A 144,179-nucleotide genomic window follows, 5' to 3' on the forward strand; every position below is an offset into this window, starting at 1 on the left:
CCTGACGATTTGCTTTGACATTTTGCTAAACGAATGAAGCAATCCTATCAATGTTTTGCCTCTGTGTCTACTGATTAAAATCATTTGAATTGCAGATGACGTCTTTGTCTAAAGAGTTCAGTAAACAGAGGCGTCACGTTGATAGGCATGCCAATTTTTAATTGAAATAAGATCGCCACCCGCTTTGAGCCATAATGATGTTTTTTTTTTATTTTGCATTTATCAAATGTGACTGTAATGACTGTGATAATCCGGATTATTTCAGAAATCTATTATAATCTGTGTCATTCAAAATTATTCAGAGAAAACTATCAGCTGAGGAGCAGAGCTATGAAAATCAGAGCGCTTGCCTTGTTGTCCTTTCATTCTTTTTTCTGCTTAGGCGAAAGACTGTGGCTAATTTATTCATAGCTCAGCATTTAGTACCTCTAATCTATGGCTGATACTGTTACTGGTGCTCGTAATTGTATGATATTGTTAAAGCTGGTTTTCAGGCAGGGTGCTTATCGGGGTCTGTTTAGTGTGCAGCTTGCAGGAAGGCAAGCCCAAATTGAGGAGAAATCAACTGGCGCCTTGGTAAGCAGGGTCGGAATTACCGTGATGGACTGGGGCTGGATTTCGCTCCCATGCATATTTTTGCCCATTGTCACGATCTTCGTCCTTAATAGGAGCTGACAGAATGTAAATGGGATTTTAAGGGAACTGGCAAAGTCTGTAATTTTTCTCATTTAGTCCATGGATGAGTGAGCCAAGCCGGTAAGATTTGTATGGGAATTTGAGATGGTTCAGTGCGACATGTCAAACCCTGATTATGAACTCAAGGGAGCCTTTTTTTTACCTCAGCCGATCGTCTTTGTGCCTCGCCGCCGTCTTCCGTGCAGGTTGTCTTAGAAGGGCTAATTGTTCCCAATGACATTTTCAATGGATAAAATAGATATCAGCAAAATGACAGAAAAGATGACTATATAACACTCTTAGCGCTGCTGAATATAAAATACCACTTTTTTTTTACAAACAGCACTTATCAAATTAATCCACATCCTCTGTTAAACGTTCAAAGGTCAAACGTTCTTATGCCCCTTTCAGACTATGCATTTTTTATGACAGTCACTGTTTCAGTATATGCAATTGCTTCTAGATAAAATCTTGATGTATTGTGGGTACCAAGTGTACAAAACTCACGTTGCTTTGTGGTCAATCCTCTTGAGATGTCTATGATACACATTCTGTCATCAAGAAGCCACATACATTACAAATGTCTCTGTAACTGTCTATCGAGTGTTTCCCACAGCTGTTCTTGTGTATGGCCCATATGTGTGTGTGTGTGTGTGTGTTTTCTGAACAAAAACAATAAATAAATATATTAATTCTGTACAAATAAGAAGCACTTTCTGAGCTGCAGAAGCATAGAGCTAAATTCATTCCTTCATTTTCTTTTCAGCTTAGTCCCTTTATTAATCTGGGGTCGCCACAGCGGAATGAAGCGCCAACTTATCCAGCATGTTTTTACGCAGCAGATGCCTTTCCAGCCGCAACCCATCACTGGAAAATGGAGCTAAATTAGTCTTAATAATAATTAATGACAAAAACACAATGTACACATGCATAGCCCAAATTCACATACATTAAACCAAATCCATGTGCAATATACTTTGAGGAGTGGGGTCAGTAAAATGAGGTGCCAGATCAGGCGTGTTTCGGCACAAATTAAGCCCTGTATATGTATAAGCCCTGTATTAAGCCCTGTATATGGGATGGTCTGAGTGTTTTAGAAACTGCTGATCTACTGGGATTTTCACGCACAACCGTCTCTAGGGTTTACAGAGAATGGTTCGAAAAAGACAAAATATGCAGTGAGCGGCAGTTCTGTGAGTTTTAACCGAGGCTTGTTACAAAAGAGCAACTCTGAACGCACAATGCGTCCAACCTTGAGGCAGATGGGCTACAGCAGCAGAAGACCACACCCGGTGCCACTCCTGTCAGCTAAGACCAGGAAACTGAGGCTAAAATTTGCACAGATTTCCCAAAATTGGACAATAGAAGATTGAAAACTGCTGTCTGGTCTGATGTGTATCGATTTCTGCTGCAACATTCAGATGATAGGGTGTGTATGTATGTATGTGTGTGTGCATTGTTATTGAGACTAATTTAGCTCCATACAGAAGTGGTTTCCCAGCAATGGCTGTAAACAAAGCAGTCCTGTGCTCTAAATGCTAACGTTACTTTTATAAAAAATTATACTGAAACATGTCAGTTGACTGACGGTTACTTACAAAGATAGATTCATATTAAAGTTCCTGCATTGAGAATAAGACCATATTTAGCGATTTACTAGTTTATATGCTAATTCATGTACTCACTGGGCTGCTGAAATGCCTAGTCTTGTTTATGTCATGGTAGTCCCTCGATTACACATTATACAGTCAAGCATACTGCTGTCATAACTCCACGAAGCACAGTCCTCTCTCTTGTTTTGCCATTTTAAAATGTGTGTAGAGATTCTGTGCTCCTATTGGTCAGTGTCACCTATGTCAGTGGTCTTCAACTTTTTTTATCACTGTGGACCACTCAACGCTTCACAAATGGTGGGGCGGGTGTTTCCTAGGTTGTAGGTTCCTGGGCGACCTTCAACCAGTTTCTCAGAGGATAACAAGCTGACAAAACATTGCAGTAACACTGATACAAGTTTTATTTATTAAGAAAATTACAAAGCACTGCAGTGTTTTGGTGTTCTGTGTTTGTCTGAGATCTGTCTGAGATTTTCTGATTGTTCTTACCAAAATGTGTATATTGCATACAATCGGAAGCTGATCGGTCATTTCTTGTCATGTGACTCGCTGTGTGCTCACAGGATTCATTCAACTGTGTGCATTTGGAAGGCGCAAGTGCGTCATGCCTCTTGTGCACAGAAGATACACACCTCTATTGGAAATAGCGAACTTGTGTAAACTCAAAAAAATATCAAATGGCCCCTAAAAGGCAGCCGTCATTTGCGATCGCCATTAGTTAATCTTCTTGCACAGCCATGGCGGATTCACCTGATTTGTTGACAAAAGGGTTGGGGATCTATTGCTTGGCATTTCATGGGTCGTTCACTGGGCCTTTTGCCTTAGCAAATAAACTTTCCAAAGACGGCTGTTTCTTAGTCATATTGCTTCTTGTGGGTTAAATTTGGGCGCTCAAATGACCAAGATGTAACCGGTCATCTAAAAATATGGTCATTTTTCAAAATAAAAGACTTTTTAAAATAAAAGATTGTTCAGACTCAGATAATAAATAAAACGGAAAAAAATTTTGATTTCTTGTGCGGCCTGGTACCAATTTATAAACAGACCAGTACTGGTCTGCAGCCCGATGGTTGAGGACCACTGACCTATGCGATGGTATCAGCCGTGGATGACAGAAACACAATAAAACGTTCAAAACGTTTTGCATTGATATCATGATGCATTGCAGAGATGGCATCAGTTTCCATGCACTAGGACACACTACACAAAAAGAAACAATTAAATCTTGCATCAGACAGCCATTTGCCATTTTTGAAAGACCATGGCATTTCATATTTTGATACATACTGTATAGGGTTTAACCTTAAAAAATAAATCAAAAGCCCCTTTTAACCCAATTTTAAATAATTAAATATTTAAGTTTTCTATGAGATAAGTTGTAGAGAGATGTAAAGCATTACTGAATCAAGTTATTAAATTACTTGTTAGGGTTGGGCGATGTTGACCAATTTGGCATCATACGATGTCTAATGTGAAACATCGGGATGGACAAGGGCATCGTCGTTATAGGTGGCGGTGAATTATTTATTCATGAATAATTAATTAATTCATAACGAATTAATTATTTGTAGCCTACCGTTTCAACTACCCGACCCGCATGGTCTTTGTTTTACCCATAACCAAATCATGAATAAATAAAGAGAAGTTACACACATCAATCACTTTTTTTCGCGGGACACTGGCATGCAGAACGATCTGCGTCGTTATAATGGCGTCGACAAACTTGGTTGGTAAAAAAGGTCCACAAAAAACAGAAACCAACCAACAGTATCTGAGGTATTCGCTAAAATTAATAAATACAAGCGTGAAAGCGAAAGACTGAACCAGTGTACTGACCCGCTGACTGCCTGGACATGCTGTTTCGAGCGCATGATGCCCAATTCATACGGGGTGTCAGCTTCAACGCTTCCCATTCACTTTGAATGGTTGACGTCAGGCATTGTCGAACTGCATTGTGGGTCCATCGGCACCGCTTCAGAGGTATTGCTCGCTGCAGAAGTTGGGACTTGCTCAACTTTTCAAGCGCAGACAGAAGCGTCAGCCAATCAGATCGCTGTATGCAAATACACCAACTAGACCTGGCATGGGCAAATTCGATCCTGGAGGGCCGGTGTCCCTGCAGAGTTTTGCTCCAACACTAATCAAACACACCTGAACACCCTAATTAGTGTCTTCAAGATCACTAGAAAGCTACAAGCATGTGTGTTTGATTAGGGTTGGTGCAAAACTATGCAGGGACACCGGCCCTCCAGGATCGAGTTTGCCCATCCCTGAACTAGACAGTGGCCTATTGCTGACTAATTTCATTGGCTGACGCTGCTATGACGATAGCGTCAGCCCCAACTTCAGACGCGCCCTCTGTCAAGCGTTGACGCTGAAGCCCTGTGAAGCCTCACGCAGTGACAGCGTGTGTGTGTATGGTCACATGATGTGCGTTTTCAGCGGTAGGAGGGCTGTTCAGAAATGCTTGGTGAAACACCAAAGTTTATGTGGATCGTTTTCGTTCTAAAATGCCATTTAAAAACTCAGACGTATTAGTGTAAATGTGGCTTCAGTGTGTATTTTCGCAAGCGGATTTGTAACAGGGGCGGAGGATCACGATGCTGGCTCAGCATCATGATGTCTGTCGGCCATCGGAGATGGACGATGGCATCGTCGATCAGCCCAATTACTTGTGTGATTAAATGACTTTTCAGACTAATTAATTAGAAAAATGAATTTTACACAGTTTTAATGATATAATTAGTATTTAAATAGCTTTTAAGTACCTAATATTTTAGTCTTCAGATACACATGATCCTTCAAAAATCTCATCTATTTCTTTCATGCTCTCATCTATGTCAATGTTAAAAACAGCTTTTTAGTGGAAATTGTAATTAATTTTTTTCAAGGATGAAAGTTCAGAAGGACAGCATTCATTTCAAATGTAACATTTTTGCAATTATGAATGATTGTCTTTACTGTGACATTTTAATCAAATGTCATTTTAATCAGATCAATGCATCATTATAGAATAAAAATTAAAACATTCTTTAAAATACTTACCTATGAAGGGATTATTTTGTTACATTATTTTAGTTTAGACCAATTTCTTTGCCAAACAGATAGCTCTGGCCTAAACTCACACCACTGCTTGAGCTTGTTGCTAAGTCAGGCTGGTCAGTACTCTGTAGTACAGTACAACTGAGTTATGATCACCAGTAATCTAGCTTGTGCAGATAGCTGAAGAACTACACTTCTGCACAGGCTAGATCACTGGTGATCGTAACAACAATATGTCAGAAGTGCTAGAACAGATATTTTTACAGAAAATGATCACACATTTTAGGTTTAAACATAAAGTATAGTGCTTTGTTAATAATTTTATGCATTTTAAATTGGGATTTTAAAAATGAAAGTATAATTCACAACTGGTTTCCTTAAAAGGGCTTTTATAGTGGAGATTTTAGTTTGATAAGATCTGTGGTAAGCATTGTTCTACACCATAAATCGCAGAGACCAGCACCCTTAAAAATTATGAATTCGTTACTCATTAGAAACAAACATTATATAAAAAGAAAAATCTACATAAAGTAGACACACAAATAATATTTAAAAAATCTCTAATCTCTCATTTATGTTGTAGAGCAAAATGTTAAAGCATGAGCTGTGTTAGCAATAATTAGCTATTAAAATGATGGACAAAACTGAAATATTGCATAAAACAGTTGCGAATAAACTTTCCATCTAATGAAAAAGAACAAAATAGTCACTTCCTGATAAACTTCCTGTTTTTTTTCTTATATAATAAATTACCTTCACCTCAGAAGACAAAGACAAAATGCAATGAACGCACAATGGCTTTTGGAGGCATGAAGGGAGATTTTAGGAGCGCAGCCATTCAAGATTATGAGGGGAATAACACTTTGATGACAGACATTGGTTGAGGCATTTTAGAATGACCAAAACAACAATTCAGATATTTTATAATGTGGTTGGTCTGTCCATTTAATGCTGTTCCAGTGTATCCATATTTCAAACAAAAATCACATCATACGCATACTGGAATTTATGCAGTAAATGTGTTTAAAATATGTATAATATGGATAAAATGTTTGGGCGCATTTTTTTTTTTTTTTTTTGCATTAGGAATTTTCCAAAATGTGCATAGAAATAGGTGGATGGAAACATAGCTTCTGTTGAGTTATGTTTATCACAGATGTAATTTACTCATATGAATCTCCTAACAAAATCTGTGGCAAATAATTTTTTACAGATTTTGACAATTCCCGCATCACTCTATAAATCCAACACCAACAAATGGCCACGTGTCAGGCAAGGGTGCGTTTCCCAAACAACAACATAAATCATGGCTGAACTATCATAGTATGATGCATCTTTTGGGAAAAAAACAATGTAGTGACGAGTGTTTCCTAAAACCATAGTTGCTTTGTCATAGACCAATCATTTGAACCACGTTAGTTAAAACTTCTTTAGAGATAATTTTTGTGCAAATGAAATAGTTTTACACGCACTCGCATTTAAAAATCCAATCCCTTTTGGTAAAAACAAGCACTGGTTTTACATATTAAGTGACATATATGTAAACGGCACATACAGTATAAGACCTATGTTTCCTTATATATAAATATTATTGAGAAATTTTCATATTCTATTCTAAAACATAAAATCACTTAGCTTACACATATTCTAATCTCTTATATAAATCATATAAATTGTTAATGGCTGTATTTACAGTTGGCTATTAAGGAAAAAACACTTATTATTATTATTATTATTATTATTATTATTATTATTATTATTATCAATGTATTATTATTATAATTAGGCTATTATTATTATTATTATTAAGTAGGATATTGTTTATTTATTTTTATTTATTTTTTTTTAAGTCTACTGTCACAATTTGAAACATTCAAATCACTGCAGAAATGTTCTTATCAACAGGCCCATGTCATATACAGTACAGATACATTTCTTATTAAATAACCTACTATAAATTAAAACCATTAACCTTCGCTATATATTTTTGTTTTTACAAGCTTTGGATAATAGGTCAATAATAGGTCATTATTTTTAATGACAGGTCACCTATAGATTTTATTATGAGCCACGGCTGTGTTCAAAATGGCATAAATGTTTTCAAAGTGCACTACGAAGGGAACACAATTATCAATAAGAAGAACGCTAAAACTGATCTAAAAATACTTCGAAAGCAAATTACACCTGCGAAAGGTGAGCAAACAGTGGGTGTGGCTTGTTTTTTTCTACTGCGAGCTTAATGGATGTAGTGAAGGCATTTCATTCAGAAACATAGGGAAACAGAGACAGTCGCAGCAGCATGATTGAGTATGTTAGCCACGCCCATTATCTTAAAATCACGTAATCTGACAATTTAACTGAAAACAAACAGGAAGTGCATTTTTTAGATTTCTATTAAAGATTAGAAGGGCAAACAATATTTATTTTTTTAATGATGTTCACATCATTCATCATTTTGTTCACCACAAAACTGGCAATGTGAGCTAACAAAACCATATGGTTAGTTTTGATTTCTTGGGGACTTCAATCCAAGTTTAAACTTTGGAATGTTCAAAAGGAATAGGGTATGGGGTGGGGGGTGTAATTGGGAATAGAACACAATCAGGAACTATGCTTCTAACTACAGCTCTAGAGGTGCAGTTGCAAGCGTACAAGTTTGCGATGCAGTTTGCGAATGTTCGTTGGAACGATTTGGGAAACGCCAAATCAACGAACTATGTTTGTAACAATGGAACTTTTGACTTTTGTTGGCTAACAATGGTTTTTGGAAATGCACCTCAGGTTAGGATTCCTAATGTTTTGAAAACACCACAGTCACTGTTTACTCTTTACAAGGAAATCTACCCAAAATGGCTTACTTATTGTTGTCTGTTTTTTTTTTTTTTTAGCATTGTAGCATAAAAAACTTCAAGTTTAAGGATGAATGGCCAAATTTAGCGACATAGAGCTGAAGTAAATGACTAACACAAGTTGTTAAGATCTTATTAAAAGCCCTCATAAAGCCAACAAGATTCTCCTTGAAACCCTCGTAAACAGTCTGAGTAGTTTTGGGCTGCTCTATGAGGGGGGTGATACTGTGGGGCACTGCGGCTGTAGCCGAGAGACGGCGTGTGTAATGCAGGCTGTTAGTGATGTTAAATGAAGCTTGAAGCCTGGCTGACAGCAGCATTCCTCCACATGCTGGCGCTGAGAGAGGCGGCGAGGGGCCAACAAGGGCAGAGTAATGGTCTAAGAGAAACCACGCAGGACACGCTGCTTGTTGCGACAGACGAGCCATTATCTCATAAGGGCCATTATCTTAATGGGGTGACCGTCTCGATATGACAGATATCACAGAAGGACTGACACATAAACAGTTTTTATAAGATGAATTTGCCAGTTGTACAATCGCTGCGATAAAACACATTTGACCCATAGCTCTATACTGATGTTTATAACCTTGTCAAGGTGGGTTACAGTTGCATTTTTATGTGTGTCTATTGTTGAATGCTGTTGTTACAAAACAAAAGTTTACTGACAAATACACAAGTACACTATATTCAACTGTGGAGAAGGCAATCTGTAAATAACTTTCCAGGACATGACGTTTTTCAATTCACCCTTTATGAATAGGATCACATCGTCAGTGTTAAATAAGGTTCGCTACAAAGGTACATCATATAAAACTGTTAAATATATATATATATATATATAACTTTATGACTCTGAAAATACATAGCATGGTCTCTCCCAAAGCGCAAATCTGCGATAGCCTCATCAGGTCAGGTAGATATTGTTCGCTTTGACAAATTGTCTGCCATGATCACTAGGTTTCCAAACCCTGACTGATTTCAGTCCATTACACAATAATGGCGGCAGATTTACAATCGAAGAAAAGTCAACAGTTTCATCACAAACGTCTTCGTTGTCTATTTTGACTGTGCTCAGTTTGAAAAACTCCTTACAAAGCTCAAGTATGTGTGTGTTTTTGCTTGCGTTTCTCAAAGCTGAAGCAGCTGATGTGTGTACTTGTGTTCATTTTGGAAATCCTTCCACACAGAAATTGTCCGTATTTCTTTGGTCTGTAAAAGTTTGTTAGGAGATCCAAGCCAGAAATGATCCTGCGTCCATCATCACACTAGTTTCAGCATCCCCAAAATAAAATGCTGGTTGGTTCCAACTTTGAATGACAGCGCAGGGGGATCCATTCTTCACGGTCTGCGTAAACGCCATGACGAGAGGTTCTCACCTCTTATCTTATGAGACTGAAGGACTAATGGAGAGACTGACAGACAGGGCTAACAGGACTATGATGAATGCTCCCCTCCCCCGTCCCGCTGTAGCTTTGGAGAATGACGAGGTGCTTCCGTACGTCGCTCCTCTCTTGGGAAAACCTTCCCCCACTGGCGTCAGGATACCTGGGATTTAATAACAACATTTAGGCCATATAACACCATCAGTTATTCATTCTGAGAGGCTCTGGTGTCGTCCCAGATCTTTTCTTTTGTTGGACCCTAACCAAGCATAAAAACAAATATAGAATGTGGAAAGGAAAAATGAAAATGTATGGGTAAATATGAAGAAAAAGCCATTTGATTTCAATTTTTTGGCTGTAGTGACTATTTTGGTTGTAGTTAAAACATCAAACTACACCAAATAAAAATTTTTAATAAATACAGCATAAACATACACTGCCCATCCAAAAAATAGTCACACACTTTAATGTTTCATTGGACCATGGTATTGTTTCAAAATGCTTCCCATCCAGAGTTGCATTCAATTTCGCCAAAATGTTGTATTGATAATGGGAGAGTTTGACTGCTGTTCAAAAGGTCCCAAGGTTTCTTATAGCTCCCAATTCCCAAAGATTCTGGACTCTTTGGTGGCCAATCCATGTGTAAAAATGATGTCTCATGCTCCCTGAACCACTTGTTCACAATTTCAGCCCAATGAATTGACTGTTCAAGATTTATTTCCAACCCTATTTCTTCATCAAATATGGTGGTTCACCACTATCCATCCAGTTTTTAATAATGCTTTAGACTGCTCTCAACCCAATTTTAGTAGTTTCAGCAATCTCATGTCATTTTTGCTTGATGCATACTAATAATTTGACTCCTCTGAAACAGAGTAAAATCTTTTCCATGACCACAAAATGTGTCTTGTCATGGTTATTTAAGAAATAAGCTACCCTCTTCATCAGATAAGGTTAAATAACTTGTTACCAGCTTGAAAATGTAAGGTATGTATTTATATAGCACATTTATTGTGTGTGGTCATACAGCCAAAGTGCTTCACAATCATGAGGGGGGTCTCTCCACACCACCACCAGTGTGCAGCATTCACTTGGATGGTGCGACAGCAGCCACAGGACAACGGCGCCAGTGCACTCACCACACACCAGCTATAGGTGGAGTGGAGAAACAGTGATAGAGCCAATTCAGTGGATGGGGATGATTGGGAGGCCATGATGGGTATGGGCCAAGAGGAAGCTTCGCCAGGACACCAGGGTTACACCCCTACTCTTTCTGAGAAGTGCCATGGAATTTTTAATGACCACAGAGAGTCAATACCTCGGTTTAACATCTTATCCATTCTATACAAAAGGAGGCTCTTACTTATTTGCTTAGCTATTTTTTTGCTTTTATTTTTTTTGGACAGGCAATGTTTAAGCAAACTGTTTGCTTGTGTTATATGTTTATTTTGCTACAGAATTGAAATTTCAATATTAATGTATAAGTCATAATGTACTCTTTTCAAACTTACATATGACGTGTTCATCTTCAGACCACAAATGCGGATATTATTTTAATATCCCTCCATGGAAAGTCTATTCTTTTTAACACATTAAAGTATCTTTTGAGTGGGCATGATCATATTGTAAATTATAGAGATTACAATTGTGGGATTTATTTACACAAAAACTTTCATCACTGAACATAAACAGGTCAATCACACCTGCTGGATGCACAAAAACGTTGGTTCCTACACATCAAGCATGCTTGAGCTTCCATGGCCAAATTAAATGCTCTCAACATTCTTCACTGATAAATACTTTGAACTGAGTTTTGAGTAAACAGACTTTCTATGAAGATGTGTAATTATTGTCAGAATAGGACTACATAATATCAGCCTGATTTTGGACTAATCTGTATTACAGAGTGTTGTGGATTCTGTATAACACAGTGTGTGTGGTTATCTGTAAACCACAATAGCCGTCTGGACACAAGAATCAATTGATTCATCTTGTTTATTTATTTTGTACTGATAAAAAATTACATGATCTGGAATAAAAATATCTTCAACTGTGTTCTGAAGATGGGTTTCAAAAGAAAAGAGTCTGAATAAATGTTAAAGTATGTTTTACTATTAATTAAGCTGATGGAAAATCATTGTTGATTGCAAGTGAACCATAAACTGTGTTATTTACTGTTCTCCAATGCTTATACTTTATTATTGGCTCCAGAGAAGTATTTGGCATGACACCAGCTTTTCTGACAGGCAAGTCTAAATACCAAGTTGTTGTTTTGTTTTGCAGTGCTTACCGTGGTTGTTTTCACTCGGCCTCCTGGCTGTGCACACGTCCAGCCTGTTCTGTTTACCAATAGGTCACAGCCTTCGTCATCCAAACAAGGCATCATCTCACACCACTGTCTGGTCCTGACAATTTGCACTGTTCAAAGAAGAAGAAAATGAATATGAAAGGAAGTCAAATACGTTGCACAACATTCAGAACCTATTTTACTTCCGTAAACATTCCTAAACATTCAATTAAATAGGAAATTAAACATAAGGTGGGACTCACATTTGTAAACACACATAAGATCAAAATTAGACAAGCACTGCTTAATCCTATTTGATGCTAATCTAAAGCCTGGGGCACACCAAGCTGACGTCAAAGGACTAGAGGCAATGAAAACCGACTATGTTGTCACTATGCGTCTGGTCCCACCTGGACCCAAAAGCTGCTCGTGAACATGCCGAGTGAAATTAGCACATATGTTCTGTGCCCAAGTGTATCTATCTGCAGACTGCAAGACAGGGGCATAAGATGAAGGGGCGTAAATTGTAGTAAGTTAAAGGCGTAACTTGCAGTTATCGAGATCCCACTGAACCATGCGAGATGTCAAACGAGATGTTGTTGGCAAGATGGCGGAAATACTTACCAGTTTTACCAGAGTTTTCTCCAAATTTATCCACAACCAATTCATTTAATATATTTTTATTAATTCATTTAGTAGATCCTCCATGCAACTCCACTCACTGACTTCTTCATCTGTTTTGTCATGACAGTTAGCCTACATGGCGTCACCCCCTGTGGTTTCAAATAACAATACAATGGCGAGCGTATCAAGTATGAAAGCCTTCACAAATTGTGGTTGTATGTTAATAATTGTGATGGTTGTGTTTAGGGTTGGGGTAGGTGTAGACATTAATAACTATGATAGGATTTAGGTTTGGGGAAGGTGTAGACGTTAATAACGATGATGGTTGGGTTTGGGGTAGGGGTAGGTGTAGACATTAATAACTATGATGGTTGGGTTTAGGTTTGGTGAAGGTGTAGACTTTAATAACAATGATGGTTGAGTTTAGGGTTGTGTTAGGTGTAGATGTTAATAACAATGATGGTTGGGTTCAGGTTTGTGGTAGATAAAGACGCAATAACTGGTTGGGTTAAGGGTAGGGATACGTGTAGACGTTATTAACTATGATGGTTGGGTTTAGGGTTGGGGAAGGTGTAGACGTTAATAGTGATGGTTGGGTTAAGGGTTGGAGAAAGTGTAAACGTTAATAACAATGATGGTTGGGTTTAGGTTTGGTGAAGGTGTAGACATTAATAACAGTGATAGTTGGGTTTAGGGTTGTGTTAGGTATAGACGTTAATAACTGTGATGGTTAGGTTTAGGTGTTGAGTAGGTGTAGACGTTAATAACAATGATGGTTGGGTTCAGGGTTGTGTTAGGTATAGACGTTAATAACTGTGATGGTTGGGTTTAGGGTTGTGTTAGGTATAGACGTTAATAACAATGATGGTTGGGTTCAGGTTTGTGGTAGATAAAGACGCTAATAACTGATGGTTGGGTTATGGGTTGAGGTAGGTGTAGACATTAATAACTATGATGGTTGGGTTTAGGTTTAGGGAAGGTGTAGACGTTAATAACTGTGATGGTTGGGGTAAGGTTTGGGGTAGGAGTAGATATTAATAACTATGATGGTTGGGTTTAGGTTGGGTTTATGTTTGGGGAATGTGCAGACGTTTATGATGGTTGGGTATAGGGTTGGGGTAGGTGTAGACATTAATGACTATGATGGTTGGGTTTAGGTTGGGTTTATGGTTGGGTTTAGGTTTGGGGAATGTGTAGACGTTTATGATGGCTGGGTTTAGGGTTGGGAAAGGTGTGGACGTTCATAACTGTGATGGTTGGGTTAAGGGTTGGGGTAGGAGTAGATATTAATAACTATGATGGTTGGGTTTAGGTTTGGGGAAGGTGTAGACGTTAACTATGATGGTTGGGTTTAGGGTTGGGGAAGGTGTAGATGTTAACTGTGATGGTTGGGTTTAGGCTTGGGGAAGGTGTAGATGTTAACTGTGATGGTTGGGTTTAGGTTTGGGGTAGGTGTAGACATTAATGACTATGATGGCTGGGCTTAGGTTTGGGGAAGGTGTGGACGTTCATAACTGTGATGGTTGGGTTTAGGTGTGAAGTAGGTGTAGATGTTAATAACTGATGTACAGCACCATCTTGCCAACAACATAATTTTGACATGTCTCCATAACTTCCAAGTTATGCCTCTAACATACTACACGTTACACCCCTGTCTTGCAGTCCAAAGACAGACCCTACTCTCTGTGCCTGCATTGTATCTTTCCATACCAACAAGTGGCAGTATCTGTATTGTCATTCAACAAAGGGAAGTCGGAACTAGTGCTGTACACATACAAGCCATAAACAAAGGTGCATTTGCATACCATTTTCACCATATTCATCACATACTGTAGGGGTTTGGTTGTGCAAATATGTCTGATAATACATTTGATAATGCCAGTATAAACTTTTCTTGTTGCTATTAATACCATATGTTGAGTTTTATCATGATATTTGGTATAATCACGATATGGACTTTAATAGGTATAATAACCAAAAATACTTTATTACTTTACTGTATACATGTGTACATAGTTAATGAAGAAAAGTTGGCATTTTTATAAATGAATAAAGATGAAACAATTATGTTTAATGGGCATTTATTTTACCTCTTTTACAAGATGTAAGATAAGCCTTTGGTGAATTCAGAATGTGCCTGTAAAGTTTCAGCTCAAAATATCCATCAGATTATTTATTATAGCCTCCAGAATCTGTGCATTTTGATGTCTGAGTATACTGTAGCTATTTTTGTAGCCTGCAGCTTTAAATGCAAATGAGCTGCCTCTCCCCGCCTACTGTTCCCACGTGCGTGTCTGCTTCTCATCATCAGATAAACAGCACGTACAAGGATGTTTTGATTGCTTTTTATCATGTTGATGAAGTAAAAGATAAATATTTTCTAATAAATCAACTTATTTTATTAGCAATTTTTACACACAAATACATTTTTTTTTGTCTAAAAAGCCCCTGTTTCTTATTTTTTGTAAATATTTGAAATATTATTTATATACAATCTCTACCTGCAGCAATGTTACAGCTTTAAAATCAATAACACTATGTAAATCTTACAGTATTGTCTCTTTTCTATAATACCCAGCTGACTGCATTCAATGTGAGCTTTTATACATCACTGTGACCTTGCTTTAAGATAGATTTAAAGTGATCTATTGTAATTTATATTACCCCTGGCATTAATTTTTTCTTTTTTTGTATTGTTCTGTTGTCTATGTTTTGTTGTTATAGGATTTATACATGTTCTGTATATTTTTGTACCTAAGTTGAACTTTCAATAAAAAAATAAATAAATAAATCAGAAAAACAGCACAGTGAAAGAGACAGACTCGGATAAAGCTGAAATACAGATCATTAGTCAAAAATACCAAGTAAGTTTATTTGATGTATTTGTGGTGGAGTTTATTCAAGCCTTTTCTGAAATGATGAGTCTCACACAAATGCCGTTTGCAGTACACATACACATATTAGCGTTTACTGACACCATGCAGCCATGGTGATTATAACAGTTAAGAATTACATAGCGATTTTACTGTCATTATTTTGCAAACATGCTGTTCTAAAAGCATTTTAAACTTATACAACTTATAAAAATCACATAGAGTTGTAACAAATATTTTAATCCCAGTTTATTTGCAACAACAAAAAAATGTTCTGTGCATATGTGTAAACATGTTATTATAGAAACATGGTGTTTGTCAATCAATTTGGTGGGCAAAACCGCACTCTTACATCATGTTGCTGTGGGCCTCAAAACCACTGGGATTTGGGTCCTATTTTAACGTCAGGACATTTTAAAAAAGAGACTAGTTGGGTTTATATCCCTCCAATATGACATTGGGCACAGTATACATACACACAGTTCTGTCTAAACAGCTTACAAACGTTGATTTTCATCTTAAAAGCCCTTTAAGTAGGGACAATCAATGGAGGTATGATCGTCAAAGTGACCACCAAAATGCTGTCAGTCATGTTTACAAATCACACTGGTGTTTTACTTATGTACTTATGGCCTAATGTTGTTACACAACTACAAGATCTGGGCCTGTATTGTTTAAATCTTAAAACATTTTTGTTTATAAATGTTTTTTTCAAGGAGTATGCAATGAGAATAGAAATTTTAGAGATATGCATAATAAATATATTATGAATTAACCAAACTGAAGAAGTAAATCAAGGGTAGGCCCAATTCCAATTCTATTTTTGTACCACTTCCTCTTCACCTTGGCCCTTGAAACAGAGTGTGAAGGGGAAGGGCTTCAAAATTTACCCCTAATGGGAGAGCACTACAACATCTGCACATATCATCGTATGTCATCGCGATCTCTTGCTTCATATGAGATCAACGATCACGACTGTTGTAGTTATTACAGTTGTGTAATTTTTTGGTATTTATCTTCAGGAAATCACTGAAGGTGTATATCAAAATGAGGGGAAAAGGTAAGGGGAAGGGCTAAGGGGGAGAATTGGGATTGGACCTAAAACTAGACTAAACTTTATGCTGTTTTAGTCATAAGACTGAAACTAAATAGAAATCTACTTTCAAAGTGAACATTGCTTTGCAGGATGGTGAACCATTCTAATGTTACTAAACTCCACTGACAGCAGGTATTCCAAATGATGGCTGAGCCATAGCAAGAAATGGCTCGTTCCATATACTGTATGTGATTTTCTAGTATACTGCCTCTTTGCAATCTCATTCAAGTCACCCAAAAAAGATGGTCATCCACGAACGACAAATGTGAGAGAGGACAGGATAATGCAGAAAATCTCAATAGGCAATCAGTTCAACACTGCTGCTGAATTGCTCATGAATTCAGCTCTGAATAGGGTAAAGCTTTGTCTTGACATTTAAGAGAATCTGGACTGAAAGCCTCTGCAGTGACCAAAAGCAGAAAGCATCAAAATGCGAGACTAACCTTTACTGAGGAGCATGCTGTGTGGACAGACAAAGTTATGACTAAATTAGATCTCCACTAAATAAATTTTCACTTGGATGATGTGCACTGACAAATCTTGCGATAAGATCAAAACTGTTTCATAAAACCATTTAATTTGAGCCCATTAGTGTACCTAAACAACAAAACAATTATAATAGATATCATATAAGAGGCATTTTCTTTTAAATATACCAATTTTAGCATTACATGTGAATCTCATAACGGTTCAGTTTAGTTAAATGTATATTAAATGACATTATGACATGGACTAACTTGGTTTGTCTTACAGGAATTCACATTAGTGCATAGAATTCAGAGGTCAAGACTAAAAAATGGGACATTTCATGGAACAAAGACAAAAGGCAATGAAAGAAAAGAGCTCCGGCACTTGGCCTAATATCCCAAGCCTTTCTCTTTGAAACAGATCGCTAAGGTCCAACAGCGAGAATTTTTTCCTGAGGTAAGATTGTTTTTGCACTTAATCAAACATAAATGTCTATTTATAATAACTAGGGCACCCTTACATGTTCATTTGCATACCATGACACCCCAATTGGCCCTTAGAGAGGGAGAGAGAAAAGGGAGGGAGGAAGGGAGAGGAAATGAAAGGGAAAGAGAGAAAAAAAAGAGTACATTTGTGAGGTAGGGATAATGATAATCAGAGTGAAATATAACCCAGGAAAGCAAAAGTACATAAATATCAGGGTGGCAGCATTTGTATGTGTGGAGGAAGCTAAGAAAGGGGAGAACAAGTTGATACAAATGGAGACGAAATGTCATTCTCACCAAAGGAAAAGGCATGTTCTTAAAGGTAAAAAATAGTTGTCGAGATGGCTTCCAAACTCAGAGTAGTTTGTTATGTAGTGAATGTTTCCCTCACAGCGTCGACTCTAGGGACTAGCTTCCACTACTAATCTGCAGCATTAGTATTCGCTGTTATGCCCTGGGCCATAACGACAAATAAAAGAGCCTTTCATGCAAATTCAGTACGTCTTCATTCTGGAGGCGTGATTCACAAAACCGTAGGTTGAAACCAGTGGTGCTCTTATCTAAGCTTTGCTTTTAGAGTGCTATCTCACACCAGTTTTAGGTGTAGTTATTTATTTATTTATTTTTATTAATTTTTAATTATTATTTTTAGTTGTTTGGTTGGTTTGGATTCATGTTGACTGGAGGGAACAGAGAAGGTTACAAGGATTCCATAAAAGTGAAGTTTGTCAAAACAAATGATAAAGCCTTGACTAAATGTTTAAAATAGTTTAAAGCCTGGAGGCTATGTAGGCCTTATGTACTTTGAGATAATTTAGTAGATAATTAGAAAGACTGCATACTACAAATGGATGCTGACAGACAGACAGGCAGACAAGAGGCAGACAGACAGACAGACAGACAGACAGACAGACAGACAGACAGACAGACAGACAGGCAGGCAGGCAGGTGGAGATGGCAATGCACTGCATTGGAGATCGCTTCACTGATGTGCGCATATCTGCTCAGTCCCTTCTGGGGTGCGGTTTTCATTTCAGTGTATGATCATCTCCACCACTTTTATCAGTTTAATAATATTATGAAATCTACAACAAATATTATGATAAGTATGAAAAGATTGAAAAGTTGGCAACAATGGAAAGCAATGTTAAGATTTAGAGAAAAAAAATCCCAGTTATTTTGCTTTCTCTCTCTCTCTTCTCTATTGATAATTTCACAAGTTTGTGGATGAATTATAAATAATAATTCTTTGTATCTGATGCAAAGCTGTACCCCATATACTGTATATTTATAGTACTATATAAATAACATGTCTTATGTATTGTATCGCCATAGAATAGATGGATGGATGGATGGATGGATGGATGGATAAATCAATGGAAAGAATTCTAGATGGAGGGATGGATGGATGGAGGGAGGGAGGGAGGGAGGGAGGGAGGGATGGCTAAATTGACGGATAAAATAAGGATGATGGAAAGAAGAATAGATGGATGGATGGATAGAGGGAATGATGGATGGATGGCTAAATTGATGTATAAAAAAAGGGTGATGGAAAGAATAATAGATGGATGGATGGATGGAAGGATGGAGGGAGGGAGGGATGGATAAATCGATGGATAAAATAAGGATGATGGAACGAAGAATAGATGGATGGATGAATAGAGGGAGGGATGGATGGATGGCTAAATTGATGGATAAAATAAGGATGATTGAAAGAATAATAGATGAATGGATGGAAGGATGGAGGGATGGATGGCTAAATTGATGGATAAAATAAGGATGATGGAAAGAATAATAGATGGATGGATGGATGGATGGAGGGAGGGAGGGAGGGAGGGAGGGAGGGAGTGAGGGAGGGATGGATGGATAAATCGATGAATAAAATTAAGATGATGGAAAGAAGAATAGATGGATGGATGGAGGGAGGGAGGAGGGAGGGAGGAATGGATAAATTGATGGATGAAATAAGGATGATGGAAAGAAGTATAGATGGATGGATGGATGGATGGATAAATCGATGGAAAGACTAACAGATGGAGGGAGGGAGGGATGGATGGATGAATAAATTAATGGATAAAATAAGGATGATGGAAAGATGAACGGTTTGCTGGATGGATGGATGGATGGATGGATATATATATATATATATATATATATATATATATATATATATATATATATATATATATATATATAGATAGATAGATAGATAGATAGATAGATAGATAGATAGATAGATAGATAGATAGATAGATAGATAGATAGATAGATAGATGGAAAGACTAACAGATGGAGGGAGGGATGAATGGAGGATAAACCAATGGAAAAATATGGATGGATGGAAAGAAAGAGGAAAAGATGGATGGATGGATGGATGGATGGAAAAACCAACGGATAAAATAAGGATGATGGAAATAAGAATAGATGGCTGAATGGATAAATCAATGGAAAGAATAATGGATGGATGGATGGATGGATGGAGGGAATGAGGGAGGGATGGATGGATGAATAAATTGATGGATAAAATAAGGATGGAAGGAAAGAAGAATAGATGGATGGATGGATGGATAGATAAATCGATGTAAAGAATAATAGATGGAAGGAGGGATGAATGGATCAATGGATGGATAAATCAATGGATAAAATGAAGAATAGATGGATGGATGGATGGATGGATAGATGGATGGATGGATGGATGGATGGATGGATGGATGGATGAAGAGAGGGAGGGATAGATGGATAAATCGATGGATAAAATAAGGATGGATGGATTGATGGATGGGAAGAAGAATTGGTGGATGGATGGATGGATGGATGGATGGATGGATGGATAGATGGATGGAAAGAAAGAAAGAGACAGACAGACAGACAGATAATGCTTCATGTGAGCACCTCTTGTCAGATCTGAAAGTAAAGCAATAGCATTTAATGTCTTGCTGAAGGACATAAAGAGCAGTGAAACTCAAGGAGCCTTACATGTCACAAATGTCTGGTCTTGCATTAGGGATTTGTCAAGCCTGCATACTGTAATAACGATGCCCGCGAAAGCCTTTATTTCACAGTAAAATACTCTGCTAGTCCAAAAAAAGCTCACATCACACCTCTAACTGGTTCTCAGCCTGTCTGGAGTAGGACGACGGATCACTCAAGCCTCCAATGATGCATGACACATGACAGATCATCAACATTTTAACACTTTAAAGAAGTAAAGTCAACAAATCCACAAACAACAGCCGAGGAGGAGAGTGCTGTCAGCACAACACAGTAAGCTCTCAGACTGGCTCTCTAATGAGCTGTCCCTCGTCTGCTGATATTGAGCATTGAGACTGTCACTCCACTGACGGCAAACAGACTATGACAGACTGCACAAAGTGCCTCTCTGAATCAATACATCAGACAACTCTGTGAACTTGGAGTTTTTGGTCAAAGGGGCGAAAAACTAATATAGAAGCTGCATACTGAGACCGAAATGTAACATTGGCCAGATAATACAAATAATATGATAATATGTCTTAAGATTCTGGTTGAAAACAGCTTGTTCTTGCTTATATAAGACTCTACAATAAGCAGATTTGCATTACAAATGCCTCTTATTGGTAGATGCTTGAAATTGAATCCACTGACTTATAATCTGTGTATTAGTAGTATCCACACGTTGGGACTTTGACATTAGAAAAAGGCACAACAAATATAAAAATAATCCCTGCAATCAATTCTTGTGAGACGATGTTGTTGCTAACTATTCATGCATCTCTCTTCGCTGGTACAGATGGCATCTAAATTGTGACAGATCACTGGAAACCTCCATTATCACACCTAAAATAATTTCTCTAATTCTTGTTTTCTTTGTGTGTGTGTTTGTGTGTACGTATGCATGTTAAAATATGCAGTGCCTTTCAACAGGGGCTCCTCAATTTACAAATATTTAATCATTAATCAAACTTATTCAACAAAAAAAACAACTTAGATTTGCATTTTCTGATGGAAATTATCAGAGCTTGAAAGACAACATGAGAACAGGAATTTTTTATTATATATATTTAGGACTTAAAGGCCCTATGATACACCCGACTCATTAAGACGCAAGACATGTTTGGCGTGATTTGTTGCTATTTTCAGACCAGCACAACCCTAGTTTTCACGTTTTGCACCATGTTGTTTAAATAGCAAATCCATTTGCACCACTTTGTGTTTGGGTCTTAAAAGGAGGTGTGTTAAGGTGCATTGTTGACACGTTGCTATTTTAAAGAACTGAAATGGACTGTGCCATTAGCCGCATTTCCACTATCGGGCCAGTGCGAGCCAGGGCTTTAATCGGGCCAGGCCGGGCCAATAGCCCGGGAGGTTGAGAAATGAAGCCGAAATCATGTCGCGTTTCCACTGTCGGGCTAGTTGCTCGCAGCGCATCACGCAAACACCACCCCCAGAACGTCCCCCGAATCAAACGTCACACAACCCGTCACACAACCCGCCCACTTCAGCGGGAACAAAAAACTCAAATTATAACCACAAACACAACCTGGCATCACTATGAGAGCTGGAAGATGGAGAACACCGAAGCGATTGCTTTTTTACTGTTTGTGGTCTGTTGGTGTAAGGCCAGACAGCGATCCCTGGATAAGGACATTCGAGTTCGGCGGCATTTACTTCGAACACAGATTTTGGCTGCAAGGCGAGTGAGTTGATCAAGCGCGATAGCAAAACAAATGTAAGGGAAGAAAGCATCTTGTCTCCTCTTTACCTGACAGGAAAACTCCGCCTTTGTACGTAACCCCGCCCCGAAGCCCCAGTTGGCCCTCCTTGGCCCAAGGTATTCGGCGGGCCGAAAAAGGCCGGACGCTGGCCCCAAGGAAGCCCCGCTTTGGCCCGATTACGCCCCGGAAGTGATAGTGGAAACGCGACTGGCCTTGGCTCGCCCTGGCTCGCTCGCTTTAGGCGCGATAGTGGAAACGCGGCTATTGACTAACTAAAAGCAGGTTTAGTTATGTGGGTCCAAATGCTTACACATTGCTTAATACACACAAGATGTACAGCAATACACAAATATATTTACATATGAAAAAATTAAAGGATTAAAATGTTACAAAAAAAAATATATTTTCTACATAAATATAAAAAATGACTACCTCCAAGCCTTCTTCATGCCTTTTTTCAGTTAATTCATGATTTATAAATTAGCAAATTTATCATTTAGATTTGCCTATGTATAATGTTATTATTATTATTTATTATTATGCATATCTATATTTGTTTTAATAAAAACAAGTTTAGATTTGTCCACCTGTAAGGTTTTAGAGACATATCCATCTTTATTAGGGGTGTGACAAGACACATACTCCACGAGACGAGACAAGACACGAGATTGGGTTCACGAGAACGAGACGAGACAAGATTTTTACAGTATTTTTAAAAAATCTTTAATGATGAAATGCATGAATGGAAAATATTTTGTTCAACTGAAAAAAAAAATCACGATTTGCAAAACTATTTAGATGCTTTTTTTTTAATCAACTTGTAATGAATGTTTTTTTTTTTACTTCTATTTTATTAAATTCTATGCAGTAAAGGACATGCACACTGCAAAATCTTTGCTAATATATGAATGGAAAATAGGTTTTAATTTAACTGAAGAAAAATCACATAATAAATCAACTTGTAATGAATGTTATTTTAGATTTATTTTAACGAATTGTGTCATAAAGGACATGCAAACACATACTGGCTTCTCCCCTGTACAATTTCACATGTGAATCGAACTCCTTTCCACAAATTGAACTTTTTTTATTATTATTATTATGTAATCATGTCATTTTGGGTTTTTAATTTTTCAACAGTTTCACTTTCATTCAGCAACAGCTTCCATTTTTTCCGGACAGCATAAACGTGTGTTCGGTCATGATGATAATGACGACGACAGGTGTATGTGTCTCCAGGAGTTCATTGTGTGTGTGCGCACTCGGAGGAGATGTGTGTCTGTGGTCCTTTACTGACTCGATGGGTGCAGAGAAGTGTTAAACAGCTGAGTGTGTGGCTTATCTTGTTGCAAAATGCAGCTAAAATTCCTACACAACAGTAATAGTTTGATTACAGCATTTACATCTCTGTACTGCACTTTAACAATGCGACGGAAATAGGAACACTCCACATGTCTTAATTCGATTCGATTTTATGACGATTAGGGTTTTAAGCATATCCAAAGTGCTATTTAAGTCCGATTTAGTCTCGCAAGGTCTTGTAGCCCAAGGTCTTGTCACATGCCTAGTCACTATATGGGGCATAAGAATAGGAACTGTGTTTGGATATAAGTGTGTTTTTTTGACCAAACTTTGTTATTATTGTTCATTTATTCATTTCTGGAAATTAGAACTGAATTTAGAAATAGTTTTGAAAAATTTTTGCACTTAACAAACAAAATTAAATATGTAGGCTAATGGATGTCTTCAGTGGAATGTGTACAACACCGTTCTCTTATCCACAAAAGTAAAGGAGTAAAGTAAAGTGTAAAAGTAAAGTAAAGAGAAAGTAAAGTCGAATGAAAGGCTGAATGGAAGAGCCTTTTTATCCTTATCCTCGCACAGATGGTCTGTTTAACTATTTTCTCTCTAGCAAAGCTTTTAGTTTATCCACTTACAAAGTCCGCCATTTAAATAGCAAATGCATCATGACACAACTGACTCTTAAAGGAAAGGGAGATGAGATTCTGATTGGTTTAATGCACATTATTCTCAAAACACATCCATAACTCATTAAGAGAATAAGCACAACCCTGTTAGACCATGCACCGTGGCGCAGAGCATATTTTTCCATCCTTATATAGCAAAGGTGGATTCAGACAGGCCCTTAATGCTTTTGCAACATGCGCTTTAGACTTTGTGCCTAGATTATTAAAATAGAGCCAAAAACGTTTAGCGATTTAAATTTTTTTTTTTTTTGCAAATGTCTACAGGTTGTTATAATGTAAAATATTCTTGTTATATAAGAGAAATCCCTAATCAGTACGCAAATATTTTCAGAATTAACTATTAAAATGTTTATGGCTATATATGTGCATTACCACATAAAACAACATTGTTTTTGAGGTGTAAAGGCAGGTATAGATATAAAATATTAGAAAAAAATATGCAGATGATTTAAGATTAATCTCATGAATGTAAATATTACACTTTAAATATGTACACTTTGAAAAATTAAATGTAATGTACTATGACAATAAAATAATTTGAATGAAAGATTTAATGCAAGTTTAACTGATAATTTCTGAAATTCTAATTTTGTAAAAATAGCTTTAATAGTTTGTGGAAATTATTAAAACTTCCAAGAGTTTAGGGTTAACAGACTTTCTAATTTTAATTCATTTTTTTTAATTCTCACCAATTTGATTAAAATAAAAATTGTGTTCTGAAGATGAAAAAAATGTGTGTATATTAATAATTAAATAAAAAAATTTTATTGTGAATATTAAATCTCACCTGACCTTACATGCAAGCACTGTAATAGTCAAATTCTGTGTATTTTTCCTAAACCTAAATTTGATTTTTATAATAGGGTCTTGAGGAAAGGTAGTTCCAGTCCTCTAGGCCCTGTCATTCCTGCCCCAGTTAAGACTTTAGCTGTGACTGATGACCGATGCAGAGGCCGGACTCGAGATTTATCGGGACAATAAATGAGATGGGCTGCTCATTGCAGCGGACTGCGATTACTCAAACGTTTGGCACAGTGGAGCACATCAAACATCTGTCCATACATTTATACAGCAGACACGGCTTCAACATTCTGTATGTTTAACATTTTCAGTAATGCCACACACTAGTATTCAGATCAGCTCTGCTTACACAGGAAATGCCCATAATTTACAAGTAACGCATGTTCTTCTTTATAATTAATTCATGAGCGTGCATATCAAACAGTTTTTTTTTGCCTAGTCGGTTCTCAGTGTTAAGCCCCCCACTGTGATGCAATCAGTGAGGGGAATTTATGATGTCATAAATTGCTAGATAATAAATTGGATGTGAATAATAATGAATCTTTTCAATCCATTGATTTGCGTCCATCATTTTCACATTTACAACACACTATAGTATCATCTGCAGACATTTCACAAAGCTGCTTCATAAGCTCAAAGAAAAACATACAATACAATCAATTTAGTCAGAATTACTGTACATGTGTGATGTATACAACATAACAAATAATATTTGTCACAAAGATGCAAAAGTGGCCTTTTTTAATCAGTCTGAATGATTCTGATTTAAAAAAAAAATGATTACAGGTGGCATGGGGTTCAATTAAAATTTATGTCACACAGCAATTGCAGCTTTTGGTGACCCCGATGTGATATTCCCTGGATGAAGTGAGCTCTGTTTTGATTGATGGCGTGGAACTTCAACAATGTTTTGGGAAGCTGGTATCCCATTTGTAATGCTGCTATCCCATTTGTAAATTAAAATGTTTCTTGATTTGTTTGCTTTAGTTTGATTTAGTTTTTGTTATGTCTGCCATCTCAGATAAGCTAAAAAGAAAACAGGCAGCTTGTTTTTTATAAACTGTCTGAGTGTATTTAAGTCACATAATTGACCTGTTTGAATTTTGTGTGTAAGTGTGTGTGTAAATGCAACAGTGTCTTGGTGCTTTTCAGCATGGTTCTGGGTTGCAAAACGAAAGGCATCCACTGTCTGAACATATGCCAGAGTAGTTGGTGGTTCATTCCGCTGTGGTGACCCCAGATAAATCAGGGACTAAGCCGAGGGACATTAATGAATGAAGCGAAATGACTCACTGTGGACTGAGTTTTTTTTTTTTGATAGGGTAAAAGGGGTGTTTATTTACTCTACCTTTGAGAAATTTATCCAAAGTAAGTAATAAACTTTTTTATTAAGACCATAAAGATTCATAAAAACTTCAGAATATTCTCTCAACCATTTCTACATTTCTAAATACAGTAGATTAAGTTTCTGCCATTTAATTGATTGGGCTGGTTTATACATAACCAGGTACTTCTTCACATGTACCTGCTGTCTCCAAGCAAACTGTGGACTCCACCCTCCTCCCCACCTCTTTTTGTAAACAGATAACAAAGCTAATTATGCCTTTCAGTTCTCTGCATTTTAGCAGTGTAGAAGCTCACAGGTGTCCTTACACAGAATCCCAGATTCAAAAGAGGCAACAGTGAAATCAATTGGTTTTACATATGATGGGAATATCGCAGAAAGAGTGTGGGAAAATTTAGCATTTATTCATTTTCTATCAGCTAAGTCTCTTATTTATCAGGGGTCGCCACAGCAGAATGAACCGCAAACTATTCCAGCATATGTTTTACACAGCGGATGCCCTTCCAGCCGCAACCAAGTACTGGAAAACACCCATACACACTCATTCACACACACTCATACACTAAGGCCAATTTTGTTTTCCTAATTCACTTATATCTTATGTCTTTGGACTGTGGGTAAACCAGAGCACCCGGAGGAAACCCACGCAAACAAGGGGAGAACATGCAAACTCCACACAGAAATCCCAGCTGGCCCAGCCGGGACTCAAACCAGCAATCTTCTTGCTGTGAGGTGACAGTGCTAACCACTGAGCCACTGAGCCACTGAGCTATCTAAAAATGCATTTAAATTATTTAGCAGTACCTACAATTTGTCTGAAATATGTAAATATTTTTTATACAATTGCTGATTGTTTCATTTGGTTATTGTTATCAATTGCAAATGCAAATCAGAGTGTTGATGTTGGTTGACACTAGAGATGCCTAAAGTAGGGCCAGCAGGCCAACGTTGACCCATTGTAACCTTTCATTTGGCTCACTGTCCTGTCAGAGAGGAGACTGAGAATGATGGTTAAACGCCTTTTACACAGAGATCGTCATTTCTAATTTGTCATAACCTTTTTTGTTAGTTTTATTGCCTTTTATTTATTTTATTTAGAGCAAACTGAAATGAAATGTGTCTATTAAATGCTGTAAATGAATCTTATTTCATTTTAAAATGTAACTACTGTCACTTGATGGATAGAGGACTATGCAGAAGACATCGGAGAGCAAATTCATGCAAAAACTAGTCTAATTCTGTTATAAAGGGCATTGTTTTGTTTTTACATTAATAAGTTCATTATAAAATGTTTAAAAAATACTGTATTAGTTAATATAAGGCAATGTTTTCTAGTCATTGTTAAACATTATCAAATAAATTAGGAAATTACCCATGCCGAATATTTACCTTCGGCCCACTAGACTCGATCAAGTTTAGTTTTTGGCCCTTCATGAGAAAAAATTTGGGCACCCCTGGTTTATACACAAACCAGTTCAGAAACTGAGCAGCTTAGCATTTGATAAATACACCAGAGTCACTTTTCATTCATATAGCTGTTTGTTTTGAATACATTTGCCATTGATATTGGCTGGCTGCAATGTCAAGAAACAATTCATTACATGTAATCTCACATTTTGTTATTATAGTGTGGAAGCAGCTTCAAATACTCCAAATCAGTCAAGCAGCCATAAGTCAGCAGAAGAGTGAGGCTTGGTTGAGCACTGTGAGTGTGCTGCTCAGGTTTAACTCCCCAAGAAAGAATCGATAGGCTAAAACACAGTCATGATCCAGGAGCCTCTGAGAGTAGTGGGGTCACAGTAGCTTATTAGCATTTAAAGAGATATAAAGCGAAATGGGGTGGCACAGTGGCTTAGTGGTTAGCACTGTAACCTCACAGCAAGAAGGTCGCTGGTTCAAATGCGAGCTTGGCCAGATGGCATTTCTGTGTGGAGTTTGCATGTTCTCCCTGTGTTCACATGGCTTTCCTCCGGGTGCTCTGGTTTCCCCCACAAGTCCAAAGACATGCGCTACTGGTGAATTGGGTAAGCTAAATTGTCCGTAGTGTATGTGTGCGAATGAGAGTGTATGGGTGTTTCCCAGTGATGAGTTGCAGCTGGAAGGGCATCCACTGTGTAAAACATATGCTGGATAAGTTGGCGGTTTACTCCGCTGTGGCGACCTCTGATTAACAAAGGGACTAAGCCGAAAAGAAAATGAATGAGATATAAAGCGAAATGGTGGCGGCACAGTGGCTCTTTGGTTAGCACAGTAACCTTACAGCAAGAAGGTTGCTGCTTCAAATCCAAGCTAGGCCAGTTGGCATTTCTCTGTGGAGTTTGCATGTTCTCCTTGTGTTTGTGTGGGTTTCATCCTGGTGATCTGTTTTCTCCTACAGTCCAAAGACATGCAGTATATGTAAAATGGATGAACTAAATTGGCCGTAGTGTAAGTGTGTGTGTAAATGCAACAGTGTATTGGTGCTTTTCAGCATGGTTCTGGGTTGCAAAACGAAAAGCATCCACTGTCTAAATACATGCCAGAGTAGTTGGTGGTTCTTTCTGCTGTGGTGACCCCAGATAAATCAGGTAATAAGCCGAAGGAACATTAATGAATGAAGCAAAATGACTCACTGTGGACTGAGTTTATTTTTTTTGATAGGGTAAAAAGGATGTTTACTTACTCTACCTTTGAGAAATTTACCCAAAGTAAGTAATAAACTTTTTTTATTAAGACCATAAAGATTCATAAAAACTTCAGAATATTCTCTCAACCATTTCTACATTCCTAAATAGATTAAGTTTCTGCCATTTAATTGACTGATACTGTTTATTTAGTTCATGCAAAACATTTACTGTGTCACAAAACTTGCATTGAGGATCTCAGTCAAATAGTTTATTTAAATCTTTAATTAAGTGCAAACTGAAAATTATTCAGTCAAAAGATGATACCAGGATGAACCTGTGTTATTAGTTTTAGCTGTTATCTGGGAATAGCATACCTTGGAACGTTGTGACTGACAAATCAGTATCAAGTTTTTCAGAGAATTGTGTAATAATATAGAGTAAAAACCTTTACAACTGGCTCATAAGAGAACAATGAATGTGAACTGTCAATGATCATTACAAAGACAATTTGCAATACAAAATATTTTCAACAAAAATTACTATTATTTATTTACAATAGCATTTATTAATAAAAAACATATAATAAATAAGATGTAAGTAAATCCATCAAAAGAACCATAGCCACACTTTTATTTATTTATATAAAGTTATAAAACTAAACTTTTCCCTCAGTAAAATCTGAATGACCTAGAACAAATAATAGATTAATTGAATAATAAAGACTAACAGCTATATATACTTAAAACAAATTACATGTACTGTTTAACATAAGCGTATGTTTAATAGCGACAAGTCTTGTCACCTATTCAAGTTTAAGGAACAACAAATAATAACTTGACTTCTAGTTAATGATGTGATGTTAATGATATCACATGGCTGGAAAGATCCAACAGCTAATCAAGATTCAAGAACCAAAACAAACTGTTGTATTGACTTGAATTGATCACCAAAAGCACAAACATGTGTTCACACTACACAGATGGCCCTTCCCAGCATAAATGAAGGTATTTTTATGAGAGGATGCTTGTGTAAAATAATATATGAGTCGTCGAGGTGGAGAGTCTGTGTAATCTGTGTTATCATGGGCACACCTGCAGACACTTCATCACGGGGCATGCTAATTTTTAGAGCATTGCGAAAACACAGAGGATGCATTATATAATTAGTTTCTAGTGGGACCACTTATGTCAAGTCTCTGTAGTTGTTTAGTGGGTAAGCCAAATAACAATTTATAATTTGTCGTTATCTGTCCTTTCAAAAATGTAAATTCAAGCCATCATCTGCAACCTCCATTAAGAATGTGTAAAAGTCTGCATGATATTTTAACGATTAGCTTTTCTGCAAATATATAATGTGATATGAATACAATTTCATCAGACTTAACTTTATTTGGAAAGAAATTTAGATTGATTGAGATGATTTTGTAGAGGAGTGAATCATACATAAAATATATTAAACAAATTTCGAGCGTAGATAAATACAAGCAAAGATAAAAGTAAATAAACAGTGCTTATGGTTTTCTGGCGAGTCTAGCTGTGTTCAGGTACACTAATTATATTATTAAATATATTGTGGAGCTCTAATGTGAACGCAGCAATTGCAGCTTTTGGTGACCCTTACGTGATATTCCCTGGATGAAGCGAGCTCCGTTTTGACTTTGGTGTTTTGATTGATGGCGCGGAACTTCAAGAATGTTTTGGGGAGCTGGTATCCCATTTGTAATGCTGCCACAGAGCACAGAAGACACCCATGATATAAGGCAGATGCTTTGAATTGGCTGCCTGGGGTCAGCCCTGACCTATCACATCCATCTAGGATGTGTGACTGGGGAAACATTACTAATCCTTGGGCTGACATTCCAAATTCGACTACGGAGTCAAAGATATGGAATTAATGCAAGTGCTTGGTGAGAGGGACTTGATTATCCTGACACCTGGCCGACGATCACCTTGTCTAATTGTTAAAATGCTCTCCTTCCCTTGACTTTCTGCATAGTTTTCAGGGCATATTCCAGCTGTCGGCTCTCACCTCGCCGCTACCACCAGCTGAGGGAATTGGGCTCGGTTGCTGTCACTTCGCGCCTGCTTCCAGGCAGAATCTGCAGTCCCTCCGAGTCCCAACATGCTGCAACCGCTTCCCGTTTAGCTTTTTCCGTCTGATGTGATATTGATGCCAACTCTTTCCAGGCCACTTTGATTCTGTTCTACATGAAAACTTCATGACGGTTTAATTTCCACTTAGTTTGATGATAAATTCATCTTAATTGTCACATCGATGTTATTCCCCAAAACCTCTTTCTCAGAGCAAATGTGTTTTCAGCTCTGCTTTTCTTGTTACTCGTTTTACACGCAGGCGGTTTGCAGTCAGAACTGACCTGTCACTGTACTTGCAGGAGTGAAAATTTAATTACACTACGAACATGAATTATACATAATTTTAGCCTCCTTTCATGCCAGAGAACGTTGTTTTCCCATGGTTCAGTCTGTGTGTTTTCATTTCATATTAAACACCATTGAAACACTGAATGTAATGCTATAACTAGGTTTTCAACTATATATTAAGGTTCAAATGTTTCAGTAAAATTTTATTTGAAAAATAATACAGCATAAAAAGTAATAATATAATAATCCAGAAATAGTTATTATTAATTGAAAATAATTATAGTGTTTTTATTAAAACCTTCTTATCTTTTTTTTTGACAGATGGGAAGCAAAACATTTAAACAATAGAAGCTTGCTGTATTAACCTTGTGTTTCTTTTCTCTTATCTTTTTTCAATTTCAGGCATTTTGATTAGTGAGTGTGTTACATTGCTCCAAATCAAATTTCTGACACCAAATGTGTGTTTGTGTGCACATGGGGCAACTATGAATTTAAAAAATAATAATTTAATGCAATGCTTTCTTCCTTTGTTCTTCCTTTTTTGAACACAAAAAGATCAAGTCAGGCATTTTTAAAACAACAATGTTTTGATCTTTTGACATATTAAAAGAGACAATTCAAAGATAATATTTGTTTAATTGTTTTAAAATAGCAATTTAGTATAATCACATCTAAGCAAAGTTCATAGTGGTGTTATGTTGTTTTGTGTCCTTACATAAATATATATCTTACAGTGAATGGAAAATAATTTCACCACATTATTTAACAATGATTTTATTTTCCAAAAAATATATATATATTTAAAACACTAAACAGTTGCATTTAATGTGTTCTATGTAAAAAAAAAAAAAAAAAAAAAAAAAAAAAAAAAAAAAAAAAATATATATATATATATATATATATATATATATATATATATATATATATATATATATATATATATATATATATGTATGTATATATATATATATATATATATATATATATAATTTTTATAAATATATATATATATATATATATATATATATATATATATATATATATATATATATATATATATATATATATATATATATATATATATATATATATATATATAAATATATATATATATATAAAAATTACTTAAATACATTTTGTCTTAAACCCACTTTGTAATCCTAATTATAATACTAGGCAATAATAATTTAAATTCATGTAATACTAATCAAATACTAAATTCAAAATGTGAATACTAATTTATTTTTAATAATCGTACTTCACAATATTTGTGAAAGACACTATTGTAATTTGTTTTACCTTGAAAAATATATTTAAAATCTATTCTGACTCTTTTTGAGTAATTAAATAGCTAATATCCTATGTAAAAAATTGTATAATTGCATGAACTTATGCATAAGACGTTTAACCATTGACATTTATGTGTCACTGAGCCGCATGTGATCTACAGTGTCATCTTGTTTTACCGATCCTCTGTGTGCTAAATACAAAAGAAGTCTGTTCACCTTCCACTGGCAGGGCATGTTTACCCAGCGTCTGCTGTCATGAACCCAAAGCTGGTGGTCTTAGCACTAATACATAATGGCAATCGTGTCGGCTATTCTTTCTTAGTATCAAAATCTGTCTGATTACCTTCCTTTTATCAGATAAAGCCACGGGGCACAGAACACGATAAAACAGCATCTTTGATGAGATCAGGCTATATTTAGCCAAAGCTTTTTATCTAAAGAAACAAAACGGCTGGAGAAATCAATATTTCTTTAATAGCTGCAGACACTCAGAGTACCAAATAACATGACATTAAAAGCAAGCGGGGTAAATACTTAAACAGAAGACTGAGCAAATATTGAGGGAGCTGTGTAGTTTGAGGGGGGGAAAGCAGGGGGTAAATTGTCAATTGAATACATTGAGATTTCTTTCTTTCTTTCTTTCTTTTCTTTCTTTCTTTCTTTCTTTCTTTCTTTCTTTCTTTCTTTCTTTCTTATAAGAGTCGTTTAATATATCAAAGATAATTGTTTTAAATATGTTTGTTTGTTTGTTTGTTTGTTTGTTTGTTTGTTTGTTTGTTTGTTTGTTTGTATGTTTGTTTGTTTGTTTGTTTGTTTGTTTGTATGTTTGTTTGTTTGTATGTTTGTTTTGTAAAATATTGTTATGAATGATGTTTGAATGACATTTTAGTGGGGTTTTTTAGTGGAGTTATGGTTTAAAAAATCTATTCTAACAGGATCTCCTCTAATATACATTTATATTTACCTTTTTACAAACACATACACATTTGGTGTCAAAGATGTTTTTGGAGGAACAAAATGCATACAATTGATCAAAGGTATATGTATAATGTTAATATTAGTAGCAATTAATAACAATTTTCTCGTCATATGAATGTTCTGCTTCCCATCTGTCTTGAAATTCATTTACAAAGGTTTCTAAAAACCATATTTTCAATATTGATATTTAATATTTCTTGAGAATAATCAGCATTTCAGAAACAGTAGACTGAGCTAATATTGAAGAAGCTGTGTAGGTTGAGGGGAAAAAAGCAGGGGGTAAATTGTCAATTGGATACAATGAGATGTCTTTCTTTCTAAGAGTTGTTTAATATATCAAAGATAATTGTTTTAAATATGCTTGATTGATTGTTTGTTTGTTTGCTTTTTTTGCAATATAAAATATTGTTATGAATGACATTTTTATGACAATTTAATGGGTTTCTCCCAAGAATTATGGAGAAAACATCTATTCTAACAGGATCTCCTCTAATATACATTTATATTTACCTTTTCACAAACACATACACATTTGGCGTCAAAGATGTTTTTTGGATGAACATAACACTCTCACTCATCAAAATGCATAAAATTGATCAAACATGACAGCAAAATAATGTTTAATGTTAATATAAGTAGCAAATAGTAGCAATTTTCTTGTCTAATGAATATTCTGCTTCCCATCTGTCAAAAAATCCAGAAAAGAAAAGGTTAAAAAAAAAAAAAATTTAAATATTGACATTAAATATTTTTTCTCTAATTGCTGTTTTATTTATGAAATAAAAATTATTAAAACATTTGAACATTAATATACAGTTAAAAACCTAGCACTGCACTGTATCAATGGTGTTGATCCATACAGACTGAACCATGGGAAAACAATGTTTTCAGCACACAAAATTAAAAAAAGAAAAAACATGCGGGTAGATTCAGTAGTTAAACAGAAGACTGAGCTAATATTGAGGGAGCTGTGTAGTTTGAGGGAAAAAGCAGGGGGTAAATTGTCAATTGGATACACTGAGATTTCTTTCTAAGGCTTAAAATGATATTCGAAGAGCAGAATCTATTGGTTGTTGTGAAATAACTGCATTTTTCAAAGGCCAAAGCCTCGAGACCTCTGCTCGTACTGATGGAGAAATTGTATCCGGATATCTTGTTAGAAAATGCCAACGAAGGGTGACTGATTTTTATTGTCAATTTGTTTGCGTAAGACGATTTTCCAATAATGGCAATGAGGGATAACCAAGACACGACATTCACGTGTCATTCTTACTGTTTACTAGATTCTGTGCTATTTTATCACGGTTTTTATGCCACATTTTCAGCCATGGTTTCTGATTGGCATGTGGTGTAGCCCACTACAGGTGATGTAAGGTCGTAGAAACATGGAGGACTGTGTCTTTCAAAAGCAATTACTCAAGAACACCTACTTTCATCTGGCCACGAAGAAACTGCTACCTTACGAAATATGTCTTGAAATTACTCGGGTGTCATAGCAACAACTGAATGCAAGAAGACATACGACCACATGAAGATAAGTGCAGGTCATGCTGAAAACCAGTACATGCGAGAATAAAACTAAATTGAGGAAAAAGGGAACACAACAAATGGACCTGCAAAAGCTGCAAATGCCAAGATATAATTTGAAAAAGCTCTCAATTAAGTGCTGCCATTTGCTTCTATGTGACAAATTCTGTGTAATCACATTGAAAAACAGCTCAGACGCAAGAAGAACTTTCGCTGTGTTCACTTTCGCTGTGAACAGTTGTGTTCAATAAACAAACAAATGGTGCAAATAGTATTCAAGAGCAATTGGGTATTTTAATGAATCCCTGTGATATCCTTCACTTAATTAATTTAAAAAATGGTAATCTTATTTTTTGGGGGGGCCAGGATTTTTCCTATCAGAAATTAAATGGTTGTAATTCATGAATGTTTTGGGCTACATCTCTAAACAGATTTAGTTAAAGCTCTTTAAATAGTTCTACTGTACCTGTATCCATGGGCGGATTTAGTGATTTGGGGGCCCTAAGCTGTTCCAGCCATGTGGCCCAACAGTCCTAAAATGCACCCTTCGTAGTTTTAGTAATTTTTTATTTATTTATTTTGCCGTTTTTTATATATCACTGAATCTGCTTTTCCATGTTATAATTGTAATGAAATCTCTACATTTTAAATGATTTGTTTTCTTAAAATGATTTCACAACTAAAAAAATGAATTAATCGAAAATAATGAGTTGTTTTCAAAACTGTAGATGTTATAAGTAATGTTAAATTTTTATTTGTTAGACCCTCACCATACAAAATATGATAGAAAACAATGTTATGTGTATAATTTATACTTCTAGGTATTTATTGGGGGCCTCCAAATTTCCTGGGGCCCTAAGCGCCTGCTTACTTCGCTTATTGGTTAAATCCACCCCTGCCTGTATCATTTTGTGACAAAAAGTTTTGTTGCACGCTATTAATTTCTTTGTTGTTGATATGAATAATTGCTGAAGTTTTTATCACAATTTATTCTATTATCATGACATTGACCTAAACTGCATTAAATATTACTATAACAGGTATGATAACCAAACATATTTAGTGCATTGCTTTATTGTATAAATATCTTTATAGTAAATAAATGTTTAAGCAAATTAAATTATGTGCACTAGGTAACAACGTTATTTAATGCATTAAAATCAACAGTGAGAAATAGCAATATTATAGTTACAGTGCTCAGCATATTTAAGTACACCCCTCACAAATCTATCTTTTAAATACATGTGTTTAATAGGAAGCTATACAATATTGTATTTGTGCATATACAGTAGATTAGTCAGTACTGAAGCCAAATCTGGAGCTTACCTAACAAAATAACTTACGATAATGCTCCAAATACTAGAACACCATAATTTATGTCATAGAAAAATATTAAATACTAATTTAAAAAAAGCGTAAAAATCAAGAGAAGCTAAAAAAAAATAAAAAATAGTTGAAATTGTGTAGGTTGTAATTGTTTTTTCAATATTTTGCTTAAAGTTAATTGTATTATCTTTAAATTTTATAAATATGTTTTATAAAATATTATTTTATTAAATATATCTGTTTAATAAATCTGTTTTGTTTGAATGCACCAAAATACATTGCCTTATTCACTGAGAAATGGAGAAAAGTCTTCATTTTCAAAATGGGGAGTACTCAATTATGCTGAGCACTGTATATGATAAAGTTAATTGGAAACACAAATTTATATTTATATTGATATTAGATATTAACAGTGGTGTAAAGTAACTAATTACAAATACTCAAATGACTGTAATTGAGTAGTTTTTTTCAGAAATTGTAATTTACTAAGTTCCTTGAGTACATTTTTAGTGCTGTATTGGTACTTTTACTACACTTCTTTCCTTTAACTTGCAGTCACAACTTTATTTTTTTTCTTGTCTATGGAAATTAGAAAAATCAGTCCTGTGATTCCTGTCCAATCAAATCGCACATATAAGGTAATTTGCGTCATACTGAACTAATTCAAGACATGTGCACTTTACATTGCAGCAAACTGTTTAGAGGCATTAAAAGTTTCCAAGAAGATGTTCAAAATCTTTACACGTATTGACCCAGAGACTGTTCAGATGCATGTCACTGATGAGATGACAGATATTTACTGTATGATGATCAAAATGGTCTTAAACACCCAGCAGGCACAAGACGTCAACATGCCGTCAGATTGACATTGTACCCTAACATTGTGGGGACACTGCATTTTGTTTGAAAATGAAAATCGGGTTGACGTCAGAACTCAACGTCAGGCTGACGTCAATGTCCAACGTCCAACCTAAAATCAACCAAATATTAACGTCTAATGATGTTACAGCTTGATGTTGTGTCGACGTTACCATTATGACAATATGATATAAGATTAGTAAATGCATTTGTTGTTGTCATTACATTGACCTAAGTTAAATTAACTGATGTTAACATACAGAGCCCTGCTGTTGAGTTAACAAACATAAGGCCTTTAAATAGTTAGAATTTCCAATGTCTTAGGCCAGGTTAAGGTGAAAATGTAAAACAATAAATTGCCTTAATTAAGTCTCCAAGCATTTGGTGCTTTGATGAATAACCACTGTAACATGTAATTCACAATATTTTGAAGTGCCCACAGTTTCAATATTGTGTATGTTCCTAATGAGGAATTATTGAAGATTGGCTTATGTTTTTGAGGACAATACAAAATCACTTCATTGAAAATGTATTATAAACATAGACATCAGCTTTTTGGGAAGAACACTATATATTGTATAGTTGCAGGTCAACTATGTCTGTCCTCCCTGTACACAACTCCTTGACATTTCTGATTTTGACTAATAAAATAACATGCACCTTTGGAATGATAATTATTTGTGAAAAATATATAAAAATAAACTTGAATTAAATTTAATGTCTCGATGCAACATTCTATATTTGGCAAAAAAATATTGAGTTTTCTTATAAGCAAAAAATATTTGGAATATTAAGTAAAGATCATGCTCCATGAAGATATTTAGTACATTTACGACTGTGAATGTATTTTTTTTCATGTATTTTCTTTATAATGTAATAACGTGTATTGCTAAAACCTTAATTTGGACAAATAGGAAGGTCATTTTCTCAATACCTCTCAATATTTTTAGAACCCTCAGTTTCCAGATTTTAAATAGCTGTGACAGCCAAATATCCTATCACGACAAATACATTCATTAATGGAAATTGTGGTTCATGGTAACATTTAGAAAGTATTTAGACATCTAATAAATTGCTTTAAAAGCACACTCATATATCTAATCAAATTTTGTGTATCACAGACATTGAGTGTCCTATGAGAATTGTTTAGGTGCTGTACAGTCACTGGTTATAAGGTATTTAACTACATATGCATTTACACTAGGAAAATTGATCAAATGTGATCCTAAAATAGTTGAAACAGACCAAGTTCAAAACATTTTAGTCCCAATCGACCACATTTGCTCTGATTGACAAAAACTCATCTTAACACACCAGGTGTAAACGGGTCCTCCACTAATCTGAATCATTTAAAAATGACTCCAATAAACCAATTCTTTAGACTAACTAAAACTGAATCAGCCTGAAAAATAATCCTGTTAATGAACTCTCTGATTCTATAAGAGCGCTTAATAACAACCGAATTAATATCTGATTCCCTTACCGAATATTTCAATCATGTCTGACTCTAAAATGAAGTCTTGTGTATTCAAAGCTTTCCAGAACCTCAAGTTTATTCACACGACAACCTGTAGTCAAGATTCGCTTGTCGTTCTTGTTTGCTGAAGTTTGCTATGTAAATAACACACAGCAGCTCGGAGCTAATCTTCACCAAGTCTAAATTTCCCCAGTGTCCGTCACCTCGTAACAGATTCGGCACACGTGACTCCGGGCACTGATGAAACCTGCAGCAACATCCCAAATCCTGTGAGTGACACTTCAGCCACACTCAGTGAGCAGTGTAATCTCATGGATCAGCCTGGAATCTCAAAGCTCCAGCTATGGCTGCTCTGCTGGGCTTAGAGGAAGCGGCACCAAAGCCTGGATGAGTCCCACCTCAACCCCTTTTCCATCTTACCATCCACACATGCTGGACTGGCTCTGGTAGTGCCCGCAATCTGGCCCTTCCTGCAGGCGCACCTGGCCGTCTGCCGGGCGATGGTCCTTCTTGGCTGGCTGCTGTCCCGGTCCAGAGTCACGATTTCACATGTACCTGCCGCCAGCTGACCTGAAGGAAGGACAAAGAGTTTTGAGAAAAGTCAGCTGGGCTTACAATACCACTAGAATGACAATCAAATCTTTGTTTAAAAATCGTGCCAAATTCCGCCCACCGGTGGCTGGTTGCCAGTGTGTTGGCATGTGGTTGCTTTAAGGGTTTGTGTGTGGTTGTGTAGAGTGTTGTGTGTGTGTTTGCTGGCCTAAGTTAGTAATTCCAATCCCTCGATATGGCATTAGATCTAGGGCTGCATAATTAATCATGATAAAATTGAATTGCAGCAAGGCTTAGTGTGATTATCAAATTGCAAAGGCTGCAATTTAATTAAATAAATATATGCGCTGCATGTTATAGAGTGGAGCGTAGCATTGAAAACACTCATACAGAACAGCTTTGCGTTGGCTTTGAGTTTGGGTCAGTTGTGCATTTGGGAATCTTTACAAACTTGCAATACAAACTTGCTTATTGTAAGAAATTAATTATGATTATTTTTTATTTATTATTGGAATTATTAGTAGTATAATTATTATTATTTTTATTCTAAACTATACAATGCTAAACAGTCAATGTTCACCCTTAGTAGATGATAACTGTGTTAATGAATATATGTTAATGTCAATCACTATTATCAAATATTAAGTAATGCTTAGCAGGTGTGTTGTTCTTTGTTACTTCATGTTAACTAATGCATTAACTAACATTTATTTATTTATTTATTATTATTTTTATTATTATTATTATTATTATGGTAACACTTTATAATAACTATATACTATGAACCATTCATTAAGCATTAGCAAATAGTTAATTTATTAATAATAACCATTTCCACTACATTAATAGACATTAATAAACAGTTTTTTAAATACAGCTACAAATGCTGTATTTCTGACTTATATAATGTGCTTAATTATTGTATCTGCATACTTTGTCAATAATACGTTTTTCATTGCTAAATTAAGTACACTGTAAATCCCAACAGTCAACTTAATCAAATGAAATGAGTGCAGTTAACTCAAAATTGACTGAAAGTTAATTCTACTCATTTGAAAAGAGTTTTGAACTCAGTGTTGAAGGTATTGAGTTAATTAAACACCTCATTACTTCAACTTAAATGGAGTAAGTTCACAGTACTCATATACTGTAGATTAGTTTTTTAACTCAAATGGTGTGTTTCAATCAGTTTCCTCAAACGATTTGAGCTGCCTTAACTTATTGGGTTTAAATGTGCTCAAACTGCTTCGTTTACTCAAATGGATTAAGTTCACAGTACACATTAGGATTAGTTTTTGAACTTAAATGGTTTGTTGCAATCGGTTTCCTCAAATGGTTTGAGTTACCTTAACTTTTTGGGTTTTACAGTGTATTGCATTATTTATAAAGTTATTTAAGAGTAGCTGGTGTTTTAAGATCATTCAGAATGCATAAGTAAAAATGGTTAATAATCTATTTAAATTAACATTTATATTTCTTAATATTCAGGGATTAAGTAATAGTTACTTTATTTGTTAATAAAAGCTTTATTAACTCAACTTCATAAAGTTTTGTTACCTAATCTAAAGTGAAGACTATTTATGATTTGTCAATCTCATATAACGTTATATTAGACCTTTAGGTCACAAACTGGATAAAGTTGAGTTAATAAAGTATTTTTTAATATACAAGTTAACTATTAATATGTGACTGAATAATAAGATATATACATTTTTGTTTGAATAGTTTGTTAATCATTTACTTACGCATTCTGAATCATCAAAAAACCACCAACTTTTCTTAAATAACTGCTTTGTAAACAATGCAATACTGAATTTAGTAGGGAAAAATGAATCATTACGAAGTATGAAAACACAATCATTAAGCACATTATAAATGTGCTTATAAATCTAGAATACAGTATTTGTAGCTTTATTTATGAACTGCCCACAAATGTGCATGTCTTACAATGTAGAGTTAAAGCTTAACAAATGATGTTTTAACTATTTGCTAATGCTTGAATTATTCATAGTGTATAGTTATTATAGTGTTACCATTAATATTATTATTGTTATTATTATTATTGCAATGTAAAATGGTTAAAAAGTAATATTAAGCAATAATAAAATTGTGCAAGCCTACAGTCAAGCAATTTGGTAAAACTGATTTTTCATTTGCCAATCACTAAGTAGAGACACATAACCATTTCATTACCAGAAAAGTAGAAAGGACAAATACAAAAAATAAGCGCAAAACAGATAGAAACAGAACCAAGATAAGTCGCAGGCCAGATTCAAACCTAGATCTCTCATACAAGTGTCGCAGCGCCCTGCGTTTGAAAGTAACCCACAGCTTTGACAGAATAAATGGATTTTTACAGTGCTGAGCTGTTAGTTTCCCTGCTAATATTGTAGACTGAGGCATCACCCTTGTTAGCAGACTGATGGGGACCAAGTTCTGCTGAAGCGGCACACTGGAGCCATTGTTCAATGTTCCTCTATTATCCTGCACCTGCATAAACAGAGATCCATATACATGGCCTCATCAAGCCAATGCAATATGCTGGATATGGACCTGCGACTGTGAATCATGTCAGCGGGAAAAAAAGCTTAATGCATCAGGGTGGGCTGAAGATCTTCCTCAAGCCCCTCTGTAAGTCCAGACAGATGGATAAGAAAGCGAGCGCTTATATTAGATGATGATTAATTCAGCGTCGGGACGCCTCTGCAATGCCAAGCCCGTTACAAAGACATGGTTATGTATATAATTAGGTTATCCAATGCCACACTTTCAACACGGAATTGGTCACAATCATTATAATGGCTTGAGCTTTACCTACAAGACAAAAAACATCAATCTGAACTCTACTACTGACCATGACCAGGATGTGGCTGCAGACAAGGTGTCTTATTTAAGAATCACACTGATTATTATTGTTACTGTATAGTAAGCAGTCATTCCAAACATTAAGAAATTATTTTTAATAATTTGGGAATAATGAAACTATCAATAATATTAATAAATTATGCAAAAATATTATTTAGTTTGTCAAGATGAACTATATTTAGTTATTAATGTATAGGATAATGGCAAAAAATATATACTAACACTATTACTAAAGGCCCTGGTATACTTCAAATGAAATTGAAGAATGAACTGAAATTGATGTCAAAATCTGACCAAAACAAAGTTCTTTTTGAGTTGGTTTTGGCAGTTTGAAAGTTTTTTGTAAGTTTGCTTTCTGCTTTCTTTGACGTGCAATTTATTTACCGTGATTCGTTTCTGATTCCACTGGGATCAGACAGGAGAACAACATTCAAAACAACCACACTAGCCACATGAACACACAGGAAAGTCAAGCAGTAGAGCTGGTACAGATGTATCTGCACTTGTACGATCGCTAACGAAGAGATTTTAAAGACCTGGAGGGGGTCACACACAGGATAAGAAGCCCACCTCATCATCCCACATCTTTTCTATTGGTTTGCGCACAGCGGTGGTGCCATTTGGTGTACGCTACCTGACAAATGTCTTGTCGTCGATCCCAGTTGTAAGAGCGACAAACAATGACTGAAAAGTGGTAGAAGGTCATTTATTTCTGATCAATCATCAGTTGAACTGCATCTCAATCATCACAAATAGTGAGTCCTGCAAGAACGTTTTCTTTGCCAGTCCAGATGACTTTATTAATAAGTTATTTGAGTCATTGCAGAGATGTATGGATGCAGTTCTTCAAGCTCATGGAAGTCATACACAATATTAATTCTTTTTCCACTGCACCATGACTTTATATTCTATACTGTAAATTATTTCTGTTAAGTGATAAGACTTTTGTCTAAGCAAAGTCAGACCTTACTGTCCTAATGAAATAATTAAAAATAATATCCAAAATAAAATCATATTTTATTTGGGTAAAATAAGTGTAATCTAGAGGCTTTTGCCTTTCATATAAGTCACTTCTAATAGAAAATGATCAACTAGAAGAACAAAAGAAACAGGAACCAAAGGAAATACTGAGGTTGTTTGACGACTTGTTTAACTGACTGATATACACCACTGATTATGTTGCACAAGTGCCCACTACTGGCGAAACATTTGAAATGGGTTTAAATTGCATGCCCTTGTCGGCGCCAGTGGTGTAGTGGTTAGTGCGTTGACACATGCACTCCGGTGCTCAAGGCGACCCGGAGTTCAATTCCTGCCTCGTGATCCTATGCCGATCCTTCCCCCTCTCTCTGCTCCCCATGCTTTCCTGTAAATACTCTCTACTGTCCTATACAATAAAGGTGAAAACTACTAAAAAATATTTATTTAAAAAAAAATTGCATGCCCTAAGAGGCTATTAAATCTAACGATGATAAATATAAATAAAAGGATCACTATATATGTGTCCACACCAGCAAGTGATGATTATTAGTTTTAGTTTAGGCTTTTCTTTTTGTGTTACCCCTTTTTGTCCTTATAGTTTGCTCTTTTCTTGCGCTTTTGACCAGCGAATCCAGCTTGTGTAATGTAATCAAACAGGGAATTTAAAGTCTGTGTAAAATCAAAATTTACTGTTTATTTTGCTAGCGCATATTGTTATTATTTAGGTGAACAATTAATCCACTAAAAATGTTTGTTTTGGTCATTTTCAATCAAAGTCTGACCATTTGCTTCCATTTTTGGAGTGGTGGTCCTTCTCTGTCAGTTTGACGGCTTTAGACAACTTAACCACATTCCTCTTACCATTAGATTGCTATGAGTGAATGATGTGCAAAAAGAAAGCCCTGACCCTACTCAGTATTTGAGTTAGAAGTACATCAACATGCTGAAATAAATGTCTCAGCAACTTCAACTCACTAACTTAAAGTAAACCTTTAACAATTGCAGTAAGTGTAATGGAATAAAAAACAAATCCTCAGCATTTCCAAACTTGGCAGCAAAAAGATATTTATTTGCATCATTCCCTCTCAAGGCACAACCAATTTGACCAAGTTACCAAACGATAGCATTTCAACCAATAGCTTTTCAAGACTGAAAGTGTTCTGAAAGTGATCCAAATTGTATCACTTGAACACGAACTCTGCTGTTGTTTAACATTCAGAATGATTTTAGAATGACGTCTTTATAATTTTTCACATTTATCATTTTAATAGTTATCATGCTTGGTGTGAATGGCCCTCGAGCACTTGTAAATTACTATGCAATGTGAATGCATGCTGCTTTTGTGACAACACAGCTGTACAGCATTGTGGGACATATACAGTAGGAGTGTACATATGAAGCAGACTCACTCTCTTGGTCAAAAATGGGTGTTTGTTTGTTTGTTTGTTTGTTTGTTTGTTTGTTTGTTTGTTTGTTTGTTTGTTTGTTTGTTTGTTTGTTTGTTTGTTTACATTTTATTGTCCCCAATTGGGAAATTTGTATGGACTCTAGGCCCACATTTGCTTACACTGAAAAAATATATATTCAAAGATAATTCCTTGGATTTAATTTTTTTTTTACGTAAGTGGTTTGTAAACAATTTATTTGGGCTGAATTTAAACAAACAAATTAGGTTGAACATCACTAAATTTAAGTTGCTTAAATTCAACACATAAATTGTTTGCAACAATTTTGCAGATATATTTTTTTCAGTGTACACTGAACAAAAACAGACATCAAAAACACAAATCAACCCAAACATTCAATCATCAACACAAATATTACATATTTAAAAGTCTGATTGATGTAGGTAAAAAAGATTTGTATCTGCACACAGGAAACCTGTATCGTCGACCAGAAGGCAGAAACTCATGCTCACAAAATGAAATGTGCATTTTTTTTAGCTTCGTCCCAAACTGATTCTTAGACAAATTGTAAGGATCGGTATTCCCTTTTCACTATTATTCTAATGACTGTCTTCACCAGCTCTCCAAACTTAGCTTTAGATTAATGTTTTCATACCACACAGTAAATCTATAGTGTGTTATGCTTTCAATCACAGCTTTGCTTTGAGTGGTCAAGGTTATGTACATGTAAAATTCCCCCCTTCACTTAACGAAGTGGAACACTCTTTTAAATGGCAGCAGAGATTCCCTCACATGCAAGTTTGCAAGTGTGTAATGTCCCTGCCGGCACAGGACGTCAACGTGATGTCATATTGACGTTATACCCCAACGTACCCCAACATCGTGGGGATGTTGCATTTTGTTTGGAAATGAAAATCAGGTTGACGTCAGAACCCAACGTTAGGCAGACATCAATGTCCAACCTAAAAAATAATCAAATATCAGCATCTAGTCATGTTACATCTTGATGTTGTGTGGGCGTTACGACTATTACCTCTATCAGACATTGGATTTTGGTCACTTTCCAACATAACCTAAAATCAAGCAAATATCAATGTAATTTGACATCGTTATTGGACGCCAAAATAACATTGTCCTTAGACGCTGGCTAGAGATTGAATTTTGGTCACCTGACATCATGAACTAAATCTAACCTAATATTAACATTTTATGATGCTGTGTGCTTGCTGGGGTAATGTAATGTGTGTATTTATATAGCACATTTATCGTGTATGGCCATACACCCAAAGTGCTTCACAATCATGAGGGGGCTCTCTCCACTCCACCACCAGTGTGCAGCATCCACTTGGATGATGCGACAGCAGCCACAGGACAACGGTCCCAGTGCGCTTACCACACACCAGCTATAGAGGGGATGGGGAGGATTGGGAGGCCGTGATGGGTAAGGGCCGATGGAGGGAATTTGGCCAGGACACCGTGGTTACACCGTTCTCTACAAAAAGTGCCATGGGATTTTTAATGACCACAGAGAGTGAGGACCTCGGTTTAACGTCTCATCTAAGATGGCGCCCACTGATAGTAAAGGGTCCCCTTCACTATACTGGGGCATTAGGACTCACACAGACTGCAGGTTGTGTGCCCCCTGCTGGCCTCACTAACACCACCACAAGTGTGTGTCTAAAAGTGTAATAGCAAAAAAGTATTGGGAAAATACTCAAATAAGGGAAAGTCCATGAAAAAAATTTGACAAATAGAATAAAAATATAAACATATAATAATTAATAATTATTATTATTAATAATAATAATAATAATAATAATAATAATAATAATAATAAACTTTCTACTAAAAAGACTGAAGCAAAATTCTCTTTCTTGTATGGGGAGGTTTGAGGTACAGTATGATTCACAGCACTTCAATCCCTTTTATCTAAAAAGATCAAGCACAAATTGATTCCTTGTGATATGTTCACTTTAATCCCCATCTACACTACAGATAGACACAATTACACTCAATAAAACGAAGCGTCCAATCAAAAACGCACGTGTGAGTATTGCAACCATTAGTAGTATGCAGTCTCTGTGATCTAGCACAAGCGTGAGTGACATTTGAAGGTGTTGATCTGCAGCACATGATGGATTACAGCATCTTCTCGCCTTGATATGGCGGCCGGCAGAATTATTGACATGTAAAATTACCTGTATGTCTATATATGTATCCAGCTTAGGTGTGATCTACAGCGTGAAAAGGTTCATCTGAGCGAACATGCATGAGCTCCAGCACAAATGATGATGAATGGCATTTTCACCTACACAGATGGCATCAGTGCAGAGCTACTAAACATAAAAGCACATCCAGGCTGGACTGCTTTGGTTTGCAGATCTGTATTCAACGTATAAATAAAAAAGATACAGGCAGTTTCTTTATTAACATTTATGAGCATAGCTGAAAGTCTGCTTGCCCCAGGCTATAACTTACAGAAGAGCACAAAATCCTTGATTTTCTCCTGTAACGGAGGCTGTGGTAGAACTTTATTGTACTAAACTAAAGGAATAGTTCACCCAAAAAAATAATAAAAATCGGTCATTATTTACTCACACTCCAGACCTGTTTGAGTTTTTGTCTTCCACAAATTTGAAGAGAAAAAAATAGCTATTGACTTCAATAGTTTGGATATAACTTAATTTTTTGACCACACTTCATTATTATTGTTCATTTATTTGTTTGCTGAAAATTAGAACTGAATTTAAAATAGTTTTGAAACAAATCTTTACTTAAAAAATTAAAATAAATTTGTAGTCTAATGGATGTCTTCAGCAGAGTGCATACAACACCGTTTCCTTATCCATGAAAAAGAGAAGGAGAAAGTAAAGAGTCAGAATGGAGGAGGCTCGTTCTTTATCCTCGCGTTGCAGATGGTCTGTTTAACTGTTTTCTCACTAGGGAAATGTTCAGGTTTTCCACTTACAAAGTCTGCCATGTAAATAGCAAATGCACATTGGTGCAACGCAAATGACTCTTAAAGGGAATGGCAGATGAGACTCTGATTGGATTATTCTCAAAACACATCCATAACTCATTAAGAGAACAAGCACAACACTGTTAGATCATGCTCCGTGGCGCAAATCTAATTTTTTCATCCTTAAAATAGCAAAAGTGCATTTGGACACGCCCCTAATGCTTTTGCGCCATGCGCTTTGGACTTTGCACCTAGATCATTAAAATAGAGCACTTTGAGTTTATACACTTTATTAATATATACTGTAAGGCTATATTGCATCTTTTGTTACATTCATTTATTTGCCCAATTAAATGACCATTAATTAACCTGTCAGTATAAATTATCAGTTTAAAATAAGTCCTGGTAATAAAATGTTATTTTTTGCATAATAAATGTTAATCATCAAGTACCTTTTTAACATTAAATACTTAAGTAAATTCAGAAATAACTGCTTTTGTACTTTTACTCAAGTCAAGTCAAAGTGCAGTACAAGGCAAATGATGAGATTAAAGTGAAGAAGCTTAACTTAGAAATGCATAATCATAAAAAACAAGACTGCTATAACACCATTCAAATCTATAAAATGCCATGCAATACAAATAATTCTTCAACTGAGATTCAAAAATTTAAATGGAGTCCTGAGGTAGGCTGTCCTGAAGTCTTGAACCAGCTGCCCAAATAGCATGCTCCCCATTCAGCTTCAGGCATGGAACATGCATAATTTATTTATCAGATGATCTGAGAGTTTGAGTTATTAGTAGCTCAGGAACTAAGCAAGGTAAGACAGGTACATCATTTGATGCTTTATATACAAATAAAAAAACTTCAATGAAACACGTGAAATGAAATAACCAGTAAAGAGATGTTAAGATTGAAGAGATACTTTCTCTCTTCCTGGTGCCCTTCAGCAGCCTCGCAGCTGCATTTTGCCAATTGCAGATGATTTAATGAAGACTGATTAATACCCACATATACTCACTGGCCACTTTATTCTTATGCCTTACTGGGTTGAACCCACTTTTTCCTTTAGAACTGCCCTAATACTTCGTGCAGATTTGTCGGCTACACATCCATGATGCGAACTTCATGTTCCATCACATGCCGAAGGAGCTCTATTGGATTGATATCTGGTGACTGCAGAGGCCATTTGAGTACAGTGAATTCATTGTCATGTTCAAGAAACCATATCGCGCTTGATTCATGCTTTTTGACATGGTGCATTATCCTGCTGGAAGTATACATCAGAAGATGGGTACACTGTGGTCATAAAGGGATGAACATAGTCAGCAACAATACTCAGGTAGGCTGTGGCGTTGACACAATGTTCAACTGGTACTAATGGGCCCAAAGTGTGCCAAGAAAATATCTCCCTACACCATTACACCACCACCACCATCCTGAACCGTTAATACAAGGCAGGATGGATCCATGTTTTCATGGTGTTGATGGCAAATTCTGACCCTACCATCCAAATGTCGCAGCAGAAATTGAGACTCATCAGACCAGGCAACGTTTTTCCAATTTTGTTGAGCCTGTGCAAATTGTAGCCTCAGTTCCCTGTTTTTGGCTGACAGGAGTGGCACCAGGTGTGGTCTTCTGCTGCTGTAGCCCATCCACCTCAAGATTGGACGTGTTGTGCATTCAGAGATGCTCTTCTGCATACCTCAGTCGTAATGAGTGGCTATTTAAGTTACTGTTGCCTTTCTATCAGCTCGAACCAGTCTGGCCATTCTCCTCTGACCTCTGGCATCAACAAGGCATTTGCTCCCACAGAATTGTCACTGGATACTTTTTTTTTCGGACCATTCTTTGTAAACCCCAGAGATGGTTGTGTGTGATCAGATGTTTCTGAAATACTCAGACCAGCCCGTTTGGCACCAACAACCATGCCATTCTCAAAGTCACTTAAATCATCTTTCTTCCCCGTTCTGATTTTCAGTTTGAACTACAGCAGATCGTCTTGACCACATCTACAGGCCTAAATGCATTGAGTTGCTGCCATGCGATTGGCTGATTAGAAATGTGCGTATACAAGCAGTTGGCCAGTGAGTGTAGTAGTCCAATATAGAGTAAACAAATTCATGCATAACATTAACCAAATCTTTAACATTGTTTTGCAAAAGAGTTGAATATTGGGCAACAAAACATCATAAATATGTGAAGGAGGACTATCTACTTTTACAGAAGTAATATTGTATTAGGGCGTTAGTACTTACAGTACATGTATACTGAAGTACATTGTTTTGTAATTCACCCACTAGCAGATTCATCAGGATGCAAAGCAAGCCCGTTACCTTTTATCATGCCAAGTATTTCAGTCTACATTCGAATCTGAGAAGCAAATATTGCAGATTTGTAAGATCTGCCAAAACAAACACAAAAGAATCGGAAGAAAAGTTCTCCAGACGACCCTTGTTGCAAGCCACTCTCGTCATAAAATACCCAGAGTAACTTTCAATTCAATCTATTTTTGGCCAACTCAGTTGCTGGAGAGCTCCAGTGATTATTGGAACATTTTCAAGAGGTGATTTGATTTTTTCCCCCTCTCTATCTGTTTTGCTCTTCTCCAGACATCATTTCTCACTCTCTTCCTCTTTCTCTTGTCTCTCCCGACAAAATCAAATATCAGCATTCCTCTGAGTTACAGAAATCAGAAAGCAATGCTGGGCTGTCTGCTCTAATAGGTGTATGTCTGTTTTTCTCTCTCTCTCTCTCTCTCTTCAAAAGACTCTGAATTGAACTGAATCTCTGAATAAAGTGGAATCGTTGATACAACAGAGCAGATACTCCACGATTACATCATCACAGAATATGATGCAGGCGCGACTCGCAGGAAATGAGAGCGCCGGCATTGTGGGTGGAAACTCCTCGTTATCAAAGTTGCTGCGAATTGAATAATGCATTCTTCAAAATAAGCTCTCTGATTCTCAAGATGTGGGACAAAGCGTGCTGTAGGGATGGAGAATGTTTCTGAATAGATCATTCATTTGCCTCTTCCATTTTTTTAAACAAATTTGTGATTTTTTTTCCCTTGTTGTAATTTAATTTGCCAGGCCATCAGATAAAATAGTAATGTTTACTCTATATATTTGCAAATCTAACTTTGAGCAGTTTTAAAATGGTTTTCGGCTCCTATCTATTGTAATCACACTCGGAAAGAAATGATGTAAAAAATAATATTGTTGCATCACCCATTTTTAAGTCTTCATGCAATAAAATTCACTAAAGTAATTTTATATACCAAGAAAACTTATTCAGTGCAAGTAATAAAGTTTCAAATAATGTTTGGAAGAATAAAATATCTAAAAAGTGTAATTATATTTCAAACTGCAAAACTGTCATGTGGTATAATTGTCTGGTAAAAAATCTTTGGTACGTATAAGTCTAAGTAAAAAATAGATTTTTCTTGGCATGATCAAAAATGACATGATGTGACTGTGCATCAGTATATCACAGAGATCATGAACTAAGAAATCAATGTTCCCTTGATTTTGACAGTATAAAAGGTCATTGTACTTTAAAAACATCCTGTATGTTTAAGACAGCTAAAAACAGCCTATATGGAAGCCAATCTGCCGAAAGGGCAGGTTGTGGAATAAGCAGTTTTAGCATACCTGTCAACATTGGGATGTAAAAATAAGGGATTCCCCAGAAAGTCTCCAAATTAAAGTTCAACCTATTACAACTAATGGCTATTAATTATTAACTATGTATAATTTAAACATTACGATTAAAGAGCAGCGAATGAAGCTCTCATTAAGATTGTTTGTTTGATGACATTAACAGAGGTGTCACTTTAAAAACGCACAGAGTTATAATGAAAGCATTTGATTGCTTTCCTACCTGTTTAATGTCATTTAAGACTAAATTTGTTGTAAGTAAAAGAAACCCATCAAGATTTACACATTTATATTATTAATTATCAATTATTAATTATTATTATTATGTGTTTATGTCTGTTCAAGCACGCACCCAAAACCCAGAGTGTCCACTTTCACTCCGCTTTAAATCATGTGTACAGAATCCATTTGGGAAACAGCATCTATTGACAGTCACGCACCGCTATACATGAAAACATGACTGTTTTGAGGATTGCATAGGGGCAAACTGTAATGGAAATTAAAGGAATCTTTAAATGATTAAATTAAAGGAGTTTTTATTTTTATTTCAACGTGTTTTCATGCCTAAATAAAAGAAAGGCACAGAACAGATTCGCATTTAAGAGCAAGGGGCTTCCCCTGGTGGTTCAGCGGTATAGGTTGCGTTTAGGGAGGATTGGCTATTTGATATTTCTTACCACCCTTCATAGAAAGATTAAAAATATTGGAAACTACTTCAATGGGATGATAGCAGGATAGAATTGTAAAATACTGGACAATCCCTGGAAAAACGAAAGGGTTGACAGGTGTGGTATTAGTGTGGCTAAACTACGCCTCTATAGATGATGATTAACACCTTCTTGTACATCACTGACTGTTTAGCTTCACTCACTGATTCAAAATGCAGCAAATAAGTAATGACAATTGTAGGTCTACATAGAAACACAAAAAAAGGATGACTTTAAAGATAGCAAAATGCAATTAAGTGTTATGTTGTAGGTAAAAGAAATTACAGTAGATTGCCAACATTAGTAACTTGACATCCAGTTAAAATGAAGTAAACAAGACCACGGTCCCATTTGCTTAATTTTACCCAGTTTCATTAACACATTTCATTTACACGTAGGGCTGGGTGATAAAATCAAAATGAAATCAAAATTGCGATTTAGCAAAAGCTGCAACAGTAATGCGCATCTTGTCAGAAAAGCATAATTCTTCGTTCGGTAGTGAATCTCCTCCGAACACCAGAGGGCACTCTTGTTCAAAGGAGGCACAATTTGATGCTAATTTCAAACAACAAGATTATGTGTTTACTATTACTGTGAATGTTATTACAGATTATTTGAAATGAACTAAGTATTTATGTTTTTTTTAAGTATGCATGATATATCATTATGGTTAGCTGTCCAATAACAAAACTATTTCAATATCTTCAAGCCAACAAAATAATGTATCACTAATATTTCACCTATTATACTGGTGCTTTATTTATGAACTATTTCATTGTCAGACAACAGATTTTAAAAAGTTGGCTGCAGAAATGAACAGTTAAAGGTGCAGTAGGTGATCTGCCAAAGTGCTAACCGTTAGCATATTAGCTTTGAAAAAACAGTCCCTTCCCTAACATCCAAAGCCACACCTCCTGAAATCACGAATGCGCACATTAAAGATGACAGTAACCATTAGTTCATGTCATTCGCGAGTTAGAAAACTTTATAGTACTTTATAATACTACAATTCCCAACAAAAAAACTATTATATCTAGCATATTTTCAGCTGTGTAGCAAGCAAAAGTTATCATAATGTGCAATATTTCATGCACGCAAGGATTGCTGGTCTCACTCTCTCACGGCTTTGTCCTAAAGCGACTATGGTGGTTGGTCGGCGGGGTGCAGGAATTACACTTATTACTAAGCCATACTTACATGCTATTTCAGAGCAAATATTCAAAGTAGCATGGTAAACAATATAGGGAGTGCGTCACGGGTTATCATTGTTCAAAAATGAACCAATGTGATGTGAATATAAAACCAACTTCAGCCCAGTAAAGCAGGCTAGGCGGAATAGAGCTATTTACTTATGTTTTGTTGTTAAACTAAATAAAAATCTACATCATCGATGCTGTAAAAGGTCCCTTATGAAACTGAAAATAGTCACATTAATCTTTTGCCAGAAAATTTCAGTGGCTGAAAAACACTTCTGTGTATATAGCCCATTCGTAACAACAAAATCTACATCAGCTTTGTGTGACTAAAATACTTTTAAAACATAACATTACCTGTCTAATAGAAATACTTCAGCCATGGTGTTGTCCTTCCTCCAGTGTGCAAAAGTAACTTCAATATTGATTCAGGATTGTAAAAAGTTTATTCAGCATTTGTCTTTACAGCATTTGTCTTTACAGCATTTGTGCATGCGAACGTGGCGTGAGTGTATACGCAAACATTGAATTCGTCTGCGTGAAAAGGAGTGCGCAGATGTACAAATCTACATGTGTTGACAGACGATTTGGGCTACTTATCAGATATATGGGAATTGTCGGCATGACAAATTTTAATTGGACGAACATTTTTTGTCTTATCCCTCACCCAGAATATAAAAATACATATAAATAGATTAGATCATTTACTTGAATCATTACTATTGGAATGTGAAGAGACTTTCAACCACCACAACAAAAAAAATGTTTCAAAAAAAGATAATTATCTACCTATTAATATATAAAAATCAAAGATCAGTTCAAGCTTTTCTGAAGTTAAGTTTTGAAATACAGTCTGTTGTTCATTGTATGTGTTTACATTTTGTTTTTACAAACCTGCTCAGAAAATGTATATTTATTTTTATTGACCTATATACTATAACGGCTTCCAAATTTAAAGAGTTATCAGTCATCAATATCAGCCACAATTTCCATATTGGTGCATCTTTAATGCTTGTTAACCTCAATTATAGCAGCACCCATCTATAGAGTATGCAGGATACTAAATATGCATACAGAAGTCTACATCAGTGTGAATAAAATTCATTCCAATCTGTAAGCCACTCATACCAGTGGGTGTTTCAAACAGTGTGGTCAGATGAGAGGGTCAAAGCAGCACAGAGTATACCTCATTATTTCTATTATGATGTTTCTTATGCAAAAAAAACTTGATAACATTACAATTGGACATTAGAAGAAAGTACAAAATGAAAAAGCAACTCATGACCCATTCAAAAGAACTGTGTTTTATTGTTTTTGAAATCAGCAGGAGGCTTTTGTTCCAATTGTGTCGTTTGTTAGAGGTCATTTAGTCTAACGGGAACATTCCGAAATAAAAAACAAAAAAAAAACTGATTTATTCAATATTTGACAGTCTGTGACATCATCAAACAGGCCCCTGTGGAGTATGTGGTGCTGCAGCAAAGTGCTATTAAATATTTGATCATATATTTGACATATTTTTCCTGATGTGACAAAACCTAACAAAAAAGTCTGTGAATTGCCAAAAATCTATATACAGTTCAAGTCAGAATTATTAGCCCCCGTGAATTATTCGCCCACTGTTTATTTTTTCCCCAATTTTTATTTAACGGAGAGAAGGTTTTTTTCAACACATTTCTAAACATAATAGTTTTAATAACTCATTTCTAATAACTGATTTATTTTATCTTTGCCATGATGACAGTAAATAATATTATACTAGATATTTTTCAAGATACTTTTATACAGCTTAAAGTGACATTTAAAGGCTTAACTAGGTTAATTAGGTTAACTAGGCAGGTTATGGTAATTATTAGTTAGTTATAAGTTAATTATAAGTTAGTTATAAGTTATAAGTAGTTTTAGGTTATTGTATAATGACGGTTTGTTCTGTAGATTATCAAAAAATATATAGCTTAAAGGGGCTAATGTTTTTTACTTTTTACTTTAGCTTTTTATTCTAGCTGAAATAAAACAAATAAGACTTTCTCCAGAAGAAAAAATATTATCAGACATACTGTGAAAATTTCCTTGCTCTGTTAAACATCATTTGGGAAATATATAAAAAAAAGAATTTCCTTTACTTTACTTTTCAATCTCAAAGTTTGATATTGGTGGTTTTGTCACTCAGTGTAATGTTTTTTTTCTTACACCACAATGTCATCTATCAAACTGAGTGAAAGTAACATTGTACAGAGGTCAATATGGCTGCCACAAATTTGATTTTAAGTTCAATTTACACAAATAAGTGTTTTTTCACATCAGTTTTGGAACAAACAGTCTTCAGTTATGAAGAGAATGTTAATTATTGTAACTTAGAAAGTGTTTGACAGAAAAAAGGCAGACATATATACTAAGTAATGCTTAAGGGTAAATAAATCATGAGATAAATGTTTTATCTCTTTATCTGAACTATTTCTTTAAATGTCAAATTGTTGCTATGAATATTGTTTTTCCATGGTTTTAAATGGCATCTATTGTCCCCCTTTTACAAGATGTAATAATGTGTCAGTAAAGTTTCAGCTCAAAATACCCATCAAATTATTTTTTATAGCCTCCAGAATCTGCCAATTTGAACACGGTCATAGTCTAGCTGTTTTTGTAGCCTGTGGCTTTAAATCCAAATGAGCTGCTTCTCCCCACCCACTGTTCCCACTTGCCTGTCTGCTTTTCCTCATGTGTTAAGTCAGATAAACAAAAAAAAAAAAAAAAAAGTCAGATAAACAGCACAGTAACAGAGACAGACTTGGATGAAGTTGAAATACAGCTCATTAGTCAAATATACCAAGTAAGTTTATTTGATGTATTTGTGGTGGAGTTTATTCAAGCCTATCTGAAATGATGAGTCTCACACAAATGTCGTTTACAGTACACATGCACACACATATATACAGTATGCGCATTTACTGACACCATGTGGCCATTGCGTTTATAGTAGTTAATAATTACATGGTGGTTTTACAGTCTTTGTTGTTTTAAAAACATTTTAATTTTAAACGTTTAATAAACACAGAGAGAGTAACAAATAATTTAATCTGTTTATTTGAGAAAAAAAAAGTGTTCTGTGTACGTGTGTATATATGTTATGTATTATAGAAATATGGTGTCTGTCAATCAATTCGGTGGGTGGGAAAAAACCACACTCTTACGTCACATTGCTGTGACGTCACATTGCTGTGGGCCTCAAAATCACTGTGATTTGAATCCTATTTTAATGTCAGGACATTTAAAAAAGAGACTTGTTGGGTTTATATCACTCCAATATGACAGTGGACACATATACATACACACAGTTCTGTCCAAACAGCTTACAAAAGTTGATTTTATTTTAAGGTTTATTGATACAAATGATAAATGTCTTGCACTTTTTTAATTGAAAAAGCACTACAATTTTAATACATTTGTGTGTGCGTGTGTGCGTGCGTGTGTGTGCGCGTGCCTCTCTGGGGTCCATGATTTTATTCAGTGGAGGATATAACCTCAATCAGTACACAAAATCCCTTATTTGCTCATAAATACAAACTTGTATACACATGCTGCTTACATATTGTTGCACAGTTTGTGCTGAATACAGTGTCATCACAATGTAGCTATTAATATATTTATGAGAAACAAAATAAGCACAAATGCCCAGACATGCCAACAAATTCTCCAGGGCCTCGAAACCCCTTCAGACACCAGTTCATTTCGGGGGAGAAACATATTGTAACAATAAATAGCTGTCGAGAATGTTTTTAAAATATATTTAAAGAATATGTTGTTTTTTGAGGAGTGAATGAGAATGCAAATGTCTGAATTTTGATAATAAAAGGATTAAATACTACATTCGTGGTTGGAAACCAAAAAGTGATCATGTCTATTGGTAGGCTTATGACAATATAAAATGTTCTTGTAGCAATTACAGTTTTTTACAGACGCTAGGACACATTTCTCAATACTCAGGTCACTTTTGCAAAACTCTTCACACTGACTTTCAGCTTGGCAAAGCAGTTCATTTCACATTCAAAATGCACTACAACTACCAAAACACTATTCAGGTCTCAAGCAAACTTATTCTTCCAGAACACTAGATAAGGTTTACAGCCAACAAACACACTTTGTCACCCACAAAACAATGACCTAAAAACACTAAAAACATGTAGCATTACACAGTGTTTTCTTGTGTAAAATAAGGACACATCTCTGTTTATAATTGCTATATATATTGTTTATAACTGCCATATATGTTACTGGAATGAATCATGATGCAGAATTCCGTAATATTTTATGTTGTTTATTTATTTGTATTTTTTAGTAATTCCAAAATACAAGAATTTGTCTACACACCATCAACTGATACAGATACAACAGTAATGCTAATCTGGCTGGTTAAACAGCATTTTTAGATTTGAAATATGTTTCAATAAAATATTGCTGTTGAATTATGCTGTCTTATTCAGTTTTGCATGATGTTCTTGTTTTGAACGGAAGTATAACAGTTTTGAAAACAGCATGTAAGCACTTGAAAAATGTCCTGTACCTACAAAGATTTTTGGCAGATTAAAAAAAAACTTTAGTTACTCTATTAAATAAAATATATAACACTTGTAATCTTGGTGTTAGTGAGGCCAGCAGGGGGCGCTCAACCTGCAGTCTGTGTGGGTCCTAACACCCCAGTATAGTGATGAGGACACTATATTGCTAACGTCTCTCCGTCTTTCGGGTGAGACATTAAACCGTGGTCACGACTCTCTGGGGTCGTTAAAAATCCATGGATGTCCTTCGAAAAAGAGTAGGGGTTTAACCCCAGCATCCTGGCCATCCTTGCCTACTGGCCTCTGTCCATCATGGCCTCCTAAACATTCCCATATGATAATTGGCTTCATCACTTTGTCTCCTCTACACCAATCAGCTGGTTTGTGGAGTGCGGTTTAGTGCAATTTGGCTGCCATCGTGTCATCTGCACACTGGTGGTGGATGAGGAGATTCTCACCAAAAAATGTGTAAAGCGCTTCGAGTGTCCAGAAAAATGCTATATAAATGTAAGGAATTATTATTATTATTATTATTATTATTATTATTATTATTATTATTATTATTATTATTATTATTATTATTGTAATCAAATACAGCTGTGATTTTAACTATTCATTAGGCATTAGCTAAAAAACTAACATTGTCTAAGATTAATAAAAGCTTATGTACAGTAGTTTTTATCGTGAACTTAGTTGAATTAAAAACTATATGTACAATTGAAGTCAGAATTATTAGCTCCCCTGAATTATTTGCCCCCCTGTTTTTTCCCCCAATTTCTGTTTAACGGAGAGAAGATTTTTTCAACACATTTCTAAACATGATAGTTTTAATAACTCATTTCTAATAACTAATTTATTTTATCTTTGCCATGATGACAGTAAATAATATTTGACTAGATATTTTTCAAGACACTTCTATACAGCTTAAAGTGACATCTAAAGGCTTAATTAGGTTAATTAGGTTAACTAGGCAGGTTAGGGTAATTAGACGAGTTATACAATGATAGTTTGTTCTGTAGACTATCGAAAAAAAAATAGCTTAAAGGGGCTAATAATTTTGACCTTAAAATGGTTTTTAAAAATTTAAAACTGCTTTTATTCTAGCCGAAATTAAACAAATAAGACTTTATTCAGAAGAAAAAAATATTATCAGACATACAGTGAAAATGTCCTTGCTCTGTTAAACATTATTTGGGAAATATTTAGAAAAGAAAAAAAATAATTCTGACTTCAATAATTCTGGCGGCTAATAATTCTGACTTCAACTGTATATGCCACTATAAGTATTCACAATTTTCAATCAATATTTCAGTATGTAATATATCAGATTGTCATGAAAATGTTTGAACAATTAAACTAATTAGTCGATTAATTCTCCAAGTATTCGCAGCTGTTATGAACACCACTGGAAATACAATGTGAAGTTTAAATAATAAATATTTATTCACAGTGTTTTAAAGTGCCCATAATATGGATATTTCGCTTGTTCATTATCATGATGTATTGAATTATTAAATATCATTCAGCATATGTCTTTGTATAGGAGGTCAAAAGCCTTTTTCCCCATTTCTAAGAAAGTTATCATCTCATCATATTATGTTTGCCAACACCCTTGCAGTCTCTCTCTCTCTCTCTCTCTCTCTCTCTCTCTCTCTCTCTCTCTCTCTCTCTCTCTCTCTCTCTCTATCCCCTCTCTCTCTCTCTCTCTCTCTCTCTCTTTTTTACTCACAGTGCCCAAGAGGTGAGCCCTACTCCAAAGCTGAAGGAAGAAGCTTCAGCATTCATCTCCAACTTCAGCCCCAAATAAGCTGTAATGACTGGGCTCTGATAGATGCCGGAGAGAGAGGCGTCCATAGAGCCATTCATGGAGGCTAATCAGCATGCCAGCAGCAAAGTCTGGCTCTGCAGTGACTGAATGCAGACTGTGAGCCCCTCCTTAAATTTCTCACATTCATTCAGCCCAGCCATGGCTTTATGGCAAACCCAACACCACCCTTGCTGCTGTTTTCCACAACCTTAGCTTGTAGGGCTGATTATTGACATTCACTTTATTAGTCAATTTAATGTCACTAGCTACATTTGAATAGTGCATACATTTAGCAAAACTGTCACTTTTTTAGCCATAGCAACTATTGAACTGGCACGCGATTCCTAAAACCATTGTTAATCAACTACGATCACAAGTTCTGTTGGTACAAACATTTCAGTGTTTCCCAAATCTATTGTTCAAACACTTGCAAAACTTAACTTTGTGGTTGGAGCTACTCTGTTAGAAGATCCTGGCTGTGCTGGATTCCAAGTAATGCCCCCTCTACCCTAATCCTTTTGAACATTTCACCATTTTGAATGATTTTAAATGCTTAAAGGTGCAGTAGGTAATCTGCCAAAATGCTATCCGTTAGCATAATCAGTCTCTTCCCAGTTATCCAAAGCCACGCCTCCTGAAATCACGAACGTGGACCCTAAAGATGACAGTAGACAACCCACTAGATCTCCACTGGATTTTCCAGTTAGAAAACTTTAGAGTACTTTATAATACTACAATTCTGAATGAAAAATTGTATTATATCTTGCATGTTTTGAGTTGTGTATCAAGCAATACTTGTCATAATGTGCAATATATCATATATGCAAGGATCGCTGTCTCACTCTCTCACATTCTTTGTCCTAAAGTGACTAACTTACTGTATGCTTAGTGCATACATGTCATCATTGGGATGTGAAAATAAGGAATATGCCCACCAAAATAAGGTATTGCCCCAAACACCCCCCCACCCCCCAACTCCCTCTTTTAAAAAAATCCCAGATTACTAAATATGATCATTTGGATCTGTTTCATTGTAAATAAACAGGTAAATGGTCAGTAATATGTTTTATTATTATTATTTATAAAATAAAAAATACATGGTATACTTTAGCAGCAAATACAAACAGTTCAGCTTATTAAAATAAATAGCAATTATAATGAAATAGAATCAAGTTATCAAATCTCATTGCCGTTTCTTCACTGTATAACTTACACATTCTAATTAAAGAGCAACGAATGAATCTCTTATTTATTTAGATTTTTTTTCGTTTGATTACATTAAATAGCAGGTGTCACTTTACGAATGCACAGATCTAACGTTCTAATGAAAGCTTTCGATTGCTTCTCTACCTTCTTATGCTCATTTAGGACAAAATTAGTTGTGTTTGAAAAAAAATAACGCACTAAGATCGACATCTTTAGATATTTTTATTATTAATTATGTGTATATGTTTGCTCAAACACGCACACAAAAACCCAGACTTCGTGTGTACAGAATCCGTTTGGGAAACAGTGTCTATTTACCACTATGGAGCTCGTCAGCTGACAGTCATGCACCCCTATATGACGATTTTGAGGTTTGCCTATGATGGGGCGACCTGTAATGAAAAGTAAAGGGAATCCCGCCATTTTTGTATTTATTTCAAAGTGTTTTCTTGCCTAAACAAAGCGAAAGCACAGAACAGATCACATTTAAGAGCTAGGGGCGGCCCCTGGTTGTTCGGCGGTATGGGTTGCGTATAGGGAGGCTCTATACTAAGCCATACTTACATGCTATTTCAGACCGAATATTCAGAGTAGCATGGTAAACAATATAGGGAGCGCGTCACAGATTGTCATTGTTCACAAATGAAACAATGTGAATATAAAACCTCAGTAAAGCTTACGTCAGTAAAGCAGGCTATTTACTTATTCACTTGAATTGAATACATTGTTGACTCAAGAACAGATTAAATCAGCCCAATTCATGAAAGCATTATTCAGTGTGAGCAAAAAAAAACTTCACAACATTTATGAAATGTAGTGAAGTAAGCGTGCAATATTATGCTTTGGAATTTCATAACAGTAAAAATTTCCAGAAACAAAAAACTGGTTAAAACACGTACTTGAAAATTGCACTTTAATAGTGATGTAAAACTAGACAAAAACAAAGTATAGAACAAAGTATAGGTGGAAAAATTATAGAAATTAGGCACTTGACTTAAAGTACAGATACCGCAATAAAGTATTACTCCAGTAAACAAATAAATCGTTACTCTGAACAGATCGTTTGAATCAGTGAATAATTTACTGGAGACTCACTCTAAACAAATCATTTGAATCAGAGAACAATTTACTTGAGACTCACTCTGAACAAATCATTTGAATCAGTGAATAATTTACTGGAGACTCACTCTCAACAAATCATTTGAATTAGTAAATCATTTACGGGAGACCCACTCCAAACAGATCATCTGCATCAGTGAATCATTTACGGGAGACTCACTCTGAACAGATAATTTTAATTATTAAATTATTTACTGTAGACTTGCTCTGAACCAATCATTTGAATCAGTGAATAATTTACTAGAGACTCACTCTAAACAGATCATTTGAATCAGTGAATAATTTACTGGAGACTCACTCTGAACAGATCATTTGAATCAGTAAATAATTTACTGGAGACTCACTCTGAACAGATCATTTAAATCAGTAAATTATTTACTGGAGACTTACTCTGAACAGATCATTTGAATCAGTGAATTATTTACTGGAGACTCACTCTGAACAGATCATTTGAATCAGTAAATTATTTACTGGAGACTCACTCTGAACAGATCATTTGAATCAGTAAATTATTTACTGGAGACTCACTCTGAACAGATCATTTGAATCAGTAAATTTTTTACTGGAGACTCACTCTGAACAGATCATTTGAATCAGTAAATTATTTACTGGAGACTCACTCTGAACAGATCATTTGAATCAGTAAATTATTTACTGGAGACTCACTCTGAACAGATCATTTGAATCAGTAAATTATTTACTGGAGACTCACTCTGAACAGATCATTTGAATCAGTAAATTATTTACTGGAGACTCACTCTGAACAGATCATTTGAATCAGTAAATTATTTACTGGAGACTCACTCTGAACAGATCATTTGAATCAGTAAATTATTTACTGGAGACTCACTCTGAACAGATCATTTGAATCAGTAAATTATTTACTGGAGACTTACTCTGAACAGATCATTTGAATCAGTAAATTATTTACTGGAGACTCACTCTGAACAGATCATTTGAATCAGTAAATTATTTACTGGAGACTTACTCTGAACAGATCATTTGAATCAGTAAATTATTTACTGGAGACTTACTCTGAACAGATCATTTGAATCAGTAAATTATTTACTGCAGACTCACTCTGAACAGATCATTTGAATTAGTAAATTATTTACTGAAGACTCGCTCTGAATGGATCCTTTGAATCAGTGAATCATTTACTGGAGACTCGCTCTGAATGGATCATTTGAATCAGTAAATTATTATTTACTGGAGACTCACTCGGAACAGGTCATTTAAATCATTAAATTATTTACTGCAGACTCACTCTGAATGGATCCTTTGAATCAGTGAATCACTTACTGGAGACTCGCTCTGAATGGATCCTTTGAATCAATAATTATTTATTAGTTACATGTAAATGTAATTAAAAATTAATTATTTACTGGACACTTACCTTAAACATAAAATTGAATGAGTTGTTGACACATGAACAGATGTCGGACCAATTCAGAAATTAATTGCTTGGTGCAATTTGTGAACTAATTAACTAGTAACTGAATGTCTGCATTTTCAGAAAATAAACACCATTATTTAATCTCTGAGAAGGTCAAATCTTCTCCCCTTCAAAATTACTTTTTTGTCTTTCAGTAAATGTAGTGGAGAAAAAAGTTCAATATTTTGTTTTGGAATGTAGTGAAGTAAAATCAAAATGTCCTAAATAAACATACTACAATAAAGTACAGATACTTAAAATATGTATAAAAATAAGAATCACAGTCCTTCTTTTATCCTTTTCCCTTACTTCTCTCTTTGCCCCATGAGTCAGAACAAACAATCGTTTAAGTATAAACAGTGTTGTGATCATTCCGAGGAAAACACAATTAAACACAGTGAATGCGAGACGCTGGTATTAATAGTGCAGCCCACGGCAGGATCACTCCGGGATGAGCCATTATGACATCATTACCACGGCAAGAATGCAAGTCGACACTTTGCTAATGGTCACAGGCCCAAAACGCTCTGATAAGCTTGAGATTTGCTCGCATTGTTCTAAAACGTCTCTAAGTGCCGCAGCTTAGACGTGTTAAGCGGCGCAACTCCTGATAGATGATACGCCCTCCCTGTCTGTTTAAATAGCCCCGCTGACAGCCAAATGTCTGATTCATCTCCAACCTCTCCTCGCTCTCTCTGCAGGATCTCCTGTATACTCCAGTGCATGCGTTTTAGGGATGAAAGAGCTGCCAACCATGCATCTCAGAGATGGAGACTTGCTGGCTGTGCTGATCTGAAATTCAAAAGCTATCCTTTACAGGCTGTCAGAAAAGTGATGGAGTGAAAAGGGAGTCTATCATCAGGGGACCGATGCTGGACTCCACCAGCGCCACACAACGCTATCAGCCTTCATTCTCATGCCAAGATCGTTCGGTTCAATTCTATAACCGAACGCTTTATGCCGGCGTTATTGCCTTGCAAAGCGAGTCAATTGGCCTTGCTTGACTGTAAGATGTTTTCATTAAGAAACACCAATGGTTACAAAAGCATATATGAATAATGTAATGTTTTGAGACGATGGGAGTTGTGAGAAGACAATTAGAGGATAGTGCAAATAGACAGACAGTGGAATATAAAATAATCTTGAGTTCTTAGTTCAGCGCATTACCGATTGAAATTCAAGACAAAAACCAGAAAGGTCAGATAAGATCATAAAAAATGTTTTAATTATGTCTTTCTAATTAATGAAAATAAATAAATAAAGTTATTCAATGTAAAGCAAACTGAAGGAAAGTTTGTTATTTCAATAAATCACTGGGCCAATTTCATGTTCTGGACAAAGAGAAATGAAATCATATTACTCACGACCACTTTATTAAGTACAACTCTCCAACTGCTCGTTAAAGCATATTTAAAATCAGCCAATCAGATGGCAGAAACTCAATACATTTAGGCATATAGACCTGGTCAAGACGATTTGCTGCAGTTCAAACTGAGCATCAGAATTGGGGAAAAAAGGTGATTTAAGTGACTTTGAACATGGTTGTTGGGCTGGTCTGAGTATTTTAGAAACTGATGATCTATTAGGATTTTCACGCACAACCATCTCTAGGGTTTACAAAGAATGGTCCAAAAAAGAGAAAATATCCAGTGAGCGGCAGTTCTGTGGGCACAAATGCCTTGTTGATGCCAGAGGTAAAAGGAGAAAGGCCAGACTGGTTCAAGCTGATAGAAAGGAAACAGTAACTCAAACCATACAACTGAGGTATGCAGAAGAGCATCTCTGAACACACAACACATCCAACCTTGAGGCGGATGGGCTACAGCAGCACAAGACCACACCGGGTGCCACTCTTGTCAGCTATGAACAGGAAACTGAAGCTACAATTCGCACAGGCTCAACAAAATTGGACAACAGAAGATTGGAAAAACGTTGCCTGGTCGGATAAGTCTTAATTTCTGCTACAACATTCGGGTAGGGTCAGAATTTGGCGTCAACAACATGAAAGCATAGATCCATCCTGTGGTGTAATGGTGTGGGGGATATTTTCTTGGCACACTTTGGACCCATTAGTACCAACTGAGGATCATGTTAATGCCACAGCCTACCTGAGGCCCAGTTTACACTAATGCGTTTTCGATTTAAAATGCATAAGTTTTGCTACGGTTACTCCATCCGTCCACACTACGCCGGAGTTTTCGAGCGCCAAAAACGGAGCATTTTGGAAACGCTGAAGATATAGACAACAGGATGAATTAAATGTCACGTTGAACAAATACAGTGAGATTGGATCGAGCGGCAGATCCTTGATGAACAGTCCAACGAGCACAGCTCTTTTATGGCTAGATATGCTGCAGCGCATGCCAGAGTGTGTGTGTGTGGTCACGTGATGTGCATTTTCAGTGGTTTGGTGTAGACGGAGAGTTGTTCAGAAACGCTGGGTGAAACGCTAGGCGGACGCGGATCGTTTTCATTCTAAAATGCCGTTTTAAAACGAAAACGCATTAGTGTAAACGGGGCCTGAGTGTTGTTGCTGACCATGTCTATGACAATGAGTTCACTACACTCAAATGGCCTCCACAGTCACCAGAGCTCAATCCAGTAGAGCACCTTTGGGATGTGGTGGAACAGGAGATTGGCATCATGGATGTGCAGCCGACAAATCTGCAGCAACTGCGTGATGTTATCATGTCAGTATGGACCAAAATCTCTGAGGAATATTTCCAGTACCTTGTTGAATCTACGCCCCAAGGGATTAAGGCAGTTCTGAAGGCAAAAGGTGGTCCAACCTGGTACTAGTAAGGTGTATCTAATAAAGTGGCCAATGAGTATATATGGCTATATTTGTGTGTTTTGATACTTTATTATTTTAAACTACTTAATACATCAGACTTATGATGGTCCATCTGATTTATAGTGAGAATACCGAAGCTCCGTTAATTTTTACTAAATTTGGTAAACTTTTGCAAAGGAATTATATTTCCATCATAATAATATATAAGAATAGTACACTACACTACTTCAATGCATATAAATATTATCTATTGATCTAAATCTTCCAATAATTCTCTCAATAAGTCTTTAGGTGGCATTTAAATGTTTAGCTTTATAATGAAAAAAAAAAATTGCCATTCAGTGGAATTTAGAAGGCCTACAGAGTGAACAAATCATATTTGATAAATATACTTTAGCATGATTCTTTTATTGCTATTGTTGAAGAGCTTTTAAAACATTTGTGTTTATTTTGATCATATAAAGTTAAATGATTTTATAGGGGTAATATGTAAACATTTATTGCCTATAGCAGGGGTCACCAAACTTGTTCCTGGAGGGCCGGTGTCCTGCAGATTTTAGCTCCAACCCTAATCAAACACACCTGAATGAGCTAAACAAGGTCTTACTAGGTATACTTGAAACACTCAGCCAGGTGTGTTGAGGCAAGTTGGAGCTAAACCCTGCAGGGACACTGGCCCTCCAGGACCGAGATTGGTGACCCCTGGCCTATAGTTTCCACTACAGGATTTTTTGCTCGATTTAAGCCCGATTTTCAAATTAATGAGCTCACAGACAGATCGGATTGGTATCATGGGAAAATTAGCAGGTGCTTGGCGATCAGCGCTCTTTGTATGTACTACTGCACGACGCATCAATGAAGCTAACTGACCTGTCACCAACACCTCATTGACAAAAAATCCTATATGAAGCATGTTAAATTGGCCAAAATGCACTCACTTCAGCATGCGTTTACATAGACACAAGGGCATATTAAATCCACATCTATCAGCTAAACTGTGCAGATATATGAGCAATCGATCTGCTGACAGATCAGCTGATTGACGATGCTTACAAACGCTCCCTTAAATGCTTTCAGAAAGATTTCAAACGCTGCGTGTCAGTGATTCATCATCACACAAGCAGCCAATAGTGTTCAGCTCTTTCTTATGGCTCCACCCTCATGGCTGTGGATTGGGGGCTGGACAGAGTTGTTGTCAGAACATGTAGTGTGTGACCATAATTTTGTGAATAATTTAAATATATTATAAATACAACAGCGATCTGCCAATGTTTAAAGTCATGCAGTGTGAATTAGGTTTAAGTTTATCTCTCATGTTTCCTTTATATAAATTACAAAGTTTAATGGTTTATTTAGGTAAAAAAAGGTCAAGAAAAATTAAGATATGACACAAATATTTCATGAATGTTTCTGAGAATTTAAAAGAAAAGAAAAATCTGAAACTCCTGCATATATAAAATAGTAAAATAACATTTCCCCTATAAATTATTATCCAGAATACATAGTGTGGCTGTAATCTATGTTGCATCATTATATGTTACCTACTTACTTAAAATGGTGACACTCTACAATAAGGTTTCATTAGTTAATGTTATTTAATGTATTTACTAACATGAACAATACAGTTATTAGTCATAGTTCAACATTTATTAATGCATTATTAAAACCTAAATTCATGCTTGTAAAAATCAGTTAATGCACGGTGAGTAAAAATGAACGAAAATTTATTTTATTTTCATTATCTAACATTGACAAAGGTAAATAAATACAACAATAAATGTACTGTTAATGTCAGTAAATACATTAACTAACATTAACTAATACAACCTTACATTAAAGTGTGACCAAATAAGGCTATATATTTTTTTCTGATTTTATTTTAGTAAAATACTTTAGTCCCCCATATAAACCAAATGCAATGTCAGGCACTGCCAAATGCACAGATGAACCATCATTTTAAACTCCTGAAAGCAGGTCTGTTTCCAAATCTCCTCCTCAGAAACAGTGGCAAGACCATAAAAACACAGTTATTATATTGAGCAGACAGAATTATTGCACCCTCGAAATTATGATTTTAAGTCTTGTACCATATATTTTAAGTCAGATTTTTTTATGACAAGTCAGCCAGTTGCTGTATCATAATTTCCACCTCCAGTAACTTGCTTTAAGAGCTAAGGACACTTTATCTGGGCAGTATATATTCCTTCCTGTCACCCTATACACCTATTATCCTTGTCTAGATTGGTGCAGTAGTCGGAGGGAGGGCCGGCGGGGGACGAGGGTCTCCTTTAGAGTCAGTAATGACAGTCAGACTGAGATTGGACCTGATGCCAGGTCAGTCTGGCTGGCCTCTGAGCTCAGCAGGCAGCCAAAATCTTTGCTTCTAAAGTCCAATCATACCAAAGAGCCCCTGCAAACTGCAAGTGCTAGATGTCTGCTTGTGCCCGACTCCTGGGGAGTGTTTTAATCTAATTTATTTAGAATGCTTCAAACTTATGCGGTACACTTTGTTAGGATGCTGCATCCACAGCGTTCCTCTCTGTTGGTTTTAGTCTGGCAATTGTCCTTTTTTTTCAAGCTAGTTTCATCAATTAGCAACTGCTGGGGACTTCAGGTGGCCGCCGCAATGCTAATCTTTGTAGCCAACTGTTCATTTGAAATGCTTAGCAGTCGCATTGTAAGGGTTTTTTGAGCATTTCTCTTTGTTCACTTTCAGTATCATCGTGACCTCAACTCAATGGGAACAAGAGATTTCGTTTTTTGAAGTGGCAAAGGATATATACTGTGTATAATTTATCTCAGATTTACTGTACAGCTATGGATATTCTTCGCTTCCCTTTATAGTTATGTCTTTGAGTAAAAGGTATTATTTGTTTGATTCTGCAATCTGCTGATGACATTTATTCTAAACATTTCTTCTGACACTTATGACATTTCGAATAAAAAAGACAGATCCCCTTTCTTCAGATTTGGTCAAAATCATTTTAGGCAACATATTACATTATGAACCACTGTATGGTGGCATAACCCTGACTTTCAATTACAAAAATTAAAACATTTGTTATTTTTTGTTCTTGTTTTTCTCTTCTTTTTAATAAATACAATATTAAGAGAGATGGCAAAAGTACACACATCCTTTACTCAATTAGAAGTACAGATACTCATGTTTAATAAATCGCCTCTGGTAAATGTTGAAGGACTGACTACACTTTTGTACTGCAAGTACAGCCTGAAATAAGTACTAAAGTAAAAAGTATTAATTACTACTACCTGTTTGTTTCACAGGGGTAACTACACACACATGGTGTATACATCTATATGAAATAACTTACATTACTTTCTTTTTTTTTTTGTAAGAATTTTGTTACCAATTTTTAGCAGCACATTAGCCAAGCAACATCACTCTACAATATTGGCCAACAACACTACCCAAAAAGTTGCCCTGTGTGTTCATGGCTGTTAAGAACAACAGCTGCTATACTCATTCGTATATTCTAAAACGTAAATCTTCTGCCTATATACAGTACTGTATTTATAACTAATAAATGTCTTAAATTTAACACATTTTGTCCAAAACGTTTCTTTTTTCTTTTGATAAAATAAAAAACTGAATGTATTTGACTACAAATTATTGTTTGCATTATGCTAAAGCTGCTTCGTTTTTTTTTTTTCAAACAGCACACTCTTGCAGCTCATATGATTTCACTTTTTGTTTTTTGTTTTGTTTGGTTTCAGAGTATTGTGCATATTTTATTTAACACATAGTTTTTAACCCTTTTAATACATTTTTGCATAATCTTTTTTCACATGATAAATTCCTGATCCTTTGCAATATATATTTTTTCAGAAATCACCTAGTTTAAATACTTTTGATGTTTTAACATATGTATCTAACAATCTATCTAACAAATTTAAATGAAGACTACAGTGTATATATCATGCATGTTAAAACTATAAAACAGTATAAAGTCTGTACTGGGGAATATGAACTCGTTGGGAACAAACAAAATAAACCTCGTTGCATAACGTGTTCATAGGTATTTAATTGCATTAACTGTACAAACGTTGACAAAAAAAAAGTACATGACTGTTTATTAGATCAGAGAAGATCAGAGAAGGACAGTACAACATGGTCGGAAGTGGACAAAAGACTTTAACCCAAGCGACTACCTCCCGCTCTCCCTCGGGAAGCCAATACATAAGTGACTAAAACTGCAATTCATTGACTCACCTTTGGGGGCTGGCTCCAGGAAATCCAAATGATTTTTGACTGCAATGGTAAATTGGCCAATTTTACAGCTGATAAAAACATATTTACAGCCTGGTACAAAAGATGGCTTTGGTGAATATAGCTAATATTACCCTTCATGACAACTGTGAGGGGGTGAATTTTTTTAGAACTCATCTGTTTAGTTTTTCATTCATTCATTCATTCATTCATTTTCTTCTCGGCTTAGTCCCTTTATTGATCTGGGGTTGCCACAGTGGAATGAACCGTCAAAAACCGCTCTTCCAGCTGCAACCCATAACTAGCGAAACATCCATACACACTTATTAACACACATACACTATGGACAATTAAGCCTACAAATTCAACACAGAAACGCCAAGTAACCCAGCCGAGGCTCGAATCAGTGACCTATTGCTGTGAGGCGAACGTGCTACCCACAGCGCCACCTTGCAGCCCCGTTTAGTTTTATTAAGTTATATTAAGCCAGCATAATTAAGGGCGTGGCCACTTGAGTGACAGCTAAGTCTCACTGCTCGCTGTCTCATCACCTCAGCTGATTCCGGCTGATTAGCCGCTGAACTCTGCGTATACATCATGTTTTTGTTTTGTTAAATGCTTCTTTATACAGTCAGTTGGCTTTTGGAATTATTTCCTACAATTATCAGATGATATGGCATGCTGTGTGCACTTAATTGTGCTCACAAACCGTTCAAGTTGCCTCCATTTCCCAGGTGAGTGAAATTATATAGTTATACCCTATCTATAAATGTATTTGATTTACTTAAGATAATTTCTCATTTAAAATTTTCTTTAGACCTGTAAAGCACTCCAGAATCTGACAGATTGATTAGCTGTCGGCTATAAAACAGTCATCTGAAACGTTGTTATACGGTTTTCTGCATGGATTTCGTTGCATTTACTAACACAGATTATATTTGAAGTGTCTGGAAGTAATTTACGTTTTTCTCCTGTAGAACATTGCAGACTCCATCCGTCTCATCCACATTAGCTGTTCCTATGGTAAGCTTGAATAAACAAGCCTATGATGCGTGCTTCAGAGGTTAAAAAAGCCGCACACGGCAGCACACAGGCACGCAAAGATAAACAGATTAAAAAAGGCGTTCAAATTGCGAAATGACAACAAATAAAGGTCGCGCCACCAAACACATGAAAACGAAAATAACAAGCCTGGTTTAAAAATGCAAGGAGTAGAAAGTACAGATAATTGTGTAAAAAATGTAAGGAGTAAAAGTAAAAAGTAGTCAGAAAAATAAATAGTGGAGTAAAGTTCTGATACCAGAAAAATCTACTTAAGTACAGTAACGAAGTATTTGTACTTTGTTACTTCCCAGCTCTAATTAAGCCTACAACCAAAGCATCAAATGAGATCAAAATATAATACATAAAATAATACATAAAATAATACATAAATAATACCTCAATAGAAAGTCAATAAAGAAATCAATCCTTCCTTTAGAAACAGTATATTGTATTACTCTTTTTTTGTGTGTGATATTGTACAGTACATCTCATATCAAGAAAACAATTTCTACCAAAAGCAATTGATCACCAAATGAGTTTAAAAATATGTTTTCAATATGAAATGGTCTACTTGCTAACTCTTATACTTCTATAATTCGACGCATTTTCATGTGAAACAATATAAAACTATTTCAAATATAAAAGTAAGGTTTCATTTAATCCGCCTTTAGGTGAAGTGGATTATTCCATTAATCCCAATGACAAGAAACTGTGCTAAGTATTAGAAATATTATTTTAAAATGACATCAGCCAAAAAGGAAAGTTCTTTCGGCAACTTATTGAAGCAAGCAAGTTATTATCTTGAAGAACGTTATTAATGAAAGTACTTTTTTGACATCACATCTTGTATTATTCACAATAACACCACCAAATGTGTATTAGGAAAGTGCACAGTATCGCTTCGGATATTTTTAAAGCCACTAGACGATACTAAAATGAGCATCAACAAAACTGGCATTAAAGAGAACATAACTGGAGAAATGTGCAGGATGTGAGCTGTGGTCTGAGAATGGTCCATTATAATATCAAACACCCAACGTTGCACTAGCTCTGTATGTAGGAAATGAAAAGCGTTTGGGCAGATGCCTCCTGTGGTTCTCTCTATCACTATGCTGGAGGTCACTGCTCTATTCCTTGGCACTTTGTGAGAAGCAAACCCATGCATTCTCCAATTATTTTCTTAAAAGCCCAGTTACTGTGGCAACTGGGCCAACGTGTTTTGTTTGCCATGGCGGCAGGCCAACTCAAACCTTTAAGCTGTTCAAAGCGAGCTTCTACATAATGGCCGATTGCTCTCACACACAGTCTACTCAGTGTTGATCCTTACCCCTATAGTGGTATCGAAAACAGAAAGAACTCCATATGTAATTATATGATAGCATCAGTTCACTTACAAGATCATCGATTGGTTAAAAAAATAAAGAGCTTTTCATCATAATGCAATTCTAACTTGCCTTAAATGGATAGTTCGCCCACAAACGAGAATTCATTTATTTCCCTTTCACTTGTTCGAAACCAATTTGAGATATTTTCTTCTGTTAAACACAAAAGAAGATATTTTGAAACATGCTGGTTGACAGAACCCATTGAACCTTTTTTGGGCGGCTCAGTGGTTAGCACTGTCACCTCACAGCAAGAAGGTCAATGGTTCAAGTTCCTGCTGGGCCAGGTGGCATTTCTGTGTGGAGTTGGCATGTTCTAACCATGTTTGCATATAGGTTTCTTCCTGGCGCTCCATTTCCCCCACAGTCCAAAGACATAGGTATAGGTGATTTAAATAAACTAAACTGGTCATGGTGTATGAGTAGGTGTGAATGAGAGAGTGTATAGGTGTTTCCCACCATTGGGGGTTAGAGTTAGAGTAATGCATCTGGAAGGGCATCCACTGCATAAAACGTATGCCAGAATAATTTGTGGTTCATTCTAAGCTGAAGGAAAATGAGTGTTTTCTTTTCCTACTATGGAGGTAGTGACCAGCATTCTTCAAAATATCTTCTTTTGTGTTGAACAGAAGAACGAAACTCATATTATAAAGATTAAAACCACAATCCCAATTCTACTTTATACCCCTACATCTACCTCTTGTCCCTTGAAACGATGTGTAAAGGAGTAGGGATGGAAATATTCCCCCAAAAAACTGGACACCACTACTACACATGCACACGTCATCATGTAGTTACTAAAGACAAGTGTTTTAAATTCTTTCATTTCGAATTTAAATTTGACACACAGAAGCATGAGAGTTGAGGTTAATCTTTTGTATGTATGAATTGAAAACGCTCCCACTGAGATTCCAATGTGCCAGTGGAAATGCATCATTACACCTTGAGTTTTTGTCAGAGTGCTTTATCCACCTGCAGTTGAAAAAGTTGACACTTTGCAGAAAAAGCACCTGACGTCCTGCAGACTAGCACCAAAACAATTGATACAGTGGTTGCCTAGTAATATAAAAAAGTGAAGCTCATTGCTCTAATGTCAATCAGCATTAGATGAGATGCATCTCATGTTTTCAGATCTGATTTGGTGTGATTGGCTCTGATCACAAAGTTATTTTGTGCTGTATTTAAACGCATTAGACAGCACAATTTTCCTTGCGTCATATCCCTTTAACTACCTTTTCGATACTTATTAATAGATTAATAGGTACCGAAAAAGTCCACAGAGGGCGGATGATCACCAGAATGTCCCAGAGTAAAATGAGAAAATATGATACACCGGTGTTTTGGAATATTGATATGTCTTTAGACTGTTTTTATATTATTTGTTTCTATTTTATTTATACTTGTCTCTTTTATTCCTGTTTCATGTAAAGCACTTTGAATTGCCACTGTGTTTGAAATGTGCTATATAAATAAACTTGCTTTGCCTTGCCTTACCTCACCAAGAAAAATTTAATTTAGATAGCATTTATTAACTCCTAATGTCGTTAGTTAATCAAAATTTCTAAAATATCAACCTCTACCAAATGGTTGATATGTCAGTTTATGGTAAAGGAACCAGAATTAATACATATACTATGAAAAATCAGAAAATATGAAGTGTAAGACCAATTTATTTGAAAAAAAATATTCAAAATAAAACTTTTAAAAAAATTAAATCATCTTTGTTTTTTGAAGTATGCCATAAAATATATCAGGTTCTCAATTAACGCTTTGTTGTTGTTATTTTTTTTTTTTACAAAAAAATTAATAAATCAAGTGTAGTAGTGCAACAGGATTATGTTTGTTTGATTTTTTTGTGAACCAACAATGCTGTGTAGTGTGAACCATTATTTAAAACAGTCATCCTTTAAATGACTTTAACAGTCATTATTTAAAACAGTCAAAACATGGTCAACCTTTTGGTAGAGCAGGCAGTTAAAGAGATATTCATGGATGTTATCACAAGAAACAATAGTAACATTATAGCATACATGCTGTTAAAAGCTAATTAAATGCCACCAGAGTTTTCTGACAGACTGCCATATTCTGTCAAGTCATTAAGTAACGTTAATCATAATTTTAAATATGTTGTGGATTATTTAGCAGTGGTTATTATAAGCAACACATTATTGCCACGATTAATGTAATTAATGCTCTTTTTTTTTTTTACATTTGTGGGTCTCCTTGCTCGCTTTTATAGCCATGTTGCTGAAATAGTAAGGGAAGTTTCGCATACCGCTACATTTGTAATGTGGTCCTAAAAAAAACTTAATTTGAAGGGCTGTATGTACGTTCACATGAGTGCTGGAACCAAAAGGTAGGGGTAATTGGAAGAGCTAAGGGGTAGAATTAGGATTGGTCTAAACGATGAGGTAATTTTCATGCTTCGGTAAACAAACAATCTCTTTAAGAACTGTACATAGAAAGTTTTTGAATACTTAACAATAATTCTATTTTCTGGGCTAAAAAACTCAAATTTAGGCATACCAGTCATGAACATTTCTGAAATGAGGGACTTGCGCAACATGGATAAATTTTGTGAGGTAGAATTTGCTTACTTTTTCTATCCAGACTATATAGAGAACAAAAGATGTCAGACTGAGCTGTAGGGTGACTATCTATCTATCTATCTATCTATCTATCTATCTATCTATCTATCTATCTATCTATCTATCTATCTATCTATCTATCTATCTATCTATCTATCTATCTATCTATCTATCTATCTATCTATCTATCTATCCACAAGTATGTTTTTTAGATGTATTACCTAGTATATCATATCCAATCTCTGTTATCCAAAATACCATTTATAATTGTGAATCAAATCATAAATCTTACCCATGATATCCTATTACAATGGCAGTAAATAACACTAATATTAATATAGAATCTCCTTAAGTGCACAAATGGAGTCCCAATTCAAAGAGATAATCCTTGGTTTGGCCTTAGGCTGCATTTAAGCACGACATATTGACAAGTACATGAAAGGTCATGCACAAGGCCTTCTTCTTATCAGTCGTGATGGCAGATGAATACAGAGTATCACTGATGTACACACACATACTGTGTGCATACACTATATGTGACATAATAAATAAATGAATGCGTATCGCTGCAACTACAATTAGAAAACACTGCATAATGTCTGACATATATATGAAAATAATTAATTTATGTCATGGGCTATATGATATTTGTAATATATGTAACATATATAATCGGTGCACTTTAAAAATAAAATGTATAATTAAAACACACAACCAAGGGTTCACAAATTTTGCAGGACAATGGTAATGGCTAGCTTTGGCTATATATTTTTTTCTTTCTTTTTCTGAACTATATGTAAACATATTTTATGTGAAATATCTTACTCAGAACAATACTTAATAAAAAAGAACATGCATTTCTCTGGTGGCACGGTGGCATCACAGCAAGAAGGTCACAGGTTTGAGTCCCGACTGGACCAGTTGGCGTTTCTGTGTGCAGTTTGCATGTTCTCCCGGTGTTCATGTGGGTTTCTTCCGGGTGCTCCGGTTTACCCCGCAGTCCAAAGACATGCAATTTAGGTGAATTGGGTAACAAAATTGGCCTTAGTGTATGAGTGCATGAATGTGAGAGTGTATGGATGTTTCCCAGTACTGGGTTGTGGCATGGGACGATAACCGTTTTCAATGTATACCATGGTTTGGAAAAGTCAAGGTTTTAAAACCGCCAAAATTTTCTGTAATACCGTTCCTGAGGTAGATGTAAGATGTAATTTTTTTTGTTTGTTTTTTTGTTTAGTTTTTTTGCTTGTTTGTTTTTTTAGGCCAACAATATCTTCAGCACAAAAATATATCCAAAGATGCCTTTTTTAGGTTGTAAAGAAAGCTGTATTTTTGAAACTAATGAAGACAGCAGAAGTCAATGATGTATTTTAATTAGTCTGACTTGTTTACTCTTCCAAACTATTTTAATGTTGCTCAAAATAACATTTATTGTGTTCAAAAGGGGAATTTATTTATTTTTTACCCAAACATTAAAAAAGAACATAATTTAGAGCAGTAATCACAATATTGTGATACCGTGAAACCGTGATATTATTATCCAAGGTGATCATACCGTCAGAATCTTATACCTATACGTGGCTGGAAGTGAAGTTCATTCCGCTGTGGCGACCCCTGATAAATAAGGAACTAAGCCGAAGGAAAATTAATGAATGTATTTCTCTTATTTCCTTAAAATGTTCTGCAAGGGGTTCACAATAACCATAAAAACAGTGAAAATCTATTATTTAAAAAGACAGTACATATTTTAAATATTCCTTCAGTTATATTTTTATAAATAAAACTTCATAATTTGTGGAGAAAGGGAAATTCCAAAACTCTTGATGCAAAATATCTTTAGCTAAAATTGTATTTTAAAAGGTTTTATCATTATATCAGTTAAGAACATATAGTGTATGGTATAATTTATGCAGTTCATGCTGTTCAGTTCACCACGCAACTTCTGCAGTATATTAAAGTCATAAATGCTGCTGTTGGTGTTTGAAATGTGTGCATGCAACTAGACTATCTTTATGTCATTTGCGTTATTATAGCTGGTCCGTTTTTATCATCATAAAGTCACCACATTGCACCACTGTACAATTATGAGGTTTCACAGCGACAAAACAGATTTGAACAGCTCAAAGAGATATTATGCAGGCTACGGTAAAATAACGCGAAAAACATAAAAAGTCATGAAAATGTTCATAACTGTACTGCTGTGAACTTCTGGCAACCACAATTGCTTGTTATTTTAATTACAATTACATGTCGTAAAATCAGCATTTTAACACTGGCTAAAAATGGCAAGTGCGGCTTACCTTCGCCGAAGAAATGCGCTTGAATTAAGAAGAGCAGAAAAAAGCCAACCGCCGCTCCCGCAAGCGCCCACGCCACACGGAGATGCTGCATCTTTCCGAGGATCTGACGCGTCTACAACCGCACATCCATCCCGACTCGACACACAACAAACACTCCTTTATTCTCAGTAACAGCTGAGGACACTTTCCATGCTGGAAAGGCAGACGTGTGCGACAGGTTTCTTCTATTTGGAGCGTTTAAAGTTCAACGCAAGAGTTTGGACGCGGCGTCTGACATTCCGTGTCCCGTTAACCGCTGCATAGTCTCTCGCTCACCACTGGGTTTGTTAGTCCCGAAATATTTACCAGCCAATACCCGTCACACATCCACACACGAGCCTCCAGCAGCACAAACAGCCGTCACCCCCGGAATTCCGATAAAGTCCAGGAAAAGACCTCACGTATGTCCAGACAGCGTCGTTCTGTTGACTTTCCAGAGGAAACTATGCCGACGCTCCTGCCCGACCGAGAGTCTCCGATTTAACTGAGGCTGTGAGTCTGTACGCGAGTTTCTTCAAAATCGACGTCATCACTGTTAAATCTGTCAATCTCCGGGTGAAGCCACTTACTGAGTATGTGAGAGAGGGAGAGAGAGAGTAAGAGAGAAATAGAAGGGGATACTTGGATACAGTGGGCCAGCTAACGTGTTATTACAAAAATGTTAGGTCTATCTATCTATCTATCTATCTATCTATCTATCTATCTATCTATCTATCTATCTATCAATCAAATAAATGCTCTAAATAATATTTTATTATTTAACTTATGCCAAGTTACATTATACACAAAACGTGTATCTATTATTATCACTGTTTTTTTACCCAATAAATATAAAAAATATATATGTTTTTATCATTATATTCAATATATCATTATATTCAAAAATAAAAATTCTATGCTATTTTTAGATCAAAGATAGCGAGTAGTTTGCATTAATACTAACAAACTTGGAATGTTTACAGTAAAAAAGGTACTTTGATGAACAAGTATTTTTCATACTGTATCTTTTATATTTTCTAACTTTGTAATTTCTGTATGATGCACTGATGATCTCGTTACATTAAAAATATAAACACATCAGAGTAGCACATGTGATGCTAAATATTAAACAATAACTAACTAACATGCAACATTTTAAATTCTATCCCAAAAATTGTGATTTCTGGGGCTTCATCTTTCTCCATGAATTCTAACCTAATTCCTAGTTTTCAGCAATTTCAACGATATTAAATTGTAATGTGTGGCCTATGTGTTAATTCACAGTCTATATTAAAAATGTCCATTAAAGTGAAAGTTCACTCAAAAATTTAAACGCGCTGTTAATTTCTCACCCTCAGGCCATACAAGATGTAGGTGACTTTTTTTCTTCAGTAGAATATTAAAGAAGATTTTCAGCTGAAACCGTGGTCCTTGGTGAATCATTCATTGAGCAATTAACCTCACACACCTGCAACTGCTAAAAAAGGTGTAGAAACAAGGCAATAAATAAATTGCATCAGCTCAAGCTGTTCCGTACACTATACCAGTGTGTAAAAACAGACCTGGTACTGTATATAATCTATATAAATACAAGCAAAAGAAACTTAATATCTTTGGCTCCTGACAATAAATTGAAGACCATAGTTTGAACTAAAAATCTTTTTTAATGATTAAACTATATCTCTTTATTAGACACACACAGACACACACACACACACACATATATATATATATATATATATATAGAGAGAGAGAGAGAGAGAGAGAGAGAGAGAGAGAGAGAGAGAGAGAGAGAGAGAGAGAGACAGAGACATTCTTTGTTTTCAGCATATAGTTGAATGCAGATCAAAACTGGTGTCCTTCTTTCAATATCCATCTTAAATCTTTGTTATCTACTAATTACATACACTCACTAGCCAATTTATTAGGTTCACCTGTCCAACTTCTTATCACAAATTTCTAACCAGCCAATTACATTGCAGCAACTGCATTTAGGCATATAGACCTGGTCAAGACGATCTGCTGCAGTTCAAACCGAGCATCAGAATGGGGAAGAAAGGTGATTTAACTGACTTTGAATGTGGCATGGCTGTTGGTGCCAGACGAGCTGGTCTGAGTATTTCATAAATTGCTGATCTACTGGGATTTCCACGCACAAGACATCCAACCTTGAGGCGGATGGGCTACAGCAGCAGAAGACCATACCGGGTGCCACTCCTGTCAGCTAAGAACAGAAAACTGAGGCTACAATTCACACAGGCTCACCAAAATTGGACAATAGAAGATTGATAAAACGTTGCCTGGTCTGATAAGTCTCTATTTCTGCCGCGACATTCGGAGGGTAGGGTCAGAACTTGGCGTCAACAACATAAAAACATGGATCCATCCTGCCTTGTATCAACAGTTCAGGCTGCTGGTGGTGGTGCTGGTGTAATGGTGTGAGGGATATTTCTTGGGCACACTTTGGGCCCATTAGTACCAATTGATCATTGTGTCAACGCCACAGCCTACCTGAGTGTTGTTGCTGACCATGTCCATCCCTTTATTGCCACAGTGTACCCATCTTCTGATGGCTATTTCCAGCAGGATAACATGATGTCATAAAGCATGAATCATCTCAGACTGATTTCTTGAACATGACAATGAGTTCACTGTATTCAAATGGCCTATACCATCACCAGATCTCAATCCAATAAAGCACCACTGGGATTTGGTGGATCGGGAGATTTGCATCATGGATGTGCAGCCGATAAATCTGCAGCAACTGTGTGATGCTATCATGTCAATAAGGACCAAAATCCCTGAGGAATATTTTCAGTACCTTGTTATATATATATATATATATATATATATATATATATATATATATATATATATATATATATATATATATATATATATATATATTATATACACACACACACACGCAAAACAAAATTAATATCTTTGGCTCCTGACAATAAATTGAAGACCACCATTTCAGCTAAAATTTTCTTTAATGTTATACAATATCTTGGGAGGCCTGCAAGAGTAAATCAACATTAAAAGTAAATTATATTTTTATTTTTATTAAACTATATCTCTTTAAAATATGTTTATTATAATATATAATATGTATTCTTTGTTTTCAGCATATAGTTGCATGAGCAGATCAAAACTGGTTTCCATCTTACATCTTTATGATGTATCATATGTACTAATTACATATAATAAACAATAAATTATGATGACTTACAGATTTACATTGCAGGAAAGTAAATATCAACCTCTCATTTAGAAGACGCTTTTATCTAAAGTCATTTACAGTACAGACTATTTATAACTGCAGCAGTTCCACCGAATCAACGTGAGGTAAATTAACATTAAAAATTAAGCAGCATTATAAATAAAGGCATCTAATTGAATCCATACATGCATTAGAGACTGTTGATTTCTCATGCTTTATTCGTTCTAAGCACGAGGGGGTTCTTAAACTTTTCTAAAAAGGCTTCTTCATCCGGTGATGGATAGCTATTTGCTTTGTCTCTTGATGATATAATTAATAATGATCTATTTTAATGCATGTATTCAGATTTAAAAGTAATCCATTTTCTGTCACTTTTCATATTAGCCTCAAAGTACAGCTGTCCACACATGACATCCCATCACATTCTCATATTGTTCTCACGTACTCCGAGCTTCAGTGGAAGAATGGCAATCAATCAGCGGGGACCCAATTAAATATGTTCAGAATACCGCACCACTGCAAAGTCAAGCTGCTACTGAAATATCCTGCCCTATAATAACATGTTCCCCCTGTGTTGCCAATATATCTCCTACAGATCTTGTCTTTTTCTCCCGCTCTATCTCTCAATTTCCATCTCGTCTAAGGGGAATATCTATATTTGACTCTGCCGTGTTTGTTGGAAGTGCTGTATGAAAATATGTGGCGGGACAATAGACCCAGTTCCAATTTATTAGGCCTGCTTTCATTTATTTACTTTTTACATTTGTTCTCCGTAGTAATTGCAACGTCTCGATGCTGGAATGAGATATTGGAGTGATGTAGATATATATGAACAATATGAGCCAGACCTAGTACCCTATTTTGCTTTCTATTTTTGGTGGATGAATGGTAGATTTATTTACAGCAAGCTAATTTCCGCAAAACATATTTGTGTATGAAAGCATGTATGTTACTTGCTCTTTCTTGTATTGCCTCTATACTGTTTTTTAAAGGAACACTGCACTTTTGTGGAAATAGGTTCACAGTTTTTTTAATTTTATTTTTTATTTTGAGCGAAATGTAATGCTAAAATTCTAATCCGATTCAATTATTTATGCCAAACTAAGCTGAAAAAACTACCGCCAGTCCCAGAAATCAGCTTGATCGATATAAAAATGTTTAAAACTCAACTAGATATCTTTAAAAAATTGCCTTTTCCAAAATAAAATGAATTCTTTTTCATTATTTTTTTCTTTTCAAGCAGCAACTATGGTGAAAAGTGAAATAAATCAGTGTGAATAAAACCATCATTGAAAACACTAGAACAGAAAAACTCAACATTTTCAATCCACAGACTTAATCCCTCAGATCAATACGGAGAAAAGACACAGTTTGCCCTTTTTATCTAAATTCCTTTCCTTAATTTGTAACCAGAAATCCATAGGTTCAGTAAATCAACTGTAGAAAAACATCACATCACACTTTAGATTTGAAATGAGAAGTTTTGGCATTTGTCACAGGCTAATGAGAACATATTTAGATAGGGATCCTCTTAGTTGAGAGGCTATTGGTGTACATAATGAATTTGAATGAAAATTATGCTCTAAAAAAATAACAAATTGTTTATTATGACCTAGACTTCATTTTTTAAGAGTTCACACTTAGATATTGCTTGATAATAATAGCAGGTTTGGCGTGCTGTCCCGGGAGAGAACGCTGAGCTTGGAGATAATTGAGCCCAGGGCTCCCGCCTGGTCAATGAGGATGTAAGGGAGTACGAGATCAGGTAGTTCTCGAGAGCTCCCCCTGGTAAAGAGACAGATGAGGTGGATGGGGAGATTCTTAAAAAAAAAAAACGAAGATAAGAGAGTAATGCTAGACGTGCTATTTATAGTGAGTTTGGAATAATCTGATCGCGATCAATCATATCACATGCTCCCCTCGAGATTAGTATGTGAAACTTCACAAAGTTAAGCACCCTCTAGTTCTCAATACTGCATGTGTTATCATTAAATTATGTACAACCAACATATCTGATAAACAATGCTACATTCAGTTATGCTCTTTTAATAATGTGCGTTCTGTGCCGGACTGCCTCACTTTGCAGGAACTGCAGGTTTATCAACTAGATTTCGGCACCACGGATTGCTGTTTGTCCTTCAGGGGACCTAGTAAGTCTGTTAACCTTATAACTCTGGGATGCATGTAGGGCTTTAAAGGGTCACGAAACACCAAAACACATTTTTTGAGATGTTGACAGACATATATATGTCCCACGATTCTAAAAAACACCTATATTTGGACACTAGGACCAGGAGCATGTCTATGGTGCCAATTTGGATTAGTCAATTAACTTAAGTTGCATATTTTTGGACGGTGGGAGGAAACGAGGCAACCCGGGGGAAACCCTCGAGAGCACGTGGAGAATGTGTAAACTCCGCACAGAAATGTCGGCTGGCTTGATAAAACTAGAACCAGTGACGATCTTGCTGTGAGGCAACAGTGCTAACGACTGGGAGTAATCTACCAAAGGAGTAAGAGTAGGGGTGGAAGGGGGGATTCTTCAAAACGAAGATGGCTGTTATATGGAACTTAAGGTATTTACTGTGTTTTATAATGTGTGGAGTTTGCATGTTCTCCCCGTGTTCGCGTGGGTTTCCTCCGGGTGCTCCGGTTTCCCCCACAGTCCAAAGACGTGGGGTATAGGTGAATTGAGTAAGCTAAATTGGTCGTAGTGTATAGTGATGGGTTGCAGCTGGAAGGGCATTTGCTGCGTAAAACTTATGCTGGATAAGTTGGTGGTTCATTGCTCTCTAGGGCGACCCAGATTAATAAAGGGACTAAGCCAAAAAGAAAATGAATGAATCTCCCTTAAACGTCTTTAATGTTCAGTTAGAAAAAATATCGTCTTGGGTGGCCTATAATTTAAATAAAGTATATATTTTTGAATTAATTAACCCTTTAATATAGCTCATTTAAAATTTACTTACAACTAAAAACTAATTTGCAGAATATATATATATGGCGTTTGGGAGCACTTTGGTTTCCCAGTAAGTTCTGAGGGTGATGGCAAGACAGAGGTGAAAAAAAAAACAATAACATCTGCTATGACAGTAAGCTATTTTAGCGGTAATATTTGAGCATGTCTTATTTACACTGACATTACAGAATCATTAACTGGAATTAGACGAAAACTGGAAACACGCGCACTACATGCAACTATCCCCGCAGCATTCAGACAGGCAATTCCTACAGATTCGAACAGGGCAAAACAAATCACCGAGACGATCGGTACATTTATAGCTGTTGATATGAGACAGGTCTCGAAATTGCCCTGATGTCGTGCGACCAGTTTTCACAGCAAAATGTTCACCACATGTGCAGAATTAGGAGGCATTCATGCATTAAGCATCTTTGCACCTAAAAACACCAAACGCAGTGCTCAGGAATAGTTTAAAACAGTTGACATGTCAACATGCTGCAGTAAACAAAGCCCGCATTGCTTGCCCCGCCTTCAAGCTCTTCTTATAAGCCCACTAACGAGAACAGAACGCGAATGGATTGGTTAATATCAGCTGTCAATCACTCAGTTCTGATGACAAGGAACTACAGTCCCAAAAATGTAAAGGTCTGGATACGAAAGAATATTAACAACGACAGATTTAGTTTTAGAAACCACCTAAAGTTACAAATAATGACACATCTGATTAGTGATCGTGTAATGAATGTCAATCCACTCACTTTTCGAAGAGTGGATGAAAGACTTCCAGTGTTTAAAGTCCGCTGTGAAAGTGACTAAAGCATTCACCGTAAAGCCGGTGGGACGGAGTTTTCAGGTAACAGTGTTTGCCACTTAATCTACACATTTTAAGCACGAGATGTTCTAACGTTATTTAATCCTTCATTTAATCATCACGATGCTGTCAATCATGAGACTGAAACCATGTTGACCATCGCTAAAGAGCTTACATTCACTGAGATGTAACTAATATTGCAGTTAATGAAAAGACTGTTACTGCTATTAAGATGATGTATGCAAATAATAAGTTATATGTCAATATCATCTGTGCAACATCAGACACCACCGTGAGAACAGCACAGTTATTATTGTTAATTCAGTTCATCTCATTCACGTCAAGCAGTGCGTGCAGGGCCAGTGAGCGCATGCAGATTTTTGTTTATTTGTTAGTTGTGATTAGAGTGTTAATATATGATAGAATCTGTTAATATAAAACGTGTGGTAACGATGCTCATAATTTTTGGCCGGTGCTACCAAGAAAAAAAGTTAATTTCGAGCCCTGTGAGACCTTAATCGGTAGTGGAAATGTCGATTTTAAAGAAGATGTTAAATGTAATAGAACCCCGTAACATTATTCCTTCATGAGCCCATTTCAGTTAGATCATTTCTGCTTTCAGATCCACTAAAATGGCAGGTGACCGTCAAACAAGCATCTTTCTTAAAAATAAAAAATTACTTAAAATTTATTAAAACCGAGTTCCATATAAAAACTAAATTGTTCTTTTTTTTATTTGTTTAACTACTACAATATTACATTTATTTTTTGCTTTTTGGTTTTGAGTATTAAAAAGGATTTGTTTTATTTGCTGCTAAGCAGAAACAGAAGAATGACTCATTCACTGTTTAAAGTAAAAGAGTAAAAACAAGATCATACTTTTATGATGTTAGTTTTAATATAGCAAAAAAAATTAAATCTGAGAAATCCTGTGGCTTTTTTCTTTTTTTTTTTATCGAAAACATACCAAACCATGACATCACTGTGTCGTATTGAACCGAACCGTGATTTTTGTGAACCGTTACAACCCTAATATATATACTAATATATATATATATATATATATATATATACTAGTATATATATATATATATATATATATATATATATATATACCCCTATATATTTTTTTTTTTTTAATGATTGCAGTGTATATATTTACATATGAGGAAAAAAAATCATCCTGACTTTCATATTCATATTTAGTATGACATCAATCTGTCAATTAGGAGATGCTTTTATACTGTATAAGTAATTTACAGTACAGGATATTTATAACCCTTACAATCACTCTCAATCCATATCTAAATTAGCATTAAAAATTCAGCAGGGGTATAAAAATATGCATCTAATTGAATGCATGTGCATAAGGGGGACTTAACTTCTCATGTTTTATTCATTTTTGGTGGCATGTTAGTGAAGTGAAGTTTATCTTAAATACTGATGTCAAATGTTGTGTAAAAATGTTAAAAATGAGTAAACTTTTCATTTCAAATCTAAAGTTTTTTTTTTTTTCTGGTAATCTGCTTTAGAGGTTCTCAGAACAAATGGATTTCCAAATTAAGGAAAGGGATTTAGATTAAAAAAAAAAAAAAAAGGCAAACCGTGGCTTGTCTCTGCATTAATCTGAGAGATTAAGTCTATGAATTAAAATGTTGAGTTTTTCAGTTCTGGTTTTTATTCTGTGTAGCATTTCAATGATCATTTAATTCACACAGATTGTTTTGACCACAGTTGCTGTTGTTGCCTGATGAAAAGTGTTGAAAAATAAATATGATTTCTACTTTCATTTCTGCTCTCTTAAAAACTATATTATGTCATTTCATTTAGCTTGAATATTATTCTCAAAAGCACCTCTCAATTCAACCCAGGCTCATTCTAAAAAACGTACCGTTTTACGTACATTTCTGGAGAGTGCCAAATACAACCCAGGTGGTAAGTTTTTTTTGCGTTTTTTGTTTTTCGCGAATCCACCAGAGGCCGCTGTGTACACTTTTTCAGATCTCAAATTTCTCTCGCGAGTGCCATTCGTGCCTGCTGTTCTCACGTAAATCCACCAGAGGCCGCTGTTGACTGACTGTCGACTAACCGACTGATCAAATGACTCCTCCTTCCCTAAGGTTGTCCTTCTGTAAGGTTCTCCTCTCTCCCCAGAAGAAAGCTGGAGCTCAGACAGAGTGATTATTGATCACCTCCCTGACTAAGGCCCTTCTCTCCCGATCACTCAGCTTAGATGGCCATCTAGTTCTAGGAAGAGTCCTGGTGGTTCCAAATACGGATTTCCATATACGGATGATGGAGGCCACTGTGCTCATTGAAACTTTCAGAACAGCAGAAATTTTTCTATGACCTTCCCCAGCCTTGTGCCTCGAGACACCTTTTTAAATCATGTCCAATCAACTGAATTTACCACAGGTGAACTCCAATTAAACTGCTGAAACATCTCAAGAATGATCAGTGGAAACAGAATGTACCTGAGCTTGATTTAGAACTTTACGGCAAAGGCTGTGAATACTTATGTACATGTGATTTTTTAGGTATTTTATTTTTAATAAATTTGCAACAATTTCAAACAAAAAGTTGTTTTTTTTTCACAATGTCATTATGGGGTATTGTGTGTAGAATTTTGAGGAAATAAATTCATTTCTATTTTGGAATAAGGCTGCAATATAAAAAAATGTGGAAAAGGTGAAGCTCTATGAATACTTTCCAGATGCAGTCCTAAACAACATGATTTTATGACCCTGTGAATTACAAAGAACTTGCTTGAAATTCCACACAAAAAATGGGCAAAGGGAAACATTGTTTTTCTGAACTTTTTTGACAAGTTTAAAAATTATCAGGAGCTTTTACTCAACTTGGCTTGTAAGTTCATCTCACACAGTACAAGCAACGACCATACGATCATCAACAATTACCACGCAACTTCTTGCATTGACAAAAAAAAAAATATGTGTACGAGCTTTCTTAAGAGACTGTTTATGCAAAATTCTGACGCTACTGTACCATTCAAATGTTACCGCAGATATCAAGACTTAACCTTTTCCCAGTCTTTTATGTCCAATTCTAATGATCTGGATCGAATTCCAACCACATTTTGCTGTTTCTATCTGACAAAAGTGGCACCAGTGTGCTCTTCTTCTGCTGCTGTAGCTCATCTGCTTCAAGGTTTGACTAGTTGGAGTGTTGAGATGCTCTTCTCTATAACTCAATTGTTACAAGTAGTTATTTGACTTGCAAAAGGTGAAGAAAACTCAATCTTCTTCTGACATCTGGTATCAACATTTTCACCACACAGAACTGCTGCTCACTGGACATTTTCTTTTGTTCAGACCATTCTCTGTAAACCCTAGAGATGCTTGTCTGTGAATATCTCTGTACATACCCTAAAGAGACTGTCTGGCCCAAACAAATGTGACAAAGTCATTTAAATCACCTTTCTTTTTTATTCTGACGATCAGACCACCTCTACCTACTTGAATGTTAGAGTTGTTACAATGTGACTGCGGGATTAGATAATTGCATTCATGAGCAATTAAACAGGTATACCCAATTAAGTTGCCAGTAAGTATAGACCAGTAATTTAAAAACTGAGATGTGCTGAGAGAGGCATTAAAGGACGGACAGACTCACAGACCTACAGTACATATATAAACATCTTTTCAGGATAGTTTCTCTATCTCCCCCACTGAAGGGCAGATGCTTTATGATTTGCCTTGAAAATGTTCTTGTGTGCTTTGCATAGCAACGACGGGGAGCCGGTATAAATTCTGCGCTGAATATAGAATGAATGTATTCCCATCTGACCTGTGGGCAGTAAAATTCATAAAGTGGCCCATCTTTTACAAGCACATTAACTTTTTTCTTCTCTCTCTCAATTTGGTGGTAATGCCGCCAACAGTTTGAGAAAATGGAGTTATCCTCCGTGGAATGCCTTCTCATGATTACATCTCTGGCCCAAACAATATTTTAGTCAAATCTGTATTTCATTTTTACTGATCCTTTACAGGATATTCACTTTTAATAAGCAATCTCTTTTTCAGTCATTGCTCATCGAATCATCTGACTGAAGTTTTCTCTTGCATAGCCGTAGCGCTTATATCTCTGTTGGAAATCTGCCGAGGTTTTACACTTGTGTCCAATGATGTATCGCTTTAGAAATGTGGTCACTGAAGTCGTCTATGTTTTGACAAGCCAAGTGAAAGCTTGATAATCTACGCCTGCATCGTTCACGTAAAAGCCTTTTTTAGCTCGGTTGCTCGCCCATTACTCCTTGTCTAAATGATTTATTCAAAGTGTTTGTCAAAAACTGCTTACTATCCAGATTTACGCCATTGTGGATGGCATATTTGAATCTGTCAATAATTAATTTCACACATGCTATCCATTTCATAAACAGTAGCTACAATGGTGCATCACGGTCAATGGGCAAAATGTTAGTTCTGTCAAATCGATACTGTCTATACTAATACTGCCCTGCATAGAAAACACTTGAGAACTGGAGAGAGAGAGAGAGAGAGAGAGAGAGAGAGAGAGAGAGAGAGAGAGAGGGAGAGAGGGAGAAAGATCTGCTTTTACTCTCTTTTCTGAGATTACCCATTTGTCCTCCAAGGCCAAGAAACTGCTGTTTCTGTCAGTAAATATTGACTTTACACATGGGGTCATTTCTTTCGTCTAGTACCTTTTGAGCTCTATAGCGTGAAGTAAAAGATGACTGTTTTGTTTTATTTATTTTAAAAACTGTCAGAAATGGTATTATGCCTAACAGAATATAAATAGCTGAAGTTCCTCAATGAGGGATTGCCTGAGGGTGTTAGCTTGGTGTTAACTTGAACTTAATTGTAATAATTATGTCAGAATTAAACCCTCTGGAACCGGGCAAAATTCTTTTGAATTAAAGAACTGAAATTATTTAAGATGTTCATTTAATTAACTGATGCATGAATTATAAAACAAATGTAAAAATTCAACACATTGAATCTTGTTTGAATCTTGTTCAACACATTGAATCTTGTTTGAATCTTGTTTAAATCTTGTTATATATATATATATATATATATATATATATATATATATATATATATATATATATATATATATATATATATATATATATATATGCAACAGTTCCGTCTGGTTCTCAAATCTGATTGGCTGATAGCTGTGCGATATTCTGCAATAACAGCACTCGTACAGCCTCCTCCCCCTTCTGTATTACTCCGCCCACATAGAATGACAGCAGATCAATGAACCCACTACAGTTTGACAAATATTGTAGCTGTTGGACAACTTAATGTACTTTTGAGGCTTTTTAGTCGAGAATGTAGTTGTTTAGATTAGAACTATGCAGTTTATTTATAAGGATAGTGAATATTTTAAATATTTATAATTCCTGAGAGACAGCGAGTCAGCATCTATAAGCCTGTCATAGCGAGCAGACCCATAGATGGCTGACGTTGTCCATCCACAAGACGGTGACAGAGACCACATAATAAGCCATTAGAGGAGAAAAACTCAGCGTAATTTCAAACTACAGCTGATCAAATCATTATAAAACTGGTAAGTGACATTCTAAGTCGATCTCTCACTTTTGTATGTTGTAGTGCTGTATTTATACTATAGTATTTGTAGGGTATTGAGTGTGAGATGGGACTAACATATCAGGAATGTATGTATTTTGTAGTACCACTCTTTGTATAACCCTGAGTTACTGTTTGGTTGGACATCTGTTTGTTTCAAATGAATCTCAGTTTTCGTTACTGTAGACTAGTTCAGTAAACAGAAAGAAAGATGAAATGCCCTCGTGTGTTTAGCATTTTTCCTTATCACAAACACAACAGTAATCTGGTTGTATTGCATTGGCTTTTCCGGGGTTAATTATTGTGATCTGCCGATTGCAACAGAGAAATACTGGGAAATGTATAGACACAATAAACACAATATCACACTCATAGCAGTGTGATATGGCTGTATATTGTCACTGGTGGGACACTGAAGGGCAGCAACGCACACCTACCACCAGTGCCGATATACAGCCATATTGCACTGCTACGAGCATGATATTGCTGCACAGGGGGTGGAGGGAGAACTAATAATTCTGACTTCAACTGTATATATATATATATATATATATATATATATATATATATATATATATATATATATATATATATATATATATATATATATATATATATATATATATATATCCCAAACCATCACGGTACGAGGCTTATGGGTTGAATCACGCACTCTCACAACGAATATAGTCAGTCCAGATGTGCAATCACAGTAGTTAAACAGAAGCCACAGCAGAGACTACAGCAGCCTCCATGTTGCTATTGTTACAGTATGCCAACTTGCTACCCGTAAACAGAAGCATGCAACCCTAGTCCCACATCCAAGTTCTTATGATTGGTCTACTGCTCTGGATCTGACGATGCCTTCTCTACACACATAATATTGAACAGTTGTTGTCCACTACACCTGTTGTTATGGATGGAGGCAGTGCTACACTGTTAGAATCTACAGTAATTTACCGGCAGCAGTTCACCAGTTTTTTATTGTAAATCAGTTAAAGCAAAAATACAGTATTTTCATTTACAGCACCATTTATGTTGCTGTATATGTATTTAAATTCCATCTTTACTGTATAATATACAGTAAGTTTTACAACTTTAAAATACAGTAACATACTGCATTACTGTCCTACAGTAAAATACAGTTCATATTAAATTAACAAAAACCGTTAACAGTGTACACACACACACACACACACACACACACATATATATATATATACACAAACAAATTTATTGATGAACAGATTCATATTTAAAGTGTTCATCAATATTTTAACTGTTTCCAGTTGAAATCAGTGTATTTCAATCTAAAGATTTTTTATAATCCTGAACGATTGTAGCATGTCAGACTGCATGAACATGGCTCCCATGTCACACTGTAAGAGCTCAGCTGTCATAATTTCAGACTGAACTTCAATAAACACGTGCCAAACACGGAAGAAAACTCCCCCGGAGTTTGATGTCATTCACCTGTGACACTTTCACTATCCCGCGTTCTGAAATGATTCCTCACAGTAATTGTAAACAATCTGTAGCAGCAATTTTTCACACAGCATTTCTCAATAATAAAATCAGGAAGATTCGAATTGTCGCACGGATTGCATCATCAGATTCTACGCTCCTATTGGTTCATGGATTGATGCTCATTGCAGCTGTTGTCACACTGCAGGAAAGTGTCTGAAATCTTCTGACGCTGCCAGAACTTCATCGGAGGAAAAATCTGATCGCAACGGGCAGTAAGTGGCTGTCTGTGAACATGTCAAACCAACGATCAAAGGCCAAAGATTTTAGCCTAGGATTTCAGGAGTCTTTTAGGATTTCCCAGATTTGTCTCAGATGTCAAAATTGTTGCTGAAATCTCACAGTGTGAGCATGGCTTTAGAAAACACTGAAGCAGCTAAAGCAGCATAGAGTTTTGATTATGATGATTTGTACTGATTTGTATTGCAAAATTACAACTGCACATATAATAAGCTTAAATATTAAAGTAATGCACTGTTATCAAATATTGTATGACCAAAGTCACTGTGGTAAGTCTGAAGAAGATGAAGCTGAAGGATGAGTGAAATATTATGTAAATAATAAAATAATTAACAAATATGATCCATCTTTGCAAATAGATTTTCACATTTCGTATAGCATTAAACTGGCCTGTCAGACCACTTGTCATTTTACTTCTCCAACTCTTTTTGAAACACATCTTGAAGTCTGGCCCAAATTAGTCTGTGTAGATTGATTACAAAAGTCTTTGCGGGCAGGCTAGAAGACGAAGAGCCGCTGCCTTCTTATCACTCAACGTATCTGGACTTGTCACAGTTTCCCACCTCTCTTTGATTGGGATCTTCTTCCATCAGCTTTCTTTACAGGCTGACTGGGAGTAAAACTGTGAGGCTTAATCCGTTCTGATTATCTCTGACAGCAGAAACTTGTCGTTCAATGCTCATATCAAAGGATGCACTTAAACTTCTGCAATGTAGTTTTAAATATAAATGGTTCTACTTTAGCTGCACAAAAGTCTCAGATTTAAATGGCATAATGAAACTTGGGAAAAAACACAGCTGAAATGCTGCAGATTTACTGGAATGCATATTGCGAAGGCGGATGTCACGTTTAATGGGATTCATCCAAATTGGATCGCAAAACCCAACTGTAATAAGGATGCGCCGAGCCGTTAGACAATAGTTGGGGTGGATTTTCCTTGAGTGTATTAGTTTCTTGCATCCTATTTGGTTAAAGTCTGTCTTGACTAATTATGCTGATTTTGAAGGAAGATTTTACACCCTAGAAGCCATGATCCTGTGGTTTGAACACCTGTTTGTTTTAGTTTCTTATTGATTTAATCATTTCACCTGCAATTTGCTGTAATAACTCAATTAGTTGTTAAACTCACTTTCTTGAAGTAAAAAAAATTATGAATTTGAAGATTCTGAATAATCTGAAAAGTATACACATTTGATTCATATCCAAGTCATGTGATCAAATAATAGGTATTTGTAATAAACAGACAGTAATTGTAAAAGTTATTCCTCATTTAAGAATCATCTTTGCAGCTAGACAGTGATTAGATCTGAAAATGCGATGCGCTTTTCTCTTCTCGTTTGATTTTGAAAACACACTGGTTTTTGGTTTAGAGAAGGGCGCGGGCAGGTCAAACAATCGCAAGATGATATATTATGCACAATAAGCCGGACAACTTCTTGCGGATGTGCATAAGATGGATATGAAAATGGTACGTATGAGCAAGCGTAGCCCAGTCATGTTTTTGAGCTTCGTAAAAATATAGACAATGACATCTGGTGGTTTTTTGAGAAGGATGTGTACTCACACCATGTCCTAATAAAACGTAACGCAACACGACAGAAACATTTTTAATACCAGCAGAGTTAAGTGTAACGTGTTTCATAGTAACATGTAGGGCTGGGTGAATAATTGGTATTGATATTTATTGACCAAACACCATTGTCAATATCGAAAACAAAAATATTCGGTATGTATTCAACTTCACTATTTGTAATGTTGCAGTATGTATTTGAATAATGATGGTTAGTTCCTTTACTTGAAAGCTCAGATTTGACAGTTTGAGGTTTACTGTATCATTATTATTCACACCTTAACATTTGCTTTGATTGTTCAGTATTTACGTTTTACCATTGAACACACTTTGTAACATTTTATTTATCTAGTTTAAGAGTCTCTTTAATACCTATGTTTATTTTATTCTAAAGAGATCAGATATTTTGTTTTAATATTTTAGTTTTTGAATATTAGAACGAATTAAATTTGAGTAATTTGATTACAGTTACTAAAGCCAGTGTATCTGTGTTACTTATGGTACAAATATAGATTTTTGAAAACGATATTTGCTTTTTTTAAATCACATTTTCCACTGCAGTGTCAATTAATGAGCATTCGCTTTTAAATTGTTGGAGAACACGAGCGGAAATAGCTGCAGAGGAGAGTGGTTGCTTCCTCAAGTGGAAATACAGGCACTACTTTGATTTCACTGAGCGTAAAAACAAAAATATTGTCTATGTCCAGTCTTTAAAGAACTTTTGGCTGCTTTTAAATCCACCAGCAACTTTTTCAAGCACTTGAACTGAAAGCATTCTACGACAATACATGCCACCAAGGAGGACACAAGTGCCCAAAAATGCAGCAGCCCAACTCAGCCTAAACAAGCTAAATTGGATTTTTGTGCAGGATCAGGAGTGAAAATAACTTCTGAAAATGAGAAGAAAAATGTATTCAATGTGATCAATCAATCAATCAATCAATCAATCAATCAATCAATCAATCAATCAACCAATCAATCAATCAGCCAAACAACCAACCAATCAATCAATCAATCAACCAGCCAAACAACCAACTAACCAACCAATCAATCAATCAACCAGCCCAACAACCAACCGACCATAAAACCAACCAACCAACAAACCATTTAACCAATCAACCAACCAACCAGCCAATCAACCAACCAACCAATCAACCAACTAACCCACCACTCAAGCAGTTAACCAACCAATAATTTAATCAATCAATCAATCAATCAAACATAAAATAAATTTGTTTTAAAAAATTAACAGCATTGGGGTGAATACAGTAAATGATGGCAGAATGCCAAAACTATCCCTTTAAATAAGTGTATTTTGTAACAATCTTTTCACACAACCATTGCTTTCTCTTTCGAAATGTTTCTAGACCTTCCATTTCCACAAACTCATCAAGTTGCAGTATTCGCAGGGTCAGTGGAGATGGTATAGTTACACTATAGCTCTGTTACTAATCCTACAATGACAAAGATATCGACTACAACACGACTCACTATGTTGTCGGCTGTATTGTGGAGTGAAAATTGTGCTTTAGGGACATTCAGAAGTCAAGCGGTGGTCTGCGCTTTACTCCCCCAGAGTGTTGCAGTGATAACGGTGACAGAAATGCTGCATAACATTAGAGAGCAGGTGAGAGCGCCCTTGGCTCTCAGACAGAAACTGTTTGAGTCGAGATGCATTAATATGTTTCTCCCTCTCTCTCTTTGTATCCTGCCTGTAATGCACTTTAGCACGTTATTTACTGTAAACATCCTGAAGTCCATTTAAAGTATTTATAAACAGTTTGAATCTTGGGTTAACTCACTCATTTTGCAGATTTTCATTCATTCATTCATTCATTTTCCTTTGGCTTAGCCCCCTATTTATTATTACGTTGGCAGACTTGAGACGCAGAATGGAGTTGACCGTGACAACGGGGTTCCAGTCCGGTGAAGAACATTTCCAGAAAGCAGGTAAGACAAAAACAAAAGCCAAAAAAATAAATAAACAAGTAAATAACAGGGTGGGAATGTAGTTGTCACGAGACTAGACAGAGAGGATCCAAAAGCAAGTAAATTTAATAATGAACAAAAGAAGAAGTATCAAAGGATACCACCGGATGCTCTGGCGACAATAAAGCACACAACAAAAGAAAGTCACAGGTCACCACGAAGACAAACAAACAGCGGGGGAATCTGGGGAACAAATGACAGGAACAAGGAAAAACAACGGACTGATAACCAGCAGTAACCACAGGCTGAATATATAGTCAGCAAACAAGGATCAGCTGGAGGATGATTAAGTCAGCTGATAGAAAGCACGCCGTCACACAAAAGGTAAACAAATCACACACCCTCGCACACGACAACACACAAGGCATAACACATAACATACAGAAAGAACACACAAACCCATCAACCGTGACAGTAGTAAAATCTGAAAACGTGGTAAAAAAATCAAGGGGCTTTTCTTTTTCTGGATCAGTGCTTTTCAAAACACTGCAGTCATATTTACAGTTTTACTATAGTAAAACCATGGTTAATTTTCATAAGGGATATAGATTTACTAAACTGAGCAAATAAGTGTGAGAAGGGTAATCCTGTAAACGGCAGTGTGACTGATTAATTGACAATATGCAAATGAAAGAACACAGACTTAGTAGCTCATTTTCATAATGTCCAATGCAATGCACAAATGGTGCAAATTAGGTCGTAAACAAGCAGAGCCCAATTATGAAAAGCGGCAAGCAACCTACTAAAGACACCAGCACAAGATGAGTTAAGACATGCTTTTTTAGGATGTTAAATAATGGTGAAATTACCAGTGAAGTGAAGACCCCAAATCTTGCATTATTCACCTAAAGACTCTCCTCTCCCCAGAAATTTTCAGTTTGAAATGGAAACTCCAACATATGTAATATTATTTTGTGTTTCAGTAAATCTCTAAAGTAGGTTGTAATGACAAAAAAGGCATTGCAGTGGTGAAACCTGTTGGTAAATTCGACTCTAAATGATTTGAATTCATCTCTTCATTCATGTACATGTTTTTAATTAAGTTTAATTACATTATGGGGGGCCTAAAGTAAAGATAATATTATATCTCATATTCAAGACAAGTCAAAAGGAAACCTTAATAAATTTTCAATGTAATCATAAAATATAAATAAAAGATTTCCATCGATGCTCATTAATGTTTGCAAGATAGTAATAAGCATCGATGGAAATCTTTGAAATATTAGAGACAGAAGAGAGAGAGGAAAAAAGAGAGAATTTTATAGAGTATATACATAGCTATATATAATCATTACAATTTTTTCTGAACAACTTACAGTAATATTAATTAAAGATATTATTATTAAATAAACCAATACCAATAAAGGAATCCTTTTATAAATTATTCTAAATTTCTATAGCACCTCAAAGACACAATTTTATTCTTCGCTGACCAAAAGGCTGATGTCTGAATGCTGTTTAAACATTCTGTTCCTTGCATTTATCACACTGTGTCAAGTGTTTCAAACACATCTCGAGAACCCATTCTGTTCCGTGCAATGAAATGAAATGTTTGTCGGGGATTATGGAGAACATCTCAGGAACATACAGAACAAAGGGATTTTCTGGTAGCATTTGCTGAGCCTATAAAAACTGAATGATATATACTGTTGCAAACAGAGGGTAACAATGCTTACTAAGTAGGTAAAAGTGATTCACCCAAAACTGAAATTCAGTAATCATTTACTCAACATTCAATTGTCACAAACTTAAGTTTCTGTCTTCTGTTAAACCAAAGTCCCTTTAAGGCTTTGAAACACCTCTCAGGCAGTCTGCTCGGGCATTCTGCTTAAATAATGAAACAACAAACTCTCCAAAATCGCTTGCCAAGCTTATGATTAGAAATCACCAATAAAATTAAGGGACATTCTACCAGAAACGTACATTAAATATCCCTGAAATAAAATTCAGTAAATAAAAAGTATTTCATCCCAAAGATTTCTGAAATGGACTGATGGTTGATTTCTGTAAAGCAATATGTCATTCATTTGGTTCTCAGATTTCTTTGTTTATTAAAAACAATTTACAAATTTTCAAACCCTGTCATTGTCCTTGTCCTCAGCCCAACTGAACCTACAGCTTTAATAGTTTTGTTATGCTAAAAACTGTTATTTAGGAAAGTAAGAGAAATAGCATGTTTAAGTTGTTATCATTCACATTATTTAATTAAAAACACAAAATTATAAATAAAATTCACAAATCAATACAGTTTTACAATGTTCCCATGTTTCTGTCAGCCCTGTCACATTTGCATTCAATTTAACAGGCTATAACTCAGAGGAAGTGACATCATTTGACGGAGGAGAAGCTGACAGTAATCAAGGATGCGTTCTATCATTGTATTGTATGATTTTATGCTTGTTTTTCGTATGATTTCTTTGAAAAAGACAAGCTTAAATATCACCTTTTTTATAAGTAAAAAAATTTACCTTTGTGGTAGAAATTCCCTTAAACTGCAACTGTCTCTTAATTTTCATTTCTAAATGTTTGAATTACACAAAATCTGCATAAACTCACGTCTCGTCTGAGATCGTCCCCGGAGAATTGCCAGTCTATAGCGATTACTGATTGGCTCCTGTACTAGAAGGTTTCATTCGCCATATTGACCGTTACACTTTTCCCCATTCAAAACTATACGAGTGTCTTATGTATCCTATAGTCTTTGATTAAACCTTATAAAAGATATGTAGAAAAATGCCAAACACCTGTAAGCATTTGTATAGTATTCTTTTTTTCTTCTAGGAAGTCAAGAGTTACAAATTTCAAAAAAAATGTTAAGATATCTTAAGATATCATTTGCAGTCAAGAGAAAAAAGAAACTAGAGAACTTTAAAACCATTCAGTATAGTAAGTACATTTTTGGATGATCTATCTCTTTAAGGCAGACACAATGGCTCAGTGGTTAGCACTGTCGCCTCACAGCAAGAAGGTCGCTGGCCCGAGTCCCGGCTGGGTCAGTTGGAATTTCTGTGTGGAGTTTGCATGCTCTCACTGTGTTGGCATGGGTTTCCACCCCACAAGTAAAACATATGCTGGATAAGTTGGCGTTGATGAACAAAGGGACTAAGCTGAAAGAAAATAAATGAATGAATGAATGAATGAATGAATATCCCTTTAAGCTGATTATAAATATACATGTACAGCATCTGTGGTCAATACCGACAAATATTCAAGAAGGAGGAATGAAATCAAAAACCTGAGGAATAAATGAACAAAATGACCTTGGTGGCAGCCAAGCTTTTTGCACATGACAATTTGTTTTAGAGAGCATCCTGACGCTGCCGCAAGAGTGATTCTTGAAAGCTTTTCTTAAATTATTTGAGCCACAAAGAGATTCGGCAACAAGCACAGGCATCAGCTGCTTTACATTATTCAAGACTTACACAATGGCACTTCTGGCACGACTCCTGCTTTCAAATTGAACTTGATTTAGTTAAGCTGTGAGCGAACAAATCTGTGGATAGAGTGGCCTGCCAGACGGCAGGGAGGAGAGTCACTAACAGACCTGCTGCGGTTTACATGCGGCGCGAAACGCCGTTGACCTTCTGTCCCAAATGTAACAATCCTTTGTTCTGAAAGTATTATATTTGCGGATGATGAACCGCATATCGCTGCAAGTTTTGCAGGGTGAACGTTGAGAATGAGAGAGATTCTTTTCGATATTGCCTCGAAAAAACCTAATATAACACATATTAATAGGATTTGGCCGAGACTATATAGCGCCAATACAATCTACCATTTATTGCTCCTGAGAAAAAGAGCAGAAGCAAGAAGTCAAGGTTTCAGAGAAAGAGCAGGAGAGAGATTTTGTTTCTCAGAGACGAGCAATGAAGCTTAACAAAGCCATGTTTCAAAATGTATGAATGTATCAGCTGGAATTACACTGCTCCAGTTGAATAAATATCTTCAGGGTTTCTCTTCCCTCGTGTCCGTTGAATGAGCTCTTGTAAACACACTCTCTCTCTCCCTCCTTCCCTCTCTCTCTCTTATTCGCACCCTCAATGGATTTTGCAAACAAACGGACTGATTGATCTATCGCAGGCTTGTGTGGAAGTGTAGAAAGTATCTCAATGTCAGGGCATTGTTCAGACGGAGGAAAGGAGGAGAAAAGAAGTACACCATAAAGCACATTAATTGAGTGGTTTCATTATCCGCCGGCTTTATTAAAATAGCAGCTCATTTACTTGTCGCACACCAGACTCCATATTTCTTTCCTGCTGCTTGTTTATTTCTCCAAAGTTATTTATTTCCCCGGCTATGAATCGCTGGACCGAATAAATTCTCCCATCTATTTTTGTTTGATTGTCTATTTTCACTTCTTTTCTCTCTTCCCTTTTCTCTCTCTCTCTTCTTCCTTTAGAGGAAAAATGCTTGTCCTGCCCTCATAGTAGAGCAATGCCTCGGGACGATTAGTATTTTGCAAACTAAAAAACTTCTTTGTCAAGTCCTGTAAGTTTAACATTTTTCTCAAGGCGTACTTGTGTGCTCTCTCATCTTCAAAGTGACTAGCTTAGCTCTTTGTGTATTACCGTATGTGTATGTGAGTGTTCATTTATGCTTCACTTAAGTACACACAATTTTTCTAAGAGAACTTTTCCTCTTGTACAGTGTTAGCCTCTCGTATGCGCTTACATTTTCTGCAGTGACATCTGTGTTGTTGTTTTGAAAACATTTCAGCCTACAGGAAGTCGAAGTGTTCTGTGTCAAATCTCTACATTGCATTTTTGGTTGTGCTTTGTGTATCCGTGTTGCTTACCAAGCTATTTAACAATTAATGTGACCCTATTTTAGCCCTAGTGTGTCTTACAATAGTTACAAAAAACACACTTTTCTCATAATATACATTTAAAATCACTTCATTTCTAAAAAAGCAAGATGCAGTGCTCAGGAATGACTTTTTAAAAAAACACCTCCTCACACTATCAAATAAAATGGTTGCCATCGCAGCTTGCTACTATAAACAATAGTTTGCAATACCTGCCCCACCTCTGAGTTCTTCTGGTTGGTCCACTGCTTTGGAACTGACATTTATGAACGGCACTATTTGTAAAAGTTAAATTATTTTAATTTGACGCATTTAAAAAAATGTGGCGCTCATGTGTGAGGTGCTGCAAAAGACATGAGACACAAATGTAATGGTCATACTTGTCCGTCAAGTGCATGTTTACATAGAAAAAACTGAAAAAGTAGCTCATACAAATGGAAAAACGCATTCTTGCCTGTTAAAAATGCTGCCTGTTAAGTTCTGTATTGATTATAACATATTGCTTCTTATATATAAAGCTTTAAATAATCTAGCACTTGTTTATCTAACCAACCTTCTGTCTCACTACAATTCAACTTGCTCTTTAAGATCTCAAAACTTGGAGTTCTGAGGCTTCTGGGAGTACTCACATACACATACAGTAATACACAAAGAGTGTTCCTATCTGAACATACAGCTCAACTCATTGTTCAAGCTCTTGTTCTCTCCAAACTGGACTATTGCAACTCTCTGCTAGTCGGGCTACCAGCTAGTTCTATCAAACCTCTTCAGCTGCTTCAGAACGCAGCAGCACGAGTGGTCTTTGATGAACCCAAAAGAGCACATGTCACTCCGCTACTCACCCGTTTGCACTGGCTGCCAGTTGCTGCCCGCATCAAATTCAAAGCTCTGATGTTTGCTTACAAAGTGACCTCTAGCTTTGCTCCTTCGTATCTGCTCTCACTTCTGCAGATATATGTGCCCTCCAGAAACTTGCGTTCTGTGAATGAACGTCGCCTCGTTGTTCCATCCAAAAGAGGGAAGAAATCACTTTCCCGAACTCTCACATTCAATCTGCCCAGTTGGTGGAATGAACTCCCTAACTACATCAGAACAGCAGAGTCACTTGCTGTCTTCAAGAAACGACTAAAAACGCAACTGTTTAGTCTCCACTTTCCTTCCTAATCTGCAAATGCCTCTCTGGCTATATCCCTAACTGTGCCCTCTCTCTCTCTCTCTCTCTCTCTCTCAAAAAAATAAATAAATAAATAAATAAAAAATTTTTACTAATGTTTTGCTTCTTAGACTTTACACACCTGTCTATAGCACTTGTTCACTGCTGCTCTTATAGTTGTGTAAATTGCTTCCTTGTCCTCATTTGTAAGTCGCTTTGGATAAAAGCGTCTGCTAAATGACTAAATGTAAATGTAAATGTAAATGTAAATGTACCCAGAATAGCAAAGTGCACTAAAGGAGGTCTAGCCTTCTCATTTATGGCTCCTCCTCCAGTCTTAATGCACGAGATATTTTGTTAGGAACTCTAATATGCTTTCCATGTTTGTTTCTATGTCTATTTATATAACTACTATTTTCATTCATAACACTTCATTTTTGCATCCCGTGTTTAAATACACTATGAACAGCAGCTACGCTAATTATTCTCTTTGTTCTCTATTTCCACCTGGAGATACTCATCCCGAGGCCTCTAGAGATTATGCAGCGCCATTGATGCGATCCAGGACCTGTGAAGAAATGATGGCAAGGTATCCATAATTCTGGGCCAGGCCATATCCTGAGCTGATGGTGTGGCAGTCATGGTGGAGTGGAGAGCATGAGACTGATTCCTGAAATACCACGGTGACAAGTCTTCGAATTGACCCCGTGGGGCAGCGTAAATACCTGGTTGCCTACTCACACCTGCAGCTTTCCACGATGGGCATCCGGCGTTCTACAGCCTCTGGCACCTGGACTGCAGCTCCGCACAGAAAGATTGGCCGGAGGAGAAATGGTCGTGCCCAACCGAGCCTGGTTTTTATCAAGGTTTTTTTTTTCCTTCACTTTCGTCAATTGGTGAAGTTCCTTGTCACTGGCTTGCTTGATTTGGTACTTGTGGAGCTGCACATCCATGGATTTGCTCTTCACTGTTTGTACTTCCAGCAGTGAAATTTAAGCCACACTGAACTGAACTAAACTGAACTTCAACTCTGAAAAACTCTGACAGTTTCAATTTACTAGAACTTCTATGTTAAGCTGCTCTGACATAATCTACGTTGTAAAAGCACTATAAAAATAAACATGAATTTAATTGAATTCTGTGAAAATGGCCCCTAAATCTGTTCTTATTTATCAGAAGGCCCAGCCTGTTGTGATTGGTCAACTACTTATAGTGAGTGTCAAAAACAAAACACCCATTTCTGACAAGAGGCTTCTCTCAGTGATTGTAAACAATTATTGTGATTATGTTACTACTAGGGCTGCAAGATTAATCAAAAAAAAAAAATCATGATCTCAATTTGACCCCCCACACGATCTTAATTCAGCATTTCTACAATTCAGCCAAATATATTTAAGAGTTCACATGATGATTGATTATAAAGCTTGTTTGGCATGCTGTCCCGGGAGAGAGCAAAGAGCTCATAACATCCTTGAGCCCGGGGCTCCCACCCAGGCTCGAGGCGAAAGAGGAGTTTGAGCACAGGTAGATCTCGAAAACTCCTCTGTGAAGTAGCTAATGAACAGATAGTGATTGCTCTTAAGAGATAACTACTTACTAGAAGCATATCTATGGTACAGATTTGGATTAGATAATTAACTTAAGTTGCATGTTTTTGGACGGTGAGAGGAACCCGGGGGAAATCCACGTGAGCACGGGGAGAACGTATAAACTCCACACAGAAACGTCGTCTAGCTACCGTGGCCACAGTGCCACCCATCTAGGAAAGGAGGAGGAGTAGGGGTGGAAGGGGGAATTCTTCAAAACGAAGATGGCTGTTATATGGAACTTAGGGTATTTATAGTGGCTTAGGAATCGGCTGATTGGTGAATTATAAGTTGGATAATGCGGGACCAGCCGCAAGCAATCATAAGTGATCCTCTCGAAATTAGTTTATAAATAAACTTCACTTCAAGTTCAGGAGAACCATAAAGGAGGTCACACAAGTCTTCACATTGTTTAACATACGTTGCTCAGCAAGGTGAACACCTCCAAATAGTGTTGAAATAATGTATTTATAAGGTATAATTCACCCCATGAACATTTCCTGCTTGTTATCAAACTATTTCATAACTGTAACAAGAGGCAATTCAATCATAACTTAATGTTAAAACAGCTATCATAACATTATTTATCAATATGTGGCTCTTTTTGGATTCTCGGAAGCTATAGAAATGAAAAATGTAATACAGGAAATATGTTGAGGTCATTGTTTTTGTTTACATCCCTCAAAATGATCTATATAATGTTGAATATAATGCAAGAGGGATTCTGATAATTACAAATGTTTTATTCTACCAGAGATAAAAATGGTCTAATGATGTTGTCAATGACAGATTGCAAGCATATGTCTCAAACATGTGAATTAAACTTTAGAATTATGAATAGTTGTATTCTGATGCATAACTTTACTATGCATTAACAATCAGGACAAATTTAAAGTCTGTTCAAGTCCACCATTCCTATTCTATACAAAATGTAACAGTAGACCTAAACATATAGGCCTAATATTATTAATGTTGTTTTACCATGTTTGAGAATAACAATAGTAATAGCCTACTCTTATTAACCTTTATTTTACATCTACAGAATCGTGAGAAGAAAAAAAAATGTGATTCTCATTTTAGCCAGAATCATGCAGCCCTAGTTACTATATCAATTTGAGCCCATGTCCAATGAATAAGGAAATATTGGAAGAACTATTTGATCCATCCAAACCTCCATTGCAAGCACAACATATAGAATGCTTCTACTGGTAAGTTTAACTTAGATTGTTGTACATGATCTTATGGCTGCACATGTGCAGTAAGTGTAAGTGTGTTACAGATGTAAGAGAAGAGTTTGAATGTACTGTATGTGTAATCACTGATGTTTTTTGAGGATGCATGAATAGCATTTATTTTGTGTAAGCTTTTCATATGACTTTGAGCATTCAGGAATATGAAGATACATGTGTCTCCTTAACATGTCTGCAAGTGTTTCATGTGAGTGTTTTAAAGTTTAATTCAAGCCTTACATGGCAACTAATATTCACAAATTCACCCTTTACTACAACAAAGTGCATATGTGATGCAAGTGAAAGACTAATTTCACATCTTCAGTGGTTATAACAGGGATCTTTATGAAAGTGCATACATAAATGCTTCTCAACTCAACATTATCATATCAATGTATATCAGTATACACTGTATATGAGTGCATAATGAGGTACTGTTCATTCAATTGCAGTGATTCAGTATGTACGTATGTATGGCTCATGTAATAAAAAAATGGGTTTAAAGTGTATTTGCTAAATTAATACATTTTTTGACCGTTATTAATTTTTCAAACTATTTAAGCAGTTTTTATGAATGATTTATTGATTAAGTATATAATTTATAAAAATGTTTGCTTGTTTCTTTCAGTGTTTCTCTCATTTCAGTTGAATTAAATTAAAAATCGACTGACTCAAAAGGGCTTTTTTTACTCTCACGTTGTCCTGAGACCCCGGCCTGGATATGTGCCCAAGCTTCCTACCACACCGTTTAAGGACCAGGTAGTGAGCCTGCAAGCGCTGCTCACAGAGGGGGCAGACCTAGCCCTTTCATTACTGTGTCCTGTTCGCACATTGCGAATTTATGTGGACAGCACTCAGAGTTTTAGATCATCTGAGCAGCTCTTCATCTGTTATGGTGGTCAGCAGAAGGGACGTGCCGTATCAAAACAGAGGTTGGCCCATTGGATAGTGGATGTCATCTCCCTCAACTTACCAGAAGCAGGGCAAGCAATGTCCCCCAGGAGTTAGAGTGCACTCCACTCAGAGCATTGCATCCTATTGAGCGCGTGCATGCAGCGCCTCTCTAACAAACATCTGTAGAGCTGCAGACTGGGCGACACCTAACACATTTGCAAGGTTTTATAATCAGCGTGTGTAGCCGGTTTCCTCAAGGATGTTAGGAAACCTTGGTGATTGAGGAAACATTTGGTGAAGGTGTTGTAACGCGCTTGCTGCGCCTTTCTCTCTAACACAGAGATACATACGCTTTCTCGCTTTGTCAGGTAAGTTACCCGCTTTGCGAACCCTGCAGAGATTCCTCCAAGGCCCCCAGCATCTGACTCAGCAGAGGAGTCAGGCGCTGGTCTGTTGCATTGTAGGTCTGCCCGCTGGTCAGCCAGCGTTCTGGGTATAGGTGCCTGCTACAGTATGTGTGATCCCTGCTGGTGATCCCATATGCTTACTCAGCCACGATGCAGTCCCCCGTCCCAGGCGGACCCGTGTCTTCCCTATTAACCATCTCTTTTTCATATGTGTACTCCCCAAGGGAAGGATCGGAGCAGAAATGCTATGTTCCTTTGCCACAATGATTGCCCCTTAGCTGTTGAGCGAGTCTCTTCTGCAAGAAAAGGATGCCTCAGCTTGGCACGCGTTTCGCTTTTATTCCAAATTGATTGTAAGTAGCGCCAGCTGTGCATGCTGACACTGCCAACTCATTGGCATTTCATTGGCCCGTTTGTATACTCTTTCAGATGATTGGATTCTGACGAAATCCCTATAGTGGAAGTTTCCACATAGCATTTCCATTCCTCCCCCTCGGGGAATGAGAGTTACTTTGGTAACCGGAGCATTACACAACTAAACATATCGGGAGAAGGTTTTATTCTGGTTTAGAAATCACCAAAACAAACTGGACCAATCAGCTGTGAGAAAGGAGACATTTATATCTGATAAAGCCACAGATCCTGTGCATCTTTTGTGAGGAGACGCATGCTTTCATAGTTTACAAAGTTAAAATGCAAAGAAATAAACAGTAATTTAATGCCCTGCTACATTTGTTATTCGTAAATTCATATACACATAAACACAATTTGTTATATCATCAAAAATAATCGTGCTTACATAAACACGAGAAATGAGTAGGACTTCTCTCCTCCTCAATCCCCGGGCCTGCCATGCAGGCACAGTGGATAGCAGCACAGCAAGCTTCTTGCCATGTCTATTCCAACCATTTGCCCTGCCGGTAACCTGGAGGGTTTTAAAAATAGGCGAACACAAATATAGGCGATGTATCTGAATGGTAACAAACTCAACTGATAAAAGACAAAGTCCACTATTCTCCAATTCTCGTGAATTTCTCCCGACAAAAAATCTTGCTGCAAATCAAAAGCTTTGTTGTATCAGCCCTGACAGCATGACGTGGAAAAACATGCAACAAAGCCTGTGAATCGTGGAAACAAACACATAATCAGGGTATTCTCATAGGATAAGAAAACTCAACTTTGAATAATAATGAGAAACTAATGCATTATCACTTCATTAGCAGATTCGCGCTACATCACCCATTTTGATCCCGCCCCAAAAATGATTTTAAACTAGTTATTTAAACTAGAAATTAGTTGACACAAGCTCAAAATTATCCAGTTTTACCCACAATTAAAGGGTGTCTTGAACCGTTAATAAATGTTTTATATTATTGTATTATTTGCTCAAATGATCAGTTAACATTAATAATACCTTTAAATTAAAACTTATATTCAATTATGCGTTTGCTTTAATATGTAAAGCTTTTAAAATGACAGTCTTTTGAGCTGTTTGTGAACCTACATCATTAAATTGTGAACCTATACATTATCCGAGAGGCAAGGTTAAGTAAGGATGATTCTAAGGGCCCACATAGTTTGCGGTCTGCTTTGTTAGTATTAACAGTACTAGCTGGGGGACTGACCTCAAATGTTCTTTTTATTAGGCCCAAAATTGCTGGTTGTGCCCTTGTGCACAGATATTAAAACACAGTAATAATATAATATGAATTTTCCTGCTTCAGCAGTGTTTATTTCTGCTTTAAAAATGCATTTAAATTCATTATATTTCTGAAAATGATATCTCTTAATCTTCAATAGGGAAGTGAATTGCTGACTTTCTCATCTGTAATAAATTATACTGACACTCTCATGTGTTACATGATTAGCTTTTAGCTGCATGTGTCACATATATAGCTGCATACAATCCACAATATAAATAAAGGCAAGCGTTTGCCGAAATGCGTAGGTGCAGATCTAAGGTATAGCTATGTCAATAAAGGCTTTTTAATATTTTTTCCACATTTTTTGAGTGCCTTGGACTGATTTTTGCTGTTTGTTCTGATGAATCCCTTACCCAAAGAGCACCGATACATTATTTAAGCTACCCCTGGGCACTTTTTGTATGATTTTTGGGTGTTGGATTTGCTTTGCTTTGTCAACCAAAATTTTACTCTGCAAGTTTGTTCAACTTGTTTTTTGAAACAGGACTATGGAAGCACTGTGCTTTGTTTATAAACAAACAGTTAGAATTTGAGGCAAAACTAGAGTAGCGACAAAAATACAGGAATTAAATTTAAAACGTCCTTTCGCACTTATCTTTTTAGTCCAAAGATTAAAAAATGTTATATCTGTTGGCTGTACTCTAATGCTAGAATCTTTATCTAAATAGTTTGTCTGCTGCATTCATCCAATCATTAAAATGACTCTACAAGTATGTAGGTTTCAGGAATGCACAGCAGGAAAACCAAGAATTAATTCTCCAGGTAGATCATGAGCTGTGTGAAGTAAAGTAAAGTCAAGTGCTCCTGGGGTCCTTGAGTTTGTATTTGAGTTTGCAATCATATATACAACATGAAAGAAATATGAAAGAAGTTCTTCTCACGCCAGAGATATGTGGATGTGCATGCTCGCATCTGTGTGGAAGTGCAGAGGGGAATACGTTATAAAAGTTCAGGTATGTTATGGTATGTTCACTGGCACTGTTTAATGTCGCTCTTAAAAGCAAAGTTGTGCTGTACTCTGAAAAATGTTTAACAAAAAAAGGATGTAAAACAAAGTTTCATACCATATATTAAAAAATAAATAAATCCCACAGCGAATGAGAATGGAAGAGAATCCCAATTACAACTATGCAGTGACTTTCATGAGCATTTGAAGAGATATTTTACCCAAAAAAAATCTCTCTTCATTTACCCTCTATTGAAAACCTTGAGTTTTTATGTTCCGTTGAACACAAAAGAAGATTCTGAAGATTGTTCTCAAACCTGTAACCGCTGACATCCATAGTAAGAAAAACAAATACTACAGAAGTCAATGGTTACAGGATTCTAACATTTCAAATGCAATAATAAATGTTAGAATTTTATCTTTGAATTATTTGCATGTCACATAACCTGACTTTTGAAATACCTCAGCTTCTGTTTCTACATACAAACACGTACGTTACATACATGCATATGTAACCCACGTACGTACATACATACATACACGTACGTTACATACATGCATATGTTACCCACCTGTTCTACTGCACCCAACCCATTCTGAGTTGGGATCAAACTAGCAATTCTTTGCATGGGAGTCAGTTGCTCTAACAAGTAGGCTAAGGATGGCCTCTAGCATCTGTCGCTAGAGCACCTTAAAAGGTCAGAGGAATGAGGGTTACCTGCATAGCATTTCGCTAGCTGGCCTCTGTGACACTCACCCCCGGAACCTCACTCGCATCTCAGACGAGCCCCCTGGTGTAACCCACCAGTTTTACTGCACCCAACCCGATCCGAGTTGGGATTGAGCCGGCAATTCTTTGCATGGGAGTCGGTTGCTCTAACAAGAAGGTTAAGGACCATGGCTTGTAGCGTTTGTCGCTAAAGCACTTTTAGAGGTTAAAGGACTGAGGTTTACCTGCATAGCACTTCGCTAGCTGGCCTCTGTTACACTCAACCCCCTAAACCTCATGAACTGGCGATTCTTTGCATGGGAGTCAGTTGATCTAACAAAAAGGCTAAAGACCATGGGCTCTAGCATCTGTCACTAGACCACCTTTAGAGGTCAGAGGAGTGAGGTTTACTTCTCGCTAGCTCCTTCTTCGCTAGCTGGCCTCCGTTACACAAACATAGACAAATGTTAGGCAATGCAGTATATGGTTGTTTTATAATGGTTTAAAAATACTAAAATTTAAATTTGATTAAAAATTTTAATCAAATCGTGAAGTGCTAAAAGATTCCCACTGCCAACACTGACTGCCAATTGCTGCGTCTGAAATCGCATACCTCCATACTGTATAGTACGCTAAAAACAGCATGCGAATTGAGTAGTGTGTCCGAAAAACAGTATGTGAGAAGTACTCAGACGACCTACTACTTCCGGCGAGACAATTCATGAATGGGAGTGAAGCGACACAGGTGACGCAGGTAGGTCACATGATCATGACAAAATGGTGGATGAAGTACGTCCAAGTCAATCCAGGTTCATTCTAAAAATTTACCTCTATATACATTTCTGGAGGCTGCGAAATATGTCCCAGAGGTATGTATTTTTGCAGTTTTTGTTTTTACGAATCCACGAGAGGCCGCTGTGGATGATTTTTGAGATGCCTGCTGTTCTCGCGTAAACCCATCAGAGGCCACTGTTGACTGACTGTTTGATTAACTGAATGACTGACTGACTGACCGACCAATCGACTGACCTACCCACCTCCTTCCCTAAACATAACCAATTTTATCGATTGACCCGCCCACCCACTTCCCTAAACCCAACCAACAATTTTCAAAAGCAATCCAGAAAAAGAAAAGCCCTCATCTGATTTTTACTACGTTTTCAGATTTTACCACATTCTCACCCTGTTATTTACTTGTTTATTTTTATTTTCTGGAGTCTGTTTTTGTCTTACCTGCTTTCTGAAACCGTTCTTCATGGGACTCGAACCCGTCATCGTGGTCAACTCCTCTCTGCATCTCAAGTCAGCTGACGTACATGACGAGCTAACAGGACAAAATGGATACAGCGGGAAAGTCGTCCACACGGAGATAAGCGGTCAGCTGGTTAGCACGAAAAGGAATGACATCATACCGCCCCGTAGCCTTCGTTTAAAAAATTAAATGCAGCCATACGTACGTCTGGCTACATAATTTGCGGTCTCCAGAAATGTATATATGACTACGTTTTCAGAATGAGCCTATGTTGGTCCAAGTTCTATTCATACTACTCACATTCATACTGTATAGAACATACTTTTCTAACAGTCGAGTAGTTTTTTTTTTATTCAAATGCAGTACCTTCTGAGAAGTAGGTGATTTCGGACGCAGCCAATCTGTCTGCAATGTGGAATGTTAATTAGCGCTACTGAAGCACTGTTCAGCAATCAAATTTAAGGACAGAAACAAAATGTTCTCTAATTATAATTAAAAGGGTGTTTTCAAGTTCTTTTAGTTGTATAAGTTTGAAGATTATCTCATCCTATAATTGATTAATTACTTAATTTTGCCAGAAAAAAGTGGATCTGATTTAATTATTAGCAATATAATTAGCTACTTAGCTTTTAAATGAGTTTTAGCTTAGCAAGCTAATTTCAGAACAGCTCCCCACTGTTCTTGTGCTTACTTTATTTGATAAAAATGAGTGCTATTAGTGCCGGTTATTTTGCAAATATCTCTTAATAACCAGTTTCTCAATGATCTGCTTCAGTATTCTCTTGAGGGAACGCCTTTATAGGGGCCAAAGGCTCAGGTAATAAAAGTCCAAAGTTAGCATTACTGCTCTCTAGCTTCTCAGCTACTTGGAGAGTCTTTTCCACCCTTTGCATCTGAAGAGCTGTTTTAATGAATCCCATCCAAGCTCTTAAAACGTTAAAGAAGCAACTTCAAGAATTCCCCACCCCACGAGGGCTCTTGAACAGTGAGTGCCTTCAGAGCCATCCACTGTCTCATAAGCACTTTAAAAGATGGGGCTTCTTAGAAATACAAGATTTTTAAGCATAAGGAATTTTAAAAGAATGCTAACACCACCTCCTCACATGCACAATAAAACATGGGTTGTTTTGTCACACATGACAAAAAAATAAATATAGTTATTATTGTCATTGTTTAAAATGCAGCAAATGGTTAAAAATGTATTTGTTTTCCATGGACCTCTCGTTATAAAAAACTGTTGTTGTAATTTTTTTTTTTACATTTTTGTAAAATTCATTCATTCATTTTTCTTTGGGTTAGTCCCTTATTTATCAGGGGTCACCACAGTGGAATTAGCAGCTAACTATTGTAGCATATGTTTTTCACAGCGGATGCCCTAGTATTGGGAAACACCCATACACACTCACATTCACACAGGCACTCACATGGGCAATTTTGTTTACCCAATTTACCTATAATTGTCACGATCACCAGCGATCCACTCCTGACAGATCGCTGGTGAACTACATATGTATTGTTTAGGAACTACAAATCCCATCAGGCCATGTCACACACACCAGTTGCTGATAACGGCTAATAAGACACACACAGCTGAGACTTGTGATCACTGATCATTCAAACTATTTATACACTACGCATACACCAGTTTAGCATGGAGTCTTTGTTGATGTACGTTTGCATTTCTTTGTTTTGCCTGTTTGTTTTTGACCTTAACCTTGTTTATTGTTTGATCCTGTTTGCCGCCTATTTCAAACTTATGTCAACCTATTTTAACCTTATTCAAAACCTTATGGTTTTTTGACAATGTTTTTGGATTGCCCTTTTTGGATCCTCGTCTCTGTTATTCCTTGCTTTGATCCCCGCAGGTGACATAGTGAATGTGTTTAGACTGTGGGGGAAGACAGGAGGACCTCGAGGAAACCCACGTGGACACGGGAAGAATATGCAAACACTACTCAGAAATGTCAACTGGTCCAGCTGGGACTCGAACCAACAACATTCTTGCTGTGAGGCGACAGTGCTAACCACTAAGCCACCGTGCCACCTTAAATTACAACTTTTCAATTAAAAAGAAAATCATAAAACCATTAATAAATACCAAGTGGCTATCTTGGCAAATGACAATATTTTTTACATGTACTGTATTTCGAAAAAACATTTATATATACTTGATATATAAACTTGATATACTTGATATGATTTTTTGCTGAAAACCATGTCCTCTGGTGTGAAATTAATGATTATTTTAAATCAGGCAGTTCCACCTAAAACTTTACTTAGTTAAAGGTCCTCATTCAAGATGTGATTAAAGCACCCTGTGATTGGTAAAGTCTAGACATCTGCAGCCGGACGTTAACAAGGATTATTGATATTGTAAAAAATACAATTACTGTACAGCAATAATTACTGTTTTTTACATTACTGTGAGGGTCGGGTTTAGAGTTAGAGTAGTGTAAGGCAGTGTTTCTCAACCACGTTCCTGGAGGACCACCAGCTCTGCAAATTTTCCATGTCTCCTAAACCATACACACCTGATACTTATTATTAGTTCTTAAGCAGAGACTGAAAGAGCTCTAATGGGTGTGACAGACAAAGGAGACGTCCAAAACATGCAGTGTTGGTGGTCCTCCAGGAACGTGGTTGAGAAACACTGGTGTAAGAAATGTGTTGTTGTTTTTTCCCCATTGCGCTCAACGAAGAAACAGATAATAAAGAGAGGGTCAGGGATAGAATGTTGTGGCGCAGTGGGTAGAGCTGTTGCCTCACATCAAGTAGGTCACTGGTTCGACTCCAAAGACATGGGCTTAGGTGATTTGGGTAGGCTAAATTGTTCGTAGTGTATGTGTGTGAATAATAGTGTATGAGTGTTTCCCTGTGATTTGCAGCTGGAAGGGCATCCGCTATGTAAAAAATATGCTGGATAAGTTGTCCGTTCATTCCGCTGTAGCAACCCCTGATTAATACAGGAACTAAACCGAGAAGAAAATGAATAAATTGACTCAAAAGTCCACATGACAAGGAGTGTAATTTTATGACTTTAAATTTAACAATGCTGTTTCTTAAACACGGTCAGGGGTATAATATTGACTCCAGATAATTATACTTAGATGTACTCAACAAATGACCAGGTCACTAGAAGGGGAGGTTAGGACATTGACTATCCTGATAGTTCAGAACCTCTGATTTTTGCTGTACAATTACAAATAATGTGAGGCTAGTTGAGAGAGGGAGAAGCCTGATCAACTACCTCTACTCTCTCAACTAGCAGGCTTTAGCCAGCACCCAAATTTTGACTATAAAGGCGAGAACTTCTTGCAATAACATTGTAAGCTTAGCCGTGGGACAAGCGCACATCGTCCGGCATTCTCGGGCTTATGTGTTGGTTCCAATATGACTGCAACAGGCTCCCCAGTCTTTGGTGAGGAAGATGATGGCACATATCTGAGGTTGTAAATAATTACAAAATAAATTTAAAATCTTCTTGCTTGACATTGTATTATTCATTCCTAATGTGTCTTCTATCCACTTGGTTGATTTCTTGTAATAAGCCTTTTATGCTGTTTTATTACTCATTATTGAATATGGTTTATGAATATCGTGATTATTATTAATATAACTGATATCAGCTGTATGTACCAGCAATAAACAGTTGTATTGCTTGATTGATATGGTGTACAGACCTTTTATTGGTACCTTCACTTGTCAATTAGCACCACACTTGTCTCACTTGAGTAAAAATATGAACTAAAACTAAACTTTAAAATAAATACTAAAACTAAACTGCTGAAACTTTTTGGGGTATGCTGAAACATTTTAGACACTAATAATTTGGGCAAACATAGCTCATTGGGAAAATGTGACCAGGCATACATCTCTGACAGTATAATGGCTGTATTTTGTATGTAAAATGAATGCAACGGTGCAGTACCACTGACAACACACCACCATATGATTTTTCCAGCATGATTGGTTTGCTCGATAGCTAACTGCAAACGTTGCCAAACTTGAGAGGTGGAGCAGAGAGGGGTTCAAATCCGGCAAAGGTTGCAGAATCCAGGTAGAACAAAATCCCAAATAAAGAACAATGTAATACCATGGTAAAAGCATGTGGCCCTGATTGCGTTACTGTAGTTTGATATTGAAAAAAACACTATCAATTGGGTTTAAAGAAGGATGTGGGTGGGTCAGATGATATCAAAGTGATATTATGCACAACAACAAACTGACTGGTCTCTCTCACAGACGTGTGCCAGAAGGACATTGAGATCGACATTAATGTACAAAGCAGCCTGTGGTGGATTTATGAAAAACAGCACATATGAGAAAACATCCCTCAGTAACGAAGTTGAGATTGTTTGAAAATGTACACAGCGGCCTTTGTGAAAGCATAAAGTGTGTGTATTGCATATTTCTCTGTTCTGAAAAATTTAGCCCTGGGCACATATTTCCAATGAGCTTGGGTTGAATAAAATAAAATGTCATGGGTAATTTAATAAATAATAAGAATAATACTCTGTATAATTACTGTTTTTACATTGCTGTGAGGATTGGCTTTAGGGTTGGGATAGGTTTAGACGTTAAGAAAATACAATTAATGGGTACTTGAAAAAAATATATAAACAAATCTTCATTTCTGGCCATAGCAACAACCCCTGTGATTCCCATGGCATGCACCTGCTCAGTTTTTGTCTCAGATTTTTCATATATTTTTGGAATCACCACAAAATAGTTATGTTTTGTTGTCCTTTGGTGTGACACCCCATTTTATTGAAAATGTAATAGATAATTTTTTTCTTCAAAATCTCATATAAAATAAAGAATTAATAATAACTCCTTACATTTATAAAGCACTTTCTGGACACTCAAAGCGCTTTACACATTTTTGGGTAGAATCTCCTCATATCCCACCAGTATGCAGCATCAACCTGGATGACACAATGGCTGCCATAGTGCACCAGACCGCATACCACACACCAGCTGATTGGTGGAGAGGAGAGTGACGAAGCCAATTATGATATGAGGATGGTTAGGAGGCTATGTTGGACAGGATGATCAATGGGCAAATTTGGCCAGGATGCCAGGGTTAAACCCTTACTCTTCCTGGGACGTCCTGGTATTTTTAATGACCACAAACACTCAGGACTTCGGTTTAACGTCTTAATCGAAAAGACAGCACTCACTGAGTAGTATAGAGTCCCCATCAATATACTGGGGCATTAGGACCCACACAGCATGCAGTTTAAGCGCCCCCTGCTGGTCTCACTAACAGCACTTCCGACAGCAACCTAGCTTTCCCATGTGGTCTCCCATCCAGGTACTGATCGGGGCGCAGCCCTGCTTAGCTTCGGTGGGTGACCATGTGAGAGAAAATAAATAACACTATATAAAGATATGTGTTCAACAATGAAGATAATTCAATCTCACACTATTTGTATATTATTAATAGTTGTTTTTCTTCATTTTTGCTATGTATGTCATGCCATAGAATGTATTTAAGGTACAGTTAAGTAAAAAGGTTTTTAAAAATCAAAAAAATAATTGATAAAATTAGTGACCTCTTATATTTTCTCAAACATCAGGCTTCAAACTACATACATATATCTTTTTTTTCTTCACAAAAGGTGTTTTACCAAAAAAAAAAAAAAAAAATTTTTACAGCCTATTTATCTACTATGTCTGGACGTTATGGAGAAAGTATAGAAAATATACAAATAATAAATGGCTGCTTCTATGCAAGTGCTCTTCATATGTGCTCTGCATAAGGAGTTTGTAGGTCAAGAGCCACCCGCACTCTGCTGGTCATCAAAGACATTGCATAAGTTGATTTTCAAAAGCCAGAGAACAGCACAGGTGGATTAAAAGGAGTATGGCGTGTCAGCTCTGGAATAACAACTTCTTAAAGTCTCATTATTTTGTATTCTTGTGTTCTGACTCAGCACACCACTCAATATACATTACTTTTTTTTCCAATTCTGAGTGCCATTTTTGATTCAGCTCGTTTGTGCGCTATGTCTGCTGGTTAGAAAGCAGATTTTTTTATTGAAAGATTTTTTTTATTGTATGCACTAAACAGATGGCCTGTCTCCAAGCTTATTGTGAGTTATGGACTCTAGTGTATTCTAGCTTAAAAAAAGATAAACAACAGCACAAACGCATGGGGGAAAAAGACTGTTGCTGCTACTAATGAAATGATTTTGCTATCTTAGGACCCACTTTAGAAGTCCTAAAATCTGTTGTGGGGGTAAAATGATGTGTGAATGCTGTCTCCGCAGAGCAATCAATAATGATTTCCATTTGCTGGTCTGTCTGAGAAAGAACTAAAGATTTTAATGTACTCCAGTCAATATGCAACGGGAAACTCAGACAAGAATACAGTCCTTCTGAAAGCTACAATGGGCTCTGGCCGTCTGCTCCAGAAACGCTACATCCCCTAATAAAACTGATTAAGGGGTTTTGCCCATTTGCTGAAAGGCCACAGGGGAGGAAGTGTCTGTTTTTGCTGTGTCCTCTAACTAAATGCAATGCAATAGATGCAATCGATAGGACAACACAGCGCTAATGAAGACTCAGGCATTGGGACAGCCACAGCACAGCGGGGCCTGACTCTTGAGTCCCCAAACACCAGGCCAGTAATCTAGTCATATAGAGGAGCTGAGCTTGATTAACTTAAACGCAGTAAATACATGGACAACTCTCTCTCTCTCTTTCTTTATTTCTTTCTTTCTTTCTCTAACATTCTTGTATTGCTAAGTCAGGGAAAATCTGGCTGTCTAACTGTTTTTTTTTTCATGATCAATTACCTACTCTATCTATCTATCTATCTATCTATCTATCTATCTATCTATCTATCTATCTATCTATCTGTCTGTCCGTCCATCCATCTTTCTGTCTGTCTGTCTGTCTGTCTGTCTATCTATCTATCTATCTATCTGTCTGTCTGTCTGTCTATCTGTCTGTCTGTCTGTCTGTCTGTCTGTCTGTCTGTCTGTCTATCTATCTATCTATCTATCTATCTATCTATCTATCTATCTGTCTGTCTGTCTGTCTGTCTGTCTGTCTGTCTGTCTGTCAAACCAACATAAATCATATGAACATTTTAATATTACTATTATTATATCATAATTATATTAGTAAAAATAATTTAAAAACTCAATAAATATATATTTACACAGATTTACACAAGTAAATATATAGACTCAATGAGGGGCTAAAAATCTGTGTATTTTTGCACACGCAGATTCCGTGTAGGCAAGTTATGAATTGTGAGATTGTGTTTGTCTGTCTGTCTGTCATCTGTCTGTGCAAAAGAAATGCAAAATATTTATCTATCTATCTATCTATCTATCTATCTATCTATCTATCTATCTATCTATCTATCTATCTATCTGCGCTTGAAATAAAATGGCCTCAAATTCTCGTTTCACATCGAACTTCTTACATAGCCTCATCACCAACCCATAATTGCTGCTGAACTCACAATTACATTATTGACGACCAGTTCTGGGATTGTGGGAATAAATGAAAGCTCTGTACGGCGGAGGAGCGGCGCACTTACCGCAGTACAGGACCAGCAGAGTGCTCAACAGCAGCACAAGCCAGAAAGTTGAGGACATCGTCAGCCACGCATCCCTCCTTCTGCTCCTCTTTCTAAAGGGCGAAGCCATCAAAGTCAGTCTCAATTCTCCAGTCAAATTAGCCTCCAATCAGGCGCTTATAGCCAGCAGCTATTCACGCTTCGGCTTTCGTTTCAAAGTTGCCATGAAGAAACGAGAGAGAAGCGGTGAGACCGTATCCGTCAGGAGAGCTGAGTGAGACTGCAAATGAAGAAGAGGATCCTCCGTTTGAGATGCTGCTAGTGATGCGTTTGAGAATATTTAAGGTAAAACATAAAGGGTGGGGGGAAATGCTTAACAAAGACACTAACAGACCAACTGAGACTTAAACGAGTTATACAATTTAAAAAAGAACCATCTAACATTTAGCGAGAGAGAAGAAACGCTGCTGCCGTTTCGTCTGACGCCTGTAGAAAAGTGCTTGATAACTCAAGTGTTTTTCATTCTGAGGAGAGAATCGATTGTTGTGCTTACTTGGGGCTTATTTTTTCCATAAAGTCAAATTAGATGATGCTTTCCTGAACGTAAAGTTTAGCTTATAACAATTTGTAAGTCAGCTATGTTTGCTTGGACATTACAGTATTAGTGAAACGAGATTTTTTTTAACAAATTAAAATTAAAAATAAAAATAAACAAATTACAGAAAAAATCTAGCTAATACATTAGAAATATTTGCTAAATATATTTAGTAAATGTAGGCACAACTAAAATATTTTGAAAAGAATTTAAAATTTGATTCCAATGTGCTCCTTTTTAAAAAAATAATAATAATTTTCAGTGTCAAATACAAAATTTTTTCCAATAATACAAGCTAATATTCCTATAAAATTATAAGTGGCTAACTATGGTTAATTTCTTTTATTTTTGCTGTTTGTACTGTAATTTGTTGACAGATCTTGTCATTGTGACACTGAAAGGAATAGACAGCACTGAGGAAAAAAAGCATAAAGAAAAATAAAAACACAAGTAGAAATGTGAACACAGGACAACCACTTTTGAGATACAGTTGAAATCAGAATCATTAAACCCCTTTGAAATTTTTGTCCTTTTTTAAATATTTCCCAAATTATGTTTAACAGAGCAAGGAAATTTCACAGTATGTCTGATAATATTTTTTCTTCTGGAGAAAGTGTTTTTTGTTTTATTTTGGCTAGAATAAAAGCATTTTTAATATAGCCCCTTTAAGCTATGTATTTTTTTTCCTACTGAATAAACCATGGTTATACAATAAGTTGCCTAATTACCCTAACATGCCTAGTTTACCTAATTAACCTAGTTAAGCCTTTAAATGTCACTTTAAGCTGTATACTTTAGAAATGTCCTGAAAAATATCTAGTCAAATATTATTTACTGTAATCATGGAAAAGATCAAATAAATCAGTTATTAGAAATGAGTTATTAAAACTATTATGTTTAGAAATGTGTTGAAAAAAATCTTCTCACTGTTAAACAGAAATTGGGGGAAAATAAGCAGGGGGGGGGCAAATAATTCAGTGGGTTCAGTTTTTCTCAGTGGCTTTGGTGCATTTCTCACAACACAGTTTATATTTGCACAACAGTTAATGCATTTCTCAAAGTGTGGTTTATTTATAAACTAATTTCGAGAGGATCACGTGTTTATGATCAACACGGCTGGCTCCTCATTAGCTACGTAATCTGACCCATTAGATGATTACGGAAGCATTATAAATAACCAGAGTTTTTCACTCCAGTTATCTTCGTCTTGAAGCTCCCCCCCCCCCCTTCCACCCCTACTTCCTCGCCCTTTTTCCGACAGGGTGACACGGTGGCCCAGTGGCTAGCACTGTTGCCTCACAGCAAGAACACCACTGGTCCAACCTCCTATCGGGCTGGTTGGTGTTTCTGTGCGGAGTTTACATGTTCTCCCCGTGTTTGCGTGGGTTTCCTCCGGGTCCCCCGGTTTCCTCCCACCGTCCAAAAACATAAACAATAGCCAATCGACTAAACCAAATTATCACCGAAAACAACACTAGTTTACACTTCTCACGCGGTGAAAGGCAGCGGAGTCCTCGAGACCTACCTGAGCTCGAACTCCGCTCTCGCCCTTCTAACGGGAGGGAGCCCCGGGCTCGAGGATATTACGAGCTCAGGGCTCTCTCCCGGGACAGCATGCCAAATACGCTTTATTGATTATCAGCTAAGTGTGAACTCTTGAAACAATAAGTACAAACTGCAAAAGTTGATAACCTGCAAAAGTGCCTCACTTGCTCAAAATGGATAGCTCATTCCTCAAAAGCAAATATTCATGTCAATGAAAGTGTCAGTGTCATCAAGATGAAAAGTCCTGACACCATTGTTTATGAACAAGATAGTTATAGAGTATGACTCTGTCTTATTTTTTTATTATGACAGTTTACCCTGTAATTTTTTTCCAATGCAAAAAAAAGTCAGATTTTGGTGAAAATGCTCAAGACAGCACTATATACTATTTGCACAGCCATTTGAAAACTACAGTAAAGTTAGACATCACTGAATTTAGTGAGGTATCTGAGTACAAGACACTAAATATATATGTTTCACATTTTTACTGCATATATGCTCTTTGCAATTCTAATATATTCACAGCACTGTGCAAAAGAATAAATACACCCTTATTTACAACAAACATAAACTTCCTTTGGGTAAAGCTGTGCACAACTGTAAACAATATTGCAGTACATATTGAAACTTAACCTACAATGTACATAGCTCTGTAAATCATTTATAAAATTGTTCAATTTAGAAGACATTTTCAGGAATATGTTATAAAATTTGCTGGCGACGCAGTGGCGCAGTAGGTAGTCCTGTTGCCTCACAGCGAGAAGGTTGCTGGTTCAAGCCTCAGCTGGGTCAGTTGGTGTTTCTGTGTGAAGTTTGCATGTTCTCCCGGCGTTCGCGTGGGTTTCCTCCGGGTGCTCCGGTTTCCCCCAAAGACATGCGGTATAGGTCAATTGGGTATGCTAAATTGTCAGATTTTGACAACCAGTTCAACATTTTTGTATGTAATGACCCAAGTAATGAAATAAGGACTACTAGTTTTATATTGAAATGACTATTCAGCATTCACAAGTTTAGTTAATTTTGACTGACATGACATAAGCAAATGATAGCGTTATAATCAGCAGAAAGTTGTACACATTTGCAATTTGTTGTAAGGAATGAAGAACTGCTACTATGATGTGCACAAATGACTAATTGTTTTGAGAAATGCATTAACTGTTGTGCAAATGTAAATAGTTATGGGAGAAATGCACCAAAGCGACTGAGAAAACTGTAATAATTTTGACTTTAACTGTACTCCTTTATTAGAAAAAGTCAAGATTCACCTGGGAGAAATGTAGCATTTGTATACAGATTAAGAACAAAAGTCTAATGGAAAAGTATAGACAAACGTATCATGACAAATATTATGACAACTTTTGCATGTTTTGCCATTTTGCATGTAAAGACTTGCATCTTGCTCAAAGGAATGAGAAATTACTTTTTTGATGTGCACAAGTGAGACCATGATCTGAAGATTGAAGAGGTAGTTTTGCAAATTTCAATTCTGATCTGAGAAGATGTATCAAAGTGACTGAGAAAAACTGTAATCATTTGAACAAGTTGTCATAATATTTTGATAATTAGATAAATTGTTTTGAGTGTGATGGCATAAACGATGAAAAATGATTGAGAAGTTGTGAAGAGTTTGACAGTCTGAAAGAGAATCGACTTCAGTCTTGATCAACAAGCCATATGCAATTGTTTTTTGTCCAAACTACAGACAATTGTACTTACTGTTTGCAGGCATGTCCCAAAGCATTTGCAATTTGCTTAAAGCAATAGGACATGCCAATCTGAAGTGAACAATAAGCTAATTGTTTAGAGATCTAAACCTTTTTGTTTAAAAAAAAAAGGTTCAATCGAGAATTAAGCCAAAGCAATTGAGAAAAACTGTAAAATACATTGCAGCCCAAAAAGTACACATTTTTTGCTTGTAAATTCCTTCAGATCACTAAGTTTTATTAACTTGTTAGCGAGAACATTCTAATCTTTTTACATACAAAAAAAATAGTATGATCTCTTATTCATCATATATTTTATAAGGATGGACTAAATATTTTTAAGTATTAAAGACTCAACTTTACATAATTTTAAATCAATAATAAAAGTGCATATTTTACGGTCTGATATTATTTTATTTTGATCTTTTGACATATTCTTCAAATAAATGCTCTATATGCATCCATGGCCTAATGGTTAGAGATTTGAACTTGAGATCCAAAAGTCTCAAGTTTGAGTCCCAGCAATGACAGAGATTGCAGGTGTAGGTGTAGGCCCAACTGGAAAAAAAAGTATCTGCTAAATGGTATAAAATGAAATAAATCCTTTTTAAAATAAAACACTTTTAAACTGAACATTCAAAACTGAACATTCCTATTAATGTCAAATCCAAAGAACCGATAATAACTTTGAATTGTTCTCTTGTGCGAGAGCTTTAAGTTTTTACTTGATCCTCAAACCGCTTGACATTTCACAGCCAGTGAATCAATCTTCTGTTAAAAACGCCATAAACACTTCAAAAATTCATGAAGCCAACATTAATACAAAGACTCAATTTCCCAAACTTGCTTCCTGAACTCTGTGTTTAAAAGATTTCTCGTGTTTATCACCCCAGACATCCACATTTGTCATTGACCCGCTATGCATTTATCTCACTGTGTGTGCTTTAGTATTCACAACATTACATGGCGTTTTTCCCTGCGATAAGCCTCTGAATTCAACATCACCTCAAGCTGTGGACTCCAACATAATATCCAAGCTGAGACCTGAGGAAATGAAAATCTCTTTGATTTAGCACTTAGGAAAAGTGCTGTTCGCGTTAATAATATCCAGTCCGTTTAGATGAACCTGACTAGTCTCTGACGTGGGATTGGAATACAGATTAATGCAGGATGGAAAGCGTGATTCGTTTAGCCTTAAGTACTGGTTTCCTCACGGGAAAGCCTTGCTTTCCTACGTCATCCACGTGAGGGATGATGGTGTTTGATGGTTTTATTTATGACATGCTAAGTTTCGTCCTTTTGAAGGATCAATAGATCAAGTGTGGGTGGGTTCCTGGGGCAGAGAGTCTACGCCTGTGTCTGGCGCGTGTCTATAATTCATACTTCTAGAGCTGGGGTTGTTGGGCTGTTCAGAGGATTGTGTACAATAGCAGACCCACCTCTTTCTAAACCCCTCGGTGTCAAACCCTGGCCCCTGGCCACCCCCAAGGGAAATCACAACTACTTCAAAGCAGCCTGCTGAAGGAAAGGAGAAGAAATATTTCGAATTGCATAATTTTTCATGCCTTGCGATTGCAAAATCCTAGCTTTTCTGAAACCCTCAATGGAAAACAGAACTATTTCACAAGGTGGCGATTTGATATGGCACGTTTGTATAAGAATCATACAAAAATATACAATATTATCATATATATTTTAGATTTAATATATTACATTTAGTGATTTGGCAGATGTTTTTTTAACTCAGAAAAATAAAGTATATGGGAAATGGTTTGTTCAATGCACGCATAAACATAAATTCATTTATTCATTCATTTTCTTTTCGGCTTAGTGCTTTTATTAATCAGGGATTGCCACAGCGGAATGAACCGCCAACTTATCCAGCATATGTTTTACGCAGCGGATGCCCTTCCAAATGCAACCCATCACTGGGAAACACCCATACACTCTTGAATTCACACATATACACTACAGTCAATTTAGTTAATTCAATTCACCTACAGTATACGCAAAATGGTTTGTTCAGCGTAAGCATAATCATAAATTGTGCTAAATATTGATAAATATGATATATACTGAAGAGTTTATTTTAAGATTTACTACTCAAATTACAAAAATAAAACAGAAAGCCATGACACTTCACCTCGACCCTTATCGACAGCACATACTTTGGATCCAGTCATTCCCAGATTGACAACATGCATATGTTTTTTATTAACTTTCATCTTTAAAGTCAACTTTAGAACATTTTTTTTTAAACCTACTCCTCTGCAAAGGTTAATGTTATGAAGCGGACAGGAGACAGAGGTAAGGAAACGTTAGGGTGTTTATTAAATGACAACAAGGAGCACATGAAGGATAGCCAGGAGGATCAGGAATGATGTTGGGGTCTTTTCCTCCGTGGCTGGGTAACAGGAATACACGAGGATGGACAGCACACACCAGATACAGCTGACAGAGGATGACACAGACTTGGAAGGACTGGAAGACAGGACGATTCGGGAGGACCAGGAAGACTAGGAGGAATACAAAGAGAACAGGTAAGTAAATCGTTTGTTTTAGCTGAGGATGACTACGCTGAGTGGTCGCTCAGTTGTCCGCTTTCGTCGAGACGAGCCCGGACAATGAGCGACTGGAGTGCTGTGCTTTTATCTGGTGCTCGTGAATGTGATGCAGCTGTGTGCTCATTAGAAGTCAGGTGATGGTGATCTTCGTGAGTGGGGGTCGTGAGAGCCTGACCAATCCATGACAGTACCCCCCTCCCCAGGGCCCGCTCCTGAGGGCCGACACCTCCGACGCCGTGGTGGTCTCCCTCTGCCTCTAGGCGCTGGGAACTCAGGGTGGCTCTCATGAAACTCCACCATGAGACTAGGATCGAGAATATCAGCTCTGGGAACCCATGTCCTTTCTTCGGGGCCGTACCCTTCCCAGTCCACCAGGTACTCCAACTGGCCACCACGACGTCGGGAACGCAAGATCTCCTTCACTGCGTAGACGGCTCCTTCTTCTAGGAGCAGTGGAGGAGGGGGTTCCTCTTCGTGGTCAGGCTCTGTGGAGGGAAGAACAGGATCGTGATAGGGTTTCAGGAGTGATACGTGGAATGTAGGGTGAATACGGTAGTGAGAGGGTAATTGTAGTTTGTAGGTGACGGGGTTAACCTGTTCCACGATGGTGAAGGGACCAACAAATCGGGGACTTAACTTGCGAGAGGGCAGTCGCATGCGTATGTCCCGGGTGGATAGCCACACCTTTTGTCCGGGTGTGTATCTGGGTTCTTCAGACCTTCTCCTATCGGCGGTTACCTTGCTTCGACGGACTGCCCTCTGCAGATGTTGATGAGCCTCGTCCCAGACTCTCTCGCTCTCCCGGAACCAGTGATCCACTGCGGGGACATCAGATGGTTCGCCATCCCAGGGAAAGAGCGGTGGTTGGAAGCCCAGGACGCACTGGAATGGCGTGAGTCCGGTGGAGGGTTGCCGCAGTGAATTTTGGGCATATTCTGCCCAGCCCAAATACTGGCTCCAGGAGTTCTGGTGACCACTGCAGAAGGTCCTCAGGAACCGTCCCACCTCCTGAATCTTCCTCTCTGTCTGCCCGTTGGTTTGGGGATGATATCCAGAAGAGAGGCTGACGGCCACACCTAGGAGCTTGAAGAAGGCTTTCCATAGACGTGAGATGAACTGTGGACCTCTGTCCGACACAATATCTTCTGGAATACCAAATGACCTGAAGACTTGATTAAAGATATTGTCGGCAGTTTCAAAGGCTGTGGGAAGACCTTTCAGAGGGATTAGTTTGACAAACTTTGAGAATCTATCTACTATGACTAGAATACAGGTATTACCTTCTGACGAAGGGAGGTCAGTGATAAAGTCCACTCCTAGGTGTGACCAGGGACGGTTCGGAATCGGCAAGGGATGGAGCTTTCCAGCGGGTAGATGACGTGGGCTCTTGGATTGGGCACAGTCCTTACAGCCCTGAACATATTGCCTCACATCCCTTGCCATGTTTGGCCACCAGAATCGTTGGGATACTAGCGAGAGAGTATTGTTGATCCCTGGATGTCCAGTGCCTAGCGAGGTATGTAAGGAGTGGATCAGATCTACCCGGTGTTCAGGTGGTATGAACTGCCGATGAGGAGGGCATCCCGGCGGAGCAGGGGCTTCCGGAGTGGCAACGACTGGAGGAGCGTTCCAGGTGATCGGACAAATGGAGATGTGTTCGGGAAGAATCTTCGTTGGGAGTTCTTCATGATCGTGATGCTCGTGTAAACGAGAGAGAGCGTCTGCTCTTAGATTCTTGGGTCCTGGACGATAGGAAATGGAGAAATCAAAACGTGAGAAGAAAAGTGACCATCTGGCTTGACGTGGACATAGTCTCTTGGCCTCTTTGATGTATTGGAGGTTTTTGTGATCTGTGATCACCTGGAACGGATGTTTGGCTCCCTCCAACCAGTGACGCCACTCCTCCAAGGCTAGCTTGATTGCTAGAAGCTCCCTGTCTCCTATGCTGTAATTCTGCTCCGCCGGGCTCAACTTCCGAGAGAAATAGGCACAGGGATGCAGTCGGGGCGGTGTATCATGATGTTGAGATAATACTGCCCCGACGCCGGTGGTGGATGCGTCCACTTCCACCACGAAAGGAAGATTTGGGTCAGGATGAGTCAGGAGTGGGGCCCTTGTGAACTCCTTCTTAAGAAGGCGGAAGGCTGCGGCTGCTTCTTTGGTCCACTCCAGTCCTTTGGGTTTACCCTTGAGGAGATTAGTGAGAGGTGATGTAATCCTGCTGTAGTCCTTGATAAACCGTCTATAAAAGTTAGCAAACCCAAGAAACCTCTGGAGCTCCTTAATGGAAGTGGGTTCTGACCAGGATAGAACAGCCTCAATTTTCTTCCCATCCATACGTATACCGGTTTGGTCAATGATGTATCCCAAGAAATGAATCGACTTCTGGTGGAATGAGCATTTCTCCGCTTTGAGGTAGAGGTGATGTTCTCTCAATGTGTGTAGGACCTCCGCAACGTGTTGGCGATGTTCGGCCTCACTCCGGGAGTAAATGAGGATGTCATCTATGTACACTATTACACAGTGGTGAAGAAACTCCCGGAGGACTTCATGAATGAAGTTTTGGAATACGGAGGGGGCGTTGACCAGACCGTAAGGCATGACCTCATATTCATAGTGGCCAGTAGGGGTCACGAATGCTGTCTTCCATTGGTCCCCCTCACGTATTCTTATCAGATTATACGCGCTGCGGAGGTCCAATTTAGTGAAGACTTTAGCTTCTCGGAGCTGTTCCAAAGCGGCTGGTACCAGAGGAAGGGGATATCGGTATTTTACTGTACCGTTATTTAGGACCCTGTAGTCGATGCATGGACGCAGCCCTCCGTCCTTCTTGGCCACAAAGAAGAAGCTTGAGGCGGCTGGTGATTTTGAGTGACGTATGTACCCCTGACTCAGAGCCTCCCTTATGTAATCTTCCATTGCCTGATTCTCTGGAAGCGAGAGCGGGTAGATCCTACCTCTTGGCAACTGGGCATCTGGAACTAGGTCGATCGCGCAGTCCCATGGCCGATGCGGCGGTAGCTGGGAAGCTCTCTTGGGGCAGAAGACATCATGAAAGGAGCTGTACTCCTTAGGAATGTGGATAGACTGCTTCTCAGGAGGGCTCTCGACCGATGTTGCAAACAAAGAAATGGGGTTCCGACCTTGAAGAGGGAGATTTGGAAAACAGGCAGGTGTACATCCAGATCCCCATTTCTTTATCTCTCCTGTGCCCCAAGAGATGATGGGATCGTGCTTCACCAGCCACGGGCGCCCTAGAATGATGTCCATATTTGCACCCTCCAGAACCAGAAATTGAATCCTCTCTTGATGTAACAACCCCACTTGAAGAAGGATGTCTTCGCATTGTCGATGGATACGGGTCGAAGATCGAGTGCACTGGGTTATCGGTTGTATCTGGTATATATGCGAGGACGCCTCAGTACGGAGGTGGAGTTGACGACAGAGGGATTGGGAGATGAAGTTCCCTGCTGACCCGGAGTCGATGAGGGCTGTGACAAGGAGAGAAATAGAGGCAGTAGTTATTTGTACGGTGGTAGTAAGTGGTTTACATTGTTCAATATTCGTACTGAATACACTCACTGAAGTCCGAATGGGACGAAGGGGACACTCCATACGGGTGTGTCCACTGACACCGCAGTATAGACACAGACCCCGGGTCAGCCTCCTCTGTCGTTCCGCTGATGTCAGTCTTCCAGACTCTATTATCATGGGTTCTGGTTCTGGAGAGGCTGTTGACTCAGGCGATTGGAGGAGTGCAGACGAGGGGGTGATGGTGTCCTGTTGATAGGAACGGAGACGATCGGAACATCGGAGAGAATGTTGGATGAATCTCTCCAGACCCATTGTATCATCTAATGTGGCCAGTTGGATTCGGAGCGTGGGTTCCAAGCCGAGCCGGTACGTGGTCAACAACGATCTCTCATTCCATCCACTTGCAGCTGCTAGAGTGCGAAACCGGAGAGCATATTCCTGTGTAGATAGAGTACCTTGCTTTAGATGATACAGCTGCTCTCCAGCGGCTACTTCCCCATCAGAACGTCCAAACACCTCTTTGAAATACTCCGTGAAGGTAGTGATGGAATTCATGACCGGCCCGGCTTGGTTCCAGATCGTCTCAGCCCATTTAAGTGCAGGTCCAGAGAGTAGAGATACGATGTAGGCGATCTTCGACTTATCTGTGGGATATAGAGAAGGTTGCATTTCGAATATGAGGGAACATTGTAACAGAAAACCATTGCACTCCCCCGCTCCGCCTGAGTAGGGCGCTGGTCGGGCCATGGGACTGGAAGGAAGGGCCGAAGAAGAAACTGTGGAGGCGGAAGTGCTCGGTGCTGGTGGTGCGTTGGAAAGTGGAGCTGGTGGCTGTAGAATCCGCTTCAACTGGTCCACCAGCTCTTGAAGGTGATCGGGGGTGCTCATGTTGTCGTCGTTAAGGGTCCGGGCTTCTGTTATGAAGCGGACAGGAGACAGAGGTAAGGAAACGTTAGGGTGTTTATTAAATGACAACAAGGAGCACATGAAGGATAGCCAGGAGGATCAGGAATGATGTTGGGGTCTTTTCCTCCGTGGCTGGGTAACAGGAATACACGAGGATGGACAGCACACACCAGATACAGCTGACAGAGGATGACACAGACTTGGAAGGACTGGAAGACAGGACGATTCGGGAGGACCAGGAAGACTAGGAGGAATACAAAGAGAACAGGTAAGTAAATCGTTTGTTTTAGCTGAGGATGACTACGCTGAGTGGTCGCTCAGTTGTCCGCTTTCGTCGAGACGAGCCCGGACAATGAGCGACTGGAGTGCTGTGCTTTTATCTGGTGCTCGTGAATGTGATGCAGCTGTGTGCTCATTAGAAGTCAGGTGATGGTGATCTTCGTGAGTGGGGGTCGTGAGAGCCTGACCAATCCATGACAGTTAAGGGATAGTTCACCCCAAAAATTCAATTCTGTCGTCATTTAAGCATCCTTTACTTGTTTAAAAACATTTTTTTTGTTCTGTTGCGCACAAAATAGGATACACAGAAACAATGATGTCTACAAAATTGTTGCAAACAATGCATATGTGTTGAATTTAAACAAACAAATGTATTTAGTAATGTTTATCTTATTTTGTTTGTTTAAATTCAGTCCAAATAAATTGTTTACAACCACTTAACTTAAAACCACTTAAACATGTAGTAACCCAAGGAATCATCTTTGAATCATTTTTTTCAGTTAAGATACACTGAAGAATGAAACATGTGCCCATTGACTTCTGTTATATTTGTTTTTCCTATACCATGGAAATGAATGATTGGAGGTTTCCAACATTTTTGGTCAACCATCTCTTTAGTCTTTTGATCCTTTCTGTTGATGAAGTTTTGGTCATTACAGAGGCCTTCAGTCCAAATGATCTTAAATGCCAAGAAGTTTACTCTGTTCATAGACTAACTGTCAAACAAATTCATTTGTAGCATTGACCACTGATATTCTCTGCATTATTTTCTGCAACAGATTTTTCAAATGAGCAAACGTTTTTGGAGAACCTGAAGGAGTTAATGACTGTTTAAAGATGGAATGTTAGAGAAATCACAGATTTGGATTGACCAACTTCTCTTGCTATGACTGAAAGGGTCTTCATATTGGCATTCGTTTTGACACCCTGCTGTTTCCGTCACTTTAGTATGGCTTGTCTTGCAAAGTGCCAGTTAGGCTGCCAAGTAAAAAAATAGGGTCTGCCAGATAATTAAAGGTATCACACTCCAAAGCCTCCCCAGGAAGGATACTAGAGAGGAGAATCAGGCTGATCATAGAACATTGGAAAAGGAGGAACAATGTGGTTTTCTTCTAGTTTGTGAAACACTGGACCAGCTCCATACCTTCTCTTGAGTGCTCAAGGATTCATGGGACTTCACTCGACAAGTCCACATGGTTTACATCCGACCGGGTCCTTCATGTTAAGGGCTTTTTGGTCTCTGCATGACTGGAACAGGATCACATTTCCAGTGCGTGTTGGACTTCAGCAGGACTGCATTTTGTCACCAGTTTTGTTCATTATTTTTATGTACTTATTTCTAGCTGCAGTCTTTAGCTAGAGAGGTCTGATTCAAGGACCACAGAATTTAATTTCTGCTATTTGCAGTTTATTGTATGTTTACCTGTTTGCTTCATCTGATTGGACCTTAAGCATGCACTGGGATGGATTATAGCAATTTTGAGGCAGCAGGGATAAGCCTGGCCATGATCTCAAATACAAGGGGGTGAAATCACCTGCCTTAGCAGGATGGCAGGGTGCACTTTTATAGATAGGGTGATAAGTTCAGTCACTCAGAGTAGAGCCACTGCTCCTCCACATCGAGAGAAACCAGTGCTCAGGCATCTGTATCGGATGCCTCTTGTACACATACCTGGGTAAGTTTTCCAATATTGTACTACTGGAAGGAGGACCTGGGAAGACCAAGGACATGGTAGAGGGACTACGTCTCACTGCTTACCTGGGAATGCCTAGGGATCCCATTATAGAAGCTGAAGGAAGTGACTGGGAAGACGGTAGTTTGGGATTCCGACACAATCTCACACCAATTTTGCAACTTCTTGATTTGGTGGGTAATTTGTATTTTTTTTCTGATGTCATTCATACATTTTAGATTGATTTGCTCATGCCTCCGTGAGGAATGGGTTTGGGGCAAAGAGCATAGAAGCACAAGGCAAAACTATGTTCCTAATTCAGTAACAGCCACTAGATGGCGTTTAAGTAGCACCATTCTGGAGTAAAATAGCGAGACTTTTTAACTCTTGCACAAGGGCACTGCTATTCTGGAGAAATTCAGAATGCACATACATACAAATATACAAAATATAAATACACACAATGGGGTAGAGTTTTATAGTCACACATTCACAAATTGAGACTTTCACCTTCTTAATATAATGCAATTTATATTAAGTATCATAGTAGCGTGGAAAACAATATAGGGTAACAATATAGGGACCTTCCACAGGGAAAAGCATGTACAACACACAACAGTGCGTCATTATAATGAATCTGTATTATCCTTTTTAAGTTCTGTTTTATATTTTGTTTTGAATATAAAACCAACATTATCTCAATAATACACCCACGCATGCACAACACACTCAGACATTTATACACACATACAGCTCGAAAAAATAATGACTTTTGACACAAAATGTACGTATAATTCTAGAATTACCAATAAGCTAAATTTAACAAGGTGCTTACCAGCAGGTGACCATGCAGTGCAATTATGGAAACGACTGGGAAAAGCGGCAACTTACAGTCGCAAACTCCTTTGAATGTAATCAGCAGGTGTGAAAGGTTGACTGCAGTGCAGACATGTGCTACTTTTCTGAACTGCAAATGTAAAGCCTTTGTCTGGTCCAAAAGCAATGATTAATTTCTTTTTTAGGCCTTTGTTTAAAGAAAAGCATTAAAATACATATATATAATTTTTTTTGCTTTGGATTTTGGGCCAAGGGGCATAAGCAACACTTTTTCTTGGACTTCCTGCCATTGAATAATTATCACAGGAAGAAGCTTTACCCTATGTAATCATTTTCACTTCAAATTGGTGGAGATGCAAGGTGTTTACTGGCCGCTATTTTTGCAATGCCACATTCTATTGAGTTTCACTTCTTGTCAGTGTAAGTTCTTTGGTTTGAAGTGGGGTTTGGGAGAACGCCTCCTTTAAAATATCACACATTTTCATATGAATTAAATTGACTACAAATATTTTATCTTGTGAGTTTAGGCTGGGGGTTCCTTGCTGAGTTAAATTGGATGGAAGGGTGGATAGATGGATTGATGGAGGGTATAATTAAGCCTTGTTAATTGACCATTGTTGACCATTGTTATTTCTCAAATATCTTATTTCAGGTTTTCATACTGTGCTTCAGAACATATTTACCTCAGGGAACCTTTTATTTCTGCTAGGATAACCCTAAATACAGTGCATCCGGAAAGTATTCATAGTGCTTCACTCTTTTCACATGTTACAGCCTTATTTTAAAATTAATTAAATTCATTTATTTTCTTAAAATTCTGCACACAATACCCCATAATGACAATGTGAAAAAAGACTTTTTGAAATTGTTGCAAATTTATTGATAAACTTGAAAAATCACATGTACATAAATATTTACAGCCTTTGCTTAATACTTTGTTGATGCACCTTTGGCAGCAATTACAGCCTCAAGTCTTTTAGAATTTCATGCCACAAGCTTGGCAAACCTGTCTTTGGGAATTTTTGCCCATTCTTCTTTACAGTACCTCTCAAGCTCTATCAGATTTGATGGGAAGCGTCGGTGTACAGCCATTTTCACATCTCTCCGGAGATGTTCAATAGAATTCAATAGCTCTGGGCTCTGGCTGAGTTGTTGTGAAGCAACTCCATTGATGTTTTGGCAGTGTGCTTTGGGTCATTGTCCTACTGGAAGATGAACTGTCACCTCGGTCTGAGGTCAAGAGTACTCTGAAGCAGATTTTCATTCAAGATGTCTCTGAACATTGCTGCATTCATCTTTCCCTCTATCCTGACTAGTCTTCCAGTTCCTGCAGCTAAAAAAACATCCCAACAGCATGATGCTGCCACCATCATGCTTCACTGTAGGAATTGTATTATGCTGGTGATGAGCGATGCCTGGTGCTTCAAAGAGTTCAGTTTTAGTCTCATCAGACCAGAGAATTTTGTTTCTTATGGTCTGAGAGTCCTTCAGATGCCTTTTGGCAAATTCCGAGTGGCTTCCATCAGGGCACTCTACCATACAGGCCTTATTGGTGGATTGCTGCACAGATGGTTGTCCTTCTGTAAGGTTCTCCTCTCTCCACAGAAGAAAGCTGAAGCTCAGACAGAGTGGCCATCGGTTATTGATCACCTCCCTGACTTCTCCTTGATCACTCAGCTTAGATGGCCGGCCAGCTCTAGGAAGAGTCCTGGTGGTTCCAAACATCTTCCATTTACAGATAATGGAGGCTACTGTGCTCATTGGAACTTTTAGAGCAGCAGAAATTTTTTTGTATCCTTCCCCAGCCTTGTGCCTTGAGACAATCCCGGAGGTTTACAGACAATTCCTTTGTCTTCATGCTTGGTTTGTGCTTTGACATGCAATATCAACCCTGGGACCTTATATAGACAGGTGTATGCCTTTTCAAATCATGTCCAATCAAATGAGCTGCTGAAACATCTCGAGAATGATCAGTGGAAACAAAGTACCTGAGCTCAATTTAGAGCTTCACAGCAAAGGCTGTGAATACTTATGTAGATGTGACTTTTCAGGTTTTTTATCTTTAATAATTTGCACCAATTTCAAAAAAAATATTTTTTTCCATTGTCATTATGGGTTATTGTGTGTGGAATTTTGAAGAAATAAATTAATTTAATCCATTTAGGAATAAGGCTGTAACACAAAAAAAATGTGGGAAAAGTGAAGCGCTATGAATACTTTCCGGATGCACTGTGTGGCTGAGCAGTGACCTTGAATTTAGGATACTGTAGGCCATTTAAAAATCTAATTTAACTTAGAAAATGCCATTAGATTACATTGAGAGATTTTATCTGCACATTGTTCAGAAACAAACAAACCATATTACAATATGAATTTCTATTTGTCTTACTACAGTTGCTTCCTGTAACGCAGTCACTTGAGTTAAGACTTCTTTCTCACAGGTATGTATTTTGTAGTTTTACAGCTCATTAAAGTTCCACAACCGACTACTCTGCTTGTTTTCATTCAGGACACGTATCAAAATTGTGTGTCTGTGCGTGTGAGTGCCACGCAGTTTCACTAAGGAGACAATATACTGCGTTTGGATGAAGGGGCAAGGAGATGTCATGAGAGAAGAACATTACTCAGCCACTTAAGAGGTAGAAACCTTCAAAACAACACACGCCACGTGAAGGATTAAAGACGTTCGACAGCGATCTGATAGGACCTGAGGGAACAGTCAAGGTCCTTGTCACTCTGTTTATGAGATGGATTAAACACAAGTGACTGACAGAGACTATGTCTTCATGCCAGAAAAAAAAATGGATAAGCTTCTAATGTGATTACGCAACCGGTTATTACTGAATGTTATATTGTTGTTATATTGTTGCGTAGTTTGGATTTAATTGCAATTGCTTCCCTTTCTCATTACTCGTTTGGAACTGTTTATTATCATGAGACTGCTTGGAATTAAATAACGGGGAGTGATAATATCACTCCTGTATCATCCATTCATTATTACTTCATAAAGCTCTTTGTTAAAAGCCATTTATATTGACGCAAAGTGTCATATGGAAGAGAGCATAAGTCTTCATGATTTGTTTTGTCAAGGTTTTAACATCTAGGCCTACTTGCGCTTTAAGTGTTATCTATTTGTAATGCAAAAAGCATTCGAAGAGAAACTTGGTGTGCTTATTTGTGCCTTGAATTGAGTCCTTGGAAGAAGGGCTAGAGCATGCCGGAATGTTTTTATGTTAAAATATTTCTCTAAAGGTAGATTAGTGCGGATAGACATATGTAAATAAGTTATTTGTAGACTGTTTTTTTTTTCTTAAAAGTGTAAACACTGTGTCTCTGTGGTGCTGTTAAATCAATATTTTAGCATCCTGAGTAGTTCAAAACATGTTTGTCCACACAATAGAAGAACGACATGCATATCTGTTATAATAAAATACAGATTTTGATTTTGTCACGAGTTGTTTAGCTCAAAAATGCTAGCTAGCTAGCTAGACAGACAGACAGACAGACGGACGGACAGACAGACAGACAGACAGACAGACAGACAGACAGACAGACAGACAAAGAGATAGATATGCAATTACAAAAAACACCAGCAGATTAAGAAACAATCTTCATCAGTTTGACAGCACACGTGTGGAATTAAATGTATTATTACTACTACTACTACTACTATTTACATTTATTAATAGTTAATATAATTAATAATATAAAAAAACTGAAAAAAATGACAATTACTAAGGTTTTATTTGAAATTATAATATTTTTTTATTAATTAGTAGTAATGTAATAATTAAAAATGTCTATTGGATACTTATTAATGGCTACTGAAAATGTATTATTATTATTATTGTTGTTGTTGTAATTGTTATTATTTACATGTACATAAAAAAGATAATAAACTGACAATTACTAAGGTTTTATTAGAAATTAAAAATCAAAACAGATGTATTTAGTAGTAGTTTAATAATTAAAAATATTCCTATTGGACACTTACAAATTCATTAATGGTTACTGACAATCCAACTTTATCAATACAGGATTCATTTACAATTGAATAAAAACCTCGGTGACCATAATTTGTTTAAAAAGAATCAAACAAATTTGTCTCACTGTGGGTGTTCAAACTACTTATTTAAATTGAGCTGAATCAACACAATTCTTGAGGTTCTTTTTGGGACATATCATTTTATGCTCAATCCATTTACTTTTGCTAAACCTAAACATAATGGATTGAACATAAAACAATTAAGTTGTCCCAAAAAAACTCAAGAATCACATTGTTTTAGCTTATTTTATATAAGTAGTTCACTGAAAAAAGTGTTGCATGCAAAACTGTTGCAAACAATTTATTTGTGTTGAATTTAAACAAATTAAATTGAGCAATGTTCAACTTGATTTGTTTGTTTAAATTCAGCCCAAATAAATTGTTTACAACCACTTAATGTAAAAAATTGATTAAATCCAAGGAATCATCTTTGAATAATTTTTTTCAGTGTTTGAACAAAGAGCAAATGTCATTTTTGAGCATACACTGTACACTCATAAATATTTTTTTACTTGTTCAAACTACTTAATTAAAATGAGCTGAAACAACACAATTCCTGAGATTTCATTGGGACAACTTATTTTTTATGTTCAATACACATAATTTTGTTAAAAGCGTTAAATTAACTTAATCGATTTGTGTTGGGACAACATGAATGAATTGTGTGGAACCCTGCATTTTTTTACAGTGCAACAAATGTTTGGTTCCACAAAATTCTTGAATTTTTTGGGACAACTTAATAATTTTATGCTCAATCCATTTACATTTACAAAATGTAAACATGATAAATTAAACATAATGGAATTAAATAAATGGATTAAACATAAAACGATTAAGTTGTCCCCCCCAAAAAATTCAAGAATTGTGTTGAACATTTATTACAGTGTCCACTCAAAAAATGACATTGGATCTTTGTTCAAGCTACGTACAGTATATACAATAAGCTGAAACAACGTGACACTTGAGTTTTTTTGGGGACAACTTAATTGTTTTATGTTCAATCCACTTAAATTTGTAAAAACTAATAAGTTCACTTAATTTCTTTATGTTGTCCCAACACAAATTGATTGTGTGGAACAGCATTTTTTACAGTGTAGATTAAAGAAATGGTGCACTCGAATTCAAAACATTAACAGGAATAACGAACCAATAAACAGCACATCTTTGTTTTGATATCAACACTGCCTTTTGGTTTGTTTTGTCTTTTTCCAGCTCAAATGGATGTTTATAAGCATTGCCTGGTTTCTGTGAGTTGACCAAACACTCTTTCTGTGTTTAGTGGTGTGAATTAACAACAGAAAACCCAAAAAGTCCTTCTCCACAACAAACAAAAGACTCAGGAGAACTTTTCCAGTCTACAAAATGCTCTTCCTCCTCCTTTCTCCTGCATGTCTTGAGCCGGGCGTCCTTGGTCCTTTTGTGGCCAGTTGTCAAAGGAGTTTTGTCTTCTGATGGTGAAAGAGACCACACACAATCTGATGCTGTCATCTGTAATTGGTTGCCTGCCCAGAGGACCCTCCTCGCTGCCATTCTTCTTTATCTCTTCCCTCTTATCAGTCCTTTTTTCTCCAGGAGTGTCAGCAGGGCACTAGATGTGTGTTTGTACAATTGGAGGGCACTGCGGCACTGATCAACCTTGCTCTTTGTGTTGCCGGGACATTATTTTCTAGTGAAAGGGCTGAGGTAACCTTTGCACCCGAAAAAGCTGTAAAGTCAGGTGAGCTTGGAAAGAACAATACTGAAAAAGACAACAGTTGGGGAGACAATTAGGGTGTCTGGGGTAATGAGATTTGTTTTGGAGTGTAAATATCATACCGATAAAATAAAATAATAATAAAGTTGAACGTAAAATCTGAATACAGTTGGATTTGAATAGAGGAACACAATCTCATGGCAATTCGTAACTTTTTAATTTAGTGGCTAATCCATATGAATTTGTACAATCTAATTTGTACAATTTAGAACAATTTGCTCATGCCCCAATGACGCTTGGGTTTAAGGGCGTGGTTGGGTGCCACGCCTCCTTTTAAAAATTGTACATTTTTATAGGAATGAACTCGTACAAATATGTATTAATTAGCCACTAAACGAACAAAATGTTACATTTCCTCCTGAGATCAGGCTGGTATGGCATGATTTTTACTGGCATTTGGAGCATTTTTAAACTGTTTAGTTCTTATATTACAATGGATCATCAAAAGTGCACTTTTTCAAACATTCTCAGTATATTTTCAATTATGTTAGTACAATAAAATCACAAAATATCCCTAATCACTAAACAGTAATCTATATAAATGTTTCATTCACAATAACTGCCTTTCATGAAGCGTCATGAATCATATTTTTAACCTGTTTTTCCTTTTTGATTCCCTTTAATATAAATTCATTCATATTTAAATATATGTCAATACATTTATTTTATTCAGCTGATCTTCTGAATGTTTAATCAATTAATCATTTATTGTTATTGTTATGGATTATATCCATAGATTTTTAACTTGTCTGATTGCTGATCATTTCAACTCAGGCTTATTCTGAAAACATACCGCTATGTACATTTCTGAAGAGTGCCAAATACATCTCAGGAGCTATGTTTTTTGCAGTTTTTGTTTTCACGAATCCACCAGAGGCCGCTGTGTACACTTTTTCAGATCTCAAACGTCTCTTGCAAGTGTCATTCGCACCTGCTGTTCTCGCATAAATCTACCAGAGGCCGCTGTTGACTGACTGACTGACCAATCGACTGACCCGTCCACCCCCTTCCCAAACCCAACCGACAGTTTTCAAAAGCAATCCAGAAAAGAAGAGCCACTGGGCAATATTTTCAGAATGAGCCTATGCTGGATAATTTGTAAGTCAGAGCTCATGACTAGGCCCACACGGAATCTGCGCGCGCAGAAATCTGCAGATTTCCACAGATTTTTAGCCCGTCATTGAGTCTATTAATTTACTTGTGTAAATGTGTGTAAATTTATACTCAGTTTTTAATTAATTTCAGTAATATTATTGACTAATTTGAAAATGTCCATATTCTGTCTTTTAGTAGATATATTATATGTGAGACTTGCTTTGTTTACCAGATGAGTGGATCTAATTGGATTTGCATTGTAAACATTAAATAAAAGTTAAAAAGGTATTATTTTTATGTCATATGTTAAGCTTTTAGTTACAATACTCACAAAAATTTTTCCACATTAATCTGCAGTTTTTTTTACAAAATTCTGCGCAGTAATAGCAAAAAATGTTCGCAGATTCTGTCTGGCCCTACTCATCACCCAGTTTTTGTATCGTATTTTACACAACCAACCCAGACAATATGTAGTAAAATCACAATACTTTTTAACATCAAATGTTTTATAAACTTAACAAGAAAAAAGACTGTTTACTCAAAAATATGTTACATTTTGTCACAGTTTGAAAGTTGTAAAACATATCTAATTTTCTTCAGTTCTTGACAATGCCAACATGCACCTTGATGTCAAAACATCATTAAAAAGCATGTCAAAAAGCAAATCAATTTATTGTCAAAACTTTGATGTCCATTTGACATCCACACACTGATGCCCTTTCAACAACCAAAATAAAGACTTAAAAAGTTTTATTCATCTGAAGGGTTTAATTCCAATACTGGATTTTGTATCCTTACAATGTATGTGAACTACCTCGATGTTGAAATCATGTCAAACTGACATCTAACGTTGGTGTTTTTGATGTTGTAATTTGATGATGTTTCTTATTCTCATGGTACAAGATTGACGTGTATCTTAAACATACAACAAAACATACCCTAAGCGACTTATTTCAGATCTGCAAAAAATGTAGATATCACCCTCTAGTGGATTTAACATCTAAAATGTACAGCGAATTGGACCCAGAGCCAGTGTATTTTATGCTTCACAAAAATGTAGGCTGAGGCAAGTATTTTCAGTGAGCCTGGACTGATTTTAGCATTCAAATCTGGATTAAGGATTATTCAAACCAAAAGATATAAAGGCATAGAGTATATGACTGTAATGAAAGTCAAGAAAGTTTCTTTTAGGTACATTGCATTTTTATTATTTTTCACTTTGCAATGTTAGCACTCTTTACAGCAGGATGGAACAATTCATTTGTGCAAGTTAATCCACTGAAGAAAAAAAGTTTGTTCACTGTATGACCATTTGCAGGTGGCACAGTGGCTCAGTGGTTAGCACTGTCCCTTCACAGCAAGAAGGTCGCTGGTTCGAGCCTCGGTTGGGCCAGTTGGCGTTTCTGTGCGGAGTTTGCATGATTCCCCATGTTCGCGTGGGTTTCCTCCAGGTGCTCCGGTTGCCCCCCCAGTACAAAGACATGCACTATGTGAAATGGGTAAGCTTAATTGTCCATAGTGTGTGTGTGTGTGTGTGCGTGCGTGCGTGCGTGTGTGTAGGGGTTTCCCAGTACTGTGTTGCAGCTGGAAGGACATCCGCTGAATAAAACATTTGCTGAAATTGTTGGCGGTTCATTCTGTGGCGACCTCTGATATAGAGACTAAACCTAAGGAAAATTAATGAATGAATAAATGAAGGAAGGAATGAATGACTATTTGCTTCCACATTTGGAGTGGTGGTCCTTCCCGGTTGACTTCAGTTTGACTATTCTTAACATGCCCCTTTCAGCGTTAGCTTGCTACAAGGGAATGATGCTCAAAAAGAAAGCACTACCCCTACTTAATAATCTATTTCTTTTTCAGTATGTTAGTACATCAACATACTAAATAAAAGTCACAGCATCTTCTAGTTCATGTGGACTTTGTTGTGAGATAAATTATTTGTTATGCCACATTTACTACTTTAAACACAAGCTTGCGATGCTAGTCCAGCTTGAGTTCTTTTGATTGGTTTTGAAACTGACATTGATGAGTAGCGTTGCATTTAAAAGTTGAAATTCTTTTAACATGACATGGTTTCTTAAAATCGACATTGATGAGTCTTCTGCTGCTGTAGCCCATCTGCCTCAAGGTGATGGTCAGTTTGAACTGCAGCAAATCATTTTGACCATTTCTGCATGCCTAAATGCATTAAGTTGCTATAATTGGCTGATTAGAAATTTGTGTAAACGAGCAGTTGGACAGGTGTACCTAATAAAGTGGCCGGTGAGTGTATGTTCTGTGTGAAAGGTCCCTTTAGAGTGTTTATCAGCTGTTCACAATGAAGACTTTATAATCTGTTCATTATACTATTGTTTTACTGTATTTTATATGACTGATCCAGTCAATAAAATGTTTCATGTCACTAAAACTGACAATAAAAGTCACTTTTAAAACTTTTTTAAAATCAAAGGTGGTTGCAATTCCTTAGTGCATTTAAACTGAAAACATACATGAATCACAAAATACAGGACACTGTTAATGTATAGTTTGTAGAGTGTATTCCCACTTATAATCAAAGCATTTCACAGAAACTTAAAACAATTCTATTTGTTTCCTTGGTATTATTATTGTTGAGAGAAAATGTGCTAGAACAAAACAGTCACTACTGGAATCAGCACCCCAAAATTTATAAGATAAGGTTACATTTGGTTCCCTAAATATAATGAAACCAGTGCACTGTGATTTAAATTGCAACAGAAACATCAAACCAAAACAAATAAATGATTAAATTCTATCAAATTAAAATGGATTACTGTAATAAACAGTGAAAATATATAACAATATATAAAAATAAAAAGTGTCAATTGTATTGACTCTGGAGCATAGATAAGTAGATTTGTTTGGGCTGGAGGAAGTGCTGCAGTGGGAGGTGTTGGTGAGGCAGTTCGTAGCTCATAAATCAGTCATGGCATCTGAAGCCAGTAGCCTGAGCCAGCCGGACTGAACTGCTGAAAAACTCACTTTTACTTTCCACAGCTTTAGAAATCATAAAGTTCCTTGAGTCATCGTTTTTCATTCGTTTTAATGGCATGTAAGGTCAAAGTCCTCATTGTGAACTGTCTCTCCCTTACAGCAAACGCGAGCGCAGGACTGATTCACTTTGATGGATTATAGTCATTTTAATAATGGAGCTAAATTTGGAGGTGGATAACGTCAACATGAGTTCAGCCCGTACAGTCTATTGTGGCCTCAACAACAGCGTAATGTGATTATCTGTACCTCTTGTCATTTTGTGTTCTATAGCTAAACTGGGGTTTATAAAGTCCAGACATTAAAGGTGACTTTATTTTTGGTGAATCTAGTAACTATTTTTAAACAGTGTTTCACTTTTTTTTTTTTCAATTAAATTGCACTTCAATTTCTGCAATAAATCAGCTTTATAGTGCTTATCTTTTTACTCAACTGACAGTCTCAGTGAAATCACAATTTACAATCTTTATTTTGCTAACGCACATTGTTATTCTTTAGGTGAACAATGATTCATTAGTTAGTCCAATGATTTCTTCATTTTTATTTTTAGCTTTTGTAATCCCCAATCAAAATCTGACCATTTGCTTATGTTTTTGATGGCTTCAGCCACAATCCCTTACACTATACAACCACACTTCTCTTACCGTTAGTTTGGTATGAAGGAATGATGCATAGAAAGACAGCCCTGCCCCTACTCAATATTCCATTTCATTTTAAAGTACATCAACAAGTTTAAATAAGTCTTAGAAACTTCCGGTTCACATGGACTTAAAAAAGAATAAATGAACTGGAGAAGATTTACAAGTCAAAGAAGGTGAACAACTTGGTTCCCCAAAGAATGTTTGCCTATTTTTTTAATGTAAAGAGTAATCGTAAAAGAAAAGAGTCCATTTTAGGTTTCATAAAAACCTCCCAGTAAAGATTTATTTGAAAAAAATCATATACTAAAGAACCTTTTACAACTTTAAACAAACTTTTGTGGAATGTAGTGTTGCTTTTGCTAATGAAGACTAAATATCTGCATCAACGAACCTTTAACACATGACGAAAAATTAGACGCAAGGAAAATGCTGGTGATGTGAGTATAACTTACTTTTTAATGGAATTTTGTAAATGAATAAAACAAGACTTAGAGAAGTTTTACAAACAATTTTCGAGATGAGCAAGTGATATGATTTGCTGGACTCTCATCCGTGATCAGCAATAATACAATCAGTTTGATCTAAGCTTACAACAAGTAGACCGATTTCACTACACTACCTTATCTTCTTTTTGGAAGAACCCCCCTTCCACCCCATCTCCTCCTTTTCCTCACTTTACCAGGGGGAGCTCTCAAGACCTACCTGATCTCGGACCCCGTTATTTGCTTATGGGGCTCAATTATCTCAGAGCTCAGGGTTCTCTCCCGGGACAGCATGCCAAACCCGCTAATAGTGTCAAGCTCTTGAAATGTGGTTTACAAAATAAAAACTATGATAAAATTCTAATCAGACCCCCAAGTTTTTGACAATTCCGAAAAATCCAACACAAAATCAACAAATTTTTGCGATCCTGCAAAATTCTCAGTTAAACGCGAAATAATCGCAAAACAATTTAAATAACCTCATAAAACATCCAATTCCCAACCATATAATCAAATGATTTTTATTTCAGTTTGCAATTTATTGTCACACCAAAAGCGGCAAGAGCGTCAAAGTAGCCGGAAGTCATTCATTTTCTATGAGAGCCGGCGGCGTTAAGCGGCGAAGAGCAGCGCGGCGCGTCTTCGCCGGTGTGGGCGTCGAGGAGAGTTGAAATCAAGTCAACTTTATGGTAATGAGCTATGACGCGGTTCGGCGGCAAGCAATCAGAATGAAGAAGTCCACCGCTTGAGAGGAGTTCAGAGAACACAGACTTGTGAACTTTGTTTCCGACCACAGTTGTTCCGGTTCCGGTCCGGTTCCGATGATTTCCGGTCACCGGATTTTCAATTATTTACAATGCTTTCTTACAGGAACATGCATTAAATAAGTTACTGGCGAGTTACTGATGTGCATTAATGTTATATATATATTTATCTTTTAAAAAGCGGGAATCTCATGCGACAATACAAAACAGTATTGCTGCTTCAGAATATTTCAGACATATGGACACATATTGGATAATTAAGTGGAGCAAAGCCACACCACATGCAACTTGGATCTTCCATTGTTAAAGAAATTTGATAAGAAGCGCGCAACATTTTCACGCTAGAAAGGATGTTTTATGCAGGAATGTGACTGATATGCTGCAACGGCTCCTTAAAATGCGAGATCAATGTAGCAAATTTTGACGCTCTTGCCGCCAGAGCTGAAGGCAGACAGCATTGTCGCCAGGGCGGCCAGAGCGACCTTGGACGCTCTCACCACTTTCGGTGTAAACGCACAGTTATAGATGTCGCATGTGATGTGTTTGAATGTCTCTTTGAAGCCCCTGCAGTAAGCAGACAGTATTATGGTATTACAGGCTGGTATTATGGTGTGTGCAAAATAGATAAATATTTTAGTTTAACCCTATTTCCTGCCGTTAACAAGAGAAAACACTTCCCTGCCATTGGTGAGTTTTACAACAATCATTGTTTTAGGTCTATTATGGTAAGCGGAAGCCCTAACGCATGTCCTGAGGTGCATGTCAGATGCTCTGGGGAGGGAAATCTGAGAGAAAGTAAATTTGTGGATAAAAACAAGAGACATTGTAATTAGTTGAAAATCACTAAAGATGCAATTAGAGATTATTTTACCAAACATAAAACACATACACAAACCACCTGAAATTAAAAATACATCTGTCAAGTAAGTGGCGGTTCATTCCACTGTGGTAACCCCTGATAAACCAGGGACTAAGCAGAAGGAAAATGAATGAATGAAATCTGTCAAGTGCATTTATTTATTTTCCTTCTGCTTAGTTAGATTCAAATAATGCAGTGTAAGACATTGTGAAACATCAATATCTGTGCATTGTCCATTACTAAAAAAAATTATTAAAGTAATATAAATAATGCACAGTTTTATACAATATATTTATCTTTTGAAACAT

General features: G+C 36.8%; 1 protein-coding gene across 2 annotated transcripts; it reads right to left on the reverse strand.

The window, feature by feature from the left end:
- Positions 1-8,634: 8,634 nt before the first annotated feature.
- Positions 8,635-117,865, reverse strand: tafa5b (TAFA chemokine like family member 5b). 2 transcript variants are annotated; one of them, XM_056451319.1, is made up of 4 exons: positions 117,606-117,865; positions 39,088-39,237; positions 11,855-11,982; positions 8,635-9,727 (listed from the first exon to the last, which is right to left on the reverse strand). In XM_056451319.1, exons 1-4 carry the CDS (start codon positions 117,712-117,714, stop codon positions 9,719-9,721), a joined length of 396 nt encoding a protein of 131 aa, XP_056307294.1. In that variant the 5' UTR covers positions 117,715-117,865; the 3' UTR covers positions 8,635-9,718. The 2 variants fall into 2 exon arrangements, with proteins under 2 accessions (XP_056307294.1, XP_056307296.1); XM_056451321.1 differs by lacking the exon at positions 117,606-117,865 and adding an exon at positions 77,449-77,983 and having other exon boundaries at positions 8,639-9,727.
- Between the last annotated feature and the right edge of the window lie 26,314 nt (positions 117,866-144,179).

The sequence above is a fragment of the Danio aesculapii genome, chromosome 25 (genome assembly GCF_903798145.1).
Source record: "Danio aesculapii chromosome 25, fDanAes4.1, whole genome shotgun sequence".
Lineage (NCBI taxonomy): Eukaryota > Metazoa > Chordata > Actinopteri > Cypriniformes > Danionidae > Danio > Danio aesculapii.

Excerpts from the sequence above, each read along its gene's own strand:
- tafa5b (XM_056451319.1), bottom strand. The coding sequence starts at position 117,714 with ATGGCTTCGCCCTTTAGAAAGAGGAGCAGAAGGAGGGATGCGTGGCTG. Across the intron at positions 39,238-117,605 it reads TCTGCTGGTCCTGTACTGCG|GTCAGCTGGCGGCAGGTACA; the intron begins GTAAGTGCGCCG and ends TCCTTCCTTCAG. Across the intron at positions 11,983-39,087 it reads CAGTCCAGCATGTGTGGATG|TGCAAATTGTCAGGACCAGA; the intron begins GTAAGATGGAAA and ends TTCTTTGAACAG.